Source organism: Marmota flaviventris, chromosome 18 (assembly GCF_047511675.1).
Source record: "Marmota flaviventris isolate mMarFla1 chromosome 18, mMarFla1.hap1, whole genome shotgun sequence".
Classification (NCBI taxonomy): domain Eukaryota; kingdom Metazoa; phylum Chordata; class Mammalia; order Rodentia; family Sciuridae; genus Marmota; species Marmota flaviventris.
Genome location: NC_092515.1, coordinates 6892501 through 7030031, shown reverse-complemented (window position 1 = coordinate 7030031; position 137531 = coordinate 6892501). Strand labels below are relative to the sequence as shown.

The 137531-nt window shown below is 50.0% G+C and overlaps 10 protein-coding genes and 1 long non-coding RNA gene across 17 annotated transcripts in view; 4 read left to right on the top strand and 7 right to left on the bottom strand.

Moving 5' to 3' along the window:
- Positions 1–904: 904 nt before the first annotated feature.
- LOC114082299 (izumo sperm-egg fusion protein 1-like) lies at positions 905–5396 on the bottom strand. The gene is made up of 10 exons (XM_071604285.1): positions 5319–5396; positions 4056–4355; positions 3666–3740; positions 3049–3135; positions 2763–2783; positions 2383–2463; positions 2101–2201; positions 1703–1856; positions 1285–1495; positions 905–1037 (listed from the first exon to the last, which is right to left on the bottom strand). Exons 1-10 carry the CDS (start codon positions 5389–5391, stop codon positions 965–967), a joined length of 1176 nt encoding a protein of 391 aa, XP_071460386.1. The 5' UTR covers positions 5392–5396; the 3' UTR covers positions 905–964.
- A 17967-nt stretch (positions 5397–23363) lies between these two features.
- On the bottom strand, positions 23364–30909 carry LOC114079206 (izumo sperm-oocyte fusion 1). The gene is made up of 12 exons (XM_027920348.2): positions 30695–30909; positions 29772–30071; positions 29344–29418; positions 28750–28836; positions 28504–28524; positions 28114–28197; positions 27834–27934; positions 27442–27595; positions 27011–27215; positions 26679–26765; positions 25144–25498; positions 23364–23582 (listed from the first exon to the last, which is right to left on the bottom strand). Exons 2-12 carry the CDS (start codon positions 30004–30006, stop codon positions 23364–23366), a joined length of 1623 nt encoding a protein of 540 aa, XP_027776149.2. The 5' UTR covers positions 30007–30071; positions 30695–30909.
- A 2312-nt stretch (positions 30910–33221) lies between these two features.
- Positions 33222–34418, bottom strand: Fut1 (fucosyltransferase 1 (H blood group)). The gene has a single exon (XM_027920487.2). It carries the CDS (start codon positions 34357–34359, stop codon positions 33223–33225), a length of 1137 nt encoding a protein of 378 aa, XP_027776288.1. The 5' UTR covers positions 34360–34418; the 3' UTR covers position 33222.
- A 2726-nt stretch (positions 34419–37144) lies between these two features.
- Positions 37145–38531, top strand: Fgf21 (fibroblast growth factor 21). Its single transcript, XM_027920301.2, has 3 exons — positions 37145–37379; positions 37467–37570; positions 38244–38531. The coding sequence occupies exons 1-3, from the start codon at positions 37145–37147 to the stop codon at positions 38529–38531; spliced, it is 627 nt and encodes a 208-aa protein (XP_027776102.1).
- Positions 38532–66718: 28187 nt separating this feature from the next.
- On the top strand, positions 66719–72405 carry LOC139702714 (uncharacterized). Its single transcript, XR_011705291.1, has 2 exons — positions 66719–67315; positions 70681–72405. It is a non-coding gene; the product is annotated as an uncharacterized lncRNA (long non-coding RNA).
- Positions 72406–78582: 6177 nt separating this feature from the next.
- Bcat2 (branched chain amino acid transaminase 2) lies at positions 78583–89616 on the bottom strand. 2 transcript variants are annotated; one of them, XM_027920356.2, is made up of 11 exons: positions 89540–89616; positions 86066–86140; positions 85550–85753; positions 82669–82779; positions 82470–82589; positions 82171–82334; positions 80547–80689; positions 80315–80400; positions 79988–80128; positions 79844–79918; positions 78583–78979 (listed from the first exon to the last, which is right to left on the bottom strand). In XM_027920356.2, the coding sequence occupies exons 1-11, from the start codon at positions 89561–89563 to the stop codon at positions 78941–78943; spliced, it is 1182 nt and encodes a 393-aa protein (XP_027776157.1). In that variant the 5' UTR covers positions 89564–89616; the 3' UTR covers positions 78583–78940. The 2 variants fall into 2 exon arrangements, with proteins under 2 accessions (XP_027776157.1, XP_027776155.1); XM_027920354.2 differs by lacking the exon at positions 89540–89616 and adding an exon at positions 89415–89477.
- Positions 89617–91025: 1409 nt separating this feature from the next.
- Hsd17b14 (hydroxysteroid 17-beta dehydrogenase 14) lies at positions 91026–102153 on the bottom strand. Of its 3 annotated transcripts, XM_027920469.2 has the most exons (10): positions 102062–102153; positions 101730–101862; positions 101207–101245; positions 101008–101090; positions 100377–100443; positions 97930–98021; positions 92243–92347; positions 91899–91966; positions 91687–91783; positions 91026–91584 (listed from the first exon to the last, which is right to left on the bottom strand). In XM_027920469.2, the coding sequence occupies exons 2-10, from the start codon at positions 101815–101817 to the stop codon at positions 91411–91413; spliced, it is 813 nt and encodes a 270-aa protein (XP_027776270.1). In that variant the 5' UTR covers positions 101818–101862; positions 102062–102153; the 3' UTR covers positions 91026–91410. The 3 variants fall into 3 exon arrangements, with proteins under 3 accessions (XP_027776270.1, XP_071460342.1, XP_027776272.1); XM_071604241.1 differs by lacking the exon at positions 92243–92347; XM_027920471.2 differs by lacking the exon at positions 101207–101245.
- Positions 102154–120713, bottom strand: Plekha4 (pleckstrin homology domain containing A4). 4 transcript variants are annotated; one of them, XM_071604239.1, is made up of 20 exons: positions 120324–120712; positions 119712–119801; positions 118577–118684; positions 117726–117798; positions 117524–117624; positions 117244–117353; positions 116450–116665; positions 115853–116141; positions 114958–115032; positions 110632–110679; positions 110430–110510; positions 110118–110267; positions 108927–109025; positions 106770–106910; positions 105010–105109; positions 104867–104943; positions 103856–104017; positions 103447–103496; positions 102978–103090; positions 102154–102609 (listed from the first exon to the last, which is right to left on the bottom strand). In XM_071604239.1, the coding sequence occupies exons 2-20, from the start codon at positions 119793–119795 to the stop codon at positions 102338–102340; spliced, it is 2349 nt and encodes a 782-aa protein (XP_071460340.1). In that variant the 5' UTR covers positions 119796–119801; positions 120324–120712; the 3' UTR covers positions 102154–102337. The 4 variants fall into 4 exon arrangements, with proteins under 4 accessions (XP_071460340.1, XP_071460341.1, XP_071460338.1 ...); XM_071604240.1 differs by having other exon boundaries at positions 105040–105109; XM_071604237.1 differs by having other exon boundaries at positions 104867–105109; positions 120324–120713.
- A 1819-nt stretch (positions 120714–122532) lies between these two features.
- On the top strand, positions 122533–126111 carry Ppp1r15a (protein phosphatase 1 regulatory subunit 15A). Its single transcript, XM_027920370.2, has 3 exons — positions 122533–122775; positions 123593–125293; positions 125655–126111. The coding sequence occupies exons 2-3, from the start codon at positions 123593–123595 to the stop codon at positions 126027–126029; spliced, it is 2076 nt and encodes a 691-aa protein (XP_027776171.2). The 5' UTR covers positions 122533–122775; the 3' UTR covers positions 126030–126111.
- Positions 126112–127251: 1140 nt separating this feature from the next.
- Tulp2 (TUB like protein 2) lies at positions 127252–135678 on the bottom strand. The gene is made up of 13 exons (XM_027920478.2): positions 135604–135678; positions 135185–135217; positions 134629–134680; positions 134087–134213; positions 133291–133428; positions 132931–133050; positions 131653–131774; positions 130464–130781; positions 129541–129653; positions 128283–128397; positions 128045–128143; positions 127652–127823; positions 127252–127390 (listed from the first exon to the last, which is right to left on the bottom strand). Exons 2-13 carry the CDS (start codon positions 135214–135216, stop codon positions 127257–127259), a joined length of 1542 nt encoding a protein of 513 aa, XP_027776279.2. The 5' UTR covers position 135217; positions 135604–135678; the 3' UTR covers positions 127252–127256.
- A 554-nt stretch (positions 135679–136232) lies between these two features.
- Nucb1 (nucleobindin 1) overlaps positions 136233–137531 on the top strand; it is a 22779-nt gene continuing 21480 nt past the window's right edge. Inside the window, exons 1-2 of the mRNA XM_027920332.2 lie at positions 136233–136337; positions 136745–136884. Coding sequence (XP_027776133.1) covers positions 136756–136884 — 129 coding nt within the window. The 5' untranslated portion in view covers positions 136233–136337; positions 136745–136755. The remainder of the gene's footprint in view (positions 136338–136744; positions 136885–137531) is intronic.

Here is a 137531-nt window from a genome sequence, read left to right as displayed (position 1 = left end):
GAGAGGAAGGAAGGCCAATCACAGCCGGCTCATCCCAGTGCCTAAGCCCACCTCTCCCCCCATGGGCCCAGGTAAACCAGTATCTGACTTCCTGCTCTCATCGCCCAGACTCCCTTGCCCATTCAGGACTGGAACAGGAGACAGGTCTCTCAGGGTCCCTAACAAGAAGCAATACATAGGACTGAGACCAAACCAGGGACAGATGGAAGGCAGGTGGGCCAGGGGCAGGTGGACCACGTTGTGGCTACTCACATGACAGAGGCAGGATGGGCCTGTGGCCCGGGGCTTGGTAGGGAGGATGGTTCCACAGGCACACAGGAGAGGGAGCTTTCCAAAGGGGGTGGGGTGCTTCCACCCTCCTTCAATACACCAGATAGCCTGGCCCTAAGGGAAGGTGGATATACATCCCCAATGGGCTGGGGTTAGGGGAATGAGGCAGAGAGGCATCTGGGGAGAGGGATGGGCCCTGGACTACAGGCCCAGGAGGACTGATGGCTGCAGTGGGACCCAGGAGTCTTACCTGGTTCTTACCTGTTGCAGGTCGGGCAGCACCCAGAGGGCCTGGCTCTGATGTCCCGGGTTGGTTCCTGATCCCTTTAGAAAAGCCTGTGCCTCTGACCCAGCCCCAGCACTGTGTGGGGACATTAAAAGGCAAGAGGAAACCCAACAGGAGGAGGTGGGAGGGGGTGTCCTGAGAAGACCAGGCCTGGGGCAGGAGATCTAGGTAGGCCTGGCCCTGGCCTGTTTCTTGGTTCTGGAATTATATCACAGTCTGCTGTCCCCTCCACCAGACCTCAGTGGTGCCATGTTCCTCACCCTCCTCCCTGAGGCAGGAGCCCATCTCCTGATCTGTCCTCTGGGGGAGCCCAAGGTATTATTCAGTCAAGAGGATTGAGTCAAATACTTAGACCACAAGACACGTATTTAATTATTGTTCTCTTTTGAGGCCCTTGTCTTTTGACGGCTAAGAAGGTGAATTTTCAAGGCTCTCATCTGAGGTCTTTGGTTTTTCTTTTGATTTTCGCCAGTAAATAAGCCTGAGGGAGATTGAATGGGTTGAGATTTGCAAATCATGGAACCATGTTAAGTAGAAAGCAGTTGAGAGCCACTCCCCAACTCCCAGCCCCACGGAGCTGACCTATTCAAACAACTATCAACGCCTGGCCCTCCTAGGTAAGCCCCCCACGCTGTAACTCCCACCAGCTCTCTGGAAACGTCAATGGCTCTGCCAACTGCTCCAGCACTGGGCAGTAGGAAGCCCCGCCATTCTCTGCAGTGACTCGCCTGAGAATAAGTGCTACTATCAGGAATATAGAGAAGGAGATCAGCAGCCAGAAGAGGATGTTTTGCAGCCTACTCTCAGTGTCGGAGGAATGGGTGGTCGTGGTCGTGATGATGGTCTCCGGCTGGTCTGGGATAACTGAAATATTCCCCCCCTCCTCCTCCGTTTCAATGTGTGATCCTGGTTTCTCTTCACGGGCATTTGGGGGTATCACTGACAGAGAAGGGACACAGTCAATGGTCAGGGCAGGGATAATGGCCAGCCCATCCCAGTACCCAGGCCAACCAGTAGAAACTTCCCAGGGAACCTTGTCCCTGCCATGAGATGAGGCAGAACCCCATCTGAAGTTAAGCTTCCAAAGCTAAGTATACCTCCTTCTAACAACACCCAGGGCCCCAGTTCTCTATCCCCAGTACTGACCTTTGACACGATATGAAATGATGGTGGCTGGGCCCGACTTCACCGTGTCCAGCTGGCAGCGATATTTGCCTTCATCCGCTTCACTCACCCTTGGCTTTGTCAGGGTTGATTCCTTCCCCTTGTACAGCAAGGTCTCAGAATTGTTCTCCCAAACCTGGATACAAGCTCAAGAGTATCACAGAGGCATGGGGATTCCAGGAATTGGGGAAATACAGGGCTGAGAAACTCCCGGGGCCTCAGGAAGACAGGAATCCAGGGGATCATCAAGCAGGACTTGGGGTGCCTGAGAGTCAGGAGTGACCTCACCTACTAGGCCATGAGGGTTGGGTGTAGGCCAGGGGCTCATACCAGCTTGAGTGACTTGGGGTTTAAGGGTTACAGGAGTTGGAGGGCCCCACCCTGTAAAATTTGTAGTCTGTGAGGCCTTCAGAAATATGGTGCCAAGTGAGCAGACAGTCCAAGATCATGTCTTCCATTTCATGGACCTCCACGTGGCGCTCTGAGGATGGGGCATGACTGTGAGATGGTTCTTCTGGGGTTACTGCCCTCACCAAACAGTCTCAGCTTGGTTTGGGCCAGGCCCTTCCCTGCCTCCTGTCTGCATTCTGAGCTCTCTGGACTGTCCCTCCTGTGGTTCCATCCCTCTCCCACCAACCCCTCCAGCAGGGTCCCATGCTCACCCCCGCAGGTCTTGGACTTCAGGCATGTATGAACCTCCTTCTCACAGTTCCGGCACCATATCAGAGTCTGCAACATAACGCCTGGAGGGGCAAGGTCAAGGCTGTATTCACCCACTAAGGTAGGTCTGAAAGAGAGGGCAAGGCAAAGGACTGAAGGGCTGGGGGGCTATTGGGCCAAATCCCTAGGAGGTCATCCCTCCAAGGTTAGTAAAGGGTCCAAACGGAATACACCTGCTACCTGCAAATCCAAGCCAGAGAATGGTGGCCGGAGACCCAGGAACCTCTCAGATGCTGTGAATGTGCATCCAAAAGGGGGAGGGGGAGGGGTGGGTATCATGGGCCACGATGAGGGTAGAATAGCTTCTGCTGTCTGCACTCACCACATTTGTTGGGACAAAAAGCTGCCTCAGAAAGAAAAAGAGAGGGAGAAAAGAATCAGACTTTTAAATGAAGAAGGGTGGGAGAGGGGCTGGGGAAGAGCTGAGGCGTGGGTTCTTGCTTTCCTAGGGAAAGGGCCTGAGGGAAGTTCCCCCTGAGGGGCAGGCAGGAGGAGGGGACTGAGGAAGCCAAGGCCTGGATGTGGAGATGCAGGGGGCTGCAAAGAGGGATTCAGATGGTGGAAGGGAGATAGGGTAGGCCGGGCCCAGGGTTCCCATCTTCCCTCACCCTCCTTCAGGAACTGAGCAGATTCGTGCGTAAAATCCCCCTTTTCCTTGTCCAACATCCAGTACAACTGCCTCACGAATTCCTCCCCTGGAAAAGAGTGGGGCGTAGCTCAGCTATTCCTCTCTTGATGGTGCAGGTCCTCATGGGGGCCTCTGTCTAGCATTGTTATTGTTATTTTTTGAAACAGCCTCTAGCTGTCGTTCAGGCTGATCTGTCTGGACTTCTGATCCCAACTGATCCTCCTATCTCAGCCCTCCTGAGCCCACGGACTGTGGGGCTTGTTCTACCTGAGGGGGCTGGCATCCCCCTTTCTGCCTTCTCAGGAAAGGGCACAGAAATCAAGCACTTCACACAGTGCCAGTCACTGGGCTAAGCAATGCACAGGTATCAATCCATCTAATTCTCCCAGGAGCTGAGGGAGGAGGGCACTGTGATGCTGTCCAGTGTAGAGCTGAGGAAACTGCCCATTTTCTTGTTTAAGGCCACATGGATAGAAAGTAGCAGTGCCAGAACTGGAACCTAGGAAATCTGGCTCCAGATCATACCAGCCAAGAGTCGTCACTGACAGCTATGGCTGCCCCGAGATTCAGGACCCCCCAGCCCTTGAGTACACTAACCTTCTACATCACTGTCTGTGATGACTTTCAGCTCCCTCAAGAAATTCGAGGCTGCTTGTTTTATTGTTTTTTCATCTATGGGCAGACATAGAACACCATGTTACAACTTTACTGCCTCCTGTAATTTCTACCATGCCCATGGGAACACACTGCAAGGATAGACCTAATTATGGAACTCACTATTCTGTTTCCCTCTGGGAATTGTTTTCTTACAGATAATTGCTAGATAGGAAGTAGAAAAACAGTGTTTGCCAGCTCTGGGAGGGCCTGGAATCTGTATCACAGACTTCTGTAGATCAGGAGAACCTGACCCAGCCCCTTTCATCTCTGGCCCTAGAAATCCTGACCAAAACCCTCTTATGGGAAGCACCAAACATGCCCTGCCCTCACCTACGGCTCCCATATAGGAACCCTCTTTAATCGGCAGTTCCTTGAATTCGTTCATAGTTTTGTGTACAATATCCATCACTTTTTTGTGACCTTTGGCATCCAAGTGCCCAGGCAGGTAGTCTGTCTCCAAGGACTTTACTGCTGCTATGACTGTCGGGTCACATGTGATACAACAGTCCGCAGGAAGCAGGCAGCTGGCCAGTGCAGCCAATGGGAGGGCAAAACACAGCCCCATTGAGCCAGAGCACTCAGTAGAAAACACCAGGAGGGTCCTCTCACCCAGGTCAAGAGCAGGTGGTGCTAAATGGAGAGAAATCAAACCTGTCTTAGAGATGCCCCCCAGGACCTCACATCCTCAGTCTCCCCCATGGGAAAGGAGGATGTTCAGGAAATCTCCAAACCAAGAAGACATGTGTCCTTCATCAAATGACTCAGAGTATGAAACTAATCCCCAATCCACAAAGCCCCAAATTGGGGGTCTTCATTGCATCCTCAGACATCGGAACACTCTCAACCGTTCCCCACATCAGGAACCAAGATCCCCAACCTGTGCAGACCCTCCAAGCTCCCAGTCCATGGGATCCACAGCTCCCGCCCCCGCCCAAATTAACGTGATCCTCAACTCCAAACCTTAAGTGTATCAACCCTCACATACACAAAGTCCCCAAACCCTGTTGCACCTCAAGCTGAAAAGTCCTTGTCCAACTCAAATGAACTCTCCCGCAGGTTCTCAAAACTCCCTCAAGACCAAAGTACACTCCAGATCCCTTACCCTGGGGACCCCACGAATGTATGCAAGACTCCCAGCCACCCTCCTATCCCTCCTGTCCACCCTTGCCCAAGGCTACGACCTCTTATTTTCAGGGTGCACCTTCTCAGGAAATGGAGCCCCCAAAGCACCCTAAACGCGAGGCACCCTAATTAACTAGCTCCTCTCCGACCTTGATCCTTGACTTGTGCCCTCAAACCCAGGATTCGCTCAGGATCCCATTCAGACTGTGAGGAACCCGGTGCCGCGTCCTTCTGCCTTAATATTTCCCACGACTGTAACTCAGGTTTTGTGAGGGACAGTTTGGCTGCGTGAAGTCACCAGCTTTTGAAAGGGGTATGTGTCACGGGAGGTCCCGTTTCCACCAGGAACTCCTGTCAAGTCCCCATTGGAGATCCCAATTCTGAGAAAGTACTTCCTAGGGCCTTCTTTGGCCACGCCCAGAATCTCAACTCTGCTTCTGATTGGACCACAACAAAGGGAGACCCGCCTACCTCTCCGTGACGTCACAGGGACGGTGACCTTTACAGACACCTTCATTCCAGCATCCACTCTAGCGAAGTGCATCCGTAGGCTCTGGCTTTCAGAGCCCAGGACCGGGCTTCTGGCCCTCAGCCTCCTCCCTTCCTGGACCCTGGGGACCTGGATTCTGGCTTGGTGCCCCTGCCAGCCTCAAAGTTAGGGAAGGGGCCATTTCCAGCCTAAGATTAGCACTGCCAGAGGCGCTGGGGTCTTTTTCTCTACTGTGACTGGCGCCCCAAGCTTTATGGCGATTGATGTTCAGTAATGATTCTCTCTCCTCATTTCAATTCCACATTCTCCTCCCAGGTTAAGGAACGAACGTCCAGATCTCAGTGGGATGGGAGTTCTTGAGGCCATTAATGGGGGGTGCTAGAGAAAGGTATGGAGCGCTCCCACCCTTGGAATCCTGAAAGCGCTCTCCTTGCTTTCCTTCCTGCTTCAGGGAAACTCACAGGGTTTCAGCAGCGAAAGGGCTGCCAGATCTGAGTAGGAAGCAAAACCTAAAATATGAATAAAGACAATCTGGGAGCTCCCATCTTCCCTTCAGTGTTTTATCTTACACAGAGGGAGGGGAGGGGATGGGAGGGAGGACAGCTGCAGAGACAAGGGTTGGGAATGTAGAATTTTAATTCCTACCTCCCACTCTCCTCCCCTTGGCAGCTGCTTGGGTTGGTACCCTGAAATCCTGAGAAGATCAGAGGCCTAGATTCCTGGAGGGGGAATGATTAGATTTGGCTGTGTCTGTTGAACCCTTTTCAAGGCACAAAAAAACAGCAAGGGCTCCTGAAATGAATCTAAGAGACTCGTGCTCTCTGGCCAGAACTTGTGCTCCTGCTGGGGTCTGACATGGGTTCAGAGGTCTTGGTATCTTCAGATCCTTTCATCTCAGACCTACCAGATTTAGTCCTTGAGTTCAGGGAACCACAGAGGCTGACAAGGAACAAATACCCTCTACAGAGACTTGCTGGTTGCCAGACATTAAAATCCAGATTCTCAGCATCCCAGCTAGAAAACAGGACACTTCCTTGATCCTAATCCCAGAGATAACAGATGCACATCCTGTGTTGGGAATTTTTGAGCTTGCAAATTAGAAGTCACCCTGACTCACCAGAAGATTCTGCTGCAGAATTTGTTGTACTTCCCCAATAGGTATTCCTCTCCCAAGTCCCATGTTTTATAATGTTTGTTTGAGGGAGAAAAAAAAAATAAAAGAATCTTGACTTTCCTCAGGAAATAACAGACATGGCTGTGGTGACAACTGCTCCAGCATTTCCACAGCACGTGAGCAGAGGAGGTTACTCAATGACACCTAGCATCACCCAGGGTTCAACAGGATTCAATCCCCAGTACATACTCAAAACAGACGATGGTTCACTAGAGGTCGTTTCCCAAATCTCGGTCATTCTGGCAGTGCGGGGAGTGTTGAGTATGGCAGTAGTCCCTTCATCAGATTCTTTGCAGAACAATGTAGAATTCTGGATCTTTATTCCCCAGTCTCTGCAGGGATATTCAAGAACAGTAGAGCTGGTTCTCCACAGAACAAACCCCAATGGGAATTAGTCCAGGAACCCTGAAGGAGAGCTAATGAGGGCCTGCTCTAGATCAGCCATGAGGTCCTTCAGTCTTCTGAACACCAGGGCAGAAGTAACACCTCTGCTAGAAAAGACCAGCAGAGTGGACTCTAGAAGGCAGGGTTCCCTGTTCTCAGGGGCAGCCATGCAGAAATACTATGGAAATGATGATCAGGTGGGCACCGTGGCTTCTGGAGCCACCATGAGCTTCACTGGGCATTGCCAGCCATCAGAAAAGATGTTCTGCTGGTTGTAGGTGTTCAGGCAGCTCCAGGAAGACCCTCCCCTACTTCTTCCCACCTCTGGCCAACTAGAATCTCTCTGGCCATGGGCACCACCTGCTCTGGGACCACCCCTGATTTCTCCAGAAGCTGCCAAGCCTCTGGAGACATGTCTGTCTGACTCTAGCCTGATGAGACCAGTCCCAAAAGTCTCCCTGGCTTCCAAGGCCCAGCCCCTGTCTGCACTGGAGACAAGTTTGCATTAATGCCCACCCCCCCAGGCAGGAAGGTAGCTTCAGGCTTGAAGACCTTCAGGAACTCTGAGTCTGGCAGGGTGAGGTTGGCAAGGTAGACAGTGTCTCCACCAGCCAGGTAGGCAGCCCAGAAGCCAAAGGTACCAGTGGTCCTGACAGTGTGGTTATACTGAATGACAAGGACCAAGGCTATCCCCCGTGAGCCACATCACCATGGGAGCATGAATATTTTCCCAGCACCTTCATGCCATAGATGGTGAACACAAAGATGGGGGCTTCATGCCAGGCCCAGAACCAGTCCATAGCCTGCTGAATATAAGCGCTGTCACTCACCACACCCTTCTAGCACTGGGCCAGCACCTGCAGATGTCTTCATGGTAGACAACGACAACCACAAATGTGTGAGGTCGGGTTCCAGTGAGCCTTAGGCAGAGCTGACCCAATAAATGCTGGGCCTCCTCCTGGAGGTTGTCATGAGGGGGAACTTCCTGCAGATGCTGGAAGAAAATCCAACAGCCAGGGAAACCAGAGAGCCACAGAGTAGCTTCTCCCATAACATCCAGCACAGGAAATTGGTGCTGCCAAGATCAACCCACCACCCCACTAAAATGGACTCTCCCCTACCATCATCCTCAAAGAATGAAGCTCTCCAAGGAAACATTCCTCCATTTCCACAATGCTGGCCCCGCTTACTCATTATTCTACCCTTAAGATGGAGCCTTACAGATATTTCCCAATTCACTAAGATATTTCCCCTCTCTCAATATCCCAAAGGAAACAGATGTTTTAAAAGTCACTCTGGAAGAGAGTTAATGAGTGCTTGCTCTAGATAAACCAAGGGTTCCTTCAATATTCTGAACACTAGGGCAGAAGTAACATCTCTTGAAGAAAAGACCATCAGAGTGGACTCTAGAGGGAGGGTTCCCTCTCCTGAGGGGCAGCCATTCAGAAGACTTAAACAAAGGTAACAACCCAAACAAAGGGTGTTCCATTGCCTAGACCGGTGAAGGTGCATTTCTAAGGTGAGCCCTTTCCACAGTGCATTCTCTCAATTATTCCCATCCCTTACAAGGAAGCCTGCTCCAACAATGGACTCCTCTATTTGCCCTCACTCCCTTGTAGGAGGACTCCAAAGACAAGCCCACAACATCAACAGAGGTTCTCACTATGCCCCTCCTTATAGGGGACACCTCCTAGAGATTTCCATAGAGTGGCTCTTCTAGTAATCATGCTTTCAAACACCTGCCTCAAGGAGAGAGCTTCCTACTTCATCCACTCCCCGAAAAGATGCATTCCAAAGAATCTTTCTTAAAAAGGTGCTCTTGTCTCCATTCTGTAAAAATGGAAGCAGTGTGTCGCCTTTACAAAATAAACCTAAGACTGTGTGCATGTATGAATGTGTACCAACTAATTCCATCAATATATAAAACTATAATGTAACAAAGTAAAATAAAAATACATAAGTAAAATAAATCTAAAGTTCAAGTTCTCCCATTGTCACCCAAATGTGTAAATGCATAGAAGTGCCAGCACCCCCTGCCTGCATCCACAGTGGTCAAACGTCCCAGTGAAAACCATCACCTTTTACAAATGGGTTCATCCACTCCCCCACCAAAGAAATACAGGCTTTTCTACATTAAGTCCCCAGACACCAGTCAAGGACGTCCCTGCCCCAGCACATGCACTCTCCTGTCGTCCTCCCTCAAGAAATGATGTCTGCACAGGGTCTCCTTCCTGCAGTGGACTCTCCTTTGAAAAGACACAGCTTGCCCTCCACTTTCAGTGACAGGACCATGCCCTATTTGTGCCTCCAGTGTAATCTTGTCAGCCATCTCCCTTCTGCCTCCTCCACACTCACTCTCTGCAACCTGGCTGTGCTTTTGCCTACCAGAGGACCTGAGGCTACCTCAACCAGAGGAATTCTGAGAACTACAGGTTTATCACTCTCCAAAGACAGGGGGGACATAGGGCTCTGGGTGGTTGGGGAGGCGATGCTCACCTGGGCATCCTGATAGCCCTGGAGCAGTAGAAAGTAGGGGCGATTGCTGGGGGCCTGGATGAGGCACTGAGTCAACTGATCAAAATCCCCGGGGTCTGCAGGTACTATTTGGGCATCAGCTGCCCCTGGGGCCAAGCTAAGTGCTTGCTGCCTGCGTTCCTGCTGCCGCCTTCTCCGACCCTGCAGGCTCAGCTCTGATACGCTGCGCCGTAAAGACAGCGTTCCTTGCCCCCAGATCCAGAGGGGATCCCAGATCCAGACCCAGGACCAGGACTGGCCAGTGCGGCCCCACCAGAAGCTGCCCAGGAACGGTTCTTCTGTGGTCGCCATGAGGTGGCGCCCTTGCCTACGGAGAGAATTAAAATGCCTGAGAGTAGAAAGACCAGGGAGAGAGAGAGAACTGAGATCATCCATCACAAGCTGAGTGCCCTGTCCCTCAGTGCACAGGGCTGCGCGCCTCCAGTCTCCCTGTGGCATGTGCAACCCTTGCCTCCTGCTTCAGGTCCCATGTAACAAAACTTCCTTGGCCTCTACGAACACCTCTTCCTCTAGCCCTTTGCTTTACCCTGTGCCCACACTTGGCAGCCAACCCAGCCTAAGGCCACCTAATCCAAGGCCTGCCACCAGAAACACAAGTTCCTCTCCCTCCTAGGCTCTGCCCACATAGGCCCTGACCCTCAAGATCCGCCTCAGCATAGTTCCCTGAGCTGTCTCCTGCCACACAGACCCACAAGCAGGTGCCACCACACCTCACCAGGGCCAACACCTCAGGCTCAGGCCTACTGAGTTCCTCAGACTCCACCCTGGCCCCGCAGGCCCACCCACGGCTCTGCACAGCCTCCAGGACATTGTCCTGGCCTGTTCCTCGTCTCCTAGTTCTCTCTAACTTCGATTTTCCCCTAACACTGGCTGAATCCCTGGGAATTCGCTAGGCTCTGGCGCTTCCCACAGGCTGCTGAGCTGCCAGAACCCACCGACACCCCGCTGGGGAGCTACCACTGCTTTGGCCACCTACACATTCAGCCTCCTGCAAGGCAGCCTGGAATGCCTCCTAAAGGCCCTGACTCCATCCTGAGACACTCTGGGACACCTCCAACCACTGCCACCAACCGGGCCATGCCCCACGGGAATCCAAGCACCACTCTGTAGGTCCTGGGAAACCAGCAGGTCCCGCCCAGCGCTCAGATGCTGCAGCCCCGCCTTCTCCCAGGCTAGTCCCCCATTGGCTCCCCCCAACCTGCTTTAAGGTGCCCACTCGCCAAAGTTCCAATTGCAGCGTGGGTGAGTCAGTGGCTAGCTGCAGGGTTTCCTCGGGTCTGAAGATGAAGACCGGGGATCCACCTCTGCGAACAGAATCACAGAGAGTCATCCAGAAAGACAAGCAGACACGGAGATGGGGTCCCAGGAAGGGGGAAGGACACCAATACCCCAAGAGAAAGAGGGACAGGAGTGAGAAGGGAGCAGAGACAGTAAGGAAAAACAGAGACCCAGGGATGACCAAAATGGGTGGTGGGTAGACATAGCAGGAAAGAGACTCTAAATAAATAAAGGCCAGTCCCACAGAAGCCATTACCAAGAGGTGAGAAGGGAGGGGAGGGGAGGAAGGAAGCAGAATCAAAACCCGCCCTGTGTGGCCCACCCCAGTGCCTAAGCCCACCTCTCCCCCCACTGGGCCCAAGTAAACCAGTATCTGACTTCCTGCTCTCATCACCCAGGCTCCCTTGCCCATTCAGGACTGGAACAGGAGACAGGTCTCTCAGGATCCCTGACAAGAAAGCAATGAGCCCAAACCAGGGACAGATGGAAGGCAGGTGGGCCAGGGGCAGGTGGACCACGTTGTGGCTACTCACATGACAGAGGCAGGATGGGCCTGTGGCCCGGGGCTTGGTGGGGAGGATGGTTCCACAGGCACACAGGGGAGGGACCTTTCCAAAGTGGATGGGGTGCTTCCACCCTCCTTCAATACACCAGATAGCCTGGCCCTAAGGGAAGGTGGATATACATCCCCAATGGGCTGGGGTTAGGGGAATGAGGCAGAGGGACATCTGGGAGATGGAGGGGCATCTGGGGAGAGGGATGGGCCCTGGACTACAGGCCCAGGAGGACTGATGGCTGCAGTGGGACTCAGGAGTCTTACCTGGTTCTTACCTGTTGCAGGTCGGGCAGCACCCAGAGGGCCTGGCTCTGATGTCCCGGGTTGGTTCCTGATCCCTTTAGAAAACCTGTGCCTCTGACCCAGCCCCAGCACTGTGTGGGGACATTAAAACGCAAGAGGAAACCCAACAGGAGGAGGTGGGAGGGGGTGTCCTGAGAAGACCAGGCCTGGGGCAGGAGATCTAGGTAGGCCTGGCCCTGGCCTGTTTCTTGGTTCTGGAATTACATCACAGTCTGCTGTCCCCTCCACCAGACCTCAGTGGTGCCATGTTCCTCACCCTCCTCCCTGAGGCAGGAGCCCATCTCCTGATCTGTCCTCTGGGGGAACGTAAGGTATTAATTAGTCCAGAGGAGTGAGTCAAATACTTAGACAACAAGACACGTATTTAATTATTTTTTCACTTTGAGGTCATTGTCCTTGATGTCTTAGATGATGTATTTTCAACTCCCTTCGAGGTCGCTGACTTTGTTGTCTTAACAGATGACGTCTTAGAAGCTGTATTTGCAAGGCTGGATTGTGAGCACTGTTTCTGTCTGGATCTTCGCCAGTAAATTAGCCTAGGGGAGATTGAACGAGGTTGAGAGGTGCAAATCAGGGAGTCATGTTAGGTAGGAAGCAGTTGGGACCCACTCCCTAACTCCCAGCCCCACAGAGCTGACCTATTCAAACAACTATCAACGCCTGGCCCTCGTAGGTAAGCCCCCCACGCTGTAACTCCCACCAGCTCTCTGGAAACCTCAGTGGCTCTGCCAACTGCTCCAGCATTGGGCAGTAGGAAGCCCCCCCTCTCCCTCCAGGTCCCACCTTCCTCCCTAGACTCACCTGAGAAGAAGGGCTGCTACCAGAAGTATTAAGAAGGAGATCAGCAGCCCAAAGAGGTGGCCTTGCAGCATACTCTGGGCCTGCGAACGCTGGAGGGATGTGATGGGCTCTAGGTGTGCTGACGCTGCTGTACTTTCTGTGGGCCTTTCTGAGTTCACATCTAACGGGCTCCCCTCAGTGTCTTCAAGCTTTTCTTTATGTTTCTCATGGCGGATTTTAGGGGGCAGCACTGATAATAGGAGGGCCAATAGCAGTCAGAGAAGGATTGAGGCGCACCAGCCCCAAGACCCAGGCCCTCCAGTAGAAACCTCCTAGGGAACACCATCCCTGCCACCAGAGGCCACGACAGAGGCAAGTCCTCCATGGCCTGAAGGCAGAACCCCATCTGAAGTTAAGCTTCCAAAGCTGAGAATACTTCCTGTACCTCCTTCTAACAATACCCAGGGCCCCAGTTCTCTATCACCCTAGTACTGACCTGTGACATGATATGAAATGATGGTAGATGGGCCTGACATCACCGTGTCCAGCTCACAGCGATATTTGCCTTCATCCACTTCACTCACCCTTGGCTTTGTCAGGGTTGATTCCTTCCCCTTGTACAGCAAGGTCTCAGAATTGTTCTCCCAAACCTAGACACAAGCTCCAGAGTATCACAGAGGCATGGGGATTTCAGGAATTGGGGAAATACAGGGCTGAGAAACTCCCGGGGCCTCAGGAAGACAGGAATCCAGGGGATCATCAAGCAGGACTTGGGGTGCCTGAGAATCAGGAGTGACCTCACCTACTAGGCCATGAGGGTTGGGTGTAGGCCAGGGGCTCATACCAGCTTGAGTGACTTGGGGTTTAAGGGTTACAGGAGTTGGAGGGCCCCACCCTGTAAAATTTGTAGTCTGTGAGGCCTTCAGAAATATGGTGCCAAGTGAGCAGACAGTCCAAGTTCAGTTCTTCCGATTGATGGACCTCCACATGTTGCTCTGAGGATGGAGCATGACTGTGAGATGGTTCTTCTGGGGTCACTGCCCTCACCAAACAGTCTCAGCTTGGTTTGGGCCAGGCCCTTCCCTGCCTCCTGTCTGCATTCTGAGCTCTCTGGACTGTCCCTCCTGTGGTTCCATCCCTCTCCCACCAACTCCTCCAGCCTGGTCCCATACTCACCCCCGCAGTTTATGGGCTTCCGGCAAGCGTGAACCTTTTGCTCACAGTGCTGGCACCATATCAGAGTCTGAAACATGATGCCTGGAGGGGCAAGGTCAAGGCTGTGTTTACCCATTAAGAGGTGGGTTTGAAAAAGGTCAAGGGGAAGGGCTAAAGGGCTGGGGGCCTGCTGGGCCAAATCCCTAGGAGGTCATCCCTCCAAGGTCAGTAAAGAGTCCAAATAGGGGCCGGGGTTGTGGGTCAGTGGTAGAGCACTTGCCTAGCACGCGTGAGGCACTGGGTTCGATCCCCGGCACCACATACAAAATAAATAAATAAAATCAAGGTATTGTGTCCATCCATAACTAAAATAAATAAATAAATAAGAGTTCACATAGGATACACCTGCTACCTGCAAATCCAAGCCAGAAAAAGGTGGCTAGAGACCCAGGAACCTCTCAGATGCTGCAAATGTGCATCCAGAAGGGGGGAAGGGGAGGGGTGGGTATCATGGGCCACGATGAGGGTAGAAGAATAGCTTCTGCTGTCTGCACTCACCACATTTGTTGGGACATAAAGCTGCCTCAGAAGGGAGAAAAGAAGGAGAAAAGAATCAGACTTTTAAATGAAGAAGGGTGGGAGAGGGGCTGGGGAGGAGTAGAGGTATGGGGAAGGGCCTGAGGGAGGTGACCCCTGAGGGGTCAGCAGGAGGAGGGGACTGAGGAAGCCAAGGGCCTGGATGTGGAGATGCAGGGGGCTGGAGAAAGGGACTCAGGTGGTAGAAAGGGGAAGGAGTTGGACGGGTCCAGGGTTCCCATCTTTCCTCACCCTCCTTCTGGAAATAAAGAGCTTGCAGGTTAAAATCATCCTTTTCCTTGATCAGTGTGTGGTTGAGCTCTCTGATAAAGTCCTCTCCTGGGAGAAAGCAGTAGTGCTTAGTTCTCTCCTCCCCCAGGTGTGTGTGGGTTCTGAATAGGGTCTTCATCTTTGGAGATAGGCATTCTTTTTTTTTCCCCCCCCCCCAATTGAAACAGCCTCTAGCTGTTGCTCAGGCTCTCTGGACTCCTGATCCCTCGGATCCTCCTGCCTCAGCCCTCCTGAGCACCAGGGGCTACAGGGAATGTGCCACCTGGAGGGGCTGACATTCCATCTTCTGCCTTCTCAGGAAAGGGCACAGAAATCAAGCACTTCACACAGTGCCAGTCACTGGGCTAAGCAATGCACAGGTATCAACCCATCTAATCCTCCCAGGAGCTGAGGGAGGAGGGCACTGTGATGCTGTCCAGTGTAGAGCTGAGGAAACTGCCCAGTTTCTCGCTCAGGGCCACAAGGATGGGAAGTGGCAGAGCCAGAATTTGAACTAGGCAGTTAGTCCCAGAGCCATGCATCACATCCCCAGGGTAGATATCACTAGCAATGGCTCTCCTGCAAAATCCAGGACCCTCCTCCCAGCCCTTCAGTCATTAACCTTTTACATTACTGTCTGTGATGCGTTTCAGCTCCTTCAGCAAAGTCCGGGACACCTCTTCCAATGAGTTCTTATCTGTGGGTTGATACAGAACCCCAGATTCCACCTTTACTCCACTCTAAGGCTACTACCTCATAATATCTACCATGCCCATGGGAACACAGTGCAAGGATAGACCTAATTATGGAACTCACTATTCTGTTTCCCTCTGGGAATTGTTTTCTTACAGACAATTGCTAGAAAGGAAGTGGAAAAACAGTGTTTGCTAGCTCTGGGAGGGCCTGGAACCTGCAACTTGCCTACTCCATTCCCAAGACCATGGGAACCTGGCCCATCCCCTTTCATCACTGGCCCTGGAAATCCTGGACCCAATCCTTCTTAGAAGCACCAAAGATGAATGGGCCCTCTCTGCCCTGCCCCTCACCTATGATTCCTGCATAGGAACCCTCGATGAACGGCCGGTCCTGAAAATCTTTCAAAATATTGTATACCATATCCATCACTTTTTCACGGTCTTTGGCTTCCAGGTGTCCAGGCAAGTAATCCTTCTCCAAGGACTTTACTGCTTCCATGACTGACGGCTCACATGTGACACAACAGCTTGCTGGAATCAGGCAGCAGGCCAGTGCAGCCAACAGGAGCACAAAACACAGCCCCATTGAGGCCTGAGCACTCGGTAGAGAAAACACCAGGAGGGTCCTCTCACGCTCGACAGAGTAGATGACTCTAAACAGAGAGAAGCCAAAGCCCATCTTAAGGTCCCATGAACCCCACATGTGCAATCTCCCCCATGGGAACAGGTCTTCAGGAAATCTCCATAGGATGAAGACTTGTATGCTTCATCAGATGCTTCAGAATTTTGTGACTTATGCCCCATCCAGAGGACCCCAAACTGAGGGTCTTCATTCATCCTCAGAGATCACCAATTTTTTTTTTTTTTTTAGGTACCAGAGATTGAACCCAGGGACACTTAACCACTGAGCCACACCCAAGCCCTTTTCATTGTTTTTACTTTGGAGACAGGGTTTTGCTATGTTTCTTAAGCCCTCACTAAATTGTTGAGGCTGGCTTTAAACTAGCAATCCGCCGGCCTCATCCTCCGAGGTCGTTCAGATTACAGAGGTATACCACCATGCCCAGTGAGATCAGCAGACATTTAAAACATTCCCCACGTAAGGACCCAAGTCCGCCCTAACCATGCAGACTCTCCAAGCTGCCAATCCATGGGACCCACAGCTCCCCCACAATTAATGTGGTCCTGAACTTCCAACCTCAAGCCAATCAACACTCAGACACACCCAAGCCCCCAAACCCTGTTGCACCTCAAGCTGAAAAGTCCATGTCCAGCTTCAATACATCAGACTCTCCCGCATGTTCTCAAAACTCCCTCAAGACCAAAGTACACTCCAGATCCCTTACCCTGGGGACCCCACGAATGTATGCAAGACTCCCAGCCACCCTCCTGTCCCTCCTGTCCCTCCTGTCCACCCTTGCCCAAGGCTACGACCTCTTATTTTCAGGGTGCACCTTCTCAGGAAACGGAGCCCCAAAGTGCCCTAAACACGAGGCACCCTAACTAACTAGCCCCTCTCCGACCTTGATCCTTGACTTGTGCCCTCAAACCCAGGATTCGCTCAGGATCCCATTCAGACTGTGAGGAACCCGGTGCCGCGTCCTTTTGCCTTAATATTTCCCACGACTGTAACTCAGGTTTTGTGAGGGACAGTTTGGCTGCGTGAAGTCGACAGCTTTTCCAAGGGGATATGTGTCACGGGAGCTCCCGGTTCCACCAGGAACTCCGGTCACGTCTCCTTTGGAGGGCCAAATCCGAAAAAGTACTTCCTAGGGCTATCTTTGGCCACGCCCAGAATCTCAACTCTGCTTCTGATTGGCCTCCACATGGGAGACCCGCCTACCTCTCCATGACATCACAGGGACGGTGACCTTTACAGACACCTTCATTCCAGCATCCACCCTAGCAAAGTCCATCCTCACGATGTGGCTTTCAGAGTCCAGGACCGGGCTTCTGGCCCTCAGCCTCCTCCCTTCCTTGGCCCTGGGGACCTGGATTCTGGCTTGGTACCTCTGCCAGCCTCAAAGATAAGGAAGGGGCCATTTCTAGCCTAGGACTAGCACTGCCAGAGGCGCTGGGGTCTTTTTCTCTACTGTGACTGGCGCCCCAAGCTTTATGGCGATTGATGTTCAGTAATGATTCTCTCTCCTCATTTCAATTCCACATTCTCCTCCCAGGTTAAGGAACGAACGCCCAGATCTCGGTGGGATGGGAGTTCTTGAGGCCATTAATGGGGGGTGCTAGAGAAAGGTATGGAGCGCTCCCACCCTTGGAATCCCGAAAGCGCTCTCCTTGCTTTCCTTCCTGCTTCAGGGAAACTCACAGGGTTTCAGCAGCGAAAGGGCTGCCAGATCTGAGTAGGAAGCAAAACCTAAAATATAACGAGTAATGACAAACTCAAGATCCCATCTTCCCTCCATTGTTTTATGCACACACACTGCCAGGAAAGCTGTAGATACAAGCATTGGGAATGTAGAATTTTATACCTCCCACTCTCCTCCCTGTCTTACCTTCGCTGGGAATGGTACCCTGAAACTGTAATTAGACCAGAGGCGTGGATTCTTGGAGGGGAATGATTAGATTTGGCTGTGTTTGAGGAAGCTTTTTTTTATCACCCCCAAAGCAGCAAAAGCTCTCTGGAAATGAGTCGAGTTTTATACTCTCTGGCCAGACCCTGTGCTCCTGCTTGGGTCTTGGTATCTCTAAATCCTTTCATCCCAGGCCTACACAAAGACAGATTTAGTGCTTCTGTGATTTTCAGGGACAGACAATGGTTAATAAGGAACACAGTATCTCCTGGCTTTCTGCAGACTTGTTGGATTCCAGACATCAAACCCCAGATACTCAGAACCCAACTAAAGGAGAAGACACTTGCTTGACCTAATCCCAGAGATAATAGATCCAGGTCTTGAGTTTGGAAGTTTTGACCTTCCAAATTAGAAGTCTCCCTGGATTGCTAGAAAGTTCTGCTGCCGAAGTTGCCACACTTCCCCAATGGCTATTCCTCCCACCTCTCCCATGTTTTAGACTGTCTTCTCTAGGAGGAAGGAAAAGAAAGAATGAATGAAAATAATATTTCAAAACTTTCCTCTAGGCATAAGGGGTTGGAGAGTTTTAGTCCTGCTCACAACTGCCCCAGCATTTCCAGAACCTGGGAGCAGAGGAAGAGCTAATTCACACTGAATGAGCTTCCCCTGGGTACTGTGTTCAATCCCCAGTACACACTCAGAAAAGTTGCTGGCTCTAGAGGCAGTCTCCAAAATCCTGATCTTTCTGGCAGTGGAGGAGTATTGAGCTTCTGGTAGCTTGTTCATCATATTCTTTGCCATAACTATGCAGAATTCTGGATCCTACCTTCCAGTCCCTGCAGGGTTCTTCAAAAACATTAAACATGGACCTCCCTAGAGCAAACCCCCAACAAGAATTTCTCCAGAAACTCTGAAGGAAAGTTAATGAGGGCTTGCTCTAGATGAAGCATGAGTTCCTTCAGTGTTCTGAACACCCAGGGCAGAAGTAACACCTCTTCTAGAAAGACCAGGAGAGTGGACTCTAGAAGAGAGGGTTCCCTGTTGTGAAGGGCAGAAGCCTTAAACAAAGGTAATAAACCTTAAACAACGGGTCTTCCATTGCCTAGACTGAAGGTGCCTTTCCAAGGTGACCCCTTTCTACAGTGCATTCTCTTGATTATTCCCATCCCTTGACAAGGAAACAGACTCCAACAATTTGTATTTCCCCCACTCACATGTAGAACTCCGAAGACACGCCCACAACATAAACAGAGGTTCTCACTATGCCCCTCCCTACAGGGGACACCTAGAGATTTCCGTAGGTGGCTCTTGTAATAATCATATTTCAAACACCTGCCTCCAGGAGCTCTGCCTCAGAGAAAGCTTCCTGCTTCATCCACTCCCTGAAGAGATGCATTCCCAAGAACCCTCCATTCTGTAAAATGGAAGCAGTGTGCTCCCTTTCTAAAATAAACCTAACACTCAACTTTTCCTATTGTCACCCAAATAGAAGAGTTCTTCCACCTGCCTGCATCAACAATGGTCAAATTGCTCCATTGTAATTCATCACCTTTTGTGTGTGTGTGTGTGTGGTTGGGAGCTTGAACCCAGAGACACTGTAACACTGAGCCACATCCTGCCGCAGTCTGGCTGGGCACAATCAGGAGCCACTTGTCAAAAGAAACTAACTTTATTTTTAGAACCACACACCAAACAAAACAGCTCCTCAGGAAAAACCCCTCAGAGCCTCAACTGCCACCACCGGCTTTCCACAAGCCTGTCTCTCCCCCCCCTGGAATCCAAATCGGCTGCTGTTCTCCCTGTGGAAACACACAAACAGACCCCCGACTCCAGACAATTACTGGGTCAGGACCTTTCCATTGTCCTGTTAGAATATCCTTCCAAAGTACCTTGGGCTTATGTACATTTTTTGGACACATATGCCTTTCCGCAGCACTAAGTCCTGATGAATCCAAATTTAAAAAGTTTAGAGTAAAAAGGGTTATTTTAAGTTTATCTTTGGGGAATATATACCCCTTCCCAATTCCTTCTTTTTGCTTTAATAAGTACATTTTAATAGTTTGATGAGCTCTTTCAACTATGCCTTGTCCCTGTGGATTGTATGGGATTCCTGTTATATGAGTAATGCCAAATGTTGAGCAAAATTGTTTAAAAGAGGTAGAAGTATAACCAGGGGCATTATCTGTTTTTAACTGTTTTGGAACACCCACAGTGGCAAAATTTTGTAAGCAATGAGCTATAACATCTTTAGTTTTTTCTCCGGCATGAAGGGAGCCCATCAAAAATCCAGAAGAAGTATCAACTGTAACATGCAAATATTTTAATTTTCCAAATTCTGGCAAGTGTGTGACGTCCATCTGCCAAATATGGTTAGGTATCAATCCTCTAGGATTGACTCCAAGATTAACTTGTGGTAAAAAGGTCACACAATTTTGACATTGTTTTATTATTTGTCTAGCTTGTTCCTTAGTTATTTTAAAACGCTTTTGTAAAGTATTAGCATTGACATGGAACTTTTTATGAAAATTTATAGCTTCTTCTAGTGTAGAGAAAATATGTATGTCATGTGTAGTTTTATCTGCTAAATCATTGCCCAAACTAAGGGCTCCAGGCAATCCTGTATGTGCCCTGATATGTCCTATAAAGAATGGATCTTTTCTGTCCCAGATTAGACTTTGTATAGTGGAAAACAAAGAGAAAACAGTAGAAGAAGGGGAAATCCTACCAGCATCTTCAAGAGATACTATAGCATTAACTACATACTGACTATCAGAAAATAAATTAAATACAGAATCTTTAAACATCACAAAAGCTTGTAAAACTGCATTAAGCTCTACCTTTTGAGCTGATTGTTTGGGTACTAAAAATGTAAAAGTTTGATCAGGGGTAACTACTGCTGCTGTACCATTATTTGACCCATCAGTGAATATATTTGGAGCATTCATGATAGGTGTTTTTCTTGTCATTTTTGGAAAAATTACAGGATGCAATGACCAAAAAGACAATAAAGGATTAGATGGTAAGTGGTTATCAAATGAAACATTAGATTTGCACATGATTATTGCCCAAGTATTTAACTCATTAGCTAACTCATCAATTTGATTCATAGTATATGGAGTAATAATTTTATTGGGAGAAATTCCAAACACTCCCTTTGCTGCTTTTATTCCTTTGAGTATTAATTGTCCTACAGCCTCAGGATACCTAGTAAGAATAGTGTTAGGAGAATAAGATAAATGTATCCATAATAATGGACCTTCTTGCCAAAATACTCCTGTAGGAATATTTTTTGTTGGTAGTACAATAAATAATAAAGGCAAACTTATATCAATTCTATCCAAATGCATATTTTCCATATATGTTTCAATGATTTTTAATGCCTTTCTTGCTTCAGGCGTTAACATTCGGGGTGAATTTGGATCTGATGGACCTTTTAGGATATCAAATAAAGGTCCCAACTCTCCTGTTGGTATACCTAAATAAGGCCTTATCCAATTTATGTCTCCTAATAACTTTTGAAAGTCATTAAGTGATTTGAGTTGATCTACTCGTATTTGAATTTTTGGTGGACGGACCATGGTTGAGGATAATAGAACTCCTAAATAATTAATTGGAAAATTTAATTGTACTTTATCTATTGCTATCTCTAGATTATAATTTTTTAATAAGTTTGTAAGTGTGGCATAACATTCTAGCAATGTGTTTTTATCTTTGTGTGCTAATAATACATCATCCATATAGTGAAATATTTGTAGTTCAGAATTTTGATTTCTAAGTGGCTGGATTGCTTTGTTAACATAAATTTGACACATAGTTGGGCTGTTAGCCATCCCTTGAGGGAGTACTTTCCATTCATATCTCTGATCAGGACCTTCATGATTCAGTGCAGGGATAGTAAATGCAAAACGTGGACTATCCTCAGGATGAATTGGAATTGAAAAAAAAACAATCTTTAATATCTATAACTAAAACATACCAGGTTTTTGGCAAAGCAGACAACTGAGGAATCCCTGATTGAGCAGGTCCCATAATAACCATCTCATTATTAATGGCTCTTAAATCTTGCAATAATCTCCATTTACCAGATTTCTTTTTGATGACAAAAATGGGAGTATTATGGGGAGATACAGAAGGTTGTATATGTCCTTCTGCTAATTGTTGTTTGACCAGGTCATGGGCTGCTTGTATCTTTTCTTTAGTCAGGGGCCACTGAGGAACCCATACTGGTCTTTCTGATTTCCAAGTAATTTTTATTGTCTCAGTGGCCCTTTCTGAAAATCCAACCCATGTCTTTCTGTTCCTTGATCTATTTGTATTGGTGCTGCTATACCTTGTTCTTGTTTTTCTAATCTTTTTCCTTTCCTATAACCTTGTCTAGTCATAATAGTGGGTGCATTTTGGTTGATGTTATTTGTTAATGTCAAACCTAATTGATCTAGGACATCTCGTCCCCATAAATTTACGGGAAGATGATCCAATACATATGGCTGTATAGTTCCTTCACATCCTTCAGGATCCTTCCAATCTAATACCATTGCACTTCTATGGGGATTAGTCGCCACTCCTAGGCCTCGAAGCGTTTGAGTGGCTTGTTGTAATGGCCAATGTTTCGGCCATTCTTGACGAGAGATGATGCTAAGGTCTGCACCTGTATCCAGTAGCCCATTAAATTCATGTCCTTGAATATTTAGTTTTAGCATGGGGCGAGAATCTAAATTTAAAGAAAGCATAGCCCAATCTACACCTGTGGAACCTAATCCCTTGGAACCTCTTTCTACAGTACGACTGGAAAATTTATCATGTAGGCTGGGTATTATTAGTAACTGTGCTATTCTATCTCCTGGTGAAATTACTGATATACCCTTTGGAGAACTGGCTATAATTTTTATTTCACCTTCATAATCGGGATCAATTACCCCAGGACTTATCATAAGTCCTTTTAGAGTAGAAGAGCTGCGTCCCAATAATAAGCCTACTGTTCCTTTGGGAAGAGGTCCTTTCACCCCTGTGGGAATGATTTGAACTCCCATCTCTGGAGTTAGTACTGCTCTGGCGGAGGAGTACTGCTCTTGCCCTTTTTCATTTAAAAAATACATTTTTTTAGTTGTTAGTGGACCTTTATTTTATTCATTTATTTATATGTGGTGCTGAGGATTCAACCAAGTAAGTGCCTCACACATGATACGCAAGTGCTCTACCACTAAGCCACAACCCCAGCCCCTCATTTTTTATTTTTGATAGGGTCTTGATAAATTGCTTAAGGCCTTGTTAATTTGGGGAGGCTGGCCTCAAACTTGTGATCCTCTTTCCTCAGACTCCCAAGCTAATGGGATTACAGGTGTGCACCCCCATGCCCCCACTATACCATCACCCTTTACAAATGGGTTCATCCACTCCCCCACCAAGGAAATTCAGGCTTCTCCAGATCAAGACCCCAGACACCAGTCAAGGACATCCCTGCCCCAGCACATACACTCTCCTGTCACTCTCCCTCTAGAAATGGATGCTTGAACAGGGTCTCCTTCCTGCAGTGGACTCTCCTTTGAAAAGACACAGCTTGCCCTCCACTTTCAGTGACAGGACCATGCCCTGTTTGTGCCTCCAGTGTAATCTTGTCAGCCATCTCCCCTCCACCTCCTCCACACTCACCACGCTATTTCCTCCTGTGCAACCTGGCTGCGCTCTTGCCTACCAGAGGACCTGAGGCTACCTCAACCAGAGGAATTCTGAGAACTACAGGTTTATCACTCTCCAATGACGGGGGGGACATAGGGCTCTCAGATGGCAATAACCTAGGCATCCTGATAGCCCTGGAACAGCAGGAAGTAAAGGAGATTGCTGGGGGCCTGAATGAGGCACTGAGTCAACTGATCAAAATCCCCGGTTCCTTGTTCTTGGACACAGGAGGATTCCTGGGATGCATACTCAGGATGAGTATTGGCCACTTTGGCATATTGCAGACGCTGACCAGATATGGTTCTCCTGCTGCTGCCACCAGGGGGCGACTGTGCCTGTGGAGTTAGAAACAGGAGAAGACTGGAAAGACAGTGAGCTGAGATCCTCCAAGAAAGAATTGTCCACCGAAGGGGTGAGGTGGGATCCTACACTGAGCTTTTGGCACATGCTGTTTCCTGTTCCTAAGACAGTCTTCCCACTTATCTCCTACTGATGTTGCCTTTTTCAGCTCAGAACTACTAGGCCATGCATAACAGAGATGACCTTGTCCTCATGGAGATAGAAAAAAAATATCTTGAACAGTCTTCCATAACAGCCCAGGTTGAAGTAGATAAATGAATACAAGAGATAACTGGGCTTTTTCTAGATCCGGAATAGGCAATGACACATAGTAAGTGTCCAATGGAACTGAATTTAATGAGTTAAACCAATGTGTTTCCCACTAAAGATTGTGAGACCTGATGAGGTGGGACTCTCAACTGTTAATAACCCTGCTGTATTTCCCACAATATGTGCTCATTGAACACTTTTGGAGACACAGAGATGATGATTATAATCATATTCATTAATAAGTCCATTATGTGCCAGGTCCTGAAACTTCATCTACAGTTTTGCTTAAATTGTCAGGTAAAGTTGGTTGGGTTGGAGCCCAGGTAATCCCAGCGGCTCAGAAGGCTGAGGAAGAAGGATCACAAGTTCAAAGCAAGCCTCTGCAACTTAGCAAAGCTGTAAGCAACTCAGCAGGAACCTGTCTCTCAATAAATTATTTAAAAAGGGCTGGGAATGTGGCTCAGTGGTTAAGCACCCCCAGGGTTCAATGCACAGTAACAACAACAAAAAAAAAAATCGGGGGTGGGAGTGTTTGAAATCCAAGCCTGAATATGAAGCCAATCAGTTTCATCGCTAGAACACTTTCCCTGTCCACAGCTGACTTAGGAACAGAACAGCAGTTAGAGGACTCCCAGTGCCCTGTCCCGCAGTGCCCATGGCTCTGCCACTCTATGTGGCATGTGCTGTTCCACCCTTGAGGTCACCTCCTGCTTCAGGCCCCATGTAACAAAACCTTCCTTGACCTCTACAAACGCCTCTTCCTCTAGTCCCTTCCTTTCCCCTAAGGCCACCTAATCCAAAGCCTGCTGCCAGAAACACAGGTCCCTCTCCCTCCTAGGCTCTGCCCACATAGGCCCTGACCCTCAAGAAGCGCCTCAGCCTACTTCCCTGAGCTGTCTCCTGCCACACAGACCCACAAGCAGGTGCCACCACACCTCACCAGGCCCAACACCTCAGGCTCAGGCCTACTCAGTTCCTCAGACTCCACCCTGGCCCCGCAGGCCCACCCACAGCTCTGCACAGCCTCCAGGACATTGTCCTGGCCTGTTCCTCATCTCCTAGTTCTCTCCAACTTCGATTTTCCCCTAACACTGGCCGAATCCCTGGGAATTCGCTAGGCTGTGGGAAGAACCCACCGACACCCCGCTGGGGAGCTACCACTGCTTTGGCCACCTACACATTCAGCCTCCTGCAAGGCAGCCTGGAATGCCTCCTAAAGGGCCTGACTCCATCCCGAGACACTCTGGGACACCTCCAACCACTGCCACCAGCCGGGCCATGCCCCACGGGAATCCAAGCACCACTCTGTAGGCCCTGGGAAACCAGCAGGTCCCGCCCAGCGCTCAGATGCTGCAGCCCCGCCTTCTCTTGTAGTTGGCACCTGACGCCAGGCCAGAGCCAAAGATCTTGAGGATCCCTGGGGGCGCTGTGGCGCCGGACATCAATGGGGGCTGCCAGTTCTGGCATCTTCTCGCTGACCCATTGCTGCTCGCCCTCCGGAGTCCCTGTTCCAGAGCCCCCGAAGAGCTGGGAGATGCGTTGGGCGCGGCTCCCCGAGGCTCCCCCCACCGCCTTCAGTGGGCCCACTTGCCACAATTCCACTTCCGGCGGGGTGGGGGCAGCGGCTCGCTGTTGCGGCTCCCTGTGTCAGAAGACAAGACCTGGGAGTCACCCATGAACAGAGGCGCAGGAGAGTCACCCAGAAAGGCAAGCAGACACTGAGATGGGGGCCAAGGAGGAGGGAAGCAGAGACAGAAAAGATAGACCCAGGGAGGACCCAGATGGGTGTGGGTAGAGGTCCAAGAAAAGAGTGAGCTCAAATAAATAAAGGCCAGTTCCATGGAAGCCATTTCCAAAAGGTGAGAAGGGAGAGGAGGAAGGAAGCCAGATCAAAGCCTGCTCTGTGTGGCCCGTCCCAGTGCCTGGGCCCACCTCTCCCACCCTGGGCCCAGGTAAGCTTGCCCCAGGCTCCCTTGCCCATTCAGGACTAAAACCAGAGTCAGGTATCTTGGGGTCCCTCACAAGAAGCAATGCATGGGGCTGGGCCCCAAACAGGAGCAGATGGAAGGCAGGTGGGGCAGGGACAGGTGTCCCACTTGGGTGGCTATGCACTTGACAGGCAGCTCTGGGCCAGAGCAGACCTCACTGGGCAGCTGCTTCCAGGGAGTGAACTGATCCACAGGCCCGCAGGTAGCAGAGCTTCCCAAAGCAGCATTTCTACTCTCCTCTCTTGTTCACCAGATAGCATGGCCATGGATGGGGAAGGCCAAATGCCAGCGCTGGGTGGCTGGGGATGGGGAAGAGGTAAATCTGGAGAGAGAGGTAGGCCCTGGATTCACAGGACTTCGAGTACAGATGTCTGCGACCACTCTGAGTCCCTGGCTCTGAACAAGTTGCCTGTCTGGCGGCGCCCAGGGAGCCTGGCTCTGTTGGCCTCTGTTAGCTCCTGCTTTTGTAAAGCCTTTGCCTCTGCCCCAGCTCCCAGCTCTGGGTTCCGGGACAGGAAAAGGTGAGAGGAAACCTGGCAGGAAGAACGGGGAGGAGATGACCTACCACAAGACTAGGCTGGGGGTTGGGGAGGATCTTGGAAGGGCAGGTCCTGCCCTGTTTCTTGACTGGGGGCTGCCAGTTCTGGCAACTTCTTCTATCACAGTCTGTTGGCCCCTCCAGCGGGACTAAGGGACCCAGGTTCCAGACCCTCCTCCCTGAGGCAAGACCAATTCTCCAGACCTCTCAGGGAACCCAAAGTGTGGATCTGTCCAGAGGAGTGAAACAGATACTTAGATAAGACAAATCTTTATTTCTTCTGCAATTTTGAAGACATTTTCCTTGATATCTTAGAACTTTTACTATCAATGCTGGCCTGTGAGGACTTTGGTTTAGTTTTCTTCCTTTTCCGAGTGACTAGCCTGATAGAGGGTGGGGATTGCAAATAATGGAGTCCTGTTAGATAGGTAGTGGTTGAGAGACACCTGCATTAGCGTCCCCCACCAAATCTGACAGTCATCAAAGTCTGGCTCACCTAAGTAAGCCCCACCAAATTGTAATTCCCCCTACCTTCAAGAAGTCACTCAATGGCTCTGCAAGCTGAGTTTGGACAATATGAAGCCTCACCTCTCCCTCTAAGCTCTGCCTTCCTTCCAGGGTGACTCACCAGAAGATAATGGCTGCTATCAGGATTATAAGTAAGCAGATAAGCAGGCCATAGATGCGCCCTTTCAGCATACTCTTAACCTCCAGGTGCTTGGCAGTCGTGGTCTCCGGTTCTGGGCTCGGGGTTACTTCTTTCTTCCCCTCCTCCGTCTTAGCCGGGGCGAATTCACCCGTTGGCGTCCAGCCCTGCAGGTCACGGGGAAGCACTGACAGAAGAGTGGCAATGAGTGGTCAGGGCAGCGAGTCAGGGCAAGCCTGCCCCAGGATCCAGGCCCTCCAGCAGAAACAAAAGCCAAGGGACCCTGTCCCTGCAGCCAGAAGCCACAGCACAGCTGAGAAGCCATACCTCCATGGCCTGAGGCACACCCTAACCGAAATTTACACCCCCCCATACATGGGACCCAGGGCCAGGAGCTGCACCCCAATACTTACCTGTGACAAGAAAATGAATGATCGTGGAAGGCCTGTTGTAAACAGTGCCCAGCTCACAGCGGTACCTGCCACTATCGTTCACAGACGCGGAGGGCCTATTAAAGACTGGATCCTTCCCTCTGTACAGCTCGGTCTCAGAATCGTTCTCCCAAACCTAGACCCAAGCTCAAGAATATTACAGAGGCCTGGGGAATTTAGGGGTTGGGGGACTCAATGCCGGGAGCAGGAATCCAGGGCATAGATGAAAAGGGCTTGGGGTGCCTGGGAGTCAGGAGGGACCTCACCTAATAGGCCATGAGGGTTGGGTGCAGGCCAGGGCATCCAGGGACCAGGGGGTCATACCCACCTGAGGGACTTGGGGTTTAAGGGTTACAGGAGTTGGAGGGCCCCACCCTGTAAAAGACGTAGTTCGTGAGGCCAACAGCTTCTTTGTGCCAATCGAGAAAACAGTTCAAGTTTAAAGCTTCGTGTTCATGGATCTCCTCAACACGATCTGAGGACAGGGCATGACTGTGAGATGCTTCCTCTGAGGTCATAACCCTCCCCAAACAGTCTCCACTCTGTTTGGGCCAGGCCCTTCCCTGTCTGCCGTCTGCATCCTGAGCTCCCTGGACTGTCCCTCCTGTGGCCCCATCCCTCTCCCACCAACCCCCCAGCGGGTCCAGCTCTCACCCCCACATTCTTCGGTCTTCTTCTTACAAAGTTGAATCTGCTTACTGCAGTAGTCGCACCATATCAAAGACTGAAACATGACGCCTGGAGGGGCAAGGTCAAGGCTGTATTCACCCACTAAGAGGTGGGTCTGAAAGAGAGGGCAAGGCAAAGGGCTGAAGGGCTGGGGCCCTACTGGGCCAGGTTCCTAGGAGATCAACCCTCCAAGGTCAGTTAAGAGTCCAAATGGAGTACACCTGCTACCCGCAAAATCCAAGCTGCAGAAAGATGACTGGAAACCAAGGAAGCTCTCAGATGTTTCGAATGCACATCCAAAAAGGGGAGGGGGGAAGATGGGTATCATGGGCCATGGATGAGGGTAGAAGAATAGCTTCTGCTGTCTGCACTCACCACATTTGTTGGAACAATAATCTGCCTCAGAAGAGAGAAGAAAGAGGAAGGAACAAATCAGACTTTTAAATGGAGGGGAGAGGGAGTTAGGGGACAGCTGAATTGAGGGTTCTTATTTCCCAGAGAAGGACCTGAAAGAAGTCCCCCTGAGGGTTCAGCAGGAGGACAGGATGGGGAAGAGGGACAGTCAGTTTTGGGAAATGGGGGGTAGGGAGGCTAGGGTCCAGGAGCCCTGATTTCTCTCACCTTCTTTTTGAAACATAGAAGCGTGGAATGCAAAGTTTATCTTTTCGAGGCGCAACATCTCTTTCAGGTTCTCAACGCTCTGCTTCCCTGTGGAAAAGGCAGGTTTGGGGAGACTAGGCAGTGGGTTTCTGGTCATGAAGCATGGCACTCCCTCCCCTTTTTTCTTTTGTCAGGGAGTCTCTCTATGTTGCTCAGACTAGTCTGGAACTCCTGGATTCAAATGATCCTCCTACCTTAATCCTCCTGAGCACCAGGTGCTACAGGGAATGTGCCACCTGGAGGGGCATTCCCCTTTTTTACAGAAATCAAGCCCTTCACACAGTTCCAGTCACTGGGCTAAGCAATGCACAGGTATCAATCCATCTAATCCTCCCAGGAGCTGAGGGAGGAGGGCACTGTGATGCTGTCCAGTGTAGAGCTGAGGAAACTGCCCAGTTTCTTGCACAGGGCCACATGGGTAGGAAGTGGCAGAGCCAGAATTTGAACTAGGCAGTTAGCCCCAGAGCCACGCATCACATCCCCAGGGTAGGTATCACTAGCAATGGCTTCCCTGCAAAACCCAGGACCCCCCTTCCCAGCCTTTCAGTCATTAACCTTTTGTTTTACTTTCTGTGATGTTTTTCAGATTCTCCAGGAAACTCGTGATCACCATTTCATATCTTTTCTCACCTATGGGTGGATATAAAACCCGATTCCAGCTTTACTGTCTCATAGTCTTGTCTCCTAGTACAAGCTACAGTACCTATGAGGCTACTGGGCAAGAATAGGACTGATTAAAAGACCATGGACACAGTTGCCTTCAGGGAGTTGTGGTTTCTTTACATAAAATTGCTAGATAAGGGGGAGAGAAACAATATTGGCTAGCTCTGGGAGACCCCTGGAATCTGCATGCAAGCCTTCTGCATTCCTGAACTCAGGATACCCTGACTCAGGCCCTTCACCCCTAGCCCTAGAAATCCTGGACCCAGCCCCTCCTAAGCCAGGGCCCAGGACCCAGGAGTTCAGCTCCACCTTGCCCTCACCAATGGCCCCCATATAGGTTTGCTTAGTATATGGTAGATCCGAGAATCCCTTCACGGTCCGCACTATCATAGCATACGTGCGATTCACTTCATCAGGACCCATGAGTTTAGGCAGGTAATCCGTCTCCAGGGACTTTAGAGCCGCAAGAATACGAGTGTCACATATGACACAGCAGCCCGCTGGAAGCAGGAAGCAGGCCAGTGCAGCCAATGGGAGGGCAAAACACGGCCCCATTGAAGCCAGAGCACTCAGTAGAGAAAATTCCAGGAGGGTCCTCTCACCCCAAACCGCAGCTGATGCTAAATGGAGAGAAACCAAAGCCTATCTTAGGGGACCCACTGAACTCCATGTCTACAGTCTCCCCAATGGGAAAGGAGAAGCTTCAGGAAATCTCCAGATGAAGTTTTATATCCTTCATCCAAAGACTTAAGAAGTGTGAAATTTAATCCCAATTCAGAAAAGCTCAAATTTAGGGGCTCTGCATCCTGAGAGATCTTTAGATAACCAAACTAGAACACTGGACCCCCAACCCATACAGACTCTCCAAGCTGCCAATCCATCGGATCCACAGCTCCCCCATAGTTAATGTGGTCCTGAACTCCCAACCTCAAGCCAATCAACACTCAGACACACCCAAGCCCCCAAACCCTGTTGCACCTCAAGCTGAAAAGTCCATGTCCAGCTTCAATATATCAGACTCTCCCACATGTTCTCAAAACTCCCTCAAGACCAAAGTACACTCCAGATCCCTTACCCTGGGGACCCCACGAATGTATGCAAGACTCCCAGCCACCCTCCTGTCCCTCCTGTCCACCCTTGCCCAAGGCTAAGACCTCTTATTTTCAGGGTGCACCTTCTCAGGAAACGGAGCCCCAAAGCGCCCTAAACGCGAGGCACCCTAACTAACTAGCCCCTCTCCGACCTTGATCCTTGACTTGTGCCCTCAAACCCAGGATTCGCTCAGGATCCCATTCAGACTGTGAGGAACCCGGTGCCGCGTCCTTCTGCCTTAATATTTCCCACGACTGTAACTCAGGTTTTGTGAGGGACAGTTTGGCTGCGTGAAGTCGACAGCTTTCGAAAGGGGTATGTGTCACGGGAGCTCCCGGTTCCACCAGGAACTCCTGCCACGTCCTCTTCCGAGATCCTAATTCCAAAAAAATATTTCCTAGGACTTGGGCCTCCGCGGAGAATCTCAACTCTGCTTCTGATTGGGCTGCAACAAAGGGAGACCCGCCTACCTCTCCATGACGTCACAGGGTGCTCGCCTTACGGAGAAGTTCATTCCAGCATCCCCAGAAGAAAAGTCCGGGGTCCTCTGGCTTTCAGAGCCCAGGACCAGGCTTCTGGCCCTCAGCGTCCTCCCTTCCTTTACCTTGGGGACCAGGATTCTGGCTTGGTGCCTCTGCCAGCCTCGCAGATGCGTTTCTAGCCTAGGACTACCACTCCCAGAAGGCTCTGGGGTCTTTTTCTCTACTGTGACTGGCGCCCCAAGCTTTATGGGAATTGTAGTTCAATAATGATACTCAGCTCACTGGATTTCCACCTTCTTTCCCCCGGTTATGGGGGATGAACGCCCTAATGGGATGGAGGATGGAGGATGGGAGTTCTGGGGGCCACTAACGAGGGTGCTAGAGAAAGGTACGGAGCGCTCAGATACTTGGAATCCCGAAAAGCTTACTCTCCTTCATGATGTAGGGCACTAGGAACACTCACACAATTTCAGTAGCAAAGGGCTGCTAGATCTGAGAAGGTAGCATAACCTAAGATATAATGAATAGTGACAATCTCTGAGCTTCCACTTTCTCTCCAGTGTTTTACACACACACACACACACAGAGAGAGAGAGAGAGAGAGAGAGAGAGAGAGAGAGCCACGAAAGCTGCAGAGACAAGGGCTGTGAATGTGAACTTTTAATTCATACCTCCCACTCTCCTTGTGGCAGCTATGCTGGGAATGGTACCCTGAAGCCCTAAGAAGACCAGAGGCTGGGATTCTTGGAGCGGGATGACAAGATATGGGTGTATATGAGGAACCACTTTCATCACCCAAAAAGCAGCAAGGGCTCCTGAAATGGGTCAAAAGTCTTATACTCTCTGGCTCTTGCTTGGGTTTGACTTGGGACTGGGGTCTACTTATCTCCAGTTCTTTTCATGCTAGACCTACAAAGACAGATTTAGTCGGGCATGGACACACCTGTAATCTCAGCAGCTCAGGAGGTTGAGGCAGGAGGATTGCAAGTTCAAAGCAGGCCTCAGCAACTTATTGAGGTCCTAAACAACTCAGTGAGATCCTGTGTCTAAATAAATGTAAAAAAAAAAGGGGGGGGGGGCTGAGATATGGCCCTCTGAGTTCAATCCCTGGTATCAAAAACAAAAAACAAACAAAAAAGTAATTTAGTGCTTCTGTGATTTCAGGGACAGACAGGGTTAACAAAGAACACAGTATCCCCTGGCTTTCTGCAGACTTGTTGGATTTCAAATATCAAATCCCAGATACTCAGAACCCAGCTAAAGAAGAAGACACTTCCTTGACCTAATCCCAGAGATAATAGATCCAGATCTTGTGTTTGGAAGTTTTGACCTTCCAAATTAGAAGTCTTCCTGGATTGCTAGAAAGTTCTGCTGCAGAAGTTGCCACACTTCCCCAATGGCTATTCCTCTCCACTCTCCCATATCTACTCTAAGAAAAAAAAAAAAAAGGATGAAAAAAATAATCCTTTGAGACTTTCCTCAGGGGCCAATGGTTTGGACAGACTGTGGTCTGGTCACCACGGCCCCAGCATGGGCCACACCTTGGTTCAACTGGGTTCAATCCTCAGTACACACACAAGAAGACACTGGCTCACTAGAGGCAGTCTCCCAGGTCTTGATCTTTCTGGCAGTGGCGGGGTGTTGAGTTTCTGGTAGTTCCTTCATCATATTCTTTGCCATACTTATGTAGAATTCTGGAACCTGTACCCCAGTCCCCACATTGTTCTTCAAAAGCATTAAACCTGGCCCTCCCTAGGAAAACTCCCTTCTGAATCACTCCAGAAACTCTGAAGGAGAGTTAACGAGGGCTTGCTCTAGATCAACCATGAGTTTGTTCCTTCACTGTTTTGAACACCCAGGGCAGAAGTAACACCTCTGCTAGAAAAGACCAGCAGAGTGGACTCTAGAAGGCAGGGTTCCCTGTTCTCAGGGGCAGCCATGCAGAAATACTATAGAAATGATGATCAGGTGGGCACTGTGGCTTCTGGAGCCACCATGAGCTTCACTGGGCATTGCCAGCCATCAGAAAAGATGTTCTGCTGGTTGTAGGTGTTCAGGCAGCTCCAGGAAGACCCTCCCCTACTTCTTTCCACCTCTGGCCAACTAGAATCTCTCTGGCCATGGGCACCACCTGCTCTGGGACCACCCCTGACTTCTCCAGAAGCTGCCAGGCCTCTGGAGACATGTCTGTCTGACTCTAGCCTGATGAGACCAGTCCCAAAAGTCTCCCTGGCTTCCAAGGCCCAGCCCCTGTCTGCACTGGAGACAAGTCTGCATTAATGCCCACCCACTCAGGCAGGAAGGCAGCCTCAGGCTTGAAGACCTTCAGGAACTCTGAGTCTGGCAGAGTGAAGTTGGCAAGGTAGACAGTGTCTCCACCAGCCAGGTAGGCAGCCCAGAAGCCAAAGGTGCCAATGGTCATGATAGTGTGGTTGCACTGAGTGAGCAGGGCAAAGTCCTTCCCTGGTGAGCCCTCCTGCCCATCACCAGCAAAGACCACATCACCCCGAGAGATGTCAATATTTTCCCAGCACCACTTCATGCCATTGCTGGTGACCACAAAGATGGGGGCTTCATGCCGGGCCCGGAACCAGTCCATAGCCTGCTGGAGATAGACACGGTCACCCACCACACCCTTCCAGCGCTGGGGCATCACCTGCAGATAGTCCCCACGGCGCACATGGACACCCACAAAGGTTCGAGGCCGGGCCCCAGTGTGGCCCAGGCGAAACTGACTCAGCAAGTGCTGGGCCTCATCACGAAGATGGTCATGAACGGTGAATTCCCTGCGGATTTGTTCCCGAAGGTGATGGAAAAATGTCCAAGAGCAGGGAAAACCAGACAGCTTCAGAAATGGATCCTTCAAGCAGAAATACTCCTCTGACATCCAGTCATGCAGCTGCAACTTCTGCCAGGGTGTCCGACTGTCTACCTCGGATGTCAGCACGGGTAGTGTGATGCGGAACACTGGGGCCAGGGTGGCATGCATGGCTGGCAAGATGAAGGCACGGCGGCCATTGAGCTGGGCCAGGGCAAGCAGTGTCGCATACTGCCCCATCTGGTTACCCAACCGGCCATCTGGGTGGATAGTCCAGGTTCCTGAGACAGGGTCAGCATTCTGAAGACAAGAGGAGGAGGTGTTTTGGGTGAGCTGTTTATCAGCCAGGCAGATGATGGCCACTGGGGCTCTCAGCACATGGCTGTCTGGACAAAGGACAGACAGGCGGAGGCCATGTTGAAAGAGGTCTTGGTGGAAGTGGAGAAAGGTTATTGCTGAAAGGACACAGACAAGCAGGAAGGCCAGGCAGAGCTGGTGGCGGCTGGGGGCCCACATGGCTGCAGAGGAGGAAAGGTGAATTTAGGTGAATTCCAGGAAGGTCAGGGAGGAGAGGCCTGGGGTGAGGGACTCCTGGTCCCAGACAACGAGGAAGCTAAAAATGTGGGCTTCTGGGTCTTAGGAAGTGGCTGGGCGCTGATCCTAGGTTGGAGTGATGAGAAGCTTGGAATCTCCAGGGGGGATGGTGGGCTCAGCGGTGCACATCTGTAATTCCTGTGCTGGTGACTTGGGAGGCTGAAGCAGGAGGATGCCAATTACCAGGCCAGCCTCAGCAACTTAAGGAGACCCTGCTTCAAAAATAAATAAATAAATACAATAAAAAGGGGCTGGGGATCACAAACTCCCTTCTCAGATGTAGCAGTCTTTGAAGGGTCCACTCCACCTCTGAGGTGATGGGAAGCGACAGTTGGAATGGAACACGAGTGGCTGGAGGTGTGGACTGAGAGAGAGAGAGATCTTAGTGCCTGTAGAAGCAGGTGAGGAGGAGACTCCTGGGATCTCGGTGGTGAGAGGTCGGGGATGGCCTCCCGGTCCGAAGGAGGAGCGGCTTGAAGGCCGGGGTTTCTGGGGCTCCCGCATCCGCCCTGTCCACTAACCTGAGGTCCTCGCAGTGGCCGGTCTACCGATGGCTCCGCGTGGCCGCAGCGCGCAGTCCAAAACATGCAGCCCTCATTCCACCTCCCCGCGACCCTCCCCTCCAAGCCGCCTCCCGGGACAGGCCGCGAGGCTGGGGTGGGGAGAAAGGAGAGGAGCGAGTTTCTAAGGCTCGAAGCCTCCGCCCTCCCTCCGGAGCCGGGCAGGTAGCAGGCGGGAGGAGCCCCGCCCCTTACCTGGCGCGGGTCCTGGGCGCGGCGGGCTCGGGAGGTGCCCGGGCCCCTCCTCTTACCAGGCGAGGTGAGCGCCGCGCCCCAGCCCCTGGCTCGCGGCTTTCTGCCGGAGCCCGGGCAACAGCCGCATCTTGCGTGAACTGGATCCCTGCCTCTAAGCGGGACCCGGGAGTTCCAGTCCGGCGAGCTCCCAACCGTGCCGGGGCTTACGGTCTGCTTCCAGCGCGGCGAGCACCGAGCGCGGCCACGCCCCAGCCGCTGTGCAGGGCCCGCACACCTGGTCCCGTCGGGTGGGACATCCTCCGCCCCTGCCGCGCCCTCCCTAAGGGATGGAGAACCTGTTTGCCCAGCAGCCGCCGGAGCGCAAGAGAATGCAAAGCCTCTGCCCGCCCTTCCAGCCCTGGAGTGAGGGCCTCCCGCCAGAAGCTGACTCGAGCCTTCCACGGTTCTCCATTCCGATTCACCCCCCGCCCCCGCCCCAGTTCCTCCTTTGGAGGAGTTCAGGGCCTGGCGATCAACTGCTGCTTTCTAGACGGGTTTTCCGCGAAGGCAACCTTTCCTGCAAACTGAAAATCCAGGGACAAGAGGGCTCGTCTCCCTGGCCTCCAACCCAGGGTCTGCACCTGGCGCCAGGGACAAAGGCTCTGAGCTCCTGCCCACCAGAACCCGTTTCTTGTTTCTGTTGTCCAAGGTCGATCCAAGGCCCCACTGCCCTGGCCCTGAGCACCCAGACCCTTGTCATTACACATAAAGCCTGTTCAAAGACACAGGCGTTTGACTTGACTCACCAGAGATTTGACTATTATTTCTTAAAACTGAAGACTCCCAGGCCCTCCTCCCTCCAACCCAGGAATCCAGCCCCTGCACTTTAGGGGTCCCAGGAAGTTACTCAACCCCTCTGGATCTCACTTCTCCCTCCAGGGCCTGGTTAGCAGGGTCGGATTCTCACCATCCCCTCCCCCAGTCTATTTTGGTAGCACCTGTCTGGGCCCAGAGTAGCTGCTCTGGTGAAAGAAACACCAGGATTGCATCAGGACAGGCCACTGAGCAGGGGTTGAAGAGGGTGAAATTGATCCATGGCCTGGAGTGAGGTTTCCAAGCCAGGACACCTGCTAGGGACACTTCTTTCACGTGGTCTCAGCTTCCTGATGGTTAAGGAAAGGGTCAGACCCCTCAATACCCAGAAACCTAGAAATTGGAAAGGGATATAAATTTCATGCGTGCACCACCACCAACAACAAAAGTCTACATTGAAAGTCAGGAAAGCAGTTTCCAGGATCTGTACCCCACTTCCCTCAGACCCAGGGTCCGGACCCCAGGCCTCCTCCCTCAGACCCAAGGGTCCAGGCTCCAGTCCTCCACCCTCAGACCCAGAGGTCAAGGCCCCAGAACTCACCCTTCAGATCCAGGGGACCTGGCCTCAAGCCTCCTCCCTCGCACAGGGGTCCAATTCCCAGACCTCCTCCCTCAGACCCAGAAGTTTGAGCACAAGGATCCTCCTTCCCAAAAACCAGGAATCTTAGCCCTTGGCTCCTTTCAACTAGTCCCAGTTGATCAGGTCTTCATCTTCCTCAGCCCCCAGACCCAGGGGTCCAGGCCCCCAGCTCAAAGGACCCCCCCCATCATTGCATCATCCATCTAGACTGCCCTGGCCACGGTGGAATTCTGGCTTCTGCCAAATGGGTCAAATATCATGTGTCGGAGTGGGGAGGGCAAGAGGGCGGGTCTGTCTGGGTATAAATTCTGGAGCTTCTGCATCCATCCCAAGAGTCCTGGGTGTCCTGTCAGCTGGGGATCCACAGGTAGGAGGACTCAAGCTCCTGGATGATCTGAGCCACAGCCGATCTGCTGTCCCGGACAAGCACAGCTGGAATTGATTCAGGACTGCTCACCTCCTCGGACCCCATACTCCAGACCCCGCACTCTGGACCCCGCCTGAGGACAAAGACATGTTGATGGACTGGGACAAGGCCAAGTTTGAGCCCCTGGGACTGTGGGTCCTTGTGCTGGCTGCCCTTGTGCTGGGAGCCTGCCAGGCATACCCCATCCCTGACTCAAGCCCCCTCCTCCAATTTGGGGGCCAAGTCCGGCAGCGGTACCTGTACACAGATGATGCCCAGGAGACTGAGGCCCACCTGGAGATCAGGGCTGATGGCACCGTGGTGGGGGCTGCCCATCAAAGCCCGGAAAGTGAGTGTGGGGTGGATGATTCCTAAGGGAGGAGGCTGTGGGGCCTGGGAGAGGCAGTTCCAAATGTCTAACCACTTTGTCCCCCAGGTCTCTTGGAGCTGAAAGCCTTGAAGCCTGGGGTCATTCAAATCTTGGGGGTCAAAACATCCAGGTTCCTGTGCCAGAGGCCAGATGGAGTTCTGTATGGATCGGTGAGTTTCCCAGTTTTGGGGTACCAACCTTCATGGTATCATCTTCACAATCTGGGTATCCTTTCTTGCACACTTGACCCAAGCTGGCCTCCGTCCCATGCTGTCTACACTGACAACCTGACTGCAACCCCTGCAGGCTGAGACAGTTGTTACCAATGTTTGTAAAATGAGGCACAGGCAGTCACCACTGGCCTTATGTCATGTGTGAATGGCAGAATGGCCTGAGAGGCTGAGTCTCAGAACTATAACCCCTGCTCCTGGCCATGCGGCTCCTGCATGCCTCGCTCATCATGAACATGGGGAGGGACATTCCAGGAATCCGTGGCTCACACTGAACATGACCTTTAGGCAGTACCCAGACCCCCTACCTGGCCTTAGAAAGCCATGACTGGTACCAGGCTAGAATGTTCTCTGTGAAGTAAGAACAGGGAGGTGGTCTCTGCAACTGCCCTGGGGTAAAGGAGGAATTTGCTTGTAGTGTTCTGTTTCCTAAGGGAGACTGGGGACCTGGACCCCTGGGTCCCTGGGTCTGAGGCGGGACACCTGGGGCCTGAGCTTCTGGGTCTGGGAAGAGGGCTGTGTCTGGACCCTGGGTCTGAGGGAAGAGGGCTGGGGCCTGGACTCCTGAGTTCTAGCAGACTTAGGTCTCTGAACCCTGTTCTCTGTCCCTCAGCTCCACTTTGACCCTGAGGCCTGTAGCTTCCGGGAGCAGCTTCTGGAGGACGGGTACAATGTTTACCAGTCAGAATCCCACGGCCTCCCTGTGCGCCTGCCCCCTAACTCACCATACCGGGACCCAGTGCCGCGAGGACCAGCCCGCTTCCTCCCACTGCCAGGCCTGCCCCCAGCAGCCCTGGAGCCACCAGGGATCCTGGTCCCTGAGCCCCCTGATGTGGGCTCCTCCGACCCACTCAGCATGGTGGGGCCTTTGCAGGGCCGAAGCCCCAGTTATGCTTCCTGAAGCCATGGGCCCTTCATTTTGGGGTCTCCTCTTATTTATTGGGGTATTTATCTTATTTATTTTTTTATTTTTTTTCTATCTTGGGATAATAAAGAGTCTGAGAGAGGAGTATCTAATGAGTATGTGTGTTTGAGAGAGGAAATGGGATCTGTGTCTTGTCTCTGTTGACCCTGAGATCAGTCCACATGTCTGTCCCCATTGCCTTAAGGCCCCAGTCTACCATTGGTCCTTATTTTTCTGTTCTGGCAAGGTATCCCAAGGGTCCCCAGGACTATTCCTACTCTCTGACAGGACAGGAATTCTTATCCACCCCTGCCCCCATCCTTGTTAACATTATGGAACTAATTCTCTGAGGTAACATAATAATGGGGGACTTCAAAAAAAAAATCCACACTGTAGCCCCACAGCCTCATGGGAAATGTAGTTCCTTGGAAGTAGGAATGGGGAGATTCTTTGTCCTCAGAGCTGAGTGGGGCAGGGGCTCCTGGATCTTGGGGAGGGGGATACATTTGCTGCTAGGATAACACTGGAGTCCTGAAGGATTGCCGAGCTGGACATCTAGATACCTGGGTCCCAGAGGGACAGGGGAATAGGAACCTAGACACAGTGGTGTGAGGGAGGAGGGGCTGGAGACTGGGAGTCCAAGGTCTCAGGAAAAGGGTCAGAAACTGTCCACCCAGACACTTGAGGACTTTGGAGAATATCCAATCCCGAAAATGCTTGTCTAGTCTCCTCCCCTCCTACAATGTAGATCTTCATGTTCTTCGTCATTTCCAGGCCAGGGAGGATGGGAGGCAAGGGTGTTAGACTACAGCTCTCAGGATCAAGCTCGTCCCTGCCTGTCCCAGGTGTCGGACAGACCAGCCTCATAGAAGTTGCAGTCTGAGGCTCTTGACCCTAACTCCAAGGTTCAGTCGACAGAAATATTGCTGTCAAGTGACAAATAGTCCCTGAGGGTTTCAGGTGGGACCTGATACCCAGAAGAAAGTCAACGTCCGGTAGAAAAGGCAGTTTTCCCCTCTGATGGAACAAGGCCGGCTCCATCAAGGAAAGAGAACCGTGAAGGCAACATTGCTCCCGGGAAGGAGTGACTCAGATCCCAAGGTGCCTCACCTGAGGGGCGGGCTCCTCGCCAGAAGAGACCCCTTATCTTGACAAGAAAAGGAAAGTCACCCTGGAGTGGTGAGGAGCTGGAAGAAGCACTAGCCATCACCCGGCCACCTTCCCACCCACACACCATGTCTGGGTGGAGGCTCGGAGAACAGAGGTCAGAGGCCAGAAGCCAAGGAGGAGGGACTGGAGGAAGGGACTGTGTGATGGAGACCCACAGAGGCCCAGAGAGAGAGAGCTGGAGACCCAGAGAGGGAAGAACAGAGACTCCAAGATGGGAGAAGACAGAGTCCAGGAGAGGGCAGTTAGGAGGGTATTTGGGCACGGGGCTCCATATCCAAGGACCCTGGACTCTTGGGCCTCCTTTCCAGAAGGAGGAGTCCCCTTCTCTCATCTGGACACATTATTCCCCCCTTGCCTGGAGAGCTCAGCTTGCAGCTCTCACCACTTCCAGACCCATACCCCTGTCAGCTCCCAGCAGGTTTCACAGGATGAGACGACACAGTGATGGGTGAGAGACACAGCAAGCAGCGAACACGCTGCAAGATCTGGCGTGTTGATACTGACAGGAAATGGCCTGGGAAGGCTGGGATCCCGGGGTGGGTCATTGTCACCTGGAAATGTCTTAGAAATGCAGGTGCTGGGCCTACTGGATCAAAAATCCTGAGCCAGGCACCGTGGTGCACGCTTGAGATTCCAGCAGCTCGGAGAGGTTGAGGCAGAGGATCATGTGTTCAAAGCCAGCCTCAGCAATTTAGGAAGGCCCTAAGCAACTCAGAGAGACCCTGTCTCTAAATAAAATACAAAAAAGGGCTGGGGATGTGGCTCAGTGGTAGAGCACTCCTGGGTTCAATCTCCATACCAAAAAAAATTTAAAAATTAAATAATAATAATAATAATAACAACAACAACAACAATTCTGGGAATAGAGAACTCAGAGATGGAAGTTGCAGTTGCAGTGGGACAGTGGAAAGGGTAATGTCCACTCCTAGAGAAGCCACACAGCACTGCAAGCTTAAACCACACAGACCTGTTCTTCCATGGTTCTAGATATTAGAAACCCCCAATCAAGGTGTCTGCCAGGCAGTGCCTTCTCAGGAGTCTCCAGGGGGAAGATCCTTCTTTGCCTCTTGCAGCTTCTGGTAGGACCTGCAAGCCTGGGCATTCCTTGGCGTGTAGATGAACCACGCCTCCATGTCATGTGGCTTCCCTCCATGTGCGCACCTGTGCCTGCATGAAAATTTCTTCTTCCTTTATTTTTTGCAGTACTGGGAGGTGGAACCCAGGGCCCTGTGCATGCTTGCAAGCACTCTCCTGATGAGTTGTATCCCCAGCCCCTTTTTATTTTATTTTGAGACAAGGCTTCACTAAGTTGCTGAGGCTGACCTCGAACTTGCAATCCTCCTGTCTCAGCCTCTCAAGTTGCTGGGATTACAGGTGAGCACCACTATGCCCAGCAAAATTTCCTTTTTCTAGTGAGGATGCCGCTCACTGGGTTAGAGCTCAACCTAAACCAGAGTGCCTTGCTGTCACTTGATGACATCTCCAGTGTTTCTATTTCCACAGAAGATCACATACTCAGGTACGTTGGGTAAAGACTTAAATATATTGTTTGGGGGACACAATTCAATGCAGTACAGGGAGTGACTGCCTAATGGCTATGAGGTTTCCTTTAAGGGGATGAAAGTGTTCTAGAACTAGAGAAGATGGTTGACAACCTGGTGAGTGTACCAAATGCCACTACACTGTACATGATAAATGGTTAAAATGGCTGGGTGCTGTGGTGCCCACATGTAATTCCTGCGGCTCAGGAGACCGAGGCAGTAGGATCACGAGTTCAAAGCCAGCCTTAGTAACTTAGCGAGGCAACTCAGAAAGACCCAATCACTAAATAAATTTTTTTTAAAAAAGGGCAGAGGAGGGGCTGGGGCTGTGGCTCAGTGGTAGTGCACTTTCCTGGCATGTGTGAGGCACTGGGTTTGATTCCCAGCACCACATACAAATAAATAAAATAAAGGTATATTGTGGGAGACCAACCTTGCACATGACTGAATCACACTCCCCGGCTGGGTGCTGAGATGCTCAGTCACAGAAATATGGCAGAGCTTTCCCCACCCTTCTTGGGTTCGAGGGTCAGTGTCTGGTGCATGGGTGTGTCTTGCTACAGCCCCAGGGGTGAAGCAACGCTCACCTGTTCCTTTGTAATATAACCCCTGTCCTGTTTAGGGTAGAATCTTCCATGGAAGTGCCTTGTGTGTGTCCCCTCCTCTTACTGTGCCCTTGGGTGTGGCCTACCCAGGTGTCAGTCAACCTGCTGACAGTGGACATCATGAAGATAGACTCAGCCCCCTGAAACCTGACCCCTTGCCTCATTTAAATAACTTCTCCTCAATAAAAGGGGTAAGCGCATGCTCTCGCGCTCTCTCTCTTTCTGTGGACCCTTAAGGTCAGAGGAGCCATCACAGTGACCCCAAAGAAAAAGGTATTTGTGTCTCTTGTGTGGTTTTTTGTGCAGCCCAGTTATCCCAGTTTGACTGGAGTGACCCCTGAGCCTTTTAGTCACGAGAACAGAAACCCGGCAGTATATCAACAAGTAAAAAATAATATTTTTAAAAAGGGGGGCTGGGGATGTGGCTCAGTGGTTAAGTGCCCCAGGCTTCAATCGTCAGTATCAAAAATTAAAAAAGAAATTTTAAGTTAAAATGTTAAATTTTATGTACTATTATTTATGTATATTATGCAATTTTCCCATAGTAAAAAAATAATCAGTTAACTGAAAAATCCCAAACCTCTTGGTTACTGGGCTCAGGCACCTGTTGTGTTAGAAACCCTCTGGGTTCTGACACATTGTCCATTTGAGAACCTCTGCCTGCAAAGATGTTCGTGGCACGAGCTCAGAATGGGCTCATGGGAAAGAACACCAGAACTTCTGAGCCTCCAACGGTCAGTGTCTCAGCTGTAGGCTCTGCCTGTCCTTCCTCCTATCTGCCTGTTAGTCTCAGCCCCGTGCTTTGTCTGTCTTGTCAGACTCCATCTCTGCCTGCCTCCCTCAGCCTCCCTGTCCTTCCATCCCCGCTGTCCTGCTCCTGGTCTCTAAGGGGCCCTCCCCCTCAGCAGGCTGGCTATCCCCACAATTCCCCAGTGAATTCCAGACCCTCTCCTAATTATTAGGCTGCCCATGAAAGCCCCATCCCTGCAGCTCCCCCAGCCTCTGGGTCTGGGGGCAGAGATAAGTGATCCCACAGCTGGCCGATGAAGGGTCTGAGCAGGCTCCTGAGGGCCATCATGGAGGTGGGCAAATGGGTCCAGTTACTTAAACTGGGAGGGTCATGTGTCTTGGTGCCGGAGGAGAGAGGCAGGAGAGGAAGCAGACTGCCATTTTACTTCTGGAGAGACCTGAGCTGGGAACCCCAGAGAAGCGCCACAGACCTGCCTGGGAAGGACCATAGTGGGTGCTGTTATAGCCAAGCTTAGCTGGTCAGCACTCTCTAGGATACAAATCAATAATACAAGGCAGAGGGCTGGGATGTGGCTCAAGCAGTAGCGCGCTGGCATGCGTGCGGCCCGAGTTCGATCCTCAGCACCACATGCAAACAAAGATGTTGTGTCCGCCGAAAACTGAAAAATAAATATTAAAATTCTCTCTCTCTCTCTCTTTAAAAAAAGATAATAATACAAGGTAGAATTATAGGACAAGTAACGTTAAGCTAGCATAGTCATAGGTTAGAAGCAGAATCTGAAGAAGTTAGCCTAAGTTACTCCATTTTATTTATTTTTTTATTGTGCTGAGGATCAAACCCAGGGCCTTATGCATGCAAGGCAAGCACTCTTCCAACTGAGCTATATCACCAGCCCACATGAATCCCTTTTAAAAGAAATCATGTTGATTAGAGTTGGCAGTTAGCCCAATTAAGAAACTTTAATTGTTGCAACCCCTGCACGACCACAAATGTCAACCCTTCCCCTAAGGAAAAGGTCCCCAGTGCTTGCAATAGACACTTGCTACACTGTAGCAGTTCACCAATCACTAATTTTAGCTTCTGTAAGAACCTGCTTTGTGCAATTGCAGACCCCCCATGCCAGGGGAAGTGTCTTTATCTTTAAAGGCTTGTAAGCACCAAGGTGGGTGCTGCTCCCTGAAGGTGCCTTGCTGAGGGGCAGTGCCAGATGGCTAATAAAGACTCTCCAATTTGGACAAAATTTGGACTGAGAGTGTTCTTTGAGCGATGGGCCCAAACAGATGCCCCTTGCTGGAACTGATTATGTGCCAGGATTCTGTGCACTTTAACCCTGTTCCGTCTTTTAACTCCACAACTGCCCTATGAAGCAAGTTCTCCTTAGATACCCGTTTTCCAGATGAGAAACTGAGGCACAGAGAGGTTACCTGACTGCCCCAGATTCAACAGCTGGTTGGGGCCAGAGATAAGTGATCCCACACACGATTCTGGGTGCATCTGTTTGTATCTGACTCTATCTTTACACAGTCTTCTCTGCTGGGGGGGGGGTGTGCCTCTGTGTTTAAACTACTCTCTTTTTATAAAGACACTCGTCATACAGGATTTAGGGCTAGCCTAACTCCAGGATGACCTCATCTAACTTCACTGCATCTGCAAAGAACCTCTTTCCAAATAAGGTCACATTCTTAGGCTCCAGGGGAGCATGAGGTTTGGGGGGACATTACCTAACCCAGCATACACCAGTGTGAGTAGAGAGTACTACATGCCCCACCCTGCTCCCACTCAGCGGGCTATCTGATCAGGAGACACCTTCAGCAGGGAGGGGGCGGCCATGACTGCCTTACAGCAATTACCGTTCATAAAGGTCCCTCTTCACTGCTTCTCTCTGGTCCCACAACCTCTCAGCACAGACACATTTCTAACATTGGCTGCTGAGGTCCATCTCCTCTGTGCCCTTCACCCCGAGTTCCTGTCAAGATCTGTTTGGGTTTTGCTTCTGTTCATTTCCACAAGTGCTTCAGCAAGTGTTTCTCGAGATCCCTGAGGACCCAGATCACACCTGCATCTTCCAGCCTGGCCAAGGCCCCTGGCTCTTAACTGCTGATCAGAGTTCTGCAAGTTGTGAAGGCTGTTGTTAGTACTGTGCCTGAGGGCGGCCTCTGTCTGGGCAGGAGGACTTGTGAGAACCTTCAGTGTCCACAGCCCTGTTGCTCATTCTCTTTTCTTTCTACACAGCTGTTGTGCCTTTAACTGCCAGTGGTTTGGCCCTACCCACTTAAATTGCAGGGTTTGTAGGTGCCTTAGTCCATTTTGTGTTGCTAGAACAATATACCTAAAGCTGGATAGTTTGTAAGGAAAAGAGGTTTATTGAGCTCACAGTTTTGGAGGCTGAAAATCCAAAATGGAGCTGCTGCATCTGTTCAGCCTCTGGTGAGGGCTCTTTTGGCTCATTACAACATGGTGAAGACCGGAAAGAAGTGTGTGCACAAAGGGGCAAGCCTGTAGGTTGGCTTGCTTTATAGCAATCTGCTCTCAGGAGGGCAAACCTAGTCCTACAAGAATGCATGAACCCCTTCCAAGGGTGGTGACCCATGACCCTTTTGCCTTCCACTGAGCCTCACTTGTAAAGATCCAGCACCCCCCCCCCACCAACTCTGTCACACTGGGACCAAGCTTCTGGCACATGGATCTTTGGGACGGTCAACCCATAGCCAAACCCTAGGGGTAGGTTTTGTACATGTGGTTTGTGAGCTTTTGCTTTTGCTATCCCATGGCTTCACCTGGGTTTTGGGAGTGGCAGCAGGATTAGGAAGATCAAAAAACCATGCTGCCTAACTGGAATCGAGTAACAAGGAAACATCAAACAAATTACAATTGAGGACCTTTTGCAAAAATAACTGGCCTGGACTCTTCAAAAATGCCAATGTTTCCAGGCATGGTAGCCCACACCTCTAATCCCAGCAGCTCGGGAGGCTGAGGCAGGAAGACACAAGTTCAAAGCTACCCTCAGCAACTTAGGGAGGCCCTAAGCAACATAGCGAGACCCTGTCTGTAAATAAAATATAAAAAGGCCTGGGGATGTGGTCAGTGGTTAAGTGCCCCCGGGTTCAATCCCTAGTACAAAAAAAAAAAAAAAAAAGCTTTGGTTTGAGATGAAAATAATTTTCTGCCCATGGATGGTGGAGATGGTTGCACAATACTCACGGATTTGAGGCCTCTGAACTCTACAGTTAAAATGGCAAATGTTGTGTTATGAAAATTTTACCAAAATAATAGTGTCATGGGCCAGGCTATATGGCCAATGACCAAACAGACTCCATTTTGCCCTGAGACTCCAGGTCATGTAAGAAATGCTTCTCCCATAGAAAGCCCCACCTCTGTGCCCATCAACAGTTGCTTAGCCTAACATGTTTGGCAACACAAAATGATAATTCTTATACAATATAAAATTGTTCTCTCTTTGGTTTCCATTTTTCTTGGACAATGAACCCTGTCAGAGATTAGTCTAGATGTTAGTAACCATTCTTTTTTTGGGGGGAGGGGGCACCAGGGATTGAACTCAGGGGCACTCGACCACTGAGCCACATCCCCAGCCCTATTTTGTATTTTATTTAGGACAGGGTCTCACTGAGTTGCTTAGCGCCTCGCCATTGCTGAGGCTGGCTTTGAACTCCTGAGCCTCCACATTCCAAGCCGCTGGGATTACAGGCGTGCACCACCGCACTCGGCCAGTTACCATTCTTTAACTTGTACTCAACTAGGGACATTTTGACCCACTCCCTTTTCTGCTTCTGATTTTAGATCTCATGACATTTGTTTATGGTTTCAATCATAGCAACAGCCTCTTATGCTCTACCATGGTTTTGGACTATATAAAGTGGATTCAAACCCTGGGAAGGGGGTCGAAGGGTGTAGACTTGCAGCCTGCCCCTCGGCCCGCCAGCTGGTGGATGCAGACCGCCAACTGGTGAATCAGGTTTCCTGCTTTAAGATGGACTTAGTGATTTATTGCGATCTCGCCGTAACAACAGGAAACCAACCCACATGAAGAAAAACACTGAGGGGGTTTTGCTGTTTCTGTTTGGGCTCTAGATAAAAGAAAAACAATTCTCCATAGAAGACCGGCCTTCTGTGGAACTGGGGTCTGAAATCAGATGGGTCGGTGGACCCCAAACTGGGAAAGAAATGGAATAACAACTGGGATTGTCACATCCCCAGGCCTCTGCCCAAAGCAAAGGCAAGACATCTCTCACTTGTGGTTCCACAGATGACTTGAATGAGCTCATAACCCAGTGTCCTGAAATATCCCAGGAGCTCAGGTACATGGCACATGACCACAGACTCACTGATCAACAAGGCCACACAGTCTCAGCCCCATCTGTCCCTAATAACTTTAGATGTTAGAACTGTCAAAGAAAAACAATATGGCAACATTTTTTAACTTATGACAGATATTCATAACCCAAAGTTTACTATCATGACCATATCTCCCTACCCCCTTGGTACTGGGGGTTGAACCCAGGGGTTATTTACCGCTGAGCCACATCCCCAGCCCTTTTTATTTTATTTTGAGAGAGGGTCTCACTAAATTTCTTAGGGCTTCATTCACTAGTTTGCTGAGGCTGGCCTCCCTTGTGATCCTCCTGCACCAGCCTTCAGAGTTGCTGGGATTTCAGGCATCTATCTGGTCCATATTAACCATTTCTGACTGTACCGTTCCATAGTGTTAAGGCTATCCATACTGCTGTGTGACCCATCTCCAGAATTTTTTCATCTTGTCCCCATTAAACACCAGCTCCAAATTCCCCTTCCCCTCAGCCCGGAGCAGGTTTTCCTAACATCATTTATTGAAAAGATTATGATGCAATCTTCTGGTGTCTGATGAGCTTTTGTTTATGTATAAAAAAATTCACAACTATTTGCATTCCTGTTAATGATCAATTAATCTTTAAACAATTAACTTTCCTTTAAACATTTACTGCCAAACTTCTACAGCTAAAAATAGCCAAGTCACTGATTTCACAATTTTAGATTTTTCCAAACATTTGAACATTGATTGCAAGTTTAATCAGTGGAATTTTTACAAGTCTGGTATGAGATTCGCTTAAACATCTTGAATAGAAGGAGAACACCAATCCCGTCTCAAACCCATATCTCTAGTCTGATAAGGAATATTCCCACTGGTGCCGAAATGACCAGTTGATCTGTTTCCTTCCATTAAACTGGTGATAAACGGACAGGTGCCATGACTGATAGGCTGCATTCCTTCCACCAGGTAAGACTGGACTAAGTTTGGAGGTTGGAAATCCAGACCTGGAACATGAGCCCTGAGGTTCCGTCATGAAGGTCTGTGTCCCCTGCAGATTCATATGTTGAAATCCTGACCCTCAGTGGGATGACATTAGGAGGGGGAGCCTTGGAGAGGGGGGTCAGTCATGAGGGTGGAGTCCCCACCGATGGGATGAGTGACCTTAGCACCCCCAGCCCCTTCCACCACATAAGAACACCATAAGAAGCTGTCATCTATGTGAACTCAGAAGCGTCCCTTATCAGGCAATGAATCTCCCACTACCTTGATCTTGGATTCCCCAGCCTCCAGCCTCCAAAACTGTGAGGGATGAACGTTTGTGGAGTCACGCTGTCTGTGGTAGGTTGGTTGGTTGGTTTGCTGGTCCTGCCTGGGGATTGAACTCAGGGGCACTCTGCCACTGAGCTATATCCCCAGCCCTTTTTATTTTTCATTTAGAGACTCAGGGTACCCTAAATTGCTCAGGGCCTCACTTGCCTCAGCCTCCCAAGCTGCTGGGATTAGGCGTGCGCCTGTCAGAGTGCCTTATATTTATAGTTCAGCCTGGAAAACCTGTTTGAGAGTCATGACATTTTAATAGGCTGGGATATGGGATCACTCAGCAACTGTTTGTTCTGAGATCTAGTCTGATAAACAATCGAGAAATTTCCTATCATACATGGGAAGAAGCCAGATTTCCCAATTTTCCTCTTGTTCTGGTGACGCTGTGTGGTTGTGGGTTTTTTTTTCAGTTTTGTTTTGTTTCGTGTTTCTTACTGGGGGTTAAACCCAGGGGCACTCTGTCACTGAGCTACACCCCATCCCTTTTTATTTTTCATTTTTGAGACAGGGTCTCACTAAGTTGCCCAGACTGGACTTGAATTTGCCATCCTCCTGAGTGGCTGGGATTATAGGTGTGCACCTGGTGGGTTGTCTTTTCAACATGAAAGTCACCCTCCAGGTCTGAAGCTGGTGGGGGTGGGGGTGGGGACACTTCGCGTCTCTCAGCAGCCACTGGCTGCACGCTCCAACTTCTAGTGTCTTTAGCACCAGCCACTCACTCAGCCAGTCACCTCAGACAGAAGTGACATTCTCCCAGTAGGTCCTGCTTTCTTGCAAGTGGGAGCACCTGCTGTCTGCAGCCCCTCTGGGGAGGGCTGCGTGGTTTACACATGCTGCCATGTTTCCATAGGAGAACTTTATGTGTGTGCATGGCGTGGAGGGGACGGGGTCCTGGGGGTGGAAACCAGGGCCTCTCACATGCTCAGTGTTGCTCCTCCCTGAGCCACATCCCAGCCCCAAAGCACTCAAAAAATGTCATAATCGATAATAACCTGTATAACAGGTGGCAGATAATCTTAATTTTAAATTCCCTGAAATCTCAGGAGACTAAAGAGAGGTGATCCCAAGTTTGAGGCCAGCCCAAGCAATTTAGCTAGACCCTGTCTCAAAATGAAAAAAAAAAGATTAAAAGGGCTGGGGATGTGGTTCAGTGGCAGAGCACCTGCCTAGCATGTGTGAGGCCCTGGGTTCTGTCCCCAGCACTGCAAAAAAAAAAGAAAACACACACATGCACGCACACGCACACGTACACGCACATACATAGAACTTTTCAAATAAAAGGAAAAGGCTACCCGGAGGGGAACGTAGATACAGAATGAGCAATGCCAAGTCGCATCCTATTCAAGGCAACAGACTGTTAAGATAAAGAAAACACCCTTTGGCATCCTGGCAACGTGCAGGTCCTCTTCCAGGAGAAATGAAAGCCCTGTAGCCTCAGATCTCACACAGGACGGGCCCCTTCGAGAAGGCAGTGGACAGACGTTGTCACCACCAAAAAGAAACAAAGGGCGAGCCTAGAGCTTCACAGCAGCCTGCAGACAATCTAACGAAAAGGAAGAGTATGTTTGGGCCTCTCCAAACGCGGGAATGTAGCTCGCGGGGGCCCTCCCTCGGAACAGGTTTGAATTACAGGAGGACTGGAGACTACAGCCAAGAAGAGAGGATGTAGGAAATGTTGTCTAAAGAAGTAAAAGAGGCTGGGTCCAAGTTTCCCCCAAAGTAAATCATTATTTCCCTACTTGATTTTATAATTCCCTTAACATATCTTTGCTTTGAACATCCTATCACAATAATGTTCTTTAAGGTGCCATTAATATTTCCCATATTAATTCTATCTTGTTCATCTTGGAAAGAGCTGCCTATTTTCCTGTGATGCTTTTAAACAAGCCTGGAGGCTAAAATGTAATTGGTGGGTCCAGAAAAAGGCTTCAATGTTGTTGAGTTGCATTTCAACAGCGAAGAAAAAAAAAAAGAAGAAGAAGAAGTAGTAAGAGTTTTTTTTTTTTTTTTTTTGGCAGTATTGGGGTTGAACCCAGGGCCAGTTTACCACAAGCAACACCACCAGTCTTTTTTATTTTTAGACAGAGTTCTCACTAAGCTGCCAAGCTGGCCTTGAAGTTGGGATCCTCCTGTCGCAGCTTCCTGAGTCTCTGAAGTCTCAAGTCTAAAAGAGACTTGATTTGAAAATGATGGTGGTGATTTCCTCTCGTAAATCATTCCAAACATCAGAAAGAACACCTTTTTGCCCTTGTTTATTTCTATGCTGGGGCTCTTTCCGTATGAGTATCTAGAGGGGGCGTGGAGGGGAGCAAGGGGGAAGTGCTTGGGGGGAGACTGGCCAAATGATGTTGAATGTTGTGTGCAAGTACTAATATGTAACAGGGAATCCCACCATTTATGTCATCACAATGTACCAACAAAAATATGGGAAAAAAGCCAGCCTGAATGAACTAAGGCATATCCTTTCTTGATTCAAATTACTTGTACCATATTTTAAGAAAATGATGATAATATCTTTATTTATACATTATCATAATTAAAATCAATAAGCATAGTAGTGTTCGAAACCAAGCAGTTGATCGAAATACATTGATTGAATATGAAACTTTTGATCAAATACATGATCTGTTTTTCTTATTTCTTCTCATAAACATTAAAATTTCAAAGTGTCTTCTCAGCTAACATGAAGACTTTAATGATAATTTTTTTAAAAAATAAACAACAAAAAAAAAAAACCCAGTATTTTTTCTTAACTTTAAAATAATCACATTTTATTTGAAAAATTCAGAAATTTTGCTTCTCAGCTGGGCACAGTGACACACACTTGTAATCCCAGCAACTTGGGAGGCTGAGGCAGGAGGATCACAAGTTCAAGGCCAGCCTCAGCAATTTAGCAAGACCCTATCTCAAAACAAACAAAAAATAAATAAAAAGGGCTGGTGGTGTGGCTCAGTGGTTAAGCACCCCTGGGTTCAACCCCCAGTACAAAAAAGAAAAAGAAGAAAGAGATCGGATTTCCCAGAACTGCTGGGGAGTAAGGACGTGGGCACACTAAAGCGTACGTGACCATGTGCTTCTTACAAACAGGGGCGTCCTCCTACAAAACCACAGCTGATCACCGTCAGGAAGGGGACCCCACCCGTCACTACCTGGAATCGTAGGACTGCGACCAGGTTTTGCTGTGGGTCCGAGTGAGGCTCTGAGTGGTGGATGCCGGCCAGCTGGTACTCGGGTTGGGTCCCTTGGAAGGTCAGGAAGGGGCAGTTCCTCTCTTTCAGTTTCAATCTCCCCTGTCTTCCGTGACCTTGACACCTGGGGCTCCAAGGCTCTCTGTCCTCTGCGTGTGTGAGCTGCCTCGTGACCGGGTCCTTTGGCAGCAGAAGCACTGACATGACGTGGTATTTTCCTCACTGCCAGTGAGTTGTCCATTTCTTTGATTACTCATGTTTGCTTTGGTCACAGGATTTGGTGGCATCTGCCAGTCTTTCCCACAGCCAAGTTACTCTTTTCCCTTCTGTAAATAGTAGGACTTCTGTGAGGGGAGACTTTGAAACTGTGTGGGTATCCCACTTCTCGCCTTAGATCTCCAAGTGACTTATGGATCCATTCACACGCCATGTCACCGGCCACCAGGGCTGGGTTCTGAAGGTTTTGTCCCTAGGTGAACACCACGGGCTGTGCCTATACAAATGCAGGTGGCTCTGCTGTCACGAGGCCGCATGCTCCTACAGGACCACGGGGCTGTATGGGTAGCACTCGGGGACTCCTGCTTCACCGAGGGTTCTGATCAACTCTCCATTCTTGCTTTCTGGTGCAGCAAAGTGGCTGGTCTGCTCTTCCTCTGACCCAGCTCGACGACGGGTCTTCCTTCCAAGGACCTTTACCCAGAGGATGGGAACCAGAATCTGAGCACTAATAGGGGTCTTTGCATTCTTGCTGCTGACTGGTCTCTTGGTGGCAGGTTTCATATTTGCAGTTGTGTTGGGGATCCACTGGGAGTTGGTTCCAAGACTCCTGAAGATACAAAGTTCTTGGTGAGGTGTTTGCATAGAATCTATTCTTAAAGCCTCTATACATGCTTTAAATCATCTCTAGCTGGTTTATAATACTAATGCAATCCAAATGCTATGTGATTTTCTTTTTTTGGTACCTGGAATTGAACCCAGGGTTGCTTAGCCACTGAGCCACATCCCCAGCCCTTTCTATGTTTTATTTAGAGACAGGGTCTCACTGAGTTGCTAAGGACCTCACTAAATTGCTGAGGCTGGCTTTGAACTCGCGGACCTCATGCCTCAGCCTCCAGGGCCACTGGGATTACAGGCATGAGCCATGGCCACCAGTGGTGTCATTACAAGGAAAAATCCTTACATGATCAGTATGAGTGTAATTTACTTACCCGTGGCTATGGAGGGCTTTCTACAGATCACATTTCCTAGGTATATCAATGTACACTCCTGCATGTATGTGCACATGCATATATACATATGTGCAATGTACAGACATTTATGTGTCATGTTGTTTACTATATTTTGCTTCTGCTGCGGTGATGGGGATCAAACCCAGGGCCTCCTGCATGCTACGCAAGCCCTCTACCACTGAGCTACACTCCCAGCCCTCCTGGTGCCCCACGCATCACGCTGTATCCACACATTGAATGTGCATTCGATGCAGTGTGTGTGTTATGTGTATACACACATCTACATTGACACACACGTACGCATGCACACATGTGTATGTATGCATCTATAAATCTCTGTATCTATTTACGTTTGTTGAAAACCACGGAGCCACAAGATACATCTACTTCAGATCCACCCCTCCTACTCTCCTATTCTATATCTGCCTCCTTTTCCAACAGTGAGAATATGACTTCATGTCCCTCGAGTCCTTGGTTATCCCATCTCCGCTGCCTTCCCCTCCTCACCAGCCCGGGCTCTGATTCTGCTCGAGGCTCCCCAGCCTCACGCTCCCCAGGTGCTGGGCTGCTCCCCCAGCAGATGCCCTCTGCACCCAGCAAGGCCTCGGCTCCCACCTCTGGACCACTGTCCCTTGCTGGGCTCCCACCTCTGGGCCAGAGTGCATCTCCCTGATGAAAGGGAAAGGGAAGAGAAAGAACGTTTGTTTCCACGTTGTGAATTTCAATGTATTCAGTGTTTTCTTTTATGCTGCTGGATTTTGAATCTCACTTCAAAGGCTTTCTCCACGGCCTGCTCATAAAGGAACTTTCTGGTGTTTACTTATTTTATTATGGTTTCTTGTTTGTCACTGAGCTCTTTGATCCATCTGGAATGGATTGAGCATTAGCTTTCCACCCTATTCGCCTATTGGGTTGATGAGGTTCTCTTTATTCATATTTTTAATCAACACATTTGTGGGCATAGTACGGTCACAAAGTGCTACATGTTCAGTATCTCAGGCGCTGTCCCCTGACAGTTGATCCCCGTGCTGATCACACCAAGGGAACCACAGGGATTGGTAAATAGAAATTTCAGTGGGTGGAACACTTGGTTTTTACTTCTCATTATGTAAAGTCCAATCGATACAGAGTCGGGGACAGGAGCCCAGGCTGACGGCAGCTCTGCTGTCCTGACCTGCGGCTTCCGAGGGCTCCCTGGTTTGGCAGCTGAGTCCAAGGTGGACCTCATGGATCCCCACCCCTGGGGCTCACAGTGCGGCACCCTCTGGTGGAAGTGGGGGATGGCTTCTCTGAGGCTGTGCCCCCAGTGGCCTCCCTTTCCCTCTACCTCCCTAGTCCTTCACCCTTGAGTTAGACCCAGCGACTGTGGAGATGCCAACAGCCAGCAAAGAACTGAGGCCTCCAGCCGTCAACCATGTGCACCTGGGAGGTGGGTTCTCCAGCCCCAGTCAAGCCTGCCTAAGGGCTTGACTGAGACTCATTCAAACCCTGATCCAGAGCCACCAGCCACCATGCTCTGGGTTCCCAACCTTCAGCCTCACGGTGCTGGGGTGGAACCTAGGGCCTTGCTCATGCCAAGCAACCATTCTGCCACTAAACCACACCTCAGCCTTGAATGCTGATGCTTTTAAGCTGGGAAGAATTTGGGGGTAACTTGTTACACAGCAATAGGTAACGACACTGGCATCCACACGTGATTGGCAGTGGGGATGGGACAGAGCACACTGACACTGCGTGAGTCAGTCCAGAATTGGAGCAAAGGGCTCCTGCCCCCACTCCCTTGGCCAGAGCCCCTCCCATGACCCCAGCTACATGCAGGGGGTGCTGGGAAATGTAATTCCTCCGTGGGAAATGTGGCATAATAAAAATACATCTATTTGGTCTCTGTCCCCAGCTCCTGGAACATGGCTCCTGAGGCTCTTGTAATTCTGTGATTGATGGGGTTCTAGGAGCATTTTTGGTGCAATATTTGATCTTTGACCCCATTTTCTGATACAGAGTTTCTAAGTCCCTTAGGGTTTTCTGGGTGGCATGAGTGTCTTTTGTCCTAATGAGGTGACTCTAGGTGAGCTCCCAGGTGGGGATGGGTTGCCAGAAGAACCAGGCCATGACTGGAAGCTGGAACTATCAGCCTCACCCCGAGGAGCAAGTGACAAGCCAGGGCTGGAGTTAATAATCAATCAGACATGATTAAGTCACCATAAAAAATCCTGAAGAGTGCATCTCCCTGATGAGTGGTGGTGCATCCCAAATCCATCTGTTAAAAAGTATCTGCACTAGGGACTCTTCCTGCATCAGAACAGACTGTTTGTCCTCTGCAACACAGAAGGCTTCCCCAGCCCTAAAAGATGTGGGGATTTCTCTCCACTGGCAAGCAAGCAGAGCTGCAGCGGCAGACACCAGCTAGGCACCCTCTAGTCCAATCCAGTGATGATGCTGTTGACCTGGAAATGGCATCAGATCCCACAGATTGAGAGGTCAGTCCCCAAGAGTCCCTCTACCCCAACAATTTAGATGCCAGTTGCAAGCCACAAGTTGTTTACCTGTGCTTCTGACTGGCTGTGAACCAGGGTTCCCAGAACACCCTCCTTGGGTTCCATTAATTTGCCAGAGCAGCTCACAGAACTTAGAGACATCCACTTATATTTCCCAGTTTATCATAAAGGATATCACAAGCCAGTTGCAGCGGTGCATACCTGTAATCCCAGTAACTCGGGAGGCTAAGACAGGAGGATCACAAGTTTGAGGCCAGCCTTGGCAATTTAGTGAGACTATCTCAAAATGAAAAATAGAGAGGGCTGGGGATGTATCTCTGTAGTAGAATGGTCCTGGGTTTAATCACCAGTGCTGAGGGGGATAAAAATAAATAAATAACAGAGGATGCGGATGAATGGATACTCCGGGCAAAGTAGAGGAGAAGGGCTTCCACGCCCTCCTCTCTAGGTGCACCATGCTCTAGGGACCTCCATGCATTCAGCTACCTGGAAGCTCTCTGGACCCTGTCCTTTGGGGGTTGCAAAGGCACGACTGCCAACAGACCCAGCCAGCCCTGTCTGTTCAAGTTGCTCTTTTCCTTTCTGTATAGTATTCCTCCCTCCAAGGCTATGGGGCAGGACCCTTCTGAAATGGGGGTCTTATGACAGGGAAAGACAGGGTAGGTCTGAGGATTTCTTTATGACCAGCTCCAAGACAGAATGGTAGGGGAAGATCAGAGTTTCCACAGCTCTCCTGCCTTGGGGAGAGGGTTATGAGCCAGAAAACCTGAATGGAAACCAAAAAAGATGTGCCATAATAACTTCAAATGTCGGACAGCAATAAATTGTTGGTTGAAAGGTTTTGAATGTGTTTTTCATATGAATGTGCAAGCAAAGTTTCTTTATGATGATGATTATAAAGAATTTGAGGAGATCATTAGAAACAATATTAAGAATTTCTGTACCTAGCTAGGCACGATGATTCACACCTGTAATCTCAGTGACTTGGGAGTCTGAGGTAGGAAGATCACAAATTTGAGGGCAGCCTCAACAACTAAGCAAGGCTTTACGCAACTTAATGAGAAAACTTTACTTTCTATTTTCAAAATTTAGAAAATAACATTTTCGAAATGTGATGTGGCTCAGTGTTTAAGAGCCTTTGGGTTTAATTCCCCAGTACCAAAAAAAAAAAAAAAATGCTGTACCTATCTGAGACATTATCTGAGAAATTTTTTTAAAGGTTTATTTGCTCGTTATGGTACTGGAATTGAACCCAGGGGCACTCTGCCGCAGAGCCACGTTTCCAGCCCTTTTTATTTTATTCTGAGACAGGGTCTCATTAAGTCGCCCAGGTTGGCTTTGAACTTTCGATCCCCTGAGTTGCAGGAATTACAGGCCTGTACCACCAAGTTTGGCTATTTGTTGAAGTTTTAATTATAGAAGTAAGCTCAGGTCTCTGATTAGTTTAGTTTAGTTTCGCTTTTTGGTGCTGGAAACTGAGCCCAGGACCTTGTACATGCTTACCCAGCCCATAAGTTTTCAAAAACATCTCCTCCTCCTCCTCCTCCTCCTCCTCCTCCTCCTCCTCCTCCTCCTCCTCCTCCTCTTCCCCCCAGGGATTGAACTCAGGGGCACTCGACCACTGAGTCACATCCCCAGACTTATTTTGTATTTTATTTAGAGTCAGGGTCTCACTGAGTTGCTTAGCACCTCATCGTTGCAGAGGCTGGCTTTGAACTCGTGATCCCCCTACCTCAGCCTCCTGAGCCACTGGGATTATACGCATGCGTCACCACGCCCAGCTCATTGTTCGTTTTATACATACCAATATTTAATATCTTCCTTAATATACTGTGCTCCCTTTTTCTTATTCTAATTCAAGGGGATGTCCGTATATTTGTTACCAAGTCTTCCACAGATGTTCCCAGTCCCTCCCATCCTCGGGTCTGATGGTAAGAAACTGATGTGACTCCATTTTTGAGAAACCAGCTTCTACCTCAAGGCCTGTCCAGAGGGAGGGGGGCATGACCCTTATCCTTGGAAAAAACCCAAAGAGCACTCCAAAGCACATACCCACCCTGCTGAGTTGTTTAACAGAGATCTGCAGCGTCGGGTGTCCCTGACTCGATTACGCTAGGTGAGGCTCCATAGCAACCCCCTAGCAACCACCAATCAGCATGAGACAGGGAAAATATCTGAAATGTCAGGTGACCCTCCCAGTAGTTTCAGTGATTGATAACATGATTAAGCCACCCTGCAGTTTAGCGTATACACTCTTGCACCCCTTGCGCCTAAACCAATCAGTTCAAATATATCCACCTCTTGAACTCACCAATCGCCCCGACCCGACTTGTTCCCGCCAGTGAATGTGCTAATCAATGTTAAGAGTTGTTGTTTGACTTTCCCGAGGTGTGAAATGATTCGCTGTGTGATGTTGTGATGCATAGAGGATCCCCCAAAAACCTATAAAATCTCACTGAACAAAGGACCCGGACTCACTCCCTGGGACCGTTGCGCTGGAAACGGTTGTGAGTCCAGAATCCATCTTGCAATAAAGACTCTTGTGTGAAACTGCATCGGATTCGGCTCCTGGAGGTCTATTGGGGGTCCCACGAATCTGGCATTACATTGGTACCTTAGGACTCACAGAACTCAGAGAAGCGTTACAAGCATAGCTTCAGTTGATCATGGTGAAAAGACACAGATCAAAATCAGCCAAGGGAAGAGACATTGTGGCAGAGTCCAGGGGGGCACTCCAGTGTCCAGTCCCAGTGGAGTCCCACAGACGGTTTCTGTCTCCCAGCAACCACCTGTGACGACACAGAGAGTACCACAGACCAGAGAAGCCCACCCAGGAGTTTGTGTCTGGTCAGGCAGGCACAGCCAACTGCCCCCACCATCAACCTCAGATGCTCAAGGGGTCCCACAGATACAGCCTGGCCCGAAGCCCCAGGTAAATCAGTTTTAGCAGAGACTATCTGGCACGGCCCAGGTAGCCCAAGACACTTATCAGACAGGACAACCCGAGGCTTAAAGGCCAGCCCTTCCTTGAATGTGCGGGGCGTGGACAGCCCGCAGGCTGGCCCCTGACTGTACACTGATCTTGCCAAATACATTGTGTTTTGCATTTCTTATCATGATTTAAGCTGATGTCATTTTAAAAACCAAACTCTTTCCACTCTTTCCATAGAGGTCCCCAGATTGCCTCCACTCACCCTGTAAATCTGTAAAGGTGGGGGGTGGCGGTGTGCATCTCCAGGCCATCTCTGTCACCAGGTCACTGCCTTGCTCCCGCTCTCCAGGGAGGGATGGCCTGAGGGCTGGGAGAGCAGGGTTGTCCTGGACACCTGGACCACTCCCAAATTGCCATCAATTCTTATGGGGGGTGGATTTTTGCCCCAAACTGTGTTTTAAGCACCTAAAGACCTACAGTTAGATCGAATTTCTGCCTTTTCCCTCGGGTTTGGCCGAATTCCACAGGCAGAATGTCCTCTTCCTCAGAGAACCCCTCATTTTGATCTTAAAGTCTCTTCTTAAAGATCTTAAAGACTGGTTAGATCTGGCCTACTAGGTTTATAATCTACTTAAAGTTAACTGCCTGTAAATGTTAATTACATCTATAAGATAGCTTTGCAGCAACACCTAGATTAATGCTTGACTGAATAGTGGGTGTGCCGACACCAGAAAATGACCATCTCACCACCTCTGCCAAACAATCAAGGTAATATCACCGGGTCTGGGCTGTCAGGGCTACAGCACTGCCACATTCCGGCTTTGATCCCCAGCACCTCCTGAAAACCTTCACGTGACTAGAGATAAGGCAAAATACCTAAGCAGGGCTGGAGCACTTGCCGAGCATTTGCAAAGCCCTGGGTTTGATTCCCCAGCAAAAACCAACCAACCAATCAAAAATAGGACAACCAGAGCCTGGCACAGTGGCACATGCCTGTAATCCTAGTTGCTCTGAAAGCAGGAGGATTTCAAGTTCAAAGCCAGCCTAGGCAACTTAGCCAGACTAGTTGCTTACAGTCCCCTGTTACCAGTCATCTAGTTACCTGGCTCAGAAAAAAAAAAAAAAAATTAAAAGGGCTGGGGATGTGGCTCCATGATTAAGTGCCCCTGGGTTAATCCCCAGTCAGGTGGTGGGGGACAACCAAATACCCGGTCACTATTCTTCAAGTCTGTCAAGGTCATAAAATAAGGAAAGATGGACAATCTGTCACAGATTTCAGAATTTGAAGGACCCATGACAACAAATGCAAGGAGGCATCCTAGAGTGGATCCTGCTGCAGAGAAACCGGTGGAGTCCAAACCAAGCCTGCGGTTACCAGCATCACCGTGATGTCCCCTTGGGGGTTCTGACAACTGCCAAGGTTACGTACAATGTTTACATTAAGGGAAGCTGGACAAGTCTCCCGAGCTCTCTGTACTATGTGGCAACCTTTCTGTACCTCTGAAGTTTCTCCAGGCTTAAACTTATTTTTTAAATTATTTATTTATTTTGGTACCAGGGATGGAACCCAGGCGCACTTAACCACTGAGCCACACCCGGAGCCCTTTATATTTTTTATTTTATTTTTTTTAATATTTATTTTTTAGTATTTGGCGGACACAACATCTTTGTATGTGGTGCTGAGGATCGAACCGGGGCCACACGCATGCCAGGCGAGCGCGCTACCACTTGAGCCACATCCCCAGCCCCTATATTTTTTATTTTGAGACAGGGTCTCGACAGGTTGCTTACCAGTCTGGCTAAGTTGCTGAGGTTGGCTTCCAACTTGATCCTCCTGCTTCAGCCTCCCTAGCTGCTGGGATTACAGGCCACACCGGTTAAGTTTATTTTAATTATTAACTGTTGCAGTGCTGGGGATGGGAACCAGGGCAGTGCGCCCCCACCAGAACAGAAAAACAACGACATCATCACACACTAGAAACTAAACAACTAAAACACCATCAACAAAACAAGTGATAGGACTAAGTTTTGGACACCAAACAAACCCCTCCCGTACATGGGTAGTGGGTGGGAAGTGATTAATTCAGCTGATTAGCATATGCTACCGCTAGATGCAGCCATAAACTTTATTGGTGAAAACTTAAAACTGGAACCCACCCACACGTTCATCCACAGATCGATCGACCGCAGGAAGGGAAGCGACGTGAAGCGTCTTCCGTGAATCACCTGCAACCACACGAAAGAGCGCGTGGAAGAAGTCCTGTTTCCCGTTCTCCTCTCCTGGCAGGGAGGGGTGTCAATTAACATGTCAGTTTCCTAACAATCCCATTCGCGTGACCTTCAAAATGCATCCTGAATCCCACCGCTTCGGGCCGTCCCCGGGTCACCACCTGGGGCGACACACCTGGACTCTTCACCCTCTGCGCCCGAAGCTCCCGGCTTTCGCCGCACCTCCGCGAGGGGGCGCCAGTTCCCACTTACCGCAGGTCAGGTCCGTCCTGGGCCCGCGAATTCCAGGGGCACCTGCTGACGCAGAAAAGCCAAAGGGATCGCCGAGGGCCACAAGGCTCTGCGGTATCTGGCTCCTTCCTCTCTGCCCTCATATCTTACCTGTCCTCCTGGCTCATTCACTTCAGTCCAGCCACATCGTCCTCCTCTCAGTTCCTGGGAGATAAAAACTCAGCCTAGGGCCTTTGCAGTGGCTGTCCCCTCTGCTGGCATGTTCTTCTGCCGGGTACTCACATGGCCCACCTCTCACCTGCTTCGCATGGCTGGTCAAATGCCTCTTCCAACAGAGAACTGGGAGATATTCGGAATTATTGTTAATTGGATGTAGTAGAGAGGTACAATGATAAGAATGCCTTCGCCACTAAAGGACACGAAGGGAAGTCTCCGTGGGTGTCTGAAATGAATTCTAAATGGCTCATCAAGTACAGAAAAGTGAGAAGCAGCAGATGTGGCAAAATACGACCAATTGCTGAATGCTGGTGGTGGATACAGGCTGTGAACTGTCCTTCTGCCAGGGCCTCCTGCATCTAGGCAAGAGCTCTACCGCGCAGCTACACCCCAGCCCTAAAAAGGTCTTTTAAATGCCACCTTCTCAGTGAGCACTTCTGTGGGCAAGATATTTAAAATGACATTCCCTATCCAAGCACAGTGCACATCTGTAATCCCAGAGACTGGGGAAGCTGAGGCAGGAAGATCCCAAGTTCAAGGTCAGCCTCAGCAACTTTGCAAAACTTAGCAAGACCATTCTCAAAATGAGAATTTTGAGGATTTCTCAAAAAAGAAAAAAAATCTGGGTGTGGTGGCACACACTTGTAACTGTGAGTTCAAAGCCAACCTCAGCAAAAAGTGAGGCACTAAGCAACTCAGTGAGACCCTGTCTCTAAATAAAATACAAAATAGGGCTGGGGATGTGGCTCAGTGGTCGAGTGCCCCTGAGTTCAATCCCCAATACCCCCCACCATATATATATATATATATATATATATATATATATATATATATATATATATGAAGGAATGATATGACTGAGGATGTAGCTAAATGGTAAAAACTCCCTGGATTTGATCTCCAGTATCAAAAACAAACAAACAAAAAGATGCTCCCTTCCAACATTATCACCCTTCCCTGGTTCATTTTTTTAAATAGCACTTATCTCTAACATATAAATACATATTTCATATACTTTATAACAAATTATAAATTTAAATAACTACATTATATGCTATATGTAAATGTATTTTATATCTAACACCTAAATACATATACTTATTAATATTTAAGTATGTAAATATGCCTAACAATGTATCAATATATACCTTATAATATACAAATGTGTATACTGTATGACAAATAAATAAATATGAAAATGTGATTATATAAATATGCTATATCAAGTGTAGAGTTTAGAACATCAATTCTCCCACTGTGCCACGGGGTGGTAGGGTAGGAGGGTAGGAGGGTAGGAGGGTGTTGTGATCCTCTCAAAATTTGTTCCCTGCTGGATCGGGATCCCAGCCCAGGGTCTGGCACAGAGGGGGCACAGGAAGTGCTTGTAACATGAATGAATTCCCTTTCCTGGCTCAAAGTCCCAGGGGGCCTGGAGAGCCGGGAGCCCCTTCATGCCAGATCTGCCAGTGGCCAGCGATGGCTCCATTTCCTCTGCTTGGGACAGGCCATGCCCTGAGAGCAGAAAGGGTTTCTGTTGGCCTTTTGAGCACCTGCCCAGTGCCACAGCGGTCTCAGTGCAGCCTCCGGACAAACCTAAGAGACAGGTCATTATTAGCCTCATTTGATATATGAGGAAACTGAGGCAAGGAGAGGATGCCATTTGCACAAATCCACACAGCCAGGAAACGGAGGAGCTAGGATTCAAACCCAGGCAGGTGGCCCAAAGTCCCCTTGTTAACCAGGGAATCTTACCACCTGGGGAAGGCACCCCGGGAGGCAAGCGCGACAAGTTTAGTCCTTGCTTTTTTTTTTTTTTTTTTTTTGAGAAAATGTGTCCTATCCACTGGGGCGTGTGTGTGTGTGTGTGTGTGTGTAAAGGGATCACACTAGCCTTCCCTGGCTGCTTGGATCTTCCACCTTCCAGTAACGAAGGCTCCATGCCAGGGACGCCTACTTGATTCCTTTATCCCCGTAGGCGGTGAGTTCAAGTCCATCTACAACCGCAGACCCCCTGGTGGGGTCCAGCGCCACGGCCATGCGTTCAGGAAGCACCCGGCGCCTCCGTCCTGGCCTCTGCCTTCGCGCCCTGCTGCACAGACGAGGGGCGGGCGGGTGGCAGGAGCAGAAGGTCGGAGCTGGAGGCCGCGGCCTTCGCCTAGCAACTGGTGACGTCACCCGGACAGCCATCCGATTGGCTGCGCTCCTGTGCGGTTCTCAAATTCCGGGTCTCCAGTTTCCCGAAGGTCCGGCTGGGTCCTGCGCAGAGTCCGGCTGGAGGGGTCCCGGAGCTGCGGCGCGATCTGAGGAATGGCACCGGCGGCTGGAACAGGGATTCTCAGCCAGGAGTTAGTGATGGCTCAGGGATGGGCTCTTATTAAACTTTTAAAATTGCACGCAAATGCGAACACAAGATGTGAACGTTGGGTTTTTGTTTTTTTGGTTTTTGTTCTTTTTTGGCTGGGCGAGGGGAGGGCAGGTACCAGGGATTGAACCCAGAGTAACTTAATCACTGAGCCACTCTATTTTATTTAGAGACAGGGTCTCACTGAGTTAATTGGCGCCTCCCTAAATTGCTGAGGCTGGCTTTGAACTCGCAATCCTCCTGCCTCAGCCTCCAAAACAGCTGGGATTACAGGGGCGCACCACCACGCCCGGCCATAGATATGGACGCTGGGAGGAGAGACAGCCTGAGTTCCCCCAGCCACTTAGCCCTGGAGTAGCCTGGGGCAGGGAATCTTAGTGATCTTATCTGTAAATGGAGATGAAAGAAATGTTGTAGGGCCAGGGCCTAGTGGAACTTCACACACTCACATTGGTGTGCAAACATCACCTCTATCTAGTTCCAGAACATTTTCACACCCCAAAAGGAAACCCCTACCCACTAGGTGTTCACTCCCATTGTTGGATATGGAAAAAGACAAACCCCAAATAATATGGCCCAGGGGGCTGGGGTTGTGGCTCCGTGGTAGAGCGCTTGCCTAGCGCGTGAGGCACCGGGTGTTAGGAAAGGCACCGGGTGTTAGGAAAGGCACCGAATCTCCCGGAGGGACACGGAGGCTAAGCAGGTGCAAGTTTATTGTCAGGAAACCTGACAAGGCTGCCCCTGCGCAGAGACCAGCGGCAGACTCCCTCGGAGGTTAACTCTCATTGTCAGAGCCTGGGACATGTGTGTGTGTGTGTGTGTGTGTGTGTTGGGGGCCTAGCCCTTGCTACCGCAGGTGGAGAACACGCTTCAAACCCTCCAGAACCACAGCCGGGAGCGGGCTGGGGGATTGCCACCAGCTCCTGGAATCGGCAGGCCCCTCTCCGCACTCAGAAAGTCTGTGAGCGCTGTGGTCAGGGTGCAGGTGGGTGGAGGGTGAGTGGGCTCTTGCAGGAGGGGGAAGGGGGGGAGCGCGGTGAGGTGTCTGGGCAGAAATGGGGTCAGCTTGACTTAGCTTGTAAACGAACCCATAGTTACTTTAACAGGCTACTCTGGGTTCCATCCTCAGCATCACAAAATAAATAAGTAAACAAACAAATATTATTATGTCCATCTACAACTAAAAAGATTTTTTTTTTTTTTAAACTATAGGCCCAGGAGAGGGAATGCCGGAGAAGGCAATGCATTGATCCTTTCCCAAAACAGTCTTCACCGTGACAAAACAAGCCCTGGGGAGAAGTTGTCCATCAAACCTAGAATGACAGTCTCTGGGAAGGGACTTAAGCACTGATCTCTCCCCAAATAAATCCTTTCCATATGCTGGCCGCTGACCCCCGACCCTCCATCTTATCCAGTAAAGACAAATCCCAGATACTGACCGCTGACCTCAGGCCCTACATTGCCCAGAGAAGAAAAAAAAAAAAAAGAAAAAAATTCCTGAGTGCCCAAATTGACACAATCACTCAGTGTGACCTATAGAAGCCCAGACTCCTCCTTTGATCAGTGGCCCATTTTCCACTGGGAGAGTGGGTCCATCCGAGGTAGAATTCCGTTCCTGAATAAAGGCTTTGCTGACCCGTGAAGTTTGTGTCTTGCCCAGTCCCTTTGTGCTAACACCCATTCATTCTTCCCCTACTTATAACCACTGGTCTACTTCCTGTCTGTAGATTCACCCATTCTGGACATCTGCTCTATGGAATCCTACAGTATTACTTCCTGTGTTTTGCCCATGTATGTGTCAGAGCTTCAGTACTTTTTTGTGGCTGAATAATATTTCATTTTGTGTATAGGAACCACACAAAGCAGTAATTCCCATCTCCTTATGGACCTTTGAGATGTTTCTGTCATGGGAGAAGAGGGGTCTCCAGAGAAGGCCCGGGAAAGTGGCAGAGAGAAGGGCAAATTCACTCAGGACCAGCTGTGTCCTTGGCATACCAAAGGAAGAGAATTTTATCAGTCAGGGTCAGAGGCCCAGACAGAGGTTTATTTAGGAAAGTAGATGCACATTCCTGGGGGAGGCAGGCCATCCTGAGAGTGAGAGACAAGTTTTCCCAGTTCCAGGCTCTCCTTCAAAGGAATTGGAGGGGTGGGGGTGAAGGTATGGGGGGTAGACTTCAGTCTGATAATTACAAGACGCTGGTGTGGCTCTGGTGATTCTGGGCTCCTTAGGCCAGCATCTTTACTATCTGATCAACAGATAAGGCTGGAAAGTCCCCTAAGTTAAAGGCTTTTCACAATATAATTTCTCTCTTTGCTTAATCAGTTTATGGGGCCAGGGGTCATAATTAACAGTGCACAAGGTAGATGGACAGATGTCCCAGGGCTTTGGGAGTTGCAGGCCTGGGAAGGAGACAGGTTTAGGGATTGCCAGGCCTGGGAAAGTACCTGGAACTTCTAAATTAAAACTTTAATTCCATGGGTCGGGTTGTAGCTTTGTGGAAGAGCATTGCCAAGCATGCAGGAGGGCCCTGGGTTTGATTCTCAGCACCACATATAAATAAATAATTAAGGTCCATCAACAACTAAAAAAATTAAAAAGAAAAAAAATTATTTCCTCTTCCTCCTTTATGTTTCCTTTCTACCTACTTTTAAATTTCTTCTATCCTACCTCAGTTTCCCATTTTCCATACTGTGCTGCTGTGTACTTCCAGGTACAAATTTTCTCCTTGAACACCAGTTTTTAATTCTTTTGATATGTTCCTATGAGTGAAGTTGCTGGATCATACAATCATTCCGTTTAGCTTTTGGACGAAGCATGAAACTGTTTTCCACAGTGGCTGCGCCAATTCACCTTGCTACCAGCAGTGTGCAAGGATTCCAAGTTCTCCACACGCTCACCAATGCTTAGTTTCCATTTTTAAAGTATAGCCATCCTGGTAGGTGGGCAGTGTGGTTTTACGTGTTGAGCCTCTTTTACGTGCTTCTTGGCTAGTTGTATGTCTTCTTAAGGGAAAAGTCTATTCTAACCTTCTAGCCCTTTGTCTATTTTTATTTTATTTATTTATTTATTTATTTTTAGTTTTAGGTGGGCACATTATTTTGTTTCTATGTGGTGCTGAGGATCGAACCCAGTGCCTCATGCACACTAGGCGACCACTCTACCACTGAGCCACAACCCCAGTCCCCCTCCTTTGTCTATTTCTTTCTTTCCCTCATTTTCTTACCTTCTTTCCTACCTTCCTTCCTTTTCTTTCCTGAAGATATAGCCCAGGGGCACTCCACCTCTGAGCTACATCCCCAGCCCTTTTAATTCAGGTCTTGCTAACCTGGGAGAGCTGGCCTCTAACTGGCCATTCTCCTGGAACTTGTGACCCTCCTGCTCAGGCTCCTGAGCCTCTGGGATCCAGCATCACCATATGCCAGGCTCTATCACTGAGCTGTGGGAATCTTTGTTATTCTGGATTGACCCTTACCAGATGCATGCTTTTCTCCCGTTGTGTGGGTTTTTCGTTCTCTTGGTAGTGCCCTGAAATGCACAGAAGTTTTTGATTTTCGTAAAGTCGAATTTCCCTATTTTTCTTCTGCTCTTTGTGCTTCTGGTATTGAAGGACCTCAAGAACCCAGGCCCCACATTAGGAAATCCAACCCCTGTGCCTTGAAGCTGCAGGAAGCTTTCTTACCCAACCCCCATGTCAAAACCCCACTAGTTGCACGTAGCATTTCAAGTCTTGCACAATGGCAACCACAAGATGTTCCATATAGATAACCCCGGGAGGGCCAAACTTGAGCAAACAGGGAGAAAACAGGAACCAAAAAGAGCAGGGTGCAATTTTATGGTTTTTCTGAGAACAAAAAGTTAAAAAAAAAACAAGTTTACCCCCCAGGTGACCCTGCTGCTGGATTCAGGGAAACCAATAGAAAGGCTGCTGCTGTGCTAAGCTGAAAACTAACCCCCTGCTCCATATAAAAGATCTGTGCCCCAGAGCCCGGTGTGCCAGTTCACCGAAGCTCCGGCTGAGGTGTTGCTGAGCACCCGCAGGCACCTGTGTATCAATAAACTTGCCTCTTGCTCTTGCAGCCAGTGTCTCGTGTGGTTCATTCCGGGTTTGGGATCTGTGGATCTTTCATTTTGGAGGTTCCACCGAGATCCAAGATCCCGGTTCCGATCCCGATCCCTATCCGGAGGACACCCAACATCACTGGGAGGTAAGCTGGCCGGCTCGAGCTGTCTATGTCTAACCTGTTGTCCTGTTGGTTATCTGTTTTCTGTTTTGCGCGGCGTCTGAAAGACTATGCATAGTCACTTAGTATTCTGATTCTGAAGCAGTTCCGTGATCACTCAGGTTTCTGAGGCAGACGGGGAAGGAGTTGACGAACTCGGACTTCACCCCTGCCACCCTGGGAGACGTCCCAGGGATCAGAGGGGTCCATTTCTTTGGGGCCCCCGGTGTTTCCGAGGGATACACCGTTTTTGTAGGCGACGGAGAAGCAGTTTTTCCCAGGCCATCTGTTTTGTAGGCGACGGAGAAGCAGTTTCTCCCAGGCCATCTGATTCTTTCGGTTTGTGCCAAAGCCGCGCAGCGTTCTTTGTGTTTTATGTCCTGTCTGATTCATATCTGTACTTTAGAGATGAGAACCAAATTTTCAGTCACAAATTTTGACACTCTCAAAGGGACTTTTAAGGAGTCCCCACTCTGCTTTCTTGGGGAAGCCTAGCACTCGAAACAACTGCAAGCAGAGGATAAACTTTTTGGGAGCTGGCTACTAAAAAGTTAGAAAAACAAAAATGCCTAATGCCTAAGGTCAAACCAAACTGGAGGAACTAATCCTATGGATAAAAGATAAGATTAAGGGACTCCCAGCAGCTGCCAGAGCCATTTAGCTCTGGGGAGTTCCCTGGGTCCTTATCTACATCTTAAGGATTACACCACCTCTATTTACTTAAAAAGAAGGAACACTGAATGCAGTAAAGCCAGTCACACTGAGACCCTTGATTTTACACCTATAGTTCTAAAGCATTGCACTATCTTGCAGTTAAAAGTTGGGTTTAAGCAATTGTTTAGTTTGATTTCAGATAGTTCATGCTAGAAAACTTAAATACTTGGAATAAAAAAAAATTAAAGAGTTTCAATTTTGAACTGGGTAACCTGAAAAAAAAAATTAAAAAATTAAAACGTTGGTCTGGCTCATAAAAATGACATTAGATAATTAAATAGCAATAGTCTTAAAAATTTTCAAAGCTTAATTTCAGATATATATGGTAATATGTAAGTAAATTTAATGTAACTCAATGCTACTTTAGAAACTTCAGAACAAGCAAAGTGGCTTAAAGGTACTAAAAAAATTTCTTCTGATGGTAGAGATTCTATTTCCAGTTTTATGTGAACAAGTTTTTCTAATGTAAAAAGATATAAAATTTTAAATTTTAAAAATTGCTTCTTAAATTTGTATCATAATTTCCAACATCTAAACCTGAAAATATAACTTAATGTAAACAAAAAAAAAGTTTATATAATTATGGTGTTATTAATGTGTTCATATCTTCCAGGTATACAAGCCTGTAAGGTAAAAGCTTCGAAAGAACATTATATCAAGCTGGTATTCTAAAGTTATATGGTAATTTAAAAAAAAAATGTAAAGGTTTTATTGCAAAACACAAAAGTACATCACTACTTTTCTATAAGAGGTTAAAAGCTTTCAGCCTTTAATTCATGTTTTAGGTGTGATATTATATTGTGTTAGCTAATGTTCATGTAAACTTGAACAACAATTTATGTAAACTTTATAAAATGATCAGCTTCAGAACTATAGTAATTGAGATTTATAAAGAGCCCTGCCTTACTTGAGATAAGGCTCTATCCCATCTCACTACATGTGAAAATGGCTATAAAAAAGTAAGCCAGATTTCAGTACAGTTAAAGTTGTGTCCAAAAATAGGTTTGTGCCAAGATTACTAGGATCTCAAACAGAAAATTATGATGTATAACCCTACTAGAATTCAAGGTAGCTATTATATAAGCTAAATATGTTTTTACCCTAGTTAGTTTTGTTTTGTAGTTTACTTATAGATGGTTTAAAAATTGCCTATTAATATTTTAAAGAGGTATTACTTTAAGAACACAACCTGGGCCAACATAAGATAAGGAGTTAGCACCTACAGGATAGAAAAATAAACATTAAAGCCCAGTGCTCTTAATATAAGGCTGTTAACTTATTTGCTGGATGTTTAAGATCAAGTTTTAAAATTAGTTAAATTAAAAGGGCCAAGAAAACCAATATTCGGCTCTTGCCCTCTGAGTCAGTCTGAATCAGGGAATAGGGAACTTCTCCAAAGGGCTCAGCAACTCTAGGCCACATAACCTCCTGAGCAGGGAGATTAATGAGACCAGTGGAGGACAGGAAGCCAATCGGTGCATTTGCTGTAAAGAGGAGGATCATTAAAAAAGGGAGACATCCCTGATGCTTCTGAGGGAAGCCATATGGTCAAGCAAGGCCTGGACCCATCCTAGCGCAAATGGCACTAGCAGAACTGAAAAGCTGCTATGAAGTTCCCGAGGACTCCCAGGATAACTCAGCTGACTGTAAACAATAGGTAAAAATAAAAGTCAGTTTGACTTGCTTCATCTTAAACACTTAGCAAAGACAGTAAAAGCCAAAGCACAGCTGTTCCTGGACATCTTAAATAATAATAATAATTAAATGTAACTTCCATAAATAAGTAGACTGGAGGCTACAAGAGAGATTCTTAGACAGAAATGCCTGATAACTGTCAAAGGGACTACTAGAATAGTTTTAGTCTAAGGCTTTTATTTCTAGCCAACGCAGGTAGACTTGATGTTTGCTAATATGGTTATCCAGCCCTAAGTAGCAGAATTAAAAATTTCTCTATTAGACACAGAGAAGAAACAAAAGGTTCTCTTGGAAGCTCGCAAAAATGTGCCAGGGGACGACGGGCGCCCCACCCAACTCGCAAATTTGATTAACGAAGCTTTTCCTTTAACCCGGCCAAACTGGGACTATGCGACTGAAGCAGGTAGGAACCACCTACGTCTCTATTGCCAGTTACTCATAGCGGGTCTCCATGGAGCAGGGCGATGGCCCACTAATTTGGCTCAGGTAAGACAGACTATCCAGGGGTCAGAGGAAACTCTGACAGCCTTCTTAGAGAGATTAAAAGAGGCTTATCGGGGGTTTACTCCCTTTGATCCTGATAGTGAGGACCAAAAAAAAAAAAAAAAAAACATTTAATAGGCCTGCCTTCGTCTCCCAGGTAAGTCAGATGGTGGCCAATACATTGGAAATTAATTGGAAATTACATTGTGCTTATAGACCCCAAAGTTCAGGACAGATAAAAAAAGATAAATAGAACCATCAAGGAGACTTTAACTAAATTAACGCTTGAAACTGGCACTAAAGACTGGGTACAACTCCTACCTTTAGCCTTGTATCGGGCCCGAAACACCCCAGGCCCACATGGACTAACCCCATTTGAAATCCTGTACGGTGCCCCACCTCCCGCTGTTAACTTTTATGAAACTGAAACCTATGCCTCCCTCACCCCATCTATGCAGACTCATTTGCATGCTTTGCAATTGGTCCAGAACGAGGTCTGGAAGCCTCTAGCCGCAGCATACAAAGAGGAACTTAAAACCCCCTTGCTGCCACATCCCTTCAAAGTTGGAGACACCGTCTGGGTACGCAGGCACCAGAGCAAGAACCTCGAATCGCGGTGGAAAGGACCCTACACCATTCTGCTGACCACTCCCACTGCAGTCAAAGTGGACGGCATCACCGCTTGGATCCACGCCTCCCACGTGAAAGCTGCACATCCACAGGAGTCCGCAGGCACCTCTCCGGATCCAGAATGAAAGTTGCAACGCACTCAAAATCCACTAAAGATAAGACTCACACGCTGTTGATTTTCCTTGCTTTGTGCTTTGTATTTCCCCTAACGGTTGCTAACCAAACTGTGAGCCAGACATGGCAAATATTATCGGGGACAGGAGATATAATTTAAAACCAAACATCCACAAAATACCCCCTTTGGGCTTGGTAACCTGCTCTAAGGCCTGATCTTTGTTACCTGCTGGCTAAGGCAAAGGACTTTGATGACCCCAGTGAGGCAGAAGCATGCATCTACAGTGGACGCTGCACCTGCGTAGAACATCCCACAGGGTGTAAAGCAGCTCTAAGGGAGACACCCTTCTACATATGCCCTAGGGATGAAAAAAACCCAGTCACAGGTACAAAAATGTGGACAACATGAAAGTTACTATTGTAAATCTTGGGGATATAAAACTACGAGGGATATATGATGGAAGCCAGGTTCATCTGGGGATTTAATACAAGTAAAAAAGAAAAGGGACAAGAGCCCCCACTATCTTCCGACTCCTGTAGGAGCCTAAAATGGTACGGGGCAGGGCCATGCTCCGCGTTTGCCTGCAACCCCTTAAACATTACCTTTACTCAGGCAGGCAAGGCATCAAAGGAATGGATAAAAAAAAAACAATGGGGCCTAAAAATGTACTTCAAAAATGCCTACGACCCTGGGGTCCTATTCAAAATTAGGCTAACTACTATATTATCTACTGTAGCTGGCCCCTTGATTATATTACTGTTAATTTTAACCTTTGGACCTTGTATATTCAACAAATTAATGCAATTTATAAAAGAAAAACTGTCTGTAATCCAAACTATGGTCCTCGCGCAGCAATATCAAGTACTCCCACAGCACCCTGAGCCATCAGCTGAGCTAGTGCCGGACTCTGAGCAGGTAGATCAATGGATATAGGATTATATCCCGGATAAAGAAAAGGGGGAAATGAAGGACCTCAAGGACCCAGGCCCCACATTAGGAAATCCAACCCCTGTGCCTTGAAGCTGCAGGAAGCTTTCTTACCCAACCCCCATGTCAAAACCCCACTAGTTGCACGTAGCATTTCAAGTCTTGCACAATGGCAACCACAAGATGTTCCATATAGATAACCCCGGGAGGGCCAAACTGGAGCAAACAGGGAGAAAACAGGAACCAAAAAGAGCAGGGTGCAATTTTATGGTTTTTCTGAGAACAAAAAGTTAAAAAAAAAACAAGTTTACCCCCCAGGTGACCCCGCTGCTGGATTCAGGGAAACCAATAGAAAGGCTGCTGCTGTGCTAAGCTGAAAACTAACCCCCTGCTCCATATAAAAGATCTGTGCCCCAGAGCCCGGTGTGCCAGTTCACCGAAGCTCCGGCTGAGGTGTTGCTGAGCACCCGCAGGCGCCTGTGTATCAATAAACTTGCCTCTTGCTCTTGCAGCCAGTGTCTCGTGTGGTTCGTTCCGGGTTTGGGATCTGTGGATCTTTCAGTATCATATCTAAGAAACCATTTCAAGCCAGGCATGGTGGCACTCTCCTGTAATCCCTGGGAGCCTGAGGCAGGAGGATCTGTGGAAGAGCACTGCCGAGCGCATGGGAGGCCCGGGGTTCAAGGCCAGCCTGGGCAATGCAATTTGAGAGACCCAGTCTCAAAACAAAAATTAAAAAGGGCTAATAGGACTGGGGGTGTGGCCCAGGGGTAAAGCATCCCTGGGTTTAATCCCCAGTACTACGAAAAGGAAAAACAAACACAAAAACAAACCATTTAAAAATCCTAGATCCTGAAGACTTATTCCTATTTTGTTTTTATTTTCTAAGAAAGTAACAGTTTTAAGTCTTAATCTGTTTTGAGTTAATTTTTATATATGATGTGTTTCGGGACAACCTGTTGTATGAGAATGAGTGCCAAAGGAGGAAGATGAGCGACAGGAGAGAGATGTGACAAGTCAGAATTGCACAGAAGGCAATTTATTAGCGACTTGGAGACAGAAGCATGTGGTGAGACAGAAGCATGTCTCGGGCAGCAGCCAGACAGGAAGATTCCTGTGCCCTGAGGCCGAAAAAGCGGCTGATGTACTAAGCTCAACAAAGGCCGCCATGCAGCCGGATGAACCTGGCTTACTAGAAAACATCGCCATCAAAAATTAACAAAAAATAATACTTAAGACAGGTGTGGTGGCACATGCCTGTAATCCCCGTGCCTTGGAAGGCTGAGGTAGGAGGGTTATAAGTTCAAAGCCAGCCTCGGCAACTTAATGAAACCCTAAACTTAGCAAGACCCCATCTCAAAATAAAAACAAAAAGGGCTGGTGATGTGGCTCAGTGGCTAAGCACCCCTGGGTTCAATCCCTGGTATAATAATAATGATGATGATGATAATAATAATAATAATAATAATAGGGCTGGGGCTCAGTGGTAGAGCGCTTGCATGTGTCAGGCACTGGGTTTGATCCTTAGCACAACACAAAAACAAAATAAAAGTATAATGTCCATCTACAACTAAAAATATATATAAAAATTAAAAAATAATAACAATTAACAGTAATAATAATGCATAAGGGGCTGGGGTTGTGGCTCAGCGGTAGAGCGCTCACCTAGCAAGTGCAAGGCGCTGGGTTCGATCCTCAGCACCACATAAAAATAAATAGATAAAGTTACTGTGTCTAACTACAATTGAAAAAAATAATTTAAAAAATAATCATAATACAGCTGGGCATGGTGGTGCACACCTGTAATTCCAGCGGCTGGGGAGGCTGAGGCAGGAGGATTGTGAATTCAAAGCCAACCTCAACAAAAGCAAGGCGCTAAGCAACTCAGTGAGACCCTGCCTCTAAATAAAATTCAAAATAGGGCTGGGGATGTGGCTCAGTGGTCGAGGGCCCCTGAGTTCAATCCCCAGTACCAAAATAATAATAATAATAATAATAAATAATAATAATAATAATAATAAATCATAAATAAAAATTATAAAGGAAAATACTATTAACATGTCAAACTATTAATAAACCAAATGCCCCGACAGCAGCTGGCTCTAAATGCTCACCTGAGTGTCTTAATGACTGTGTTTACCCTCTAAGGCATGCCAGAGTCACCTGGCAGGAGGGACGGTAATGACCACCAGGATGGCTGTAGCCACATCCAGATGAATCCCTCCTGGTGTGAGGTAGTGTCCAACTTCTTTTTTTTTTTTTTTTTTTTGGTTACTGGGGATTGAACTCAGGGGCACTCAACCACTACTTTGTGTTTTATTTAGAGACACTGCAAACTGCTGAAACTGTGTTTGGACTATAAAATTGCCTTTTCCCTCTCTATATTCTGAGACTTTGTGCCAACACTTGGCCTCCACATAGCACTGCAGGCACCCCGCAGCGGCTTCTGACTCCAGCGCTGGCTGTGGTTGCAAGATTTAGTTGAGATTTCCTTATCTGATTTATTTAAACCATTGGTTTTTCTTTCCCTCAATTTAAAAATATTTTTTGAAGTTTTTAATTGTAGCAAAACCACATAACAGAAAATTTACAATCTTAACCATTTTTAAGTGTACAATTTAATAGTGTTAACTTTATTCACATTGCTGTCATTCAATGTTATCTTACTCCCATTTTTTCCTCCTAACATAGAAGGTATGCATAGATATTATCTTTTTTTTTGTGGCACTGAAAATATATTGTCCTTTTTATTATAACAATTGATATTTTAAGGTACTGGATGGTCCTACATAAAATGTATGTTTTCTTTCTTGACCAGTTCATTACCTTTGAACTGACAGTGTTAGCAGTTAAACTACTTCAGATTTCTTTGATTCATTATAAATTGTTGTTTCTTTTTGGAAATCAATAAAAATACTTATGTCTAAAAGGCATGACTGTTAAACATGATTAGTGACACTGAGACAATTACAGAAAGATAGTTTTTTGAGGGGGTGAGACAGTGCTGGGGATCAGATCAAAGGTCTCCACAGGGCCTCCTGAACACTGGCCAAGCTGGTGCATGCCTGTAGTCCCAGGCACCAGGTAGATTGTGGCAGAACTGCGAGTTTAAGGCCAGCTAGGGCAATTTAGCAAGACTTTATTTCAAAATTTAATTTAAAAACATTTTTAAAAAAATAGGACTGGGGACCCAGCTTTGTGTTAAAGTGCCCCATGTTCAATCCCGGTACCAAAAAAGAAAGAGAAAGAAAAAGAGATGGAAGGAGGGAGGGAGGGAGGTTGGGCACGTGCCGTCTGTAATCCCCATGACTTGGGAAGTTGAGGCTAGGGGATCGAAAGTTCAAAGCCAGCCTCAGCAACTTAGCAAGGCCTTGTCTCTAAATAAAAAAATATAAGGGCTAGGGATGTGACTTAGTGGTTAAGTGCTGCTGGGTTTAATTCCCAGCACAAAAAAATAAAATGAAGCGATTGCCTAGCACTGATGAGGCACTGGGTTTGATCCTCAGCACCACATAAAAATAAAAAAGAAAAGGCTGGGAATGTGGCTCAGTGTTTAAGAGCCCTGGGTTTAATAGCTACTATGGAAAAAAAAATACCTTCATGTCCCATTAGGCAGTGTAAGAGAGTTATCTGAAATTTGAATGTGTGTACCCCAATAATTCTTCACTCTAAGAATCACATTTACAATGCAAATTGAACAAATGAAGCAATAATGCCAAGCAAACACTCAACCTTCCCAGAATGTCCATCTCACACAGAAAAAACTTGGACCCTTTTTAAATATCTGCAAATGCAAAACAAGAAACAATGTTCCTTTGAGAAAAACTGCCGCAGTCTCAGATCCGCCGTGTATTCTATTATTTAACCCACACATGAGCTTGCTGTGTGCCAGGCAGGGCTCATAGACAGCAGTTCTCAAACATTTTGGTCCTGAGACCCCCTGATACTCTTAAAAATATTGAGAAGCCTTGAGAGCTTCAGTTTATGTAGGTAACATCTATCGATGTTTACTAAGTTCAAAGCTAAAACCAAAATTAAGAAAATATTTACTCATTAATTAATAACCTAGGGCATGTTCACATTTCCCTACCTAATCAATGTTTTTTTTGGTACCAGGGATTGTACTCAGGGTCACTCGACCACAGAGCCACACCCCCAGCCCTATTTTGTATTTTATTTAGAGACAGGATCTCACTGAGTTGCTAAGTGGCTTGCTAGGTTGCTGAGGCTGGCCTTGAACTCTCATCCTCCTGCTTCTCAGCCTCCTGAGCTGCTGGGATTACACACACACACACACACACACACACACACACACACACCTGGCCCCCTGCACCCAGCTCTTAATCTTAGTTGCTGTTGCAAGTCAGTGATCTTCAAAACACTGCTGTCCCTCTCGGATCCTCAGTGTCCCCAGGAGGGCCTTTGACCCTCTTCATCTCATAACAATGGCTACTTACCCTCTCCTGACAAACCTCTTCAGGTCTTTTAGTTTAAAACTCTGTCCTATAAACCAGGCGTGGTGGTACACATCTGTAATCCCAGCAATTTGGAAGGCTAAGGCAGGAGGATCGTGAGTTCAAAGCCAGCCTCAGCAATTTAGGGAGGCACTTAGCAACTCAATGAGACTCTGTCTTTAAATAAAATACAAAACAGGACTGGGGATGTGGCTCAGTGATTAAGCGCCCCTGGGTTCAATCCCAGTACCCCCACCCCCCACAAAAAAAAATTTGTCCTATATCTTCAGTTGGCCACCAGCTAAGGCCATAGAGAAATACAAAAAAGCAAAGGGACTTTAGCAGCAAATCACCCCACAACCAAACTGCAAGTCACAAAGAACACATGATATGACAAAAGGGGCTTAAGCAGGTTTTTGTCTTTTTTTGATTTTTTTGAAAACAAAACAAAGGAATCTAGAAACAGAGTTTTCATAGGAGGACTGGAAATTTCTCACCTTAGTGCTCTGCCATGTTCAGGGTGAGAGCAGCCACACTCCATGGGCACAAAATGGCTGCAACAGCTCCAACCATCAATAGTCAAAGGAGGGAGGGGCCAGGTATGGTGGTCCATGCCTGTAATCCCAAGGGCTTGGGAGGCTGTGCAAGAGGATCCTAAATTCAAGGCCAGCCTCAGTTATTTAGAGAGGCCCTGAGCAATTTAGTGAGCAATTTATCGAGACCTTGCCTCAAAATTAAAAAAAAAAGAAAGAAAGAAAGAAAAAGAAAAAAAGGGGGGCTAGGGATGTGGCTCTGTGGTTAAGTGCTGCTGGGTTCAATCCCCAGTAACAAAAAAAATCAAAAAAAAAAAAAAAAGACTGGAAGGAAGAAGAGCCAGCACTTGCAGATTCTCTTATCAAAAGAAGAATGCTTCCAGGGGCCTCCAGATTTCCCCTTGGGCCCTGAGGCCCATTAACTGCCCTTGAGCAATGGCTGGCAGAGGGAGTGAGAGGATGTAGCCTTGGGACAGCTGCTGCCCTAAGAAGTTGGAGCTCCAGCTCCAGGGCTGCTGGCCAGGCCGCAGACCACAGGTGCCAAGTAGTCCCACAGAGTCTCCCTCCAGCAATGTGGATCAAAGAGAAAGTGACATGCCTAAGGTCATGTGGTTCTGAGTACAGATCAGCAATGGGATATCCTGGTTCCGGCTCTCCTTTCAAAACTCCACAGCAGTGACTGAAGTACGCGTATGAGGTGGCCAGGATGAGGGCAGAGTCACACAGGGGTAGAACAGGGACTGTGTGGATGATCTCCCTCCACAGCAGAGAGCCAGCGCACGGTTGCTCACTCAGAATTGGCTGAGGGCACTGGGGACTCCTGAGCAGCAGGGACAGTCAGAGTGTAGAAATATCCTGTGGGGCCAGGTAGGGAGTGGACTGGAGGCCAGGAGGTCAGAGAAGAGGCTGGGACGAGGGTGCAGGAAGAACACAGGCTCGAGCCAGAGCCAGGGCCTAGGGTACAAAGAGGAAGGGACATGGCAGTTGGGGCCAGAAGGACTAGGGCTTGGGGACGGATGGGTTTTGAGAGGGCTACAGTCCTGATGGCTCTGGCCTAGTGAGCTGATCATAGTGCCCTATGTCACCCCCATCAGAGCCCATGGGTGAACAATGGAGCTGTTGCCAAGCCAGGGAGGAAGGGGATGCCCAGATGAGGACGAGAAGATGCTGCTCAGTATGGAAGTAGAAAGCATTCCCTAACTGGGGGATCCCTCAGTACACTGGAGCCTGGATTATTGGGTCCTTGAAATTAAAATGGGCTGAGGCAGGTGCAGTGGAATCCCAGCATGCCCTGTAATCCCAGCAACTGGGAGGCTGAGGCAGGAGGACCTCACCATCAAAGCCAGCCTCAGCAACTTAGCAAGGCCCCAAGCAACTTAGTGAGACCCTGTCTCAAAATCAAAAAGTAAAAAAGGAGGGCTGGGACTGTGGCTCAGTGGTATAGCGTTTGCCGTGCACATGTGAGGCACTGGGTTCGAGCCTCAGCACCACATAAAATAAATAAATAAATAAAGATATTGTGTGTCCACCTACAACTAAAAAAAAAAAAAGTGAAAAAGGGCTGGGGATGTAGCTCAGTGTTCAAACGCTGCTGGGTTCAATTCTCAGTACAAGAATAAGAAGAAAATGGGCTGAGAACCAGTTTCCTGTTTTAAGACCCCAAGAATCCCACAGCTGCGTCGCTGGAGATGACACCCAACGTCTTGTTCTTTGGCATTTTATTTCAAAATTGCAGCAAGAACAGAGAGAAAAATAACCAACGGCAGCACCGGGTCCGGCCTGAGAACGGAAAGATGTGGAGCCGTGGCCAAGGCACTTCCCTGACCCCCACGACACGCCGCAGCCAGGGGTACCTGATTCCTGGAGCCCAAGATGCGGAGCGAGGGTCCAAAATGCCTGGTTCTGGCCTGTGTGACTTTGGGAGTGTAGCGGCCACGTGGGGGCGTCAGAGAGCCAGGCGTCGGCCCCGGGCCTCCTCTTATTGCACTTCAGGAGAGTCAGCGGTACGGAGGCGGGGCCCGGCTGGAAGCTGATCTGAAGGGGTCGGCGCGGCCCAGCGTCACACTGGGAGCATCCACTTGTGGGCTTTTGTTCCATACTGAAGGACAACGGAGGAGCATGAGGGGGAGCCGCACTGCAACTCCCAGCAGGCCCTGGGGCGTCCCAAGCAGAGTGCCTTTGGAACTGTACCCTGAAACCTCATGGGAAATGTAGTCCACCTCCCAGGAGGCCCACCAACAATCCCGGGGAGGGAAAATCAAGGCAATGACACAAAGGCTTAAAGGAGAAGTAGTTGCAAAGAGAGGAGTTACTGAAGACCCGGAAAGGATTTTGGAAAAGTCGTTTTCAACTTAGAAAGCCTGGTCGAGCCAGAAGTGTAGTCCCAAGTCCTCAGGAAAGGCAGCCAGGAAACCCAGCAGCTCTAGGTAGAGAGCCAAGGAAAGGAGCCCAGAGGTTCCCGGAAAGCTCTCTTGGCTCAGAAGAACAGAAATGCTCCAGAGGCTTATGGGAGGAAGCATTCTTGGGCCAGAGAGGGGGCCAAGGGCCAGAAGCTCAGAAGAAAACTTCCTAGGCCAGAGGGAAAGCCTAGGGCTCCAGGGAATCTCAGGAGGCAGAATCCTGTGGCTAGAGGGCAGGCCTTGGTCCCACAAGCTCCTGGAAGGGGGAGTTCTCCCACCAGGAGACCCAGGGGCCACAGGGACTCACGGGAAAGGGGCTTCTCACACCACAGTGTTACCCTGGGGCTCCTGAAGCTTGCAGGACAGCGTTACTCAGCCCCAAGAGGTGGTCCAGGCCACCTACTCAGCCAGGAGGCTTCTGATCCAGAGGCCGATAAGAGGTGGTACCGCTATCATTCCTGGGAGTGTTGAGGGGGAGGTGGGCTCCTAGTCCAGATGCTCAAGGTACATGAACTTCTCTGGGAACAAACATTTAGCCCATTTCCCCAGTGAGTCCAACCCACCTGAATCGCCTTCAGCTCCTTCTGGAAGCGGAGGATAAGCTCAGGCCCATTTTCCATGGTGGGAATGTGGAGGTGCTGGGGAAGAAGGTGCCATGAGCACTAGGCTCCCCCTTTTCTCCCGCCCCCAGCGGGGTTGCACCTCACCTTGTCTTTATACAGAATTCGATGCACAGGGCAGACCTGGCAAGCGGTGCCTGAGCCAAAGACTTCCCGCACCCGGCCCTCCTCCAGCGCCCGCAGCAACTCCTTCATGGTGATCTTGCGTTCCACCACCCGGAACTCACCCTGCGGGCAAGGGGCAGAGACAAAGGAGTCCACCAGAGAATTCCCTGCTGCAGGGTGGTGACAAAGAGGCCCAAGGAGGGTGACAGACCCAGAGTGAAGGGATCGAGACATGACATGTTACCCCAGCCCCTGATGCCCCAGCCCCAACACACAGGGACCCGTCACAGGTACGCCACCCGCCCTCACCCAGGTCTGAGCCAGGTCCAGCAGACTCTGTCTGACTACTCCAGGCAGGATGATGCCATCCAGTGGGGGGGTCACCAGTTCTAGCACTAGGACAGGCGTGAGGGACAGGGCATTACTACAACCTTCTAGCACTGCCCATCCTCCTAGGAGCCTCCCCCTCTCCCAGAATCCCTGGCCCTTGCAACCTGCTAGGGATTCCATCCAGGGTGGGGCTGTGTCATGGTGGGCTCACCCCCGTCCTCATGGGTCCAGTAGATGAAGATGTTCATGGTGCCCACCTCAGTGAGCTGGTGGTCAGGCCCGTACAGCCAGAGGACCTGCTCGCAGCCCTTCTTTTGTGCCTCCTGTTGCAGTAACACGGTGGGCCCGTAATTCCTGGTGGAAGGCTGCCTGGTCGGACTGGGTAGGGGACGCCCATCCTTCCCCCACCGTGGCCCTGGAAGAGTGTTGCCATCCAGGGCTGACCCTGCTCCTCCCCAGTCCAGAGTGCCCCCCCAGCACACAATCCCCAGCCATTCCCTTGGTGTCCAGACCTGGGGCTGCGTCTGCCCATTCCTGCCTCTTCCTGTTCTCCAGATCACAAGTGCACGGCCATTTGCTCTGCTGGGACCATCTTCCTCACCCTTTCACCAAACCAAATCCCCAAATGTCCTCCATAACCATTTCCCATGTGACACCCTACGAGAGGTATTTCCAGACCTCCATGTGGGGTTCTGGCCTTCTTTGGGCTCCCTCCCTGTGTCACCCTGTTTTAACACCTTTATCTGTTACTCAGAGTCGGCCTCAACCGTCACCTACTAGCCAGCCACTCCTGACTCCCCACTGCCCCAGGACACGATCCCAGCCCACGCCTGGTGTTCTGAGCTTTTCACAAAAACTGATCTTCTTTACTTCCCTGGACATTCACTGTGACCCCATCTATCCCCTCTACCCCCACACATGTGGCCCCACAACTAGAAAACACCGACTACCTTTTGTTTTTGAGAAAGGGTCTCCCTCTGTTGCCCTGGCTGGTCTCAAATCCTTGACTCGAGTGATCCTCCTGCCTCAGCCTCCTGAGCAGCTGGGACTACATGTGCCCACAGTAGCACTGGCTTTGTTTACTACCTTTGAACCCAAGAAACATCCTTCCTCCTCATCTGTGAAGCTGATCATAGTGCCCTATGTCACCCCCATCAGAGCCCATGCGGCTCTGGACCCTGGAGTTTCCACCAGCCAGAAGCCCCAGAGGACAGGCTGGCTCTGACTCATCTGTGTCCCCAGCTTCAGCCACCACAGGGCCTGGCCTAAGGAGACCTCATGAGATGTGTGTTGAAGGAACTCAAATGAACCCCCAGTGCCACTTTCTGTCCGATGTGACCAGTGACCATCCTCCACCTCACTCAGGAGGCCCTATCGCCTCTCCCCTGCCCTGCTGAGCCAGGCTATTGGAGAAAGGATGACGCAGGAAGTCCATGTGACTATGGGAGCCAGGCTCGGGAAACACAGCCTAGACTGGGTGAGCAAGGGCAAGTGATCCCGGAGGAGAGACCAATGAGCCAGACGCGGATTCCTCTCCGGAGGTCTCCAGGGGAGCAGCCTGGCCTCCCCACTGACCTCCATGCAGGCCCTCCCATCTCTGAGTTCATCTGTCCATCTGTGCGATGCTCTCATCCTTGTCCCAACGTTTGCCATCAGCCCTGAGCCCCGCACACGGAGTGGACATCATATCCCAGTCCGTGGGCAGAGCTGCCCCAACATGTAGAACAGGACAGTGAAGAAAACTGACATCCAGAAACACCCCCAAATTCGGGCACTGCACCCTGGCCTCTGGTCTCCAGTGCATGGTACATTCTAGGGGTGCAGGGGCTACTTACCCTCCCACCTTGTAGTCACCAACGCCACCCATCCAGGCGCGGATGAACGTCGGGTCGGCCAGGAGAGAGACAGGGGTCACCGAGTCTCCAGGAAAGTAGGAGCCCACAGGACAGAGGATGACAAACAGGAGGGCTTGACTGGCGCTGCTGACACCCAGCGAGTCCTGGGAGGGCAGAGGGGCAGCCTCAGGGGCTGGAGTCGCTCAGCCTCCTCTCTCAGACCAGGAGTCCAGGCCCAGCCCCTTTCCCTCCCCTAGCCCAGGGGTCCCCAGGAGTCCCCAGCCCTGAGGGGGGCTCACCTCGGTGCCTATGAGCACGGGCCGCACGTAGAGGCTGGTGCCGGTGCCCCCGGGAACCCAGGCCTTATCCACCTCGATGAGCCGACGGATGCACTCCAGCAGCTCCACCTTGTCGAAACTCTGGGCAGGCCCCACACGGGTCAGGAGGCCCGCAGCTCTGGCCCTCCCCGTCCCCCCACAGGCAGGCCAGGCTGCTCACCGGCAGGCAGAGGCGCAGGGCTGTGCGCAGCATGCGGTCCATGTTGAGCCAGGGCCGGAAGAGGCGCACCTGCTGGTCCTGGCCTCTGTACGCCTTCAAGCCCTCAAAGAGCTGTGGGGACAGGTGTGCGGAGGCTCAGAGCCCCTGGGTCATCACAGACAGAGGGACAGCAAGAGACTGACAGACCAGGACACAAACACAGAGATGGAGTCAGAGATGGGGAGAGGCAGGCAGACAGAGAGGCAGACAGACAGAGGTAGACTTAAGGTGGCAGTGGACTTCTGTGGATACTGCGGACCACAGGGAGCCAGAGAGAACCCCCCACAGGAGCCCCTCCAACTACTGCTCATATTTTTCAGGCATGATAAACCTGTGAAAGTTTTGAAAGAGCCCTGGTATTTTAGAGAAATACTGAAACGGTTATGGATGGAATAACCCACTGTCTGGGATTTGCTTCTCATCACAAAGTGGAAGGCAGTGGAAGTAAGTCCAGCGGAGACAAGGTTCTGGGCCAAAAGGAGCTAACAGAGGAAGCATGTGCCTCCTGTTACCTACTTCTGTGTTTCGAATGTCGCATAAAAACTTTTTTTTAACTTAAAAAAAGTTGATCCCCACCCCCACCATGCTACTCTCAGGAGAAAGCTCAAGTCCCCACCGTGCCCTCTGAGGTCCTGGACCTGGCCTCTTACCTGCAGGCTCCTAGACTAACTCCTGCCCACTCTCCCCACAGGTGGCCACCTTGGCCTTCTCCTGCTCCCAGGGTCTGCAGTGGCTTGGTCCTCCCTCCCTTCACCCATGTCCTCCAGCTCATCTCATGGGGTTCAGCCCCAGGCACCTCCGAGGGCTGGGGTGGCTCAGCGTGGAGTGCCCGCCTACGGGTACAAGGCCTGGGTTCCATCCCCAGCACCAGTAAAAACAAAAACAGACAGCAAAACACAGCCAGGAAAAAGCAAGTATCATAACCTTCATGGTGTAGCCTCGCCCCCACGCACATCAGGGGCCTGGCCACTGCCCCTGGCTCCGTAGGGTGCCTGTTCAGTGTCCACCCAGGCTGAGAGAGCCCTAGGGCACTGGACATGTTCATCAGAGACCTCACAGCCCCTGGCATCCAGGACCCCACTTGGCACAGCGTGGGTTTTGTGGATTTAATTAATATGAATATGAAATGAATGAAGTAAAAATAGGCAGGATATTTTGGGGGGAAATACAACTAATAAGGGTTAAGAGGGGTGGGGATGGGGGGTACAGTGGCCCGCGCCTGGAACCCCAGGCTCAGATAGGAAGATACAAAGTTTGAGGCCAGACTTGGCAACTTAGTGAGACCCTATCTCAAAGTAAAAAGTAACAAGAGCTGGGTTGTGGCTCAGTGGTAGAGCACCCCCAGGGTTCAGTCCCCAGCACTGTAAGAAAAAACAGAGCTGTGGCTGGGAGCAGTGGTGTATGAGGGGACTGACTCACAGTGGGAAAGAAGACCAAACACCCACAGAGGAAAAAATGAAATTGAACCCCTGCCTCACACCAGACAAAATTCCAGAGAGTACAATTTTGAGTGAAAAAAAAATGCATATTAAACCATAAAAGCTATAGAAGAAAACACAAGCTAACTGCTTTCTACCTTAAATTGGGGAGGGTCTTTCTAAATTCAACAAATCACAAAGCCAAAAAATAAGAGTGACTATATTTGATTCCATTAAAAAAAAAAAAAAAAAACACCTGGAGTTTAGGGTATAGCTCAATGGTAGACTGCATGGTTAGCATGTGCAAGTCTCTGAGTTCAGTCCCCAGTACTGCAAAAATAAATAATAATTTAAAACCACTTGGGAGAAGGGAAAAGATCTAAAAGTTGGACAAGGCTTGTCTAAGGTTTTGGGAAACAGGCTTGGCTGATGAGTGTAGAAACTGATACAACTTCGGTAGCAGACAATGTGGCAATACCTTTCAAAATTATGAGTGTACCTGCACTTTCACCCAATAGTTATAGAAATTGAGTGGAGAGATACACCTGCACTTAGAGGAAGTGACAGGTGCACTTCATTGTTTATTGCAACTGTGTTTATAAGAGGACAAGGCTGGAAACAACCCAAGTGCCCCAAAATAGGGGACTGCCTAATGCAGGACATTGTTAGGATGGAATACTATGCTGCTGCTGCTGCAAAAAACGGAAAGCTCCTTAGGGCTGCTATAGGAGAATTCCCACAGCTCTGGCCCCAGTTCAGATCTCCACACCTACTTATCCTCTCCTACCTGAATCATCGCCCCAGCCTTGACCTCCTGGCCTCCAGTCTCAACTCCAGTCTATACAGCAAGAGGGAGGTCCTACTATACCCAGGTTGGGCCTGCACCTCCACTGCTCAGAGTCCTCCATGGCTCCCAGCACCCCTGGACAAGGTCCAGTGCCTCAGTTCCTCTGGTGGCCTTGATAACACCCCCTAGTGTCCTCTGACACACTCCAATCCCATAATTCCTCCCTATTATGCCAGGCCCTTCCTGTCTGGGCCTTGCATTGACTGGCCCCTTTCCCACTGACTGGCCCCTTCCCACTGACTGGCCCCTTCCCACTGACTGGCCCCTTCCCACTGACACCCTAAGCCTCCTACGTTTTGCCAGGAAAGGCCTCACTTTCCTTCAAGCTAGGCTAGAGAGACCCTGGCCTCCCCCGCTGCCTCATCGGAGTCTAGGTAACACCAGGTTGTAACCACGGTGCAGTTTCGAGTGAGGGAACCAGGACCCCAGCGTGAAGTGCAGGAGGCCCCGGAAAGCTGGTGATGAGTGAGTGGAAAAACGCCTGTGGAAAGCAAACCCAGGGAGGTGGAGCTGGCAAGGGGCACAGCAAGGAGGGGATGCACACGGGACCAGGGACAGAGGTCAGCGGCCACGCCACCTGCAGGGAGTAGTGGAGGGCCGAGCAGGCTGGGTGCAGAGTGAGATTCTGGAAGGGCTGGATCCTGGGCTGGCCCCAGCCCTTCTTCCTGTTCCATTCCACCATCAGCATGTGGTCGGTGAACGTCTTCCCAAACACCAGGGAGTCGCTGGGGCTGGGCTTCTTTCGTGGCTCCTTCGTTATTTGCAGCTGCAAGTCTGCAGCCTGAGAAAAGATGGGACACCCAGGTGTCCAGGAATCTGGTCACAGGTGTCCAACTGAAAAGCTATAATTCTCTTCATGAGCGCCTGCCCCAGTGGACTCTGGGAAATGCAGTTTCATCTTTCCCCAGGCTGTTGTGCTACACCACTGCCACCCACCTGCACCTCCAGGCTGCAGACCTTTGGAGATGCCCAGATCCAGCTGCCAATCCCCTCCTCCCTCAGACTTAGGGGTCCAAGCCCCTGTCCCCCCCTCTCTGAGGCCCAAGAGTCCAGGCCCCAGCCTCCTCCCTGGTGTTCTGGTCCCTCCTTTCACCTTGAAGTTGGTGGAGGCACATCCTCTGAGACCCCACAGAAGCCAAGGGACAGGGAGAAGTTTCCGGGACCAGATCTGGGACAGAAAGAGAAGTGAGGAAGGTGACGTGCCAGCAGTGGGAGAGAGCAAGGGTCCCAGTATTTCATTTGTCACTTCCTGCACCTAGGAGTACCCTCTGGTGTCCCTGTCACAGTCCCCGTGCATTCAGGCAGGGCATTTGGCTCTAGCCAAGTGCTCCCAGCGAGTCCTACTAGGGCCATCCCTAGAGGGAGCTGAATGGGCTCCAGGCCCCCTCCTCCACCCTGGGCAAAGTCAAAAGCAGGCGCCTCCCACCCCAGGAAACTTTGACCTCAGCCTAGGACCAGCTCAGACAAGGCGAGGAAGACGGAAGGTGTGCAGGTAAGCAGAGGCCTCCCAAGGGACCCAAGTCACAAGAGGAGTCAGGTGAGCAAGGGACCTATAGGCCCTGTTCCCTGAGAACTCAGGAATCCAGGCCCCCAGCCCTTGCCCTCGGAACCAGGAGTCTCAATGCTTATTACTTCTGGGTATTAGATCGAGATCACCTGAAGCCCTGACCCCACACCATGGGTGCCACCTCAGCAGTGACTCCAATGCCCTTCAGATCTCAGAGGCTGAGGGGCAGCACAGGACCCTGGGGGCCACCCAAATCATCAACAGACCATGCTCAGGTGCACACTTCCCTCACAGACCTCGCCGAGGAGAGCAGGGCACAGTGGTCTGTTGGACTAGCAGGGTGGCCCACCCTGGGGATCTCCCACTCACAGTGCTTCTTTCCCCAACCCTGCAGGAAGACAGCTGGGCTGTAGGATTGAGGACACAGAGCAGCCTGCACTCTCCCTATGAGCCAGGAGAGCTGTCACCAACTGGCAAGAATGGATATGAATGGCAGGGATCACTGGCCAGCAGGTGAGTTATGGGGAGACAGGGTTATGGGATGCAGTGTCACAGACTCTGGGCAGTGAAGCCTGAGATGCGGCCTTGCTGGTGTAGGCCCAAGGGCCTCTGGAATGATCGCTGACTGCAGTGTGTGCCTCCCCTCCCCTATGTGGCCTCTGTGTGTAACATGGAGCCTGCCTGGCCCTGTGGCCAAGGCTCTGCACAGAAAAGGACAGGACAGCCACAGTATGGAGCGCAAACACACAGTACAGGAAAGCCAGCACAAGGACAAGACAGCAGAGGAAGCCAGGACACATAAATAAAAGAGATTTAGAGAGGAAAGTGGAAGAATGAGAAAAAGAAACAGAAATGGAGAACAAACTGAAAAGAACAGGCATCAAGGCCGAGTTGCCAAAATGTGTCTATCACAGAAAAACCAAGATGAGAGACAGAGACAGAAGGAGAGGGAGAGAGAAAGAGAGGAACGCAGGCAAAGTAACAAAGCCTGGAGGAAACCAGGGAAGTGACTGACAGCAGAATACAGAGAAGCCAAGAGGCAAGGTGAGGGAAAGGAGAGGAACAGACAAAAGAAACCTGTGACAGTGAGTAAAGCTACCTTCCTCCTCCTGGGCATTTCTCTAAGGTGAGGAGGGCACCCTGCCATCCCAGACCCCAAACTACAGAGTGGAGCCCAGAGGAAATGCGCAAATGGAGACTTCTGTCTCTGACAGAGCCCAAGAGTTTCATCATTAAACACCAGGAGTGTAAAAGGATGGAGGCTGAGTTAAGAAAGAAGGGGGCCAGGGGTGGTGGGGCACTCCTGTGATCCCAGTTGCTCAGGAGGCTAAGGCAGGAGGATCCCAAGTTAAAAGACAGCCTCAGCAATTTAGCAAGGCCCTAAGCAACTTAATGAGACCCTAACTCAAAATTTTAAAATGGGGTGGGGTGGGGGACACTGAGATATGGCTCAGTGGTTAACTGCCCCTGGATTCAACCCACAGTACCAAAACGAAATGAAGAAGAGGGGTAGGTGCACAAGAAAGGCTCGGTAATATGACTGAGCCTCCACCGTGTCCCCTATAGCACAGGACATCTATCTCTGACAGAGCCCAAGAGTTTTATCATTAAACACCAGGAGTTTTCCTCTCATAGCCCCAAACTGTCCTTGTCACAGCCCAGGACTGACCCCATCACATCAAGAACTTGCCTTTGTAGCCCAGGACTCACTCTGCATCCCAGCCCAGGGCTGTCCTATAGACCATCCAAGACTCTACATCGGAACCCCAGATGGCTCCAGTCACTTCCCAGGACTTCCCCCTCCAGAACCAAGCAGTGTCTCAACACAGCTCAGGAATATCTGCCCTCCAAAGCCAAAATCTTCTTCCTCTGTATTCCAGGATTGTCCCTGTCAAGACCCAGCGGCTGTATCTTTCAGATCCAAGAACTATTCCCATGTCAGTCTAGGCCAGTCCCTGCAGGTCACTGTCCACTTCACACCCCAGGACCTCCCAGGGAGTCCCAGACTGTGCCCATCACAGGTTCAGCCCCAGACTGTCTCCATTACAGGACAAACCGTCTTCATTACAGCACAGGAATGTCCCATTAGAGTTTAGGACTCACCTACTATGGCAGTACTGTGCCATGACAGGACTCTCCACATCATGGCCCCAAACTACACCCGTCAGACCCCAGCACTGTCCCACTATAGCTCAGCTGTGTCACCATCAGTGCCCAAGGTGCCCCTGTCATATCCCAGGCCTGTCCCACAGTATCTGCCCAACACTAACTATCCCTGTCACTAAGACCTGGGAAAAGTAAAAAATCTGCCTTGCTATTCATCATCCTGGGATAGAAACTTAGATAAAGTCAGGTGCAAACTTAAGAGTAAACATTTCTCCCAAGGTTATGCTGCAGCTGTCAAGGGTTGTATCGACCCAGTGGTTTCCTTCCTAAGAAATTCTGTTCTCTATAATCACGGGCTCTAGGAAACTCAGCCGTTTGACCTCGTATCAACGGTAAGAACAGACCGTCCCGCTCTCGCCTGGAGGACCTTCACAGGGAGAAGCTGCCTCAATCTCTAACCAGGTGCAGACTTCATATGAACCTTCCCCATCTGTCTTACCGACCTTTCCTTCCGAGAAACAGGACCTCGGCTCCGATTCCCAGCCGAGACCTGAGGCTGAGCTCAGTGCCTTCCTCCCGCCCCAACACCTGGAGGTCCAGGGCCCCCGATCCCGCGGCGCCCCCCGCGGGCAGCTCCCTCCCGACTCCCCAAGACGTTATTCCAATCGCAACGGTTGCGCCCCACCCTGGTCCCCAGCCTCCTCAGGGCGGGCCCCTCCTCCACGTTCCCCGGCAACCTCCCAGGTCCCCTCCCCACAGTTACCTGCCCCCGACCCCCAGCCCTTTAAACCCTAGGGCTCCTGTCCAAAGGACCCCATTTCTTACGCACCCGGCCACGGAATCTCAGGGCCAGAGAAGCCGGGCTGAGCGAGAAAGCTTGCGCGCCCATGATCCTCCCGGAAGTGCGCCCCACCCCCGGGTTCCCCAGACCCCCAGCTGGCGTTGCGAACCCACCTGCCCCAGCGCGAGCGCGGCCATGACCAGTGCGGCGCGTAACTGCGCCCGCCCGGGGAGCGGCCCCAGAGAAAGTCGTTCCGGCCCCGCCCCGCTTACGCCCCCTCCCGCAGGATGCCTGCCCGCGGGCCACCCCAATTGGGGCCAGGCCTCCCCAATTAGCGAGCCAGGCCCTGCTGCGGAGTACATGCGCTGTACGAGGCAGGAACTGAAATGCACTCCTCCCTCATTCCCCCCCCCACACACACGTTTTCATATGCCCAATAATTTTTGAAAATGTATTTTCATAGAGTTTTTCCTGGAGAGCCGGACAGGATAAGCATCCCGAGGTAAGAGAAGGCAAAGCAAGGAGCTGAAAGTCGGTTACGCCATCTCTTTGTGAAAAAGAAAAGCTCACTGTAAATGTCAGCGGAGGCATAAAGAAATGTGGCTTTTGGAAAAGGGCTCTGCTGAGTGGGACAGAGGAGGATGAAGAAGGAGCTTCACTCTGCACTCTGGATACTTTCCTGTTTGAATATGGCTCTTTCTTAACGAGGAGAAAATATGTGTGTGTTCTTTGTAACTCTGAACTAAAAGCACACAGAGTTCGCCATGCCTCCTTCCAGTCCCTTTAATCAGTGAAGCCCGAAAAATTGCACACATGCCTACATCTCACTCATCAGTGAGCCTCAAAGAAGAGCCCCTGGCGCAGGGTGTCCTGGTTACACCCCTCCAGGAGCATCCCCCAGCTTCAGGACTCCAGAGGCAGAGTTAGCCAATCGCAGTCCTTCAGGATCCCTCCGACCCCCTAGCAACTCAGACCTGAGACAGTGACCCTCTTGACTGTGCTCCCCCATCACTGTGTGCCCCAAACTTTTCGTGATTAGTGGTCTTCTAAATCCCTGCATCCGCGTTACCCTAACACTGAAATCTCATCTCTGCTGTGTCCTCAAAACGCGGTCCCTAAGCCATGTACCTCCATAATATTGGGACACTTCCCCCCAAGTTGTACCCCCTCAATGGCACCAAATTCTGTCCCTAGCCCCAGTCCCCCCAACCCCCACCTCAAACAGCTACTGGACAGAGGAACCAAATCACGGTCCCTCCCCTGCAGATGTTGCTGTTTTTCCTCTCTCCACCCGGGTCCTCCTCCCCCACCATCCGGGCGGGGGCTGTAGGGTTGGCGCCCACAGGCCGCTCCCGGCCCCCCGCAGCCAATCAGCGACTGCCGCACACCCCCCGCGGCGGCCAATCCGCAGCAGCTTTGCAGCCCCACCCCCTCACCTGCGGGGCGCTGCTGCTACTGGGCGCCGCGCCCCAAGAGACCTCCCTCAGCCAAAACTCGGGAGTCCTGGCCCTAGCACCTTCTCCCTCTGACCCCGATGTCTCAACCCCGCTTCCTCTTCCCTCAGGACTTGTCCTGGTAGTCACTTTCCTGCTCCACAGGCCAGGAGGTCAAAACTACTTTCCCCAAGGGTCAAGAATAAAGAGGCCTTCTCCTTCTCCATTATATATCCTAATTAGCGTTTAATTTACTCTCCCCTGTGTGACTTCTAATTAGCACCCAGGTGAAGCTGAACTGCTCTACCTGGCATCCGTGAGCCACTGGGGCACCTGCTTCAAAGCCCTCCAGGAACTGTCATCCTTCAGGGTGGAGGCAACTTGTGGGCTGCTGCCCTGGTGTGCTCACATTTGTATAAAGGGCAGGAAATACATATAACGTTGTTCTCCTTCTGACTGCAGATTGCTTTTTGGGGACTCTAAGGGGTGATCCGGTGCATTCCTATGTGGGTTAAACGTCTGGGGGGGCTGGACCTGGGAGGTAGATGGGACAGGCTGGAGTTTGGGGTGGGAAATGCTGGGCAGGGAGGCTCCAGTGGAAATGTGGGCAATCAAGAAGGGCAAGTGGGGAGGTCCACAGGGGTGCCCGGAGCAGCCTTACACCCATACCCCAGCTCTGCACCCCCAGTCACAAGGAGCTCAATGCCTGTGCAGAAGCTGGCTTCAGAAGCCAGGAATAGGGCTGCGGCCCCCACCTCAGCTGGCTGGCCCATGCGGCCCAGGGGCTGGGGAGAGAGGAGGAGAAAGGAGGTCAAGGGGAGCCCCTACCAGATGGCCACACCCCCAAGTTTCCTCCATTCCACCTGGATCTGGTCCTCAACTCCTACCTGGGCCAAGGTGCCCTCCTGGATTGTGGCCCTGGGGTCTGGTGTTAAGGCTGCCAACTGTTCCCACAATGGGGTCCAGATGTTTCCTGGGGAGATACTGGGGGAAGGGAGAGAGGGGATCAGAGAAGTGTGTCCCAACTGCTGCCTCTTGGGCTCACTCCCAGTCTTCCCAGTTCCCCCAGGAGACTCGCAGCCTACTGCTTGGGGCTCACCAGTTGACTCGGACGCCATATTGGCTCTCATCCAGGGCCAAGGCTTTGGTCATGGCTGTTACTGCCCCCTGTAGGAAACAGGCCAGGGAGAAAGTTCAGTCCCAGAAGTTGGGGCCCTTCCGTCCACTCCTTCTAGCCAGGGGGCATCAGAACTTCCCCTCCTCATATGCCTCTTAAAATGCCATTTCTTGAGAGAGACGCGCCAAGAGCCATTGATCACAGGTTGTTGTGTCTCAGAGCTGAATCGGGGAGTTGGGTGGCAGCTGCTCCTAAGATCCTGGGTTTAGAGCTGAGGCTCCCAGAAAGTGGGGTGGGGGGCAAGGAAGGGGCAAGGACTGGGGTACCTTCGTGGCCACGTAGGGAACCGCCTGGGACTGGCCAATGGCCCCGACCAGACTGGAGATGTTGATGACGTTGCCTTGGGTCTTCCTCAGGTGGGGGAGGGCGAGCTGGAGAAACAGGAGGCAGAATCAGCCCCCAAGTCTCTGGGTCTCCCCCAGTGTGCTGAAGGTGAGCCATAGGAAAGCTGACCTCTGGCACACTGGCCATCTCCTCCGTGTTCCTAGTTGATCTTGGGGGCACTTTCCGGGCTTGGCCCTAGTGCCTCGGGTCTCAGCCCTGAGAGTTGCTCCTTGACTGGACGGGATTTCTCTTCTCTTTGTGTCTCTTCTGCTGGGTCTCTGCCTCCCTCTCTCTGGGTCTCTTTATGTTACACAACCCGCCATCCACATCAAATCAGGAAAATGGGAGACAGATTCAGAAGGCTGTAAGTTTTGCAAAAATGGAAGGCAGTGCTTTTACCCCTGGAGGGGAGACGTTTCTCTGAATTCTATAGAGAGCTCTGTGGTCAGATGTGAAGTGGGAGGCCTTCCTGAAATGCACCCCTTTCTGCCAACTCCCCCTGAGCAGCTCCCTGGAGGTCCTCCGCGCATTCTGGCACTCATGTGAGTGTGGTGGGTTCTCTACGCATGACCTTGGAGACATTCAAATTCCATCCTTCCTCTTGCCTGCCTTGGGCAGCTGAGCCAGCCAGCCAGGGCCTGTTCCTGCCTGTAAACATTCATGAACACAAGCCAGCACCTCCCTCCCAGACTCTCAGAATGGAAATCTAAATAAACTCCCTCTTGGTTCACCCCTCCAGCTCTTGCAAACCTCCACCATTTCTCAGTACTGTATCTTCAAATGCACTTTGCGTATCTCAACCTCAGGGCCTTTGCACTTGCTGTTCTCTCTGCCTTGCTAACCATCCCAGTTAGCCCAGGACTGAAGGGTTTCTGGGAACATGAGGTGTCCAGTCCACACTTTCCTTGGGGGGTGGGTGGGTACGAATAATTGAACCCAGGGGCTCTTTACCATTGAGCCACATTCCCAGCCCATTTTATTTTATTTTGAGACAGAGTTTCACTAAGTTGCTTAAGGCCTTGCTAAGTTGCTAAGGCTGGCCTTGAACTTGTGATCCTCCTGCCTCAGCCTCCTGAGCCTCTGGGATTTCAGGCATGCACTACTGTGCCCAGCCTCAGTCCACACTTTCAATGCTAAACTGGGGCAGTGGTGGGTCATCACACCCACTCAGCTTCTTCAAACACTGTTCCAGTGCCACCTATTAGTGAGGCTTTTCCTGACCATCCTATTTAAAACTGGGACCTGCCAAGCCTGTTTCTGACCTATTATGTTTTGGAAGGAAGGAAGGAAGGAAGGAAGGAAGGAAGGAAGGAAGGAAGGAAGGAAAGAAGGAAGGAAGGAAGGAAGGAAGGAAGGAAAGAAGGACAGATCTGGTATATATCTGCCCTGTTCTCAGGTATTCTCACCACTTAGCTCATTTAACCCCAAAACTACCCTGCAAGGTGGCACAGTTGCCTGGTATAGTGGCACACACACGCCTGCAATCCCAGTGACTTGGGAGGTTGAGGCAGAAGGATCACAGGTTGGAGGCCAGCCTCAGCAATTTAAAGAGGCCCTGTCTCAAATTTTAAATAAATAAATAAATAAAGGCTGTGAATGTAACTCAGAGGTAAAGCGCCAAGCCCCATAAACAAAGGAGACTTTCTGACAACTCTGTGGGAACCCTAATATAATTTGAACATGAATGGTATGCCTGGGCTTCGGGGAGGGGCATTCTCTGCCCTCCTGCTCAGGGAACCCCCTGCACCTTCTCCCCCTCAGGCCTTGACACCCTCCTTCGGCAGCCCCACCTTGAACCTGACCTGCTGTTAACTTCCTCCACACCCCTAACCTTGCAAACAAGGCCCAGGAGCACGGGGACCCAGCCCATTACCTCCTCCCAGCACCGGGCACGCCCACAGCTGGTGCTCAGAGATATTTGTCCCACACTCCGGCTCTCCCCCCTCCCACATTCCTTGGCCAGTGTCCTTCTCCCCAGGTCTCTCAGGGTCACTTGGTATCCCTAGGTAGCTACAGAGTTGCTGGCTTCCCCCTCCCTCCTGGTTCTCCTAAATGCTGTGGCAGGGACTGGGAGGAGCACTTTGCTGGTTTCTACCAGCATCTTCTAGATCTGCCTCAGAGCCCTGTCTACAGCTCCTGATCCCCTCTCCTGGGCATCTACCTCAGTGTCTCCTGAATAAGAGTCTCCCCTTTGTCCCCCCAATGCCTGCCCCCTCCATAGTACTTGCTTTTAGTTGTTGATGGACCTTTGTTTTATTCATTTATATGGGGTGCTGAGAATCGAATCCAGTACCTCGTAGGCACGTGGTAGGCAAGCACTCTGCCACTGAGCCACAACCCCAGCCCCTTGTTTGGTTTTGGTTTTGGTTTTGGTCCTGGGGATTGAACCCGGGGTGGGGTGCTTAACTCCTGAGCATCACCCGCAGCCCTTTTTATGTTTTTATTTTGAAATAAGGTCTCACTAAGTTGCTTAGAGCCTTGCTAAATTGCTGAGGCTGGTTTTGAACTTACAATCCTCCTGCCTCAGCCTCCTGAGCCACTAGGATTACAGGCATGGGCCACCGCGTCCAGCAGAACGGGGACCTTGAAGCCTACCGGGTCTCACTTGGACAAACGTGACTCTCTCCTGCTTTTGGTTTTCCTGCGTCATGCTTGGCCCTCTGATGTGTTCTTCATGCACGAGTGAGCGAGGGGTGGGGGGCTGCTAGGAGTGATAATAAGCTCTCAGCGCTTCCTTGCACAAACACCTGCCATAGCTCCCTACTGCTCCAAGATGAAAGACCAGGTCCCCCGGCATGGCCCGCAAGACTCTGCACGACTGTCCCGGCCTTGTCCCTTCTTGCCTCAGTCCCCCTGGCTCCACGAAGCCCCTCAACAGCACCAGCCTATGTTCTCTCACTGCCAGGCCCTGGCACAACACCTGTCCTCACTCCTCCACCCTCTGGCCCAGTTAATGGCACTCAGTCTTCATGGCATTGGATGCCCAGCCTGATCCCAGGCCCAACCAGTTCCCTGACTCCCCTGCCCAGATCCTCACCCACCTCCTGGTTCAAGGCCCCTCCCAACACCCATTCCTGGCCAGGGCCCCAGAATCAACAATTTAAGAGTCCCCAATCGGGGGCTGGGTTTATGGCTCAACCATAGAGCACTCACCTTGCATGTGGGTTGGATCCTCAGCACCACATAAAAGTAAATAAATAAAGTAAAGGTATTGTGTCCAACTACAAATACAAAAAAATAAAATAAAGAGTCCCCAAGGGCCAGGCACAAGACCCACGCCTGCGATCCCCGCTGCTCAGGAGGCTGAGGCAGAAGGATCACAAGTTTGAGACAGGGCCTCAGCAACTTAGTGAGGTCCTGTCTCAAAAAATAAAGAGTTGGTGGTGTGGGTCAGGGGTAGAGTGCCCCTTGGATCATTTATCAGTGCTACAAAATAAGTAAGTAAGAAAGTAGAGTTTCCGAGGGACTTTGGTGGTGACGGTGATGGCAGCAACTTACAAGTGCTCACGTATTTTTTTTTTATTTTTTTTTTAGGCAGCGGGGGTTGAACCCAGGGGTGCTCTCCACTGTGCCACATCCCCAACCCATTTTGTTTATGTATTCTCATTTTGAGGCAGTCTCACTAAGTTGCCCAGGATGGCCTCAGATTTGTCATCTTCGTGTCCCAGCCTCATAAGTAGCTAGGGTTACAGGGGTGCACCTCCACCCCAAGGATTTTTTTTTTTAATTAACATAAAGTTAAATCTGATTCTAAACTAAAACAACGCTTTTCTCTTTGCCTCTTAGATGAAGGATAACTGTGAGGTGCATGTGCACCCTGATTTTGAAAAGTCTTACTGTGATTGTATAAGAGATTACTCTTGATTTTGAAAATTCACTTCAAAGTACTTAGGGGTAAAAGGGCACAGGCCAGGCTGGGAGAACTCCTGCCTAGTGTGCACAAGGCCCTGAGTTCAATCCCCAGCACTGCAACAAAAACATGCCTCCAACTTACTCTCAGATAGTTCAGGGAAAGTAGATTGGTTATTCAGGAAGAAAGACAGACAAGCACTCCACCATTCAGTCTCCTTTGTTTGTTTTTAGTGCTGGGGATTGAACCCAGGACCCTCATGCATGCTAGGCAAGCGCTCTGCATGCTGCTAAATCCCCAGCCCTCTGACAGATAGTTGATAAACAGAAAAAATGGGGCTAGACAGGGAGTGGTGGTGCATACCTGTAATCCTAGAGACTCAAGAGGCTGAGGCAGGAGGATTTGAGGCCAGCCTCAGCAATTTAGCAAAGCCCTAACAACTTAGCGAGACCTTGTTTCAAAGTTAATAATAATTAAAAAAAAAAAAAAAAAAAGAAATGGGGTTTCTCCTGAGATATACCCAGTGGTCCTGCCCCAGGGCATTTGCACATTCTTCTCAGGAAGTAAAACACCCTATGCCCTACTTCTCCACTTCCCTCCCACCCACAGAGATCGGCTCAGATCTTACCTTTTCCCTTCTACTTCCCTAGGCTCCATTTGCCCAACATGTCTCATGGTTCTCACATAGAGTGAAGTGGGTTGGCCACAAGGTACAAGGTTCATGATAAACCACAATAACTTACAGAGGGTAAATCTATGCCAGGTGTCTTCTAACTTAATGAGTATTTGATTTACTTTATTATTATTATTATTATTATTAGGACTAGGGACTGACCCCAGGGGTGCTGTACCATTGAGGTACATCCCCAGTTCTTTTTTTTTTTAGTTTTCATTTGAGACAGGTCTCAAGTTGCTGAGGCTGGTCTCCAAACTGCAATCGTCCTGTCTCACCCTCCCGAGTTGCTGGGATTACAGGTGTGTGCCACCGTGCCTCATCTCATTTGATCCCCAGAAGAAGTCTGAATTTGAGGCCGTTATTAGCCCCATTTTATATATGAGAAACTGAGGCACAGACAGGTTTATTGCTTGTACAATAGTGTAAGTAGGAAGCAACAGAAACTTAGTTGGTCCTGAGACCTAGACCCTTACCCCATGTGAGGCTTCTGTGCACGTCCCTCGCAGGTGACAGAGTCAGGCAGCCCAATAAGGAGTGGTGGGTCTAGTGTGACACAGACAGCTGGGCTGCACTTAACACATGGGGCCCCTCCCCCACGGGTGCAGTTAACCTGCTATGCCAACTTTTTAAGAGAAACCAGAAACTCCGTTGTTTATGCAAAATATTTGTCTTTGTTTGTTTTTGGTGCCGAGGATTGAACCCAGGAGTGCTTAACCACTGAGCCACATCCCAGCCCTTTTTATTTTTATTTTGAGACAGGGTCTCGCTAAGTTGCTGAGGCTGGCCTTGAACTTGCGATCCTCGGGCTTCAGCCTCCTGAGTCTCTGGGATTACAGGCATGTGCTGCTAGGCTGGTTCCCCACTGTGTTCTTAACACCCCTCCCACCACCACCACAGCTACTTGGAAGGTCCTGGAAGGTTCCTAAGAAGGCTGAGTTACGTAGATATGGAGATTTGCACCCATTCATTTTCCCCAAAGAACAGAGTCCTTTTGGAATAAGAAGAGCAAAATAAAAAATCAGAGATTTTGCTTTTGGACAAAACGAGCCTCTGGGTGTGATGGCCAGGAGGCGGCTTCAGACTGTGGCCAGGCCAGTGCTCACCTTGGTCACCGTGTAAGTCCCCAGAAGGTTCAACTCCAAAAGCTGCCGGAATCCCTGGGCTGAGGTCTCCTCCAGCCACTGCGGGGGTGGGTCTGCGGGGAGAGGAGGAATGAGCCCTGCCTGGGAGGATGGGGAGGGGACCTGGGATGGGGAGGGAAGGGGACAAGGGACAGGGCTGCCTTGTGGGTTTGTGAGAAGGCAGCTTGTGGCGGCAGAAGGCTGGCCTTGAAACTCAGTCCTGTCACTTCCTGGCTGGGTGACCGTGGGCAAGCCCTGGTCCCTCTGTGCCTCAGTTTCCTCATCTGCTGAACGAGGACGATGTCTCGTTCTTGGGCCTACAGATTTCATGAGTCAGTGTTTGTCCCTGACAAGTGGCACCATAAGTGTGTTGGCTATACAAACAGAAGGAAGCGGCGACAGTAGCAGAGGGAAGAAAAATCCACCTTCAGAGTCAGGAGCTGGTAAGACACCAAGTGAGAACCGCAGGAACCCACAAGAATGGAAAGAGGGGACCCTGGACGCTCCAAGGCCCCGGGAGACACATGGACCAAGGGACAGAGACGGAAAGCAGACCAGAGAGGGCAATATTGACTCTTACTCCCCAGATGCCACATGGTCGCCTCACTTCTCCCAGGGACCTGGACAAACATCTTGTGAGAAGCCTCCCCAACAGCCTGTCCACTAGCCTGCCAGGTGGTCAGTGGACTTTCTCTTTTAATTTTTAAATGTTGTTTATTTATTCACTTTGTTAGTGGGGGTTGAACCCAGAGGTGCTTTAAAACTGAGCCACATCCCAGCCCTTTTTAATTTTTCATTTAAGACAGGGAGGGTCTCACTAAGTTGCTTAGGGCCTCACTAAATTGCTAAGGCTAGTCTTGAACTTGTTATCCCTTGTCATCCTCCTACCTCAGCCTCCCAAGTCGCCACTGCACCTGTGGTCCGTCTCAAATTTTCAATCTTCCTTCCTCAGCCTCCAGAGTCACTGGGATTACAGGTGTGCACCACCACACCTGGCCAGCTTTATTTTAATTCCTGACCACACTATCATATAATAGATTCTCATTATTCTTGACAGATATATTCTAAGGGATCATCACAAACCCTAGGTTCGAGAACATTCACCCACGGCTCCTGGAGGAAGCCTGAAGAGCTAACAGAGAGAATAACAGAACATTTGCATACATATCCATGTGTGCAAGCCTACAGATCTGTACACTGATATTAACTAGCACAGACGATAATCTTAAATCTCGAGAACCACCTGTGCTGGTAGACTATTTTATCAACCAGAACAAAGAGCACAAAGTGTTAGGGGACTTTCCTGAAGGTGTTCCATAATAAGGTGACAGAGTTAAGATCAAAACCAGCCCAACCAGCCCCTGAACAGGAGCCACCTGCCCAGCCAAGCCCTGCCTCCATCTAAGGGATTCTCGGTTGACAGCTGATTGACAGTCGGCAGAGTCAGCCTGTCTGATCTCTGTGGGAAATGTGAGCCACAGAGATTCAAACAACACTGTGCCTGTCCACACCTAAGAGGAGAGTTCTGTGAGTACCAATTTTGGGTTCCAAATAAATTTTAGCAAGTAGGCAAATTCACAATTGAGATTCCACAAAGAGTGAGCTGCCCGTGTCTTTTTTTTTCCTACTTCCTGATGTGAGTTCTGTGAGCACAGGGACGTTTTCCGCTTTGTTCTCTACTAAATCCCTAATCCCTAGGATGGGATGTGGCGCCTGATCATAGATGCTCAACACACATCTGTTGAACAGACAAAGGACATAGAGGAACTAATACCTGATATATTTTTTTTCAAATCCTGACAATAATCTAGAAGGAACAAACAGTCAAGAGAGGGTGAATCCACCTGGGAAGGGCAACTCCTCTGCTATTGCCTCGATGGGCAACCCCAGGAGAAAGGATGCAGTCTCTGAGCCTTGGTTTACCACCCAGGGGCATTCTCAGGAAGGATGGTCCTTAAACTGATGGATATTTCCCTTGGAAGCCACCGCAGGGAGTCCAGGAACTGTACACCAGGAAGACATCTCCAGTGTCACTGGCAGAGCTCAGGACCATCAGCCAGATGGTCAGTGGACACGAGCAAAGTGAGGCTACCAGGTCCCAGTTGTATGCCTGAGGTGGTCACAGTGATTATGGGGCTGAGCAGTTTCCCTCCAGCAGTGATCCCAACACTCTGTGGGACAACGGTGATGACTCCCATTCTAGACATATGGAAACTGAGGCGGGGGAGGCTCGGGACTGGGGACACAGTAGAGACTAGGATTTAAGCCAAGGCCTGCGGGTACCATAGCTGAACTGTCCTGTCCAAGAAGATAGAAAGGGGGATGGGGACATCAGGGGTGGGGAAAGGGGAAACTAAGGGACAGGAGGAGGAGTTCAGGGCCAGGAAGTGGGTGGCACAGCGCAGAGGGGCCCTACGCTGGCAACTCACGGTAGCCAGCATTGTTGACCACACAATCCAGGTGGCCAAATCGCAGGATGGTCTCGGAAATCAGGGTCTGAGGAGGAAGGACAAGTCCTGTGATGAGTGCTATGGTGCCCACCTCAGAGGGACCAGGGCCCCAGAGCAAGGCGGGGAGAGAGCTAGGTGCACTTCTGAGGGGACAGGAGCCAGAGCAAGGGGGTGCCCAGGATTACCAGGAATGACACACAGGAGACAGGAGGCCAAGGGACCAGAAACCAAGGCTGGTCACAGCTGCACTGAAGCTGTCAGTGCAGAAACCTGGGGCAGTGGGGGGCCAGAGACCCAGACAGAAAGAGAGGGGGACAGAGAAGCTGGGGGGGGGGCTGGCAGAGAGAGACTCAGAGAGCTGATACCGGGAGATGCTGACTAAAGGAAAGGCGCGGAACCCAGAAACGGGAGGGGAAATGTCACAGGAGGCCTGCTTGACAGGAGATAAAAGAAGAGCATCCAGGAGCACGTGACATGGCTAGCACAACCGGAAAGAGCACTGGGCTGACACCTTTGGGACCAGAAGGATTTAGCCAGATCAGGAGAGATGGAGGGAACAGTAGCATAAACCCAGGGAGGAGAACAGGGCCAGAGAGAAGGATGCTCTCACCTTCACGTCTTCTTCCTGAGTCACATCACAGGGGATAAAGACGGCTCCAGGAAGCTGCTGCTCCAGGGCCTGGCCACCTGACACTGCAGGGAGAGAGAAGCTGGGCCTGGACGCGGGGGTCTGAGGGAGGAGGCTGGGGCCTGGACCCCTGGGTCTGAGGGAGGAGGGCTGGGGGGAGGGCTGAGGGGCCCTCACTCACCATCCTTGTCGCAGATAACCACTTGGGCCCCACTGTCCACTGAGAACAGAAGAGATCAGGTTGGGGGCCCTATAGACCTTGGTCAGGGCCTCTGCTGCCCTCTCGTGGTCACTCCCCGCCCCCCACTCTTGTCCCGGGTCTCCAGATGATGCCCGAGGACAAAGGGCAGAGCCTTAACACAGATTCCCCTTTGCCCCTCTAGGTGCCTGCTGGGGCTGCCAGGGCCTTATTTATGGGATCCATAGTACGCCCCAAACCTGCAAGAGACATATCCCCGGATCACCACTTTGCAGCTACAGTAACATATCCAGAAAAAGGGAAATAACTGCTTTTGGAGACACTGCCAACAATTCGTGTCTTTGGCCATCCATGGGCACCCTTCGTTACCAATTACAAATTGACTTTTATAAGAAACCGGAGTTTTTTCTTCCCACTGCTCCCTCACCCCCCAGTTATCTTCCTCTTTCCTTCCATCCCTACTCTCTTAGACCCCAAAGTGCGGAGCAGCCAGACCCTCACTCACCGAAGGCTCTTGCGATCCCAGCTCCGATGCCGCGCCCGCCCCCGGTCACAATCACCACCTTCCCGGCATAGCGCGTTCCCGCAGCCATTCCCGGCCAGTCAGTCTCTGTCACTCAATGAGTGACTTTCCACCTCTGAAGTCCAGGGAGGCCGAGGGATCGAACCATAAATAGGGGCTAGATCTTTGAAGCCCGACCCCGGGGGGCGTTGCCAGGGAATCCAGAGACCTAGGAATTTGGTCCCAGCCCAACTCTCCTCCCTCAGACCCGGGAATCAGGGTTCCAGCCCCTCCAGCCCCAAATTCAGTATTCCTGAGGTTCAGCCGCTGCACACCTAAGCCAGGACGCAATGTATTCATTCCCTGCTCCCTGCTCCTCAGACGGCCCAGTGTCGCAACCCCAGACAGACAGACAGAAACTATTCACTAAAAGTTCAAAGTTTTAATGCAAATTTGGACATTGTTGGGGAAAATCAAAGGTTGGCCGTAAAGCCACGCCCCTCCCAGGTGGGGACCAGATCACGCCCCCAGGTTCCCGACACAGTCCGGCTCTCCCGCTGGTCCTCAAGGCCACGCCCCCACTCTCCGATTGGCTGTCGCATTTGAGCGGGTCAGAAGCTGGACTGGAGCAACGTGACCCTCAGTGGCCACGCCCCCTCCTCTTGAGTCTGGGCGGGAGGGGCGTTCCCGGAGTCCCACGTGGGCTCCCAGTGGGCGGGGCCTCCACCACGCCCATTACCGCCGCGCGAGAATCCCGCGGAATCGGAATTAGCCATCGGAGAGCATCTTGGGTGAGAGGTCACCTGGAGAGTGGGGTCCGAAGGAGGCGGCGGCGCCGGGGGGAGAGGCTCTCCTCGCGAGTCCACATTTCCATCTGGAGAGGCTGCGTCGGGGATGAGCATGGCAAACTTTGGGACTCAGCCCTCCTCTCTCAGACCCAAGAGACAAGGACTCAGCTTTCCTCCCTCAAACTCAGAGTCCCCACCACAGCCCTCCTCCCTCAGACCAGGGAGTTTGACCCTCAGTCTATTTCAGGTGCCATCCCCCCAGCCTACTTCTCCCCCTCTCCCTAATGCCCCCATCCTGGTCCCTCTTGCCTGGGATTTGGAACTTCCAATTCTTGCCCGGCTCTTTCTTTGCCACGACTAAGAATTCCCAGACCCCCCCCCCCCCTCCTCACAGAGCCTAAGAGTCCGCGCCTCAAGCTCACCCTTCCCTAAACCCCAGGAGTCCAGATCCGCCATCCCTCACCTGTCATCATTCTGTGCCACTGCGACGCCTCAGTGGCCAGGGCTTGGGAGAGGCTAAGGACCCGCTCCCGGTGGCCTTCGGAAGTCGGCAAGTAAGGGGTAGTGTTCCTAGGACTAGACGAAAGAGAAGATGGGGAGCAGGTATGGTGGGGGCGCCTGTTCTGGGAGTTGCAGTCCATAATACATGTCCCCAAAGAACTTTCCACACAACCCGGTGTATTATGGGATGTTTAGTCCAATCAATTTTACAGGAATTGGGTTTGATACCGCCAAGAGACTTCTTGAAACTGCAGTTCTCATTGTTTATCCAGGGCTTCCTGTCTTGTTTCAGATGCCCCAGAAACTCAAGAGGCTTTAAAAGTTTTGCCACTTGCAATTCAGTACTCAGAAGACTCTCATGACAGTGCTACTCACCTCCCCTTTTGCGAACAGATTTCCCCGTTCCCTTCATCCACCCTCTGGTTCCTTACCTACTCCAGGACCCTGAGCTTCTGAGCCATTTTGCAGCTCCTAGGACAGACTGGAAAGGAATTGTGGCATTAGATTCCTGGCCTGGAAACCCCACTTCTCATTTTGAGGCTGAAGTAGAGGAAGCAGGAAGAGGCTATGAAATCCGATGGGCCGGATGTGGTGGTGCACGCCTGGCCTGTAATCCCAGCAGCTCAAAAGGCTGAGGCAGGAGGATCACAAGTTCAAAGCCAGCCTCAGCAATTTATCAAGGCCCTAAGCAACTTAGTGTCTCTAAGTAAAATATTTAAAAAGGGCTGGGGATATTGCTCAGTGGTAAATTGCCCCTGGGTTCAATCCCTAGTACTCAAAAAAAAAAAAAAAAGACTTTTTACTATCCCACCCCTCACCCCCTAACCCTAGGCCACTCACCTTTTGCTCCAGGTCTGCCTGGCGTCTGGCTGGGGACAGTGTCCTCCCTAGAGTGAGCAGCCGGGGGGAGGTGGGGCGTGGGAGAGGCCGTCCACACTCCTGGTTCCTGCGAATACGCTCCAGCTGCTCCTGAGCACTCATCCGAGGCCGGGTTGTGGGGACCTGGGGAGAGGAGAAGTACCCTATGCCCCAGCCTTGGGCCTCCTCCTTCTTCTTCCTGACCTCCTGGCCTGTGGTCTGACCTTTGCCAGTAAGTTCACCACAGCACTTAGAGGGGTCTTTCTACACCCAGAGATGACACTCTCTCTCCCTTGCTCAAGCCTCCTGTGGCACCCATACAGCCAGCAAAGGCTTTTGAGGCCCTGTGTGGCCTAGCCCCCACCTACCTCTCTGGTCTCACCCTGTGGAAGCCCAAAGCCCCAGCAGGGGGTGTCCCAGACACATCAAGCTTCTTCCCTTTCTAGTCCATGGGACTTGAGTTGCTTCTCTGAACTCTGGCAACTGAATTGTCAAGATTATTTTGGGACAATCTCAGGATTTAATGATGCTTTCTTGACCTCTCTGTTTCTTTTGTCCTCAAAACCAGAGGGAATGGGCTGTGTTCAGTGATAGAGCCTTTGCTAAGCATGTACACACCCTGGTTTCCATCCCAGCAAATATAGAAATATTTGGTGAAGGAACGAACAGATGAATGAATAAAGAACTTGCTATTTTCAACCCTTTAGAGACATTCATCTCTTTTAATCCTCTAGGTGGTAGGAATTGCAATTAGCTCCATTTTACAGATGAAAAATAGAGGCACAGAGAAGTTTAATCTGACCTAAAGCCACACAGCTTAGGAGTGGTAGAGATAAATTTGGTCTCAATGATCTGAATAAATCATGTGCTTTCTGCTTTGAGTGTGGCTTTGGAATTCTCCTCTCCCAGCTGTTTCCCCAGGATTTGGGAGTCTGTGGTCGTTAGATCATAGGGTTACGAGGCAGACCTAAGGGGGGCCCACATATGGCCTACCTTGGTTCCCAGTTGCGGAGAAGTGGGGCGGCGACCCTCAGGACTAGAAGCCCGGGAGACCCTCGGAGATCCAAGACCTGGCAGGACAAGGGACTTGGTGAGGTTAGAACACAAGGAAACTCCCACTCCAGCAGGATGCTCACCTGACCGAGGGCTGGCAAAGTCTCTGTCACCTCCAGGGGGCCGCCCCCAGTCAGCCTCAGGGGACCGAGGGGAGCTCAGTTCCAAGGACTCAGGCAAACTCTGGAGGGATCAGAAAAGGAGAATAATTATTATTGTCATCATCATTATTATTATTTTTTTTTTTTGGTACTGGGATTGAATTCAGGGGCACTCAACCACTGAGCCACACCCCCAGCCCCTTTTTGTATTTTATTAAAAGACAGTGTCTCACTGAGTCACTTAGTGCTTCGTTTTTGCTGAGGCCAGCTTTGAACTCGCAATCCTCCTGCCTCAGCCTCCCGAGCTGCTGGGATTACAGGCATATGCCACCATGCCCAGTATCTCAAAGAGAGTGGAGCTGGGTTCTGAACCCAGGTCTTCTGGATTCATGGTCTGAAAGTCAATGCAAGCAGAAGCTCTAACCCAGCTATGACAATAATTGTCCCGGCTTTTGGGGGGCCAAGTCTGTCTCTCCACCTTGGGGATTAAGATTAGTGGTGTCTAGTAAGTGCTTTTTTATTTTATTTTATTTTTTTTTTTTTACTTTTTAAAGTTGTAAATGAATACAATACCTTTATTTATTTATTTTTATGTGGTACTGAGGATCGAACACAGCGCCTTACACTTGCTAGGCAAGTGCTCTACCACTGAGCCTCAACCTCAGTCCTAGTAAATCCTTTTTAACAAATGCCTTTCCTCATGCCTGTAATCCCAGGCACTCAGGAGGCTAAGACAGGAGGATTGCAAGTCCAAGGACAGCCTCAGCAACTTAATGAACCCTCTTTCAAAATAAAAAATAAAAGGGCTGGGGATGGGCTGGTATTGTGGCTCAGTGGTAGAGCACTTGCCTAGCATGTGTGAGGCACTGGGTTTGATTCTCAGCACCATGTACAAATAAATAAAATAAAGGTCCATTGACAACTAAAAAGTATTTTTTAAAAAAGGCTGAGGATGTGGCTCAGTGGCAATGCTTTGCCACAATATGCAACTATTCACATAGCATTTATTTGTCTTAGGTATTGTAAGTCACCTAGAGATGGTTTTAACTACATAGGAGGAAGTGCATACATCATATGCAAACACCACATCATTTCTATAAGGGGCTAGAGCACTGAAAGATTTTGGTCTCCACAAGGGATCCTGGAACTAACCCTTGCAGATACCCAGGGGCATCTATATAACAAACAAGGAAAGAAGGGCTCTCAGAGTTGAAGATACCTTGCTGGGAGCCATTAGCCAAGTAGGTATGACAGTTTCCTTGCCAGTGTACCCCATGTTGCAGTGACATTGAATGTAGGTGACCTTGCTCAAGGACCAAGGCGGATTAGGGCGTTCCCGGTTTAGGTTCCAGGTTTAAGGTTTAAGATTATTCCTGCTGGGAATAGGGCGTATCCTGCTGCCTGAGTTCCCCTTGAGTTCTCACGGGATTCAGACAGTATATTTTGGAGATAGAAGCCCAGTGGTGGTGGATTTGGGCAGAGAACGTGGATTTGGGCAGAGAACGTGGATTTGGGCAGAGAACGTGGATTTCCCCAGAACGTGATTGTAGACGGCTGGTGTGAGTTCGGGAATAAAGAGTTGCTGTTTGAATCTACAAGCTGTGTGGTGGCTTGTGATTGTGTGCCCAGCCAGACTGCGGCAATACCTGCCTGAAGTTGGTTAAGTGACCAAGGGAGAAGAAAAGAGGTGGTTGGGGGAACAGGTTGGACCAGGGACATAGGAGACAGAAGCAGAGTCTTACCTCCCTCTCTGAGGACTCCTCGCCTTGGAGTGCAGGGGATGGGGAGTCAGGCTCAGTGTGGGGGAGTGCTTTCTGAGGGCCACCCAGACCAGCCAGCGTGTCTTCTACCATCCACAGCTGCTGCTGAGCCGATGCTCTGTCCTGGGGGAAGGAAAGGATTAGTTACTCCAAGTTGGGAAAATGCAAGGAGGGTTACAGCTGATGGGTCATGTGAGGGTGTGAAAGGAGCTTGGCCATGTTTATGGAGTCAGGTCCCTCCTCCCAGTATGGAAATCCAATTTAATAGAGAGGACTGTCTTTCTGTACTGTTCTGCAGTAGTGCTTCTATCCTGAATAGATGCCATAAATATATGGAAGTCTGTTTCTGAACACCTGATTCTAGTCCTTTGGTGTATTTGTCTAATCTCGTGATGATGCAACATGAATCATCTTATTAACTATTGCTTTATCCTCAGACTTGACATAATAGTTGTGTTGGTCCTTGAGCTTTGTTCTTGGAGATGTCTTGGCTATTCCTGGCCTTCTGTTCTTTCAGATACAATTTAGGACCAGCTTATCAATCTGCACAGAGAAACGTTCCAAATTTGTACCAGGATTGCAGATCCCCACTGGGGAAAGAGACACCACATGTTCACACTAGTGTCTTTTCTATCCTTGAACATGGTAAATCTCTCTATTTCTATAGACCTTTGCTTTTTCTTAATTATGTTTTGTGGTTTTCAAAGTAGATGCCTTGCATATTTTTCACTAGATTTATTCTTAGGTATTCAATTTTTTCATGTTATTTTGAACTCCTATTTTCAACATTCCTTTTATAATTGTTTGGCATGAGTAAATAAAAAGACAATGACTTTTGCACATTAACCTTTTATTTTAGTGACCTATTTATAGACATATTATATCATCTGAAAATAAAATACTCTTTACTGTATTTTTCTTGTTCATTATTTATTTATTTTTTGGTGCCAGGGTTTGAACTCAGGGGCACTTAACCACTGAGCCACATCCCAGCCCTTTTTTGTATTTTATTTGAGACAGGGTCTCACTGAGTTGTTTTGCACCTGGCTAAGTTGCTGAGGCTGGCTTTGAACTATGATCCTCCTGCCTCAGCCTCTGGAGCAGCCACCTGCTGTTTATTTTTTGATACTGGGAATCGATCCCAGGGGCACTTTACCACTGAACCATATCCCCAGGCCCTTTTTATTTTGAGGCAGGGCACTTGCTAAATTGCTTAGGGTCTCACTAAGTTGCCAAGGCTGGCCTTGCATTTGGCATCCTCCTGCCTCTGCCTCCCCAGGGTGGGCCATGCAGGTCGACATACATCTCTCTTATTAGATAAGTTTACTTCTGTTCCTGTTGTACTGAGAGCTTCTGTTATGAGTAGGGGGGGAACTTTGATAAATATTTTCCAGATTTTATGAAGATGATTATGTGGTTTTTCTCCTTTGTTTTGTTCAGTGTGGCAAAATATACAGAGTGATTGTCAAAGGTTCAACTACCCGTCTATTCCTGTAATAAATCCAGCTTGGAAGTCATGTATTGTTCTTTTATATACTGCTGGTGCTGAGCCAGATTTAACTCCAGTGGGCAGGAGAAGAGGTAAGGGGCGGGTTTTAGGATGAGATGGGAGGGGCTTAGCGTGAAGAGGGTGGAGCAAATCTATGAGAACGCATTTAATACAATAAGTCGATGTTTTTAACTAAAAATGCATGAATTATAGCTGAGTGCATAGACAGAGAATAAAGAAGCGAGTCTGAGGCGAAGCATTGGGGCTTATATTTTTAGAAGCAGGGCTTAAATTAAGGGGTTGGGTTTAGAATTGGAAACTCCATAGGATAAATTTAACGGCCACATTCAAGAAGCAGGGTGCCGGACAAGAACTTGCCAGAGGGAGACGGGGCTGAGGGTGGTGTTTTGGCAGAGGGGCGGGGCTTCCACAGGAGAGGAGAGATTTAGAACCAGAGAGGGGACTGGATGTGAATCTGAAAACCGGTCTTAACTACAATAAGGGGCTTAGACTGGAGGGTTGGGGCGGGGCTTGGTGAGTGGGCGGGGCTTGGACTCTGGATGGAGTTGGAGGGGGTACTTAAATGATGAAAGGGTTTCCGGCAGATCTTGGAGGGGAGAGTGGTGTTTAGGGGGTAGGAGGGGAGGTACCTGGGGGGAACCGAGGTGCAGCAGGTATTCGAGGGTCTCTCTTAAGGTGCCCAGTTCCTGCTCCAGGCCACTGTATGTGTCCCAAACCCGCTCTCGCTCCTCAGGTTCCAGAAAGGGAGAGACAAGGTTAGCATCCCCACCAGCCAGATCTTTCCCCATTTTTTTCCCAGTTGAGGAGGAGGAGGAACGGAGGCCTGGGCCCCGGGCCTCTGGGGTCATAAGGACCACAATCCCCATGAGCCTTGCCTCTTGGACTACCGGGAACCCCAGAGTCTATATGGATCCTGCAATTTCAATGAACTGCTAGTGTAGACCAAAAACCAGTGTTCTCTGGATTCCTGAGTTACTAGTGCACTCTCTTAGCATGGTGGAATCTACAGATCTAATGAATTCCTGAGACAGTCAAGACCACAACACCTATGCTCACGGGGCAGCAGAAAACTCCTAGCCAATAATAATAATGATAGTAATAATAATAATGGCTAACATGTATTGAGCATGCTCAGTATGCACCCCTTTCATTCCTGTGAGGCAGTACTGTTTTTGCCTCCACTTTAGAGATATTTAAATATTTAAAAATGTTTCTCTATTGTTTACAACTAATAATAATTACAGCTAACAATTACATATTGCTTGCCAAGTACCAGGTACTTTACTAAGTGTTAAATATGCATTCATTTACATAAGTTAATGTAATCCTCACAATGACTCTATGAAGTAAGTACAGAGGATGGAACCCAGGGCCTCAACAAGGCTAGGCAAGGGGTCTGCTACTGAGCTACGTCCCCAGCCCAGTAAATAATATTTTTATCATTCAAGAGTTGACATAGGAGGTTAACTAAAGTCCAGAGGGTTTCATAGCTTTTCTAAGGTCACAAAACCCCTGTGGGAGGCAGCTCACCTAATGCCAGGAAACTATATCAAAATCAGCCTCTGTGATTGAGACTCCAGATTCAATCCCCAACATTAAAAAAAAAAAAAAAAAAGTCACCCCCTTAAGCTGCTAAATTAAGTTCTTCTATTGCTGGCTGCTTGCCCTTTGCCCTTTACAATGATCAAGATCACTGGTTTAAAGTTGGGGTGATGGAATTTTCAAGAATTATGTGCCTGTGAGCCCTCACATTCTCTGGTAACCGCCTGCACAGTTCTGGGCCTCCTGGGAGGGAGGAGTACCCCTTTCCCCACGCTCACCTGGGTCAGGTGACAAAGGGCAGCTCTCACACTGACCAGCCGGTCCTGCAGCAGGCGCTGGCGACCCCAGGCCTTCCCAGGACCCACAGCCTCCCTGCCTGCCTGACCCAACTGCTGCCGGGTCAACTCCAGGGCGGCCTCTAGCTGCTCCTGTAGAGAGGGGAAGGTGGTCAGACCTGGGAAGCCACACCTGGCCCCAGAGTGAGAGGCATCCCCCCAAATCCTCGACATCCAACAGCATCCTAGCTTCCAGTCAGAAAGTGGTAGGGGCAGTTGAAGAGGCCAGTCAGAGGCCCCTGCCCCGCCTGGCACCTTCTCCTCCTGCCTCTGGTCTATGTCCTCCTGCAGCCTCCTCAGGAGCCGGTCCTGCCCACACAACTTGGTCAAAAGAGTCTGGAAAAAGAGAAAAGAGACTCTTTATGTGTCCTGTCTGCCTCTCCTGCTCCACAAACTATCTAGAACATTCTCTTTATAACTCAAGGAACTCAGCAGGGGTTGGATCAGGAGAACTTACGTCTGTCTCCAGGCTTTGGTGGAAGTTTGAGTCCAGGGGGGGACCTGGCTAAGAAGAAGAAAAGTCAAGGGTCAAAGGCAAGTCCTTGGGGCTGGGGATGTGGCTCAAGCAGTGGCGCGCTCGCCTGGCATGTATGCGGCCCCGGGTTCGATCCTCAGCACCACATACAAACAAGAGATGTTGTGTCTGCCGAGAACTAAAAAATAAATATTAAAAAAAAATTCTCTCTCTCTCTCTCTCTTTAAAAAAAAAAGGCAAGTCCTTAATGTAACACAACCCTATGCCGAGACGTGTCTCCACCAACAGACACCCCTCTTCTGTTAGCTTGCTGCTAAGCTTTAGCAAATCTTTTAACAGGAGCTTAAAGCTTGTTTTTCCTAAAAGCACTGATTCTTCACTTGGGCCTAAAGACCAACAAGTAACCAAAAACAGGATAAAAGCTTGGCATCTGTGCCTCCATGTTGCATCTGCCTCCTTTCACTACCTTCAATGTGAACTCTGTACATAACCAAGGTAAGAGTAATTTGGATATTTCCAAGATTTACAGAGACATCATAATCAACAGGCTGTCAACTACCTATTCCAGACTGCCAAAATGGCACCTCAGAGTCTTCAATCATTGCCCCAAACCTGAAGGAGGGCCCATTATCAACCTAACTAACTCCAACTTGTCTTTCTGATTTTTTTCTTTCTCTGAGTCACCACCAAGTCCAGGTCTAGTAGATCAAGATCTTGTGATAAGAGTCAAAACTAACCCCCCTAAACTTTCTTATCTCTGACAAAGCTCCCTATGAGCTATGCTGATGCTGAGATCATTTTCAAGCAGACCACTGGCCACTGGCTCACAGAGACTGTCCCAACCTTGCCTTGTTCTTTTCCTATGCAACCCCAAGACTACAAGACTACAAGACTACACCTTGAAGACAGGCGCTATTTTTTTTTTAAGTTGTAGATGGACACAATACTTTCATTTTTATGTGATGTTGAGGATTGAACCCAGGGCCTCATGCATGCTAGGCAAGTGCTCTACCACTGAGCCACAACCCCAGCCCTATTTTTTGTCTTTTAATAGAGAAATTTTAGATGTTTTCAATATGACTGAGAATAAAACAAAGGTCTCATTAGTAGTGCTACAGTTTAACATAGTATCAAAGATCCTGGCTAATGCTATCAGAAAAGGAAAGGGAAATAAAAGGAGAAGTGAGGACAGGAAGAGAGGAAGGAGAAAGAATCTTCATCATCTCCATATGAAATGCTCATTTACCCAAAGGAACCAAGAGAATTGAGACGTGACTGGGAAAGAAAGAGAACTCAGCAATGCTGCTAGATGTGAGTCGAAGCTGAAAAAACCCATAACATTTGCTGTAACTCAACAAGTACAAAGTGTCTAGCAAAATAAGGGATCATTTAATAGGTATAAAAATAACCAGAAGAATTCAAAGCAGGGCCTTGAAGAGATATTTGCACACTTAGGTTCATTTCAGCATGACTCATAACAGCTAAAAGATAGAAGCAAACCAAGTGTCCATCAGTGGATGGATGGAAGACACAATGTGGTGTATATACACATGCAATCGACTATTGTTCAACTTTAAAAAAGAAGGAATGGCTGGGCACAGTGGGGCATGCCGGCAATCCCAGCAGCTCAGGGGGCTGAGGCAGGAAGATTGTGAGTTCAAAGCCAGCCTCACCAACTTAGTGAGGCCCTAAGCATCTAAATATAATATAAAAAAAGGACTGGGGATATGGCTTAGTGATTAGTTGCCCCTGGGTTCAATTCCAGCACTTTGAAAAAAAATTAAAATTCAAAATAAACAAAAGTAGTGAATTGGTCAATTTTATTTGCATGTTTTTTTCTCACAATAAAAAAATGATATAAATAAAATGACTTTTTAAAAACAATTACCAAGAATTGAGAAGTTACCCTAAGTGAGATGACACAGGATCTCTCTGCTGGACACTTTAAAACTTGAATAAAAGATCCTGATGATTATCTGAATGAACAGATTATCTGAATGAACACTCCCTTATCTGTGACCTTCACTATTGTGAAGAAGATGGGTCCTCCCTAATCGATTTATAAATTCAGCATAACCCCAAAAAAATACCAGTTGGGAGTTTTGAGAAACCCAGTAATGAACATGGGCTTTCCTGGGGTTGTGATCTATATGATAAGGCTCTAAAGGTATTTTTTAATGAGGAAGATGGAGATTTGGGGTTGTCACAAAAGCAAATAAATGGACCAATGGGGCAGAATTAACAGACGACAATCCATGTACACATGACAAAAGTGGCTTCATGAGTCAATGACAAAAAAAAATGGATCCTTAGATCCAAGGTTCCACAAAAGCTGGCTTCCTGGTGGCCAGGAATGCACTTGGACTCCTATCTCAACAGGGCCTGTTACTCCAGAATGCTCTTCCTGAGCAGCTGCATAACATGCCTCATTGCTGGGGAGTGACTCCTAGACCCCAAAAACCCAGAACCCTGACTTTGCTAAATTTCACTTTAGGGTTTGTCCCCCAAAGCCACAATAAGGCACAGGCTTGGGCCCTGAGCTGTGCTACTGCCCTCAATCATCCCCCAACCCCGCCCCCAAGTGCCACAGAAGAGCAGAAGACCAGACATCAGGCTTCATTCCTGGCCGAGGAGCAGGGCTGCTCATGGTCTGCAAGAAGCTTTGCAAAGGTCCCAGAGCTAGGGATTCCGCTGTACCCAGACCCAGACGAGAGCTGGCCTCAACTACAGCTTGACTGCTAAATGTCCTCCCCACTGGACACGATGCCCACACCAATACCTCAGTCTTGCTGGCAGAAAAGATGTCATCTATGCTACTGGGGCAAAGAAGGGGACAGCAGTGCCTCAAATCTGCGCTGCTCTGTCTGGACCTGTTACTTAAGAAATTCTTAATGGGGTGGTACATGCCTGTAATCCTAGAGGATCGGGAGGCTGAGGCAGAGTTTAAAACCAGCCTCAGGAAAAGCAAAGCGCTAAGCAACTCAGTGAGACCCTGTCTCTAAATAAAATACAAAATAGGGCTGGGGATGTGGCTCAGTAGTTTAATGCCTCTGAGTTCAATAACTGGTACAAAAAAAATTAAAAAATATATATGTATATAAAATAAAAAAGACTGGGAGGGGCTACAGTTGTGGCTCAGTGGTAATGTGCTTGCCTAGCACGTGTGAGAAACTAAGTTCGATCCTCAGCACCACATAAAAATAAGTAAATAAAATAAAGGTTAAAAAAAAAAAAAGACTAAGAATCCCAGGGGCTGAGGAGGCTGAGACAGGAGGATCATGAATTCAAAGCCAGCCTCAGCAACTTAGTGAGGCTCTAACAACTCAGGGAGACTCTGTCTCAAAATAAAAAAATAAATAAAACACCAAAAGACTGGGGATGTAGCTCAGTGGTAGAGCACCTCTGGGTTCAATCTGTAGTACCAGGGACAGAGGGTGTGGGGGACCCAAAGATATGTACAAGTCCTAACCCTGGGTACCTGAGAATGTGACCTTATTTGTGAATAGGGTGTTTCCAGATGTAAGTGTTGAATAAAAATTATAGGAGGCCTTTGTTTTGCACAAGGCTCCTCCACTGGGCCTTGAGAGATGAGGCTGAAACCAAAATGGAGTCTCTCACATTAAAATTCCAAGTCATGGGCTTGGGGAAATGACACATGCCAGTAATCCCAGCAACTCTGGAGGCTTACGCAGGAGAATCACAAATTAAAGCCTGGCCTCAGCAACTTATAAGACCTTGTCTCAAAAAAGAAAATTTAAAGGACTGGGGATGTGGCCCAGTGGTTAAGTACCCATAGGTTCAATCCCTGGTACCAATGATAAATAAACAAATAAAGCCACTAAGGTCGCTAAACTGTTGTAATTTTGTTCTTTGATGTAAGTTCCAATGATGTCTGGTATCCTCACACAAGGAGATAGACACAGACAGGGGCTAGAGATGTAGCTTGGGGATAAAGCACTTGCCTTGCCTGGGGAGGCCCTGGGTTCAACCCCCAGAACGTCAAAAAGAAACGCAGACTACCACACAGGAAGATAGCCACGTGATGACGGAGGCAGACACTGGGGAGATGCAGTCCAAGAACAGAAGGGGTTTGGGGCAGCATGAGATGCCAGGACAGAGGCAAGAGGAAGCAGGGCCCTGAATGTGCTGGACACCTTGACTTCTCAGCCTTCTGCCTCCAGACCAGTGAGAAAACAAATTCAGTTGTTTTCCCATACAGCTTGCTACAGCTTCAGGAGGTGACATTCCTCATGGCAAAGAAGGCAAGGGACAGGGCTCTGGTAGATTCAGGAGCCCCAGGATACCTACCAGTAAAACCATAGAGGCCCGGGTTCCAGGGGGTCTTGGGGGGAGCTGGAGATAGGTGGAGGAGCCAGATGGGGCCTGGGAAGAATATTGAAATAGAGATGTTTAGAAATTGGCATATCTGTCAGGCTTGGTGGCACCTCCTTGTCAGTCCAGTGATTCCACAGGCTGGGGCATAAGAACTGAAAATCCCAGGTCAGCCTGGGCAATTTATCAAGATCCTATTTTAAAATAAAAATAAAAGGGGCTGGAAGGTTGGGCTGGGGTTGTGGCTGAGCAGTAGGGCGCTCACCTAGCATGTGCAAGGTCCTGGGTTTGATCCTCGAGGACAACATAAAAATAAATAAATAAAATAAAGGCATTGTGCCCAACTACAACTAAAAAAGCGGGGGGGGGGGGGGGGGGAGCCTGAAAGGGCTGGAGGTGTAGCTCAGTGGTAGAGCATCCCTGGGTTCAAACACTAGTATGGAAGAAAAAAAAAGTGGCATATCTTAGCAACAAAACTCAAGAGGGTATGTCCAGAATTTTCACTGAGCTATAACCCCAGCCTTTTTTATTTTTGAGACAGCATCTCCCTAAGTTGTTTAGGGCCTCACTAAGTTGCTGAGGCTGGCCTCACACTTGAGATCCTCCTGCCTCAGCTTCCCAAATCGCTGGGATTACAGGCCTGGCAGAGTATTCTGGACTACAAGCTCCCTGGTACTTAAAGAGCAAAGACCTGAGATCAGGAGGAAGGACCGACCGTTGTGAGGTATGATGGGAGACGGGAGTCCACTCTCCCTCCTCACAGCTTGGTCCTGCTATTATGGAGTACAATTCCCATTATACCCAAGGGACATGGCCTGGAGTCCAAGAGGGGCTGTGAGGCCTGATGGGAGTTATAGTCCCCACCCCTCACCTCTCCTCTCCGTGGTCTAGGTTCTTGACTCCAGTGCTGGGGACTCCTGGGGGGCTTTCCTCCGCCAGCGTCGGAGGAGGGTCCTCGGCGAGGAGTGGGGGGACGTGATAGAGTCTGTCGCTGGGGGCCCCAATCCAGAGGAGGCCTGACATCGATGCGACTCAAGGGGGTGTGAGGTCGGGCAGGGAGCGCTGCGTCTCCCGAGGAGGGAGGGGGTCGCCGCGCAGGAGCAGAACGGGGACGCGGAAGGCTCAGAGGGGAGGGCGGGCGAGACAGGGGCGTGAACAGGCTGTCGGGAGAAGAGAAAGCGGGAGCGCTCTACTGGACCTACACCCCCTCCCCTGTCCGCCCCACTCTTCAAGACAGCCTCAAGGTCATCGCCCCTCACTGTCTCACTGTCCCTCTAGAGTCCAACCCTCCTGCATTGGGCAGATCCCGAACAATTTCTCCTTGATAACTTCTCCTTAGAACTTCTTCCCGACAGGAACCCCAGCAACTCACCGCCAATCCAGTACCAAGTGACAAGCCACGCCCCTAATCTGTTCCGGCCCCGCCCTTCCATTAAGCCACGCCCCCTCATAGCTCAGTTCTACTCACTCGGGGCTCCTAGTCCGCCGAATCCGGGGTCCAGACTGGAGGTCGGCTGTGGGGCTGGGAGTGAGCAGCCCAGGTCGGCCATGACCTCTAGAGAACCGAGCCATCTCTGGTGATTCTGAGATGCGTCCCTCTTCCCCTCTGCTCACCTCCGGGGGACCCCCGGGACCGCCAGGGCCCTCCCCACGCTGGGGACTTGCGGGTGTCCTGGGTCGCCCACTGGCGAGTGGGCACAGAAAGAAACATTACTTCTTTGAACCTCATTACAGCCCAATTCTCTTTTCACAGCAACCCACCCCAAAACGGGAATTGTGCACTATAAACCATTGTCCCCCTTTGCAGGTGAGGAAACTGAGGTCCCTAAAGTAGAAGTGACCTGTACCGGGCCGCCGAGCCCATTCAGGTAACAGGTCCAGGGAATCACGTGTCCGGCCTAAGCGTTGGGACAGGCTGGGTCAGGGCCTAAGAGACAACCTGACATTTTAAAAATATCTGGCCTTGTCTTTTCGCTGACGTGGTTTAGGTGTTAGCCTCAGTGAACCGAGACTTCTAAAGGAGTCCTTCAGAGAGAGGTGCAGATAATTCGTGGGGCGGAGCTGAGAATGTCTACTAGATCCCCTGATTGGAGGGTCAACTGGGAGGGGCAGGGCGTGGCAAGATTGTGGGCGGAGACTAGGAGAAAAGCCGTTTGCTGATTGGAAGAACCCTAAATGCCCTGGAGGCGGGGCCTGAAAGGTGGAGCCTTAGCTGGAAGGCTAGTGATTAGACATTCGTGGGACAGGTGGACCTTCACTCACCAATCTTCCCCCTCCGCGCGGGAGGCCCGGCCCAAGGCCCGCAGCCAGCCCCGCAGGTCTTCTAATGTGTCAGCCGCCAGGACATAGGTCCTCATGCCCGGATGCTCTGCCTGTGGGAGGAGAAAGCTTGGGACCCAGACCCCCGGGCTCTCAAAAAAAAAGGAGGATGCCAGGGACCCTGTGCAGGACCTTTCAAGTCCAGTAAGGATGCTCCAGTGTACGCCCACCCCATGCCTCCTGTTCCTATCAACTAGTAATCTTGGAGGATGGACGGACTCACCGTGAAGGTGAAGCGCCGCCCTCGGGGTGCTCCGGGCCCATCTGGCCTAATACTGTAGCTGGGGAGCAGGACACTTCCCAGGACACTCTCCTCGCGGCTGTCTGCAATGAGAGGGCCAGAGTCAAGGATCACATGGATCAGGAGGCCAAGAGGCTAGAGGGAAGCACGGGTGGGGAAAGGGCCTTCCAGCTGGCGCACTGACCCTTGTAATAGAAGAGGCAATGGCCAGAGAGGACGAACCAGCGACGTTTCCAAAGCCGTAGTCCGGAGCTATCCTGCGGAGAGAGATGGGAGAAAGGCCGTGGGTAGAGAGAAAGGAGAAAGTAGGTGGACACTGACCACAGAGACAGAGACCCAGAGAGAACTGAGAAGGGGACAGAGACACAAAGAGAGGGGAGGGACAGAGATGCAAGTTTAATGTAATAGATTTAGATGGAGAGCTGGAGGCCACCGTGTTCACACAGCTGGATCCGTGTTGGACTCTAAGCTCCCCCAGTTTCACATTATGCCTTTACACTTGTCTTTTCCCCCAGGACCTTCACGTTTTTTCATCTGTCAGTTGGGGATTGAGAAGTTTTAGGGAGGTTTGGATGAGACGGTATACCCCATCTCATGGGGGCAGGGGCTTTATATTTAGAGACTTGGTCCAATTATTTTGAAGCCTAAGACACAGAGAGGCTAGAAAGGTGGCACTGTGTCTTCTCATCGCCTCTCCCTGAACCACTCCACGGGCTCCAACCTCAGGCCCTTCTCCCCATCAACCTGTTCCACAGACTCCAGTATGATCTTGTAAAATTCTGAACCAGATCATGTGAGTTCCCTTTTCAAAATCAACTTACCATCCCACTTAGCATAAAGCTCATTTTCCTTACCCTACTTCACTAGTTTTCAGGGAGTTTCAAACCTGAGCACCAGAAAAGAATGTTCAAACACAGATTCCTGGGTCCCAGCCCCAGATCCTGATTCAGCAGAGCTGGGGTGAAACCTGATCATTTGCATTTGTAGCCAGGTACGCAGCCCCCAGTATCCTTTTTCTTCACACACTGATGCTACCTGTTTATGAAGCCAGCCCCGGATGTGCACAGGCAGGTTGGGATCCCTTCGGAGTGCATTGTTCCTCTTCCCAAAGGCATGGACCTTGTTTACTGCCCGAGTGGGCTTCTAAGGAGAGAAGAGGGACAGAATGAATAGGTCTCAGGATGGTATGAAATGGGCAACCCTAGGGCCTCACTCCACTGCCCTTAGAAATCAGCTCAAGGAGGGGTGAGCTGGGAGGTCAGAATTGGCGGGTGTTCATAGTGCAGAGTTGAGACAATCTTGATGGGAGGGAGGTGTTCAGAGGCAAGGAAGAGGGAAGAGGCTGTGGCACAGGAATTTGGGAACCAAGGGCCCACTGTTAAGAAGAGCATGCCCTTGGCCACCAGAGTCAGGGATGTGAACCTTTGGGATCTGAACTGGGACTATTAACTATGAGGTCCTCATAAGCAGGAGGAATTTCCATGCTGAGTCCCTGGTGAATTAAAGGTGGAAGAATGCTGTAATGTCAAAGAATGACATCCCTCAGCAATGAAGTCCAAGGTAAAGAGGAGGCTCTAAATCCTTCCAGTGTGCTCAGTTGGGGGTCACCTCTCCTGATACACAAGCATTTATAGCCAGATTGTTGCAGGGCACCCCTCCCTGGAAGTGGTGCTGACCAAGGCTAGGATCAAATCTCTGGGCTCTGAATATGGGAAACTGGATATGGCAGAAGGAAAAGGAAATGGGGTCCTCACTGGCTGGCATTATTTGGAGTGAGAGCATCTTGGGTGTCCCCAGGGGATCTCATTGTCAGAGAAGGGTCTTTCCTTATTGGGTTTCATGGGTAAATTGGGTAGAAATCCCCAGTCCTCATCAAGAGTAGCTATTATACCTCAGTTCTTAGTGGGGCCTGGGCTGAACAGTGAAATTGCTCTCTGGCTTAGAATTAGGAAAAATAGAAGGAGTGGGGACAAGAGTTGGAAGTGTCTTCACATTCTCAGCTGCAGCTGGTGGGCAATGTAGGACCTTTCCAGGTCTCGCATCCCCATGGCTAAGGATCCTTGTCCTTAACCACTGGAATCCCTAAGGTGGTACAGAACCCAGGGCTAGGAAAGGGGACAGGCAGCCCAGATCCCCACCTTCTTCCCCATCCCCACTGGGAAGCTCAGACCTGGGTGCTCAAGCTGCTGCGGGAAGAGATGGTAGAGGCGCTGCTGGCCAGGCTGAGGCTGCTCCGAGGTCGCCCCTCCTCCATCAAGGACTTGGGGAGAGAGAGAAAGGGGCTGTGTCTCGGCAGCTGACCCAGCTAGGGACAGAGACAGGGTCAGGGGCTTGGAGGTCGGAGGAGGCTGAGGAGAAAGAGCCTGTTGTTTTGAGATTGGGGGGCTGGGGGAGGCCATGGCCCGGGATTGCATACCAAGAGCAATGCCAAGAGAGGTGGGCGTCACTGGCAGCTGCGAGGAGGGGGCAGCTGTCTGCAGCCCAGTCAGAGAATAGGGGTTCCTTTATTCCTGCCCACTGAGCTCTGGCCAGGAATGTGACCCTCTCTGTGCTGAGGGACCCCATTCCCTGCCTCCTTCCCGCTACCTGTCTCCTACACTAGTCCAAACCATCCGGACCAGCTCCCCAAGCCCAGCCGCACAGTACCAGGAATGTACACCGGGCAGCCCCTCCCAGCCCAGGCAGGAAACTTACCCAGCTTTGGGGTCCCGGTGACAGGGGGAGAGGACAGTGCAGGTGAGGGGCACCCAGTCACTGTCTCCCACCTCCTCTCTCTCCTTACCTGGTCGCTGCCAATCTTTTTTGTCTCTTTGTCTTCTGTCTTGTTCTCTCTCAATCAATACCCCTCTTTTTCCTCTCTCCTTCTCACACCTCTACGTCTTTTAGACCCTCCCCACAGTCTTACCGTCTGTCTGTCTCTCCAGTCTCTGACTCTTTCAGTTTCCCCCACAATCCTTCTGTTTCTGTCCAAATCTCTTTCTGTTTCCTCCTAAATTTTTTTTCTCTCTTTCCCTTTCTCGCTCTTTCTCTGTCTTCCTCTCACTCAGTCTCTTCCTTTCTTCCTCTCTCTCTCTCTCTCTCTCTCTCTCTCTCTCTCTCTCTCTCTCTCTCTCTCTCTCTCGCCCTCCACGTCTGCTGTTTCCTCCCTTTCCCTATCGGGTTCTCCTCCTTCCTTTCTCTCTTCCTCCCTCTCCCAGTTTCTCTTTCCTCTCTGCTGGTCTTTCCCTCCCTCTGCCAGCCGCCCACGCTGCTGCCTCCCCTCCCAGTCCTGGCTGTCCCCGCCCCTTCTGGCCTCCCCACCACAGCCTGACCCCTGGCTCAGCTGCCCCCACTTCTGAGGGGAGGAGCTGCTCCCCCTGGACTCCTAGGTCCTCTAAGGGTTGTGACGTGGACTCCTCAAATGTTTGCAGCTAAGACCTGAACCTCAGGGACCCTAGTGGGTTTGTTGTACTCTGGAGCCACTGGCACCCTCAGGGAGAGGACTTGGGTCTTGCAAGGGGAGGGGGCTCAGATTCCTGAAACCCTGGAAGAATTGCAGTAGGAATCCAGACTCCCAGGTGCCTGAAAATATGTGTTAGGAGTCAGAACTTCTGAGTTCTGATGAGCCAGGGGTTTTGAATTGGCCGGGTCTGGGCTGGTCATTCCCCCAGAGAGGAGGAAGTCCCCGATTCCTGGGTTCTGGTTAGGGCAGGGTCAAGCGGCCACTTTCAAACCTCTACCTCAGATCCAGGTGAGAATTCTGTTCTTCATCCAGGACAACCCCTTCAGGAGGAAGACATGGGTTCTGGGCACATTTTGAGAAGCAAGACTGTGGACCAGAACAGCTGGGCGTGGTGGCATATGACTATACTTTCAGCAACTTGAGTCCAAGGCAGGAGGATTGCAAGTTGAGAGGCCAGTTGAGGCAACTTAGGGAGACTCTGTCTCATAATAAAAAAATAAAATAAAAAGAGCTTGGAACATAGCTCAGTGATAAAGCACTCCTGGGTGTTTCAATCCCCAGTACCTAAATATAAATATATATATATATATATATATATATATATATATATATATATATATATATATAAACTAGAGGTGGAGTGTGGCTTAGTGGTACAGTATTGGCCTAACATGTGCAAGGTCCTGGGTGGGTTCCATCCCTAGTGCGTGCTCACACATGTCTGTGCACACACACGCACGCGCGCGCGCACACACACACACACACACACAAAGGTTATGGATCAGATAGGAAAGAGGGCTGGGGATTGGAACTGAGTCCCTGAACCTTGAACTTGTAGCAGAACTCCCCCTCCCACAAGGAGTGCCACCCAGGTAGAATTTTCAGTTTCGTAAGCAGAGCTTTTGCCCAAGTTTGCAGCACTGAAACTCAGGAAAGTAGTCTTCTGTCTGTGTGAGGGAAGGAGCCTGAGCTCTTGCTGTAGCAGCCATTCACCATACTTTGTGGAGCACTTTCAATGTATCAGGCACTGTTGTCGCCACTGAGAAGAAAGCAGTGAGCCAAGCACAGTTGCCTGCCTTCATGATGCTTACATTCTTGTTCCCATTTGCAGTCAATCTGGACTCTGCTGTGATCACCTTGAGCAAATGATTTCATTTCCAGCCCTCAGTTTCCTTATCTGTGAATTGGGAATACTATCCTGTCCCCAATTCTTCCGGCTGTGGAGGAATTCGACTAGACGTGAAGGTAGGAAACTCTAGACTAACACCCGCAGGTTAAATTGCGGTGGGAAAGCACGTGCCTGAAGCAGAGGCAGATCGCCTGCTTGCAGCTTAGGCGGGACGTGCATTTATTTGATTGACAGATAGCTTGTTCGGGGGCGTGGCCATGCTTGGAAATGCCGCCGTGACGTCACAAAGCCTGGAATTTCCGCCAGAGGTCCCTGTTGTTTTCACTTCCCACCCAATGCGCTGTCGTTTCGAAACCCCGCCTCTCGTGATGTCACTACGTCGGCTGCGACTGCCTATAAAAGCATTGCAGGCTGCGCCAGAGCTAATTGGATCGGTTCCCAGGCCTGCGGATGTTTACGAACGAGACGCCACACGATTCTGCAGCCGTTTGTCGCGACAGTGCTTGAGGCAGCCCGTGATACTTGGAGTCCCCGAGCCCCACGCCTGAGGGCGAGATGAACGTGCTGGCCTTCCGAGCCGTCCGAACCGTCCGAACCTGCGATCGCTTCTGGCAGCCCGAGCCAGCGCTCCTGCCTCCTGGGTGACACTGACGCTCCTAGCCGGTAAGGGATCGGAATGCCTGGGGCCCCAATAATGAGGAAAGCCATGGACCTTTGGTTCCGAGACTGGAGGGTTCGGGGCCTGGACTCCAGCGTCGTATGGAGAGAGGGCCTGGCAGCCTGGTCTCATGAGTCTGGTGAGGGTCCAGATGGGGAACCGACTCCCGGGTCTGGAGGAGTGGACTGGAGGCCCGAATTTAGGCAGGGGTAGGGGTTAGGAGCCCGGAGTCCTCTAAGCTTGAGGGAGAAGGGGTGCAGGAGTCAGATTCTTGAGTCCCCAGTGAAGGAATAATCTGAGGATCAGAATATTTTTTCAAATTTTATTTTTTAGTTTTAGATGGACACAATATCTTTATTTTATTTTTATGTGGTGCTAAGGATCAGCATGCTAGGCAGGTGCTCTACCACTTGAGCCCCAACCCCAGTCTGGTTCAGAATATTCTGAGACTCCAAGGGATGAAGGTGATTTATCAATCCTCAGGAGAGTAAGAGAACTGGAGACTGACTTTGTCCCCAAGGGAAGCTCGTAAAAAGCTCTTTGTTCTTGGGACTGGGACTTCTGGGTCTGAAATGGGGTTTGGACCCTTGGATCTAATGAAGGAGAGCTGGGGACCCAGACTGCTGGGTGTCAAGAAGGGAAGCAAGGAACAGAGATGGGTGTAGCTGGGATGAGAAAGGAATCCGGGGCCGGGATTCTCATGTTGTTATTCATTTGTGTTGCTATTTCATTGCTATGACTCAGGGTCATGCCCTGATGCATTTCCTAAATGGCCTCTAAATCTTATTTCCTTTTCTTCTCCCCCTTTTTCATCTGGGACAGATGGCTCCAGGCCAAGTACCCCATCACAGCACACCCTGGAGGGAAGCCCACTACTCCTACCTCCTGTCCCCACTGATGGGCTTCCTCAGCCGGGCCTGGAGCCGGCTGAGAGGCCCAGGACCTTCAGAGCCCTGGCTGGTAGAAGCAGTAACAGGAGAAAATCTGGTAGAAGGTGGCCTGCAGGGAGAAGTGAAGGCTTCTTTGGCCATCTCCCATGGTCCCTGGGCCAGGCATCCTCAAGGGGAAGCTGAAGACAGTGGAGTACCTCAAGAGAATGGAGAAGCAGACCTGGAGTCCTGCCTTGATCTGAAGCCCAGTAATTCCCCTCCTGAAGCTTGGGGACTTTTAGGCAGTAAAGAAAATAGTGAGAAAGATGCAAACAGTGTCCCCAGAGAGCAGGGAAGGGAAATTACAGATGGCCAGCCGCTGTCCCCCAGCCTGCAGATAAGAGCCCTGCAAGGTTCTGATAAGAGTCCTGGGGAGGAGAAAGCTGAAGAAGAGGGAGTGACCAAGTTCTCTTATCCTTCATCACACTGGGAGTGGAGCGATGTCAAGAAAGAAGCTCCTACTGCCTCCACTTTCCCTGAGTCTTCAGGATCCCAACTTGGCACTTGTGTGTATTGCCCAGAGGAGGAAGAGGATCAAGCCACGGAGGAAAAAGGAACAGAAAACGAAGCCAGGAAGACCTCTGTTTCCCCCTCATTGGCAGGCTCCAGCTCCAGGGCTTGGGGATATTGTCCAGGCGAGAGGCCTAGGGAGAAGGGCAGGAAGGCCTGTGAAGCCCCTGGGAAAGAAGCTGACCCAGAGCCATGGTCCTCGCTTCCAGCCCAGAGGCACCTGCTTGGGGCTTTGGAGAATCAACGGAGTAAGAACGGAAAGGAAGAGGAGGATGACAGTGCTTTAGGGGCAACTGAGAAGGGAGGAGCTAAGGGTCCTTCTTCCATTTCCTCTACAAGTGCCTCCGGGAGGGCCTGGGTGTGTCAGCCAGGGGAGAATGTGGAGGAAGAGGAGAAGAGTGATTCAGGATCAGCTGAGGAGGAAGGAGAAACTGAGGCTTCCTCTCCCACCCTCCCTACAAGTGCCTTCTGGAAAGCCTGGGTGTATCATCCTGGAGAGGACACAGAGGAAGATGAGGACAGTGACTGGGAATCAACTGAGGAGAAGGAAGACGCTGAGGCTTCCTCTCCCACCCCCGCTACCAGTGCCCTCCTGAAGGCCTGGGTGTATCGTCCTGGGGAGGACACTGAGGAGGAAGATGAGGACAGTGACTGGGAATCAACTGAGGAGGAAGGAGAAGCTGAGACTTCCTCTCCCACCCCTGCTACAAGTGCCCTCCTGAAGGCCTGGGTGTATCGTCCTGGGGAGGACACTGAGGAGGAAGATGAGTGTGAGCAGAATGAGGACAAAGGAGAGGACTGTGGAGCAGCTGCCTGGGGCCAGCACCCCTCCCTTCAGGCCCAGAGTGCCCACCTCAGGGGCTGGCTATATCAACCTGGAAAGGAGACAGAGGAAGGGGAAGCTGAGGAGGAATGGGGAGACTCCGAGACCAGCCCCTTCAGAGTGGCCTTCTACTTACCTGGAGAGAAACCACCACCTCCCTGGACTGCTCCTAAGCTGCCCCTCAGACTACAAAGACGACTCAGGTTGTCACAGACCCTCACCCAGGATCCAGACCCTGAAACTCCCCCAAAATCCAGAAAGGTGGGTGCTGAGGGCCCAGATCTTTTTTTATTTGGGAGGGAGGAGAGGGCTAGGAGCTGGAACTCTTGTCTAGTGGGGAAGGGCTGGAGGCTAGGACTCCTGGGTCCCAAGTACATTGCAGCAGATTGCATAGGAACTCTTCTGGGAGGACTATGCACTTCATCTTGCAATCCTCTGTAAGAGGCTGGGGCCCCAGTGGGAGGAGGAGGCAGCCCCAGAAAGCCATCTTTCTCCAGTGAGTCATTTGGAAGTCTGACAGGCAGGTGACTAGGCAAATAGCAAGCATTTTTGTGTAGCTGATTTTTCCTTGATTCTGTTTGGAACCTTGTGTCTCCATGTATCTTTGTCTCTCTGTCCTCAGGTGCGCTTCTCTGAGAAGGTCACCGTGCATTTTCTGGCTGTCTGGGCAGGCCCGGCCCAGGCTGCCCGCCGGGGCCCCTGGGAACAGTTCGCTCGGGATCGGAGTCGCTTTGCCCGCCGCATCGCCCAGGTCCAGGAAAAGCTAGGTCCCTGCCTTACCCCTGCCTCCCGGGCAAGAGCCTGGGCACGCCTTGGGAATGCACCCAGTTCTCTTACCCCCATACCTGCCTCTACCCAGACCTTATCTTTCCCCTTGATCTCCTCCGAGGCTCCAGCTCAGGCCACGCCCTTGAGTCAGGCTATGGCCACACCCCCTCATACCCCTTCTTTGGAAGCACCAGCTCTTAGCCTGAATCTCAATGGGAGGCGTGGCTAACACCAAATGGTTGCATGTTATTTATTAACTTTTTTTAAAGTGTTGATTTATTTAAGGAATAAAGCTTTTTGATTTGTAGTGAGCAATGTCTCTGTGTGTGTACTGACAGTATCCTCCTGGGTGCCCGATTTGGAAGGATAAGTATGAAGGACTGGTGGGTTTTGTAGATTTTCTTTGGCAACTGCCTAAATTTATTTAAACTTGGGCAGTCATCTCCCCAAGAGAGCTGGAGGCTTGACTCACCAATCCCAAAGAAGAAAAAGTTAAGCTTCAGTTATCTGTGCCTCCCTGTTGTGTTAAGGTCCAATTAATTCTCTATGGCCTTGACATTCTCCAACTGTGTTCCTCAAAACTTTCCATTGCCTGATTTCATATTTATAAGCCCTGTGTGAGAAGACTCAGTTTTCTTATCTACAACATATCTAACAATTTTATACACTTTATGGGATTTTACATGTCGTATGGGATTGTAGGAACCTTCACAGTTGTTAAAGTTACTCATGTTTTTAATTACCCAAACAAGTTTACATCAACAGCTTAGAACCCTTCTCTGAGCTCACAGGATCTGTCCAGTTAAAACAAGGGTGGACCAAAGGTCCAGCCTCCTACCTTCCCCCTGTCTACTGGATCCCTAGGGTTCTTGCCAAATTAAAGCTTTCAGTCCCCCACGTCCACCTTCAAGGCCTTTGGGGAGCTCTGCCTGCTGCCTAATGTTCCCACCAGGCCCCTTATCTAGTTTATCCTGATTCTGCACATGTAGTATGAGTGGCACTTTTTTAGAGTTGCCCTGCTCTGAACTAACAGATTGCGGCTGTATAAGCTTTTCTGAACTTTTGCTTTTTTTGGTTACGGTCCTTCTCTCATGATGACTGTGAACCTGGCAGGAATAGGTGCTACTACACAGCCCACTCCCTAGAGCACAGGACGGAACAGGCAGGCATACTAAGTATTGGTGCTGGGTGTGGTGGCTCACGCCTGTAATCCCAGCTACACAGGGGGCTGAAGCCGGAGGATCAGGTTCAAAGGCAGCCTCAGTAACTTAGCAAGGCCATGTCTCAAAATAAAAAATAAAAAGGACTGGGGATGTAGCTCAGTGGTAAAGCAGCTCTGGGTTCAATCCCCACCCCGCACACACACACACATACACAAGCAGGAGGAGGCATGTTGGGATGCTTTCTCTAAACTCACAGGCACAGAAGGATTGTGAAGGGATGGTATTTTATTGAGTTACTCACATGCCAGCTTCCCATCGAAACTGGACAAGCAGATAGCGAAGGCTTGGAGCGGACAAAGCGGGAACCGGAAGTCCATAGTGAACATATCTGGGGCCACGCGGCCAAATTGAAGAACCAGGTAGTCCGCTAAGGAGAAAGTCAAAAACTCAGCCTTAACCAGACCCCCCTCCTCATGTCCCAGCCTCAGAGCTTCAGGAATCACGACTCCTAAAGAAGCTGTACCGCGTTCTTATTAAACGGGAAAACCCTCCGAGGGCTTGTAAACTACAGTTCCCAATAGGCCTTGCAATGGCAAGGAGTCAGCCCCGCCGAAAAGGCGCTCAAGTGCTGATGGGAGTAGTAGTTCCCATGCTCTCTGGCCCAGGTAAGCCCTTCCCAGGAGCTCACGGTCTTCAGGGTGCACGATCTGGAAGTTCTTGACAGAAGCCCGGGTGACTCGACCGTGGAAATTGAGCACGTAGGCGCCGCTCTCATCGCTCCAGGATGGGGCTTTGTTTTGCAGCAGGACCAGCCCCTGGCCGGACCCCCGTTGGAGGCGATTCATTAGCGACTCTTGTTCCTTGAAGGAAAAGTAGGGGGGCATGGTTTGTTAACTTACCACCAGCCACCTTTTTTCTTCCCGACCCAGAATTCTTGAATCTCTAGTCTTTACTCCTTGAGACAGGTGTCTGGCAAAGTCCTCCAGAGCTTCGAGTGACCTGCAAGGATGGCCCCCCAGAGAATAGGGAAGGACTCTTGGAAAAGGGCTCTGGCCCAAGATTCCCGACATTGAAGACTCACTTTTTGTGGCTGGATGCTGATTCTTTGGCCCTGGCTGTCGGTTCCTGGGATGATCACAGTCATTTTCCGAGGCCCCCGGAATCCCAAAACATTAGTCTCCTGGGAGTATTACATTCCAGTTAGCCTGGCTTCTTCTTCCCATCCCTCTTGTCCCGCCCCTTATTAATTCATTCCCTGTCTCCTCCCCTCCCCTCTTTCCCTCTCTTCATTCCTCTCCAGGAGGAAAATATACACTCACATAATATACAACTCCCAGCTCCTCTCTGAGCCGGTCAGTGTCTGGTACCAAATGCTTCCGGTCGGGACTTGTCCCATTGTCAAAGATGATGAACTTGGTGCCCAATGTATTAGATCTGCTCCCAAAGGGCAGTTGGCAGAATAAAAGTAAAAAAAATTGTTACTCTTTGGCTGTAAGTGCTTTCCCAAATCAGTCCTCTAGGTAAGAATCATGTTCCCTGTATCCATGATCCTAGCCCTCTCTTCCTTTGGTGAGTCGTGTGTTTAGCCTCCTGCTTTGGCCCTTTAGAGGAACCCTCTTCCCTGCTGGGTGCAATGGTGCATGACTGTTTCCTAGTGACCTGGAAGCCTAAAGCAGGAGGATCACTAATTTGAGGCCAGCCTGAGCAACTTAGTGAGATTCTGTCTCAAAATAAAAAAAATAAAAAGGGCTGGGCATGCAGCAAAGCATCCCTGGGTTCAATCTCCACTACTGAAAAAAGAAGGGACCCTTTTCCCTCTGGTATACAAAATCACATTCTAGATCTCTTCACCCATAGAAACTTAGGGGTCCCAGCCCTGGCCTCTCAAGAAGGAATTTGTCTTAAATACTAGCCTGTGCATCATATTATTCAAAACCTTTTGCTTTTCTTTTCCAAAACCCCTGGATATACAACCTGTAGAACTACAAAACTCAGTTAAGTGTGGTGGAGCATGCCTGTAATCTACTGACTGGGGAGGCTGAGGCAGGAGGATTGCAAGCAACAACTTAGCAAGGCCTTAAGCAACTTAACAAAGACCCTGTCTCAAAACAATAAAAAGTTTGGGGATGTAACTCAGTAGTTAAGCAACCCTGGTTTTAATCCCTCGTACCAAGAATAAAATAAAACAATAAAAATAAAAGGGACTGGGAGGGGCTAGCGTTGTGGCTCAGTGGTAGAGCACTTGCCTTGCATGTGTGAGGCACTGTGTTCGATTCTCAGCACCACATATAAATAAGTGAATAAAATAAAGGCCCATCAACAACTAAAGGGGGACTAGGGATGTAGTTCATTAGTAAAGTACCCCTGGGTTCAACCCCCAGGACCAACAGAAACAAAAATGACACACAAACACACACACAAACACACACACACACACACACAAAATCCAATCTATAAACCCATCATGCCCTAAAGCAGGTGGAACTTGTGCCCTAAGGCCTATTGGGAAGTGTAGGCCCCTTCCTTTCCCAGGCTCTGTACCACCTTGTTTTCACAATACATTTGGGCTCTGCCCACCTGACTTTGCCAACAAAGCTGTCCCCATCCCGAGACAGATCTTCGGGGTCCAGGGAAATTAGATAATTAGAAGTTTTGCTCCTTTTTCTTTTTCGCCCAGCCAGGAGGAAGTGCTGTGGATGAAAGGAGAACCCATCAGAATGGATTTCTGGTGTCTGGCTAGAGACAGAGGAGTCCAAAGACAAGGAAATGCCATGTCTCATTGCAGAGGAGAGAGTAATGGTGCAGTAAGTGTCCCAGAGCTTGCTGGGAGGGATTCTCATTGAAATAAACTGATCAGCTAGGTCCTGAAGAGGGGGCTTTACATCTTAATATCTCCTCCTTTTCCTTTGCCAGTGGATACTGGGCTGAGGCTGAGCTCAGGCAGGGCTTGGCTTTGGAGAATAGGGAAGGACTCTTGGAACAGGACTCTGGAAGACATTTCGTCCAGGAAAAGCAGGTTTGGCTCTATGAAAGGAAAAAGGCTCATTCTGGGAGAAATATTGTAGCCAAAGGAAAAGAGGCCACACTGGATGGGACTGACTAGATTGAAAGGAGCCTGTCTTGGCTCTAGAATGGGAAATCTATGAAGGGGAAGGTTTATCCCAGGATTGGGTAAACCCAAAAAAGGGACCAATAAACCGCCAGAGGGGTGAAATGGGCGGGGCTTCGGATCCTGAGAAAGTATGGTTTGATTTTGAAAAAGCAGGCCCAACTCTGGAGTGGGCCTGCCTGACTTGGTTATAGGATTGGTAGCTTCTATGTTACTGTGCGCCGTAAGGAAAGGATTTTGGTGCTGGGAGGCCAGGGCTTGGTGGGAGTTGACATGTCCTTTCTTTCTGATGACCTGACCTTGCTCAGAAAGGAGGGGACTTGCCCATGGGAGGCAGGGTTTTCTACCCTGCCTGTGGGGCAAAAGGGCCCCCCCAAGGGGTGGACCGCACCTTCCGGCCGTCCTCTACCTCCAGGTAGAGGAAGTAGATGGGGAACAAGCCCTTGTCTACGCCATGCTTGTCCCGGCTGATGCAACATTGCACCATGTGGCCCCGCTGCGCTGGCCGCAGGACGTAGGTCTCCAAGTCTTCTCCCAGCAGAAGGCCAGGAGGGCCTGGGGTACGGGGTAGCAAGCCAGCCCCGCCCTCCACGAAGCAGCTGGCTGTACAGCCCACGCTTTCCGGGACCGCGGACTCCTCCTTGGCGGCAGCTGCGGAGCTCGCCCCTGCAGACTCCAACTCCTCTTGCTTTTCTTCCAGGTCTTCTCCCTAGCTCACGAGCCAAATTCAAAATCGAGGGAGAGCCGAGCCCAGCCTTGACAAAGAGCTGATTGGCTGTCCAGCTCGAGGTTACGCCCTCTCCAGCTCATGACTTCTGCTTATTGGTCAAGCATCTCAGCCAGCCCACCCAGCCAAACCCTAAACATCTGTTGATTGGCTAACTCTATTAGCTTTTCCCATTACCACGCCCATCCATCTACTGATTCTGATTGGAGAATCCTTTTGAAGGGTTGGGATGTAGCTCAGTGGTAGACCGCTTGCCTAGCACATGTGAGGCACTAGCAGCACCACATATAAATAAATAAATAAAATAAAATTTAAAAAATAATCCTTTTGATAGCACTGCCCATTCAGCTGAAACCCATACTTATCTAGACACATAATATGGGCAGGATCTAACCAAGTGAAAGCATCTTCTGCATTTGCACCACCCAAAGTGGTGCTACTGGCCCTTGTGTATCACTGTTCCGCTATCTCAGCTACATCCTGAGCCCTTTGTATTTTTTTGTATTTTGCGACAGGGTCTCACTAAGTTGCCCAAGCTGGCAGCCTCTGGAGTAGCTGAGATTACAGGCAAAAGCTGCCCACCCCCTCCACCTGCCCATCTGCAGGTGCTCCATTTTAACAGTCATGCCCACATCAAGTCAAATCATCCAGTTTGACTTAAATCCTCTAGAATTCTCTAGCACACACAAAGCACCTCCACTAACTTGATCACAACAGCCTTGTGGATAGTTCTGTCCACAAGGGAAAGGGGAGGAAAAGGGCTTTGATTGGACAGCAGAACTTTATCCCCACCCTACCCAGATGGCTATCCCCCACCTCTTCCTAAATCCTTAATGGCTGCGCCTCCTCACACCTTGAAGAATGCCAAGCCTCCATGTCCCCCGTCACTATCCATTCCAGGGGTTTGTGCCAGATTGGGTGCCCCATATTCATCTTGGACATCCTGGAGTTCATTCTGGTCTTCTGAACTGGCCCCTAAGTGGTAGAAGAAGTCAGAGACTGAGCTCAGGAAGACTGGGTCCTGGAGTTTGGGACAAGGTCATCAGTGCTAGCTAGCTAAGGCCAGAACTCCAGGTTTCTCACTCCGCCTCTACCCTTCTCCCTCACATCCTCTTCCTTCTCTATGTACCTGGGGATTTACAAAGGCTGAGGAGTGTCTGACTGTCCTGGTCCCAAAGACAAGGATGAATTCGAGTTCTCTTTCTCTCCAATGCTGGGAATGGAACCTAGGGCCTTGTGCATGCTAGATGAGGGCTCTACCACTGAGCTTCACTCCCAACCTCAGAGTTCTCTCTTTCCCTTGTATCAAAGACAGCATCAGAGAGATGGAGGAATTAAAATGGGGTGGAGACCTGGGCATCGTGGAATACGCCTGTAATCCTGGTGGCGAAGGAGGCTGAGGCAGGAGGATCATGAGAGTTCAAAATCAGCCTCAGCAATTTAGCAAGGCTCTAAGCAACTCAGCAAGACCCTGTCTTCAAATAAAGTATTAAAAAGGGCTGAGGATGTGGCTCAGTGGAAAAGCACCACTGGGATCAATCCCTGATGCAAAGAAAAAAAAGATGGAGTGGAGAGGTTGGGATGCTAATTGAAAATCCTGTCAATGAAATTGTTGGCTGCCATTAGAATAAAAGGATTAAAAGTCTGACAATGGACTACAGCATGGATGACACTTAAAAACTTGCTAAGTTAAAGAAACCAGACACAAAAGACCATATATTATATTATTCTATTCATTAAAAACCTCCAGAATAAGCAAATCTAAAGAGATAGAAGGTAGATTAGGGGGCTGAGGATATAGCTCAGTTGGCAGAGTGCTTGCCTCCCATGCACAAGGCCCTGGGTTCAATCCCCAGCACTAAAAAAAAAAAAAAAGGTAGATTAGGGATTGTCTTAGGGGAAATAAAAGAAGAGTGACTGCTAAGGGGTATAGGGTTTTGTTTTGGGGTCATGAATATGTTCCAAAATTGTAGTGATGGTTGCACAACTCTGAATATACTAAAACCCATGGAATGGTAAACTTGACATAAGTGAATTACATCATTATTCATTAAAAATGTTATCAAATGAAGGGGATGATTTGCCCCATGGACCTGAAAGCCAGACTTTACAAACATATCCTTAAAATTACCAGGCCGTCGTGGGGCTAGCCAACCCCTGCGACAAGTTCCCAGAAGCCTTTCTCTATAGGATGGAAGGGATTCAGGAAAATCTTCCACGAAGACTTCCTCCAGCTCTGGATCGGAACTGTCTGGGAACAAAGACAAGGAGGAAGGAAGACTGGAGAGCAGGATTTCTGAATATATTTGGGGGGAAGGAAGAGCTGGGGATGGATCCTTGGGTGATGAAGGAGGAGGTTTAGGACCTGAATTCCTGGGTGTGAGAGAGGTGGGGGTTGAGATCCTGAAGAGCGAGGCTTGGGGTCTCCGCCTCCTGGGTTCGTCAGAGAGCAGAGTTCTGGAGTAGAGGTGGTCTGAGCACTTGAGGATACCTGCTTCTGTCAGTGACACCAGGGGCCTGTGCTCGCCGATGCCATCTCCACCACAGTTCATGGTAACTGGGGCACTGTGGGCACCCAAACGCAGATGGGCCTCTGGCACATTCTCTTGGAGAAAAGGGTTCCCAATGCCTGGGAGAAGGTGCAGGGAGGCCCATTAAAATGATCTACAAATTCCGATCCTTAGTGAAGATTTACATCCTAACTGGTCTCCCTAGACATCAGGCCATTCACTGATCACCCAAACCCTGAAGAGGGCGTGAGAACTCTAACTTCATCCCAAGGCTCAAGCAAAAGCACAGCTAGGCTACTTATTTTCATGGACTCCGTGCCTAAACAATCCTATGCCGGGCCCTTACAGTTAGTTTCTCTTCCTCTCTACCCAAATCTCTGGTGGAGGTAGTTCAGTGGCACAGTGCGTACCTGACAAGGGCGAAACCCTGGGTTCATTCTGCAGTACTGCTAAATAAATAAATAAATAAATAAATAACACAAGCCTGGAAGCCCTCCATACTCTCCAGACTAAGCCTGGCACTCAGAGCACCACCCCACCCCGCGCCCTGAGCTCTTCCCAGGCTCTGCCAAGCCCAATCACCCGATTCTCTTGGCCCCCTCTGCAGGTGCATCACGCCCTCCCTGCCCACTCAGTCTCACTGGCCAGTTCTCAGTTCTCCTGAGCTTTGTCCAGAGGTTCTACCAGGCCCCACCCCTTGACCCCACTAAGCCTCGTCCAGATCTCAAAATCCCTCTAGACCAATTCCCCCACCGAGCCCTTAGAGCCTTTCCTTACCGGTGTCACTCAGGAAGTGCTCCTCTCGACGCTGCAGACGCCAGTGCCGCATGGAAGCATCAGGATTGGCCTGAACCATGAGGGGCTCCTGGCGTTTCCGTCGTTGCTTCTTCTCAAACAGTCGCCACTGCAGGTACACGAGAGGGGGGTGCGTGGGGGCAAGTGGGAGAATCCATGAACCCCCTTCTCCACTGGGTGCCAGGTGCCCAGGCCCTCAACTCCTCCCTCGAATCCAAAAATCTTAGCATCCAACCACCTCCTCCCTCAAGACCTAGTAAGTTATCCTGCTCTCTGGAATTCTTGGTCCTTAGAAATTTGAGGAGTTTCATCAACAGGGTTTGCTTCCTGAATTCTTATTTTCTCATTTCCTGGAGAAAAGGGTTCTGTAGGCCTGGGCAAATTATCAGGGACCCAGAAGTCTCTAAACTTGAGATTCAGAGCGACCACTGTGATCCTGGGCCCGGCAAGTGTTGGGCATGGGGCTTCTGAGGAAGTTTGGAAGATGGAAGAGTAGGGGTGGCAAGATTCCCGGGCATTGGTACCTGCTGTTCCAGCTTCTGAAGCCGTAGAGCAGCAAGTTCATCCCCCAGGGTCCTGAGAGAAATATAGGTCTGTGGTGACAGCAAGCAGGGCACCTCCCTTGCCCAAGAGCTCTTCCCTTCTATCCTGCCCTGCCCAACTTGGGTTCTGAGCACATGTGAGGTCACAGAAGGTGCAGAACCTGGCACTGCTCCACCAGTTCTGAAGATCCTTTTCCCAGAACCCGACTATCTAGAATCCAGGAGTAGAGATCCCAGACCCTTGCTGTCTCAGGACTCTGGAGTCCAGGTTCCCGTCCCTCCTATTTCAGACCCATGAGTCTTCACCAGTAGCTCCCTCCCTCTGGGACCCAGGAGTCCAAGTCCCCAGCCCCTTCCTGCAAGACCGATAGTACTGAGCCTCTAAACATGGTTATGAGGCCAAGCTGAGAGAGAGAACGAGAGCAAGAGAGCAATAGAGTGAGGGAGAGCTAGAGAGAAGGTATAGGGGGCACAATCAAGCTTTAAGTTTCCGCTTTCACCTCCACTCCACCACTGCCCGTTTAGTGTCCCCACTCACTCTTTTTTCCAAGTGTCATTCTCCCGAGACATTCTGGAGAAGCAAGACACAAAGTCAGGCCCCAGATCTAACATCCCAATGGAGGCTGCCCTCCAACACCTAATCCAAAACCTTAATTTCTCTCCTGGACCTAGATAGCCCAAATTGCAGCATCCCTGACTGAATGAGACCCAGTAGTCTGATTCCAGCTTCATCAACATCAGGAACTCAGAAGCCCAGTTCTTTCTCCCCCAATACTTAAGTCTTTCCTGCACCCAGACATCAAGGCTCTGGGCCCAAACAGCTGACCTCCAGTGGTCCCAGACCCTCAGAGTCCACCTTCCTGAGAACCTGGAGACACCCACTCCTCCCTCCTGCTTGGGGAGCTGTTCACATTTAGGCCTCAGTGCTCACCCCCTGTGGCCACACTTTAAACCTACCTGACCCTCTCTTGAGGAGTTGGGGATCTAATCTCTGAGTCTCTGGGAAGTAGGCAGGGTAAGAAAAAGGGATGAGAGTGAGGGGGATTCTCACTAAGCCCTGGCTTAGTTCCTGCCCTCCTAGTCCCTGGTCCCCCGTGCTCCACTTTCAACAAAGCAATGACCCAGGGTCACCTCTGCTGCCAGGCAACCCTGCTCCAGGCATTCTGAATTGGAACGACATACAGCTGTTTCTTAAAGGGCCCCAAAGGGGCTGCTTCACAGTCTCGCTCTACATAGATCACTTGTAAGAAACTTGTCAGGGGAACTGTGCAATTGCTTCTGAACTATAATTTGCAAGTCCTTGTGGGCGAACAGAAATGGGAAAACTACAATTCCCATGAGGCCAAGATATCCGCGGAAGTAGACTCATATATAGTTCTTTTTTTCCTCCTGGCCCTGCCGGGATTTGTAGTTCTCTTTTTAGGTCTTCGCTCTGGTGGCCTACGAGGCAGGAAATATTGCGTTAAGAGGCGGAGCTTGTCAGAAAGGAGCTGAGACTTTCCAGAATAGGGGAGCGGCTTCGGCAAGGGGTGGGGCCTCTAGACGAGGGCGCAGGAGTCCTGAGCTAGCGTGGACCAATCAAGCTCCTAGGGCGGATTTTCTGCTGGAAAGTGGGCGTGACCTAGGAGGGAAATCACCAGAAACGCACCGGAGGTCCTGGCCCGGGAAAACGCCCTCTGCGGTGGAGAGAGGTGAGGGTCTGGGGTTCCAGATTGGGCTGCTGGGGAGGATGTGGGCCACTGGGCCAGAACACTGAGTCCTGGAGGTCGGTGGGCCGAGTGCCGGTACTTGTAGATCCTGGGAAAAGAGGAGGCTGGGGGGCTGAGGGGCTGGGGGAGGCGGAGGTCAAGATCCTGGAGCTGAGTCAGAGGAGCGGGTGCCGGCAGCCGGGACTCCTGGGACTGAGGACCCGGACTCCTGTGTTGGAGGAAGGGAAGACTAGAGGCCTGGTATCCTGGGTCACACGCAACGAAGCGGAATCTCTTGCTTCTTGGAGGTGGGGGCGGCGCCCAGGGGTTGCGTTCCCGGATCCAGGGAAGAGGCCGGCTTGGGACATTCATTCATTATCCACCTCTCCGCTCCTCTTCCCTTTCCACAGACCCTGCCGCCATGCCTCCCACTTGGCCCCACGGAGTCCTCTTCCTCCTGCCGCCGCTGCTGCTGCTGCTGCGTGCCGTGCTGGCGGTGCCCCTGGAGCGGGGGGTGCCCGAGAAGGAGAGCCCTGCGACCGAGAGTCCGGTGAGTAGCCCTGCCCTGCTCTCTGGCCAGAGGTTTGTGGTGGTACAATCCTCGCGCCCGCGCGCACAGCCCCTCAGACCCCTGCCCGCTGGGTGAATGCTCCCGGGACTCCATGCCGCACGGTTGTGGCTTGTCATTTACCTGCCATTTTTGCAGTACCTGGGGACATGACTTGGTGAAAAACTGGGGGTCCCTGACTTAGAGATATGGAAATCAAGTCGGATTTTAAGTAAAATGTCAGCATCTCTCCCCACTTAAACCTTAAGATCCTCCCCACCGAAGAAGGAATTTGGGGGTTGAGGGGAAAGAAGTGTATTTCTCAATAGCTCCACGAGCAATGCCATACTAATTAGCTGGGGTTTTCTTATTTTGTGGAGCTCATGGAGGTGTAGTTTAAATTAAAAAGGGCATATATAAACTGCTTATTAATCCCAACAGGTGTTTATCAAGGATGAAACCTTTGCTCTTAGGAGAGTTGGAACTCTCCTAAGCATGAAACCTTTGCTCTTAGGAGAGTTGGAACTTTAAAGATCCAACACCCTGATTTGTGGCCTGAGAATGGACAGGTCATTGCATCTTGGGATGGATCATATCACACTCTTGCGTGGCAGGTCCTTGCCCAGCATGTTAGGCCTCTGTTCTGTGAA

Coding starts and splice junctions, on each gene's coding strand:
- Fut1 (XM_027920487.2), bottom strand. CDS start 34,359: ATGTGGGCCCCCAGCCGCCACCAGCTCTGCCTGGCCTTCCTGCTTGTC.
- Bcat2 (XM_027920354.2), bottom strand. CDS start 89,474: ATGGGCGCGCAAGCTTTCTCGCTCAGCCCGGCTTCTCTGGCCCTGAGA. Junction 85,754..86,065: donor GTGCCTCCACCAACTTCAAG/GTGAAAGGAGGG, acceptor ATCTTTTCTCAG/GCTGCAGACTTGCAGCTGCA. Junction 80,129..80,314: donor TGGACCTGGCTCAGACCTGG/GTGAGGGCGGGT, acceptor CCTTGCCCGCAG/GGTGAGTTCCGGGTGGTGGA.
- Fgf21 (XM_027920301.2), top strand. CDS start 37,145: ATGGACTGGGACAAGGCCAAGTTTGAGCCCCTGGGACTGTGGGTCCTT. Junction 37,380..37,466: donor TGCCCATCAAAGCCCGGAAA/GTGAGTGTGGGG, acceptor TTTGTCCCCCAG/GTCTCTTGGAGCTGAAAGCC. Junction 37,571..38,243: donor ATGGAGTTCTGTATGGATCG/GTGAGTTTCCCA, acceptor TCTGTCCCTCAG/CTCCACTTTGACCCTGAGGC.
- LOC114082299 (XM_071604285.1), bottom strand. CDS start 5,391: ATGCACTTCGCTAGAGTGGATGCTGGAATGAAGGTGTCTGTAAAGGTC. Junction 3,741..4,055: donor TTCCTATATGGGAGCCGTAG/GTGAGGGCAGGG, acceptor GTCTGCCCATAG/ATGAAAAAACAATAAAACAA. Junction 3,136..3,665: donor CACAGACAGTGATGTAGAAG/GTTAGTGTACTC, acceptor ACTCTTTTCCAG/GGGAGGAATTCGTGAGGCAG.
- Tulp2 (XM_027920478.2), bottom strand. CDS start 135,216: ATGTCTCGGGAGAATGACACTTGGAAAAAAGA. Junction 133,051..133,290: donor GGTGTCACTGACAGAAGCAG/GTATCCTCAAGT, acceptor CTTTGTTCCCAG/ACAGTTCCGATCCAGAGCTG. Junction 128,144..128,282: donor AGCTGGGAGTTGTATATTAT/GTGAGTGTATAT, acceptor TAATACTCCCAG/GAGACTAATGTTTTGGGATT.
- Hsd17b14 (XM_027920469.2), bottom strand. CDS start 101,817: ATGGCTGCGGGAACGCGCTATGCCGGGAAGGTGGTGATTGTGACCGGG. Junction 91,967..92,242: donor TTCCCTACGTGGCCACGAAG/GTACCCCAGTCC, acceptor TGTTTCCTACAG/GGGGCAGTAACAGCCATGAC. Junction 91,585..91,686: donor AGGAGGGCACCTTGGCCCAG/GTAGGAGTTGAG, acceptor CTCTCTCCCCAG/CCCCTGGGCCGCATGGGCCA.
- Plekha4 (XM_071604237.1), bottom strand. CDS start 119,795: ATGGAGGAGGGGCGACCTCGGAGCAGCCTCAGCCTGGCCAGCAGCGCC. Junction 117,354..117,523: donor GGCGGCGCTTCACCTTCACG/GTGAGTCCGTCC, acceptor CTCCTCCCACAG/GCAGAGCATCCGGGCATGAG. Junction 110,680..114,957: donor GGGCCTCTATGGTTTTACTG/GTAGGTATCCTG, acceptor TCTTCTTCTTAG/CCAGGTCCCCCCCTGGACTC.
- LOC114079206 (XM_027920348.2), bottom strand. CDS start 30,006: ATGGGGCCGTGTTTTGCCCTCCCATTGGCTGCACTGGCCTGCTTCCTG. Junction 27,935..28,113: donor GAAGACCGAAGAATGTGGGG/GTGAGAGCTGGA, acceptor CCCTGTCCTCAG/ATCGTGTTGAGGAGATCCAT. Junction 27,216..27,441: donor CATTCATTTTCTTGTCACAG/GTAAGTATTGGG, acceptor CTCTTCTGTCAG/TGCTTCCCCGTGACCTGCAG.
- Ppp1r15a (XM_027920370.2), top strand. CDS start 123,593: ATGGCTCCAGGCCAAGTACCCCATCACAGCACACCCTGGAGGGAAGCC. Junction 125,294..125,654: donor CTCCCCCAAAATCCAGAAAG/GTGGGTGCTGAG, acceptor CTCTGTCCTCAG/GTGCGCTTCTCTGAGAAGGT.